Source organism: Thermobia domestica, chromosome 9 (assembly GCF_964235325.1).
Source record: "Thermobia domestica chromosome 9, izTheDome1.hap1.1, whole genome shotgun sequence".
Classification (NCBI taxonomy): domain Eukaryota; kingdom Metazoa; phylum Arthropoda; class Insecta; order Zygentoma; family Lepismatidae; genus Thermobia; species Thermobia domestica.
The window spans coordinates 155,799,883-155,924,142 of NC_137462.1; the positions used below are offsets into that span (position 1 = coordinate 155,799,883).

At 35.6% G+C, this 124,260-nt stretch overlaps 3 protein-coding genes across 6 annotated transcripts in view; 2 read left to right on the forward strand and 1 right to left on the reverse strand.

Annotated features, from left to right (window-relative positions):
* Fas2 (neural cell adhesion molecule fasciclin 2) overlaps positions 1–21,340 on the forward strand; it is an 858,867-nt gene extending 837,527 nt beyond the window's left edge. For both annotated transcript variants that reach the window (XM_081772029.1, XM_081772030.1), the window contains 3 exons: positions 1,724–1,807; positions 13,391–13,480; positions 19,134–21,340. In XM_081772029.1, the coding sequence (XP_081628155.1) occupies positions 1,724–1,807; positions 13,391–13,480; positions 19,134–19,215 (256 nt within the window). In that variant the 3' untranslated portion in view covers positions 19,216–21,340. The remainder of the gene's footprint in view (positions 1–1,723; positions 1,808–13,390; positions 13,481–19,133) is intronic.
* A 9,784-nt stretch (positions 21,341–31,124) lies between these two features.
* On the reverse strand, positions 31,125–66,176 carry GlcAT-I (Glucuronyltransferase I). Of its 3 annotated transcripts, none has more exons than XM_081772031.1 (8): positions 65,709–66,175; positions 62,619–62,710; positions 57,196–57,326; positions 54,375–54,534; positions 50,585–50,731; positions 46,805–47,098; positions 40,100–40,184; positions 31,126–32,281 (listed from the first exon to the last, which is right to left on the reverse strand). In XM_081772031.1, exons 1-8 carry the CDS (start codon positions 65,836–65,838, stop codon positions 32,265–32,267), a joined length of 1,056 nt encoding a protein of 351 aa, XP_081628157.1. In that variant the 5' UTR covers positions 65,839–66,175; the 3' UTR covers positions 31,126–32,264. The 3 variants fall into 3 exon arrangements, with proteins under 3 accessions (XP_081628159.1, XP_081628157.1, XP_081628158.1); XM_081772032.1 differs by having other exon boundaries at positions 31,127–32,281; positions 40,038–40,184; positions 65,709–66,173; XM_081772033.1 differs by lacking the exon at positions 40,100–40,184 and having other exon boundaries at positions 31,125–32,281; positions 65,709–66,176.
* Positions 66,177–66,299: 123 nt separating this feature from the next.
* On the forward strand, positions 66,300–121,448 carry Naa20A (N-alpha-acetyltransferase 20 A). The gene is made up of 6 exons (XM_081772034.1): positions 66,300–66,485; positions 77,056–77,080; positions 81,597–81,687; positions 83,160–83,289; positions 94,696–94,832; positions 120,776–121,448. Exons 1-6 carry the CDS (start codon positions 66,433–66,435, stop codon positions 120,859–120,861), a joined length of 522 nt encoding a protein of 173 aa, XP_081628160.1. The 5' UTR covers positions 66,300–66,432; the 3' UTR covers positions 120,862–121,448.
* Positions 121,449–124,260: the final 2,812 nt, after the last annotated feature.

Here is a 124,260-nt window from a genome sequence, read left to right on the forward strand (position 1 = left end):
AGGAAAGAAGGAAAGGAAGGAGAAAGGAGAGAAAGGAAGAGGAGGAGAACAAATGGCACGGGATAGAGAGCATCGGGGAGAAGACAGAAGTACTAAAGAACTTACTTAGAAGAGGTGGTGTGAAGACGTACAAAAAAGGAGGAAGAAGAATTTTGGAAATGGTTAAGAAAGCGAAAAGTAGAATGAAGGAAATATGTGAGAAAGATGAAGGTGTAGTGTATAAAGTGATGTGTAAGGATTGTGATATGATGTACATAGGGGAAACAGGGAAAAAACTTAGGGAGAGAATTAAACAACATAGGGATGATGTGAGACTGAAGAGAGAAAATAAACATATACAAACATGTTAAAGAAACGGGGCATGATATAGATTGGGAAGGTGTAAAGGGGCTAGAAAGGGAGAATAGACCAATGATAAGGAAATGGAAGGAAGCACGAAGGATAAAGAAAGAGAAAAGTGACAAATTAATGAACTGGACAAGTGGACTGTTAATACATGATCTATGGGATAAATTATTAGAACAAATTGAAGTGAAAAAACAAGATTGAACATAATTATATGTAATTTATATTCATATATTTAATATTATATATAGTTTAATATTGTATATAGTTATATAGAGTTTTATATATTGTTATATTTTATAGTTTATTTTTATGTCTATATATATATATATATATATATATATGTATTGCTGTATTTATAATCAGTTGTATGTAGTATAGTCTGTTATTTATTTCTAATAGTCATCAGAGGTAGATTAAGAGAAAATGTTTTAAGGCAATTGGTCAAGTATAAACAACAGGTGTGTCTGGAAAAGATAAACACAGGTGGGAGTGTAATTAAGTCAGGGCAGGTGGCCGAAAGATGACGCCCGGGGAAGTCCGACCCAGGTGGCTTCCCATGCACACAAGGACTTTCACTTTTAGTATAAATAACTGCGCTCTAAGATATCTCTTTCAGTTAGTGTCTGATGAAGACAACGTTACGTTGTTGAAACTGTTACACTGGAATTTAGTTTTTAATAAACAAGTGTATATACTCTGGTCAGAAGTGTTTATTATTTCTTTAGATGTTACTTCCTTTAGTATATGATTGCTTGATCGATGTGCATTTCTTTTCATGCACCTAAAACTTAAACAGTTTCGTTAGTACTATATGTAAATATAACGAAGAAAAGACATATAAACATAGTGAAAAACGTAAATGTCGAGCGGTAAGTTATAATATCAGATATGATGTATTATATGCTGATGTAATAACGGTATCTTTGTTCTATCACATTTGCCCTGTCTGTTTGTATATTAAATTAGCCTATGGTTTCATGTGGTGTGTGTTGTCTGTTTTCTTTTTTTAAAAAAAGAAAAAAAAATCCTTCTTATCCTTCTGTATTTCTGAGTTTAACAGTTAGACTGCTATGGAAAAAGAAAGGAAGAAAAATAGGCATGACCTGAGAACAGTGTTGCTAGTACTAGTGGTTAAGTTTTGTTAAAAATTTCTGACATCTTAAATTTCTCCCGATGTACAGTTGTTAGCAACACTAAATAAATAATAGCTTAAAGTTCTTTAATTCGGGCTTTTATAATTATTTGTTGCTAAGAACATTTTTATCAAAAAAGTTTCTAATATGTTGAATGAAAAATAATATATCTGGTAAGTAAAGAACAAGGTTGATGGCAAAAACACATGTGCGATCTGAAGTCTCGCATGCTTTTGTTTCAGCAAAGATATTTTGAATGGTGGTGGAAACCCAGATAGTGTTGCTATTGTTAAAGATGCAATTAACACAAGGGGAACAAACTCCAAGTAAGAGGCATTCTGTTCAAAGCATGTTTGTAAAATAAAAATAAACGAGAATGTTTTGCTGCATGATTCTTGTGCAATTCTTTATGGTTTGTTCCATGTAACAAAGGGCTGAGAAATCATATTGCGATCGGAACCAATTTGATTAAAATCTCATACGTCTAGAGCCTTGAACAAAATATATTTTTGGATACTGATGTCTGAATAATATTGAGATGAAGCAAGTTTTTGCTAGGTAAGACGAAATGACGTATGCTTCAAGAAATTAGTGAGTTGTATCAAATAAATATAAGTTTGACAAAAATCCGAACACTAGATTGTGGCACGTCTGGTAGGAAATCAGGACAAATGTGTTTCTCTTTAAAGCACTTGATATGACTCGTAAAAAAGAAAACTGGACATACAGACACTAAAAGGACAAAAATTAAAACATTTATATTTTCTTTACTTGTGTATGAATATCAAAAAATAGCGAAAACATAACCACAAACACTAGAAAAGAACACGATAAGCATTTTCATTGAACGCTTCATCAGATTGGAGAGGAAAAATAGTAGAAAAGAAAGTACCATGATATACATACGGCTACCAACCGTAATGAACAACTGCAGTTTCTTGTATTTCTCGCATTTCCTTAAGGAATGGCATCATTTGTCATATGTCGTTGATGAGAAAAGGAATCGTAGCTCCATTCTGTGCTTAGATCATTAGAATATCTCATTCCATTAAGTTCTATTTAAGGTTGAATTTCCATTGAATTTTACGTGATTGCGGCTAGCTGGCATAAAGGACTTGATTTTTCTTTGATAATTTTTCATTATGCCATGAAATGGTATAACATTTTGTATATCGTTAGAAAGAAAAGTAAAGCTCTTTCTACAGGATCAGTCAGTATCTGTAGTAGTAATCGTGGCATGAAAAAGAAAATGTCTTACAAGCTACAACATTTGCGATATTTTGAATAACTGACAGTGAAAATTAGTCCAAAAATTCAGATTCTGAAGAAATGTTCAGTAAGAATGACAGTGGCTGGTAAAAGCTAGATCAGGTCACGTAGAAAAAAGATAATGAGGGATGGAAATACGGGAAAACGGGAGACAAAGTACAAACATTTTCGGAGACCAGTGCTATAAATCCGAGGGTACTGAGGCAGCTACTAACAGAATCCGCAACCCTAGATGTGCAAAAATAATCTAGTAACTGAGACATTCAAGAAAGGAGTTGATACTGAGACAAACAGGTATGTCACGCAATATTACAATAGAAATCTGAATTCAAAAACAAGAGATAAATTATTTCCCATTACCAAAGACGAGGTTCAGGGATATTTCTCCCTTTGTGTTCTGATGGGATAAGTAGTAAATAAATAAATTAATAAAACTTCATTCATACTGTCATATTAGAAAATTAATCTCCAGTTCTTTTTTTTTTTTTTTCTGGTATAGTATTTAGCCAATACACCTGTAAAGAAAATATATTTTCTGTGAAAGATAAGTTATTTGGGTTTTAGAAAAGTAAATGCTAATTTTGTGCATACAAGGAGTGAGAGAAAAAAACATGACAGTGACAAGTAAACAGAAATAGCTATTGGGTCAACCAGCATCCCAACATGGCACTTACCTGGGTGATCTGGGTGATGTACGTCCAGTTCTCTGTCCTTTAACTTTTATTTTCTTTTCTCCTGTACTTCTTTCTCTCTCTTACTTTCTCTCTATCTATCTGAGAAAGAACTAGAGAGGCAATCAAAAAACCAACAAATACAAACAAAATAAATACAAGAAATAATAAGACAAGTTTTTATTGGACAGAAGAAATTAACATACTAAAGAGAAAGACGCGAAAAGCTAGAGAAATACGTCAATATACATTCCAGCAAGATAAAAGACAGAGAAAATTAGAAAAATACAGAAAATGTAGGATAAATATCGAAAGAAGTCTAAAGAAAATACTTGGAAATCATTTAATTCAGGAACACTCAATTTTGATCCATGGGGAGAGCTCTGCAAGATAACACAAAAAATGGTAACGAGACCGGATACGTTATTGACACTATTAAAGAATGATGAAACTTACGCAACTGACTCGGAAAATATGATATTATATTTAATAGATAAACCTGCTACCAAAAGACGAACTAGAAAAAGAGAATGAAAATAAGAAAATAAGAGAACAAATGGACATCTCATCAACAAATGACACAATAGAAGTAGTATCAAATCAAAAAGTTGAATGCTATATTTAAGAAGATCAAGAATAAAAAAGCATCAGATCCGAAAGGGCGAATTTTACAAAAAGTATACACATAAAATGGTCACCATACTTAGTAAGGCTATAATAATATGCTTGAAACAAAGAATATCTCGTAAAAGATGGAAAGAAGCTAAGCTAATAATCCTAAAGAAGAACGAGGAAAAAAGCAAAGAAGACCCAAAATTTTATAGATTCATCTGCTTATTAAATGTAATTGGGAAAAGCTTCGAAAAAGTACTAGTAGGAAGAATAAAAAGGAAAAGAGATATAGCAAATTGTACATTACAGTATGGGTTTAGAAAGTGAAAAAGTACAGAAACTGTAGTGAAAACACTAATCGTCCTAATAGTCAGGAAAAACGATAGATATCAACTAGTAATATACGCAGACATCCGTGGTGTCTTTGTCAGTTAATGGTGGCCATCTACAGGGTGCCCTACAAGAAACCATGGAATTTGTTTCAGCTCATTTAATATTATTGTATCTGTATTAAATTGTGCCATATTCAATTCAAATACTCAAAATCCTTTTCTTGGGTTGCTGCACAACCAATAGATGGTGTAGCCAACTTGCAGTGGCATTCTGGATAGTTTCAAAAAAATACTGTTCCATGCTTCTGTCAACGTAGTTTTTAAACAATCAATATTTGTGATTTCTCTCCTTTGTACTTGAACCTGGCGTAACAATAGAACCTAAACGCTAAAATCCATTAGATTAAGATCTGGACTTTTTGACAGTCAGTCGTTACGTTCAATGAAATCTGATTCTGAGCCATGCCACAGTCTCTCTAACTGCGTAAGCCTGTACTCCGTCCTGTTATCTGTTAATTCGTCTCGGTCCGTTACTCCGTTTATGTAATGCAACAGTTCCATGCACATTTCATCTCGAAACACAACTTGGTTTACTGTTTCTTCTTTCTTCTGTATCTTGGTAAATGTTCTAAAACATTTTAAAAATACATATAAAATATGTTTTATACAAATATCTTTAAACTTCCTTGATTTTGGTAGAGTACCCTCTATGTTTAGCAGGCTGAAAGGATTAAAAATAATCAAAACAATGTACGAAACAATGAGACAATATTGCACGGATACCAAAATCAAATTACAGGTCCCAGAAATAACAATCAGATTGACTAATACGGGATGCCCACAAGGATCAATAGTTGGCCCTACAACATAGGATATAGTAATAGAACTTTGTTTGAAATAACTGAAAATTTACAGGAAACACAAGGAACAGGTTAATACACCGATGATATGGCAATCGTATAGCAATCGTAGAATTCGAATAACAGAAGATAATAAGTGTGAGTGCGGAAAAATACAGCATATAGAACATATCATGTGGATATTGCAACAACCAAGTAACAAACAACACAAAAAAATACAAAGGCTCACTAATGATAGTATGTACGACATAATTATGGGCTAAATTAAATTCGATGGCTTCCAAAAGTTAGTAAAATATATCATACAAAATTTATTAGATGAAAGGAAAGGCGAAACAGATTAAAGAGAAGACAAAGAGAAAACTAAAGTATAGTGAAATTAGAAAAAGTATTGACATTCGAGAGTGGCAAACTAAAGTTCTGAAGGAAATATCTAGATTTAAGATATATATTCTCTATGTGTTTACGTTCAGTGTATGTTGTTGTATGATGGTGGATAGGTACAGACAAATGAAAATCAAGGAAAATGAAATAAATAAATAAACTCAACATGTATTATATAAATTACAAAAATGCTAATAAAAGGGTATAGTTTAAAATGCCCTTAAAGAGACCATAAGAGACCATATCAAAAGGATTGCCTCGCCTCTCCTGCAAAAGTGCTAAAATATCAGAAAAAGTGAAATCTTTCAGGTTAACGTCTTACAATTATGGTCTTTAGGCTAATGGAGACGGATGATTATGGGAAGTGAATGATGATGGAAGAATTGGTGGAATAAAAATGTGGGAGAAAGATCAGAAAAGAGAAGAAATAACTACGAAAGAATGAAGTAAAAAGAGAACAGAGAGACGAGAAGCGATGGAGCATGCTCTTTAATAAGTCCATAACAATTAGCCACAGCAGGAGAAAGTGGAAGCTCAAAAAGTAAATAAAATAAAATTACCTGAGGAAGGATTATGAGGATATCTACGTGGAAGATGTATTGGGCTGTACTGTTGTAATAAATTGTGTTCTGAGACAGAAATGAGGACGTTACTAGAGTATCGGTGATCGTTGATGCGGATCAAAAGAGAAATTAAGAGTTTCTTCAATATAGAACATTAAACAGTTGGGTATGTTTGAGGACGTAAATGATGTGGAAGAACTGGAACTAACGAAATCGTGGAATATATATCGCTATACAATTACTGTATATGTATACAGAATGGTCCAAAAGTGTGTAACCGCCCAAATAAAAGGCAGGATTTTAAAAGAATTGCAAAAGTAACACTGTAGATGAGTAGTAAAAGTGGAAGAATAACTTTTAGGACATGTGATGTTCATCATTCATTGTGCATGGAATAAAAATTACGTAAGAGATCTTAATTAAAGTATGAGAATCATAACAACATAACATCGATGCAATAATGTGCTGCCGGTATACATGTTCATTATTTAGTGTTGAAATAGAGTATGTGTTGTTAAACAATAAACAACGTCAGATGCGTCTATATACGTATATTTATAATCTGTTCATGTAAGAACCCTCTGCTAACAACATTGATTTATCGTGATTGTACTGAGTAATAAACATTTGTCATCTAAAAGAATTCGTAAATGTTTTTAGAGTATGGTGAGTAAAGCGACTTCACTGCATTCATATAAAGTAATAATCTCTGAGCTCATTTGCTACCCCTTCCTCGGATATATGCATGTTCAGAAATACGGCAAATATCACGCAGAACGAAAGTTTTATACTTCTGCTATTCAAACTATTTTCCTGAATGATTGTTGTATTATATGTGCTATGTGAGAGAATGATGCACGGTATTGAAGCTTGAACAATCAGCTTGTATAAGATGCATAGTAAGATGAAAACAATTGAGCACGATTCAAAGTTTCCTTTATTTTATTATTTTATCTTTTATTTTTAATTTGAGTTATATATTCTTTTTCATTGATGTAGTACTCATTTGTTCTTTTTTAATGTTGTGGAATTATTCAATGTTTGTGATGCATAATACAAAGGGATTCAATTCACATGTGAAAACTTATTCAAAATTTCATATATAAGAGATAGTAAAATGGAAATACTGAAAGTACTTCACTAAAATTTACAAAGAGGGGTGATGGTGGTTGTAAAAAGGTCGTAGCAATAATAGAAGGCATCTTTGAAGAGAGAATGACAGGTGGCAGCATCAGGTCCGGAGCAATGGTGTAAAAATGCATGACTCGAAGTACCACAGAAATGACACTTTCTAGTTAATTTGTAGATTGAATGCAATGATGAGCATGGATCACCCACCACATGTGCTATCCCTTCCTATTCGAATACCAAAACGCTGTGTGTGTTTTTTTTTTTTTTTTTCATCTTGCTACTTATGTTATCATATTACGAGCCTGTCCGTACAACAACTCGTGTAGCGTTCGATTTGATGCTGTCACCTGTCAGTAACTTTTAAACCATGCCTATCATAGTCAGGGGCGGACCAAGACAAAATTTTCGCCCGTACAAAGTGACTTTTTTACCCCCACCCCCCTTCCCCAGTCCAAGGCTATATTTTACATTTTATTACAGAGATTTTAATATTTTAAACCCATTTTTCAAAAAGAAAACTTAATACTCAAATACTGTACATGATATAGGTATATTTTAGGTCGAGTCAATTTAAAACTCGACTGAACTCGAAACTTGACTCGAGTTTCGAGTCGAGTCAGTGGTAATTTTCTCGAGTCGAGTTCCGAGCCGAATAACTGCTTTTGAGGTCAAGTTTCGAGTCGAGTCGAGTTTGACAAATGGCTCGCTCGTTTAGGTCGTTATAACTCATTTTGAAATCATGACATGATAAGAGAGGAAAGAGAAAGCCACGAAAAATGTAAGCAGTAATGTGGAATACTTTTAGTGTTGCTCACGACAGGGGCACTACTCGCATCTCGTCTCGTCTCATAACGAAACGCCAATAGAATTTTAAAACGAGACAGCCTCAAATGTCGTTTGCAATAAGTATATAGTGTATACTGCATATACTATATGTAAGTATATACTACAGTTCGAGACCTGCACAGTCGAATTTTTGAGCCCAAGCAAAAGCCGGGTTGGGTAATGACGCCAACCGGCTCAGCTCGGCTCAATTGAGCTGATGGCTTGATCCGGCTCGGTTGGTATGAGCCATCGATTCGGCTCAAGTGAGCCATCGGCTTGAGCCAGCTCCGTTGAAACGAGTTCATCGACTCGGTTCAACTCGGCTCGACTGAACCGAGCCGCTCGAGTCTTTGACAACCTAAACTAGGACCGAGCAGTTTTGAACATGTTTAACGGCACCCTATAACTTTTAACAACTTTTGGCTCGAGCCTGAATACTTGCTCTTCCGGAAATCTAGCGCAGAACTTTGTGAACGATGTCCTTTCCTCCTGAAGACTTCTCGACGACCGAGATCGGCAGTCAATTAGTTTTTAGTATACAGATGCAAATCGCCTATCTTTCATGGTTATACACGACGTTGTTATAATAATAGTAATAATAACAATACGTAATAATAATAATAATAATAATAATAATAATAATAATAATAATAATAATAATAATAATAATAATAATAATAATAATAATAATAATAATATAATTAGTAATAGTAGTAATAGTATTGTTAATTATATTGTCTATGTAGGATACTTGAAGAGAGTACTTGAAACTACACACAGGATTTAGCTCGATTTGGCTCGAATTCGACTCGAAACTCGACCCGAATTTGAGTCGAGTTGGAGGAAATTTTTGAGCTGAGGTCTCGAGTCGAGCTCAAATATGTCTGTTTCGATTCGAGTCGAGTTTCAAAGAAACTTCGCTCGAACTCGCTCGTGCCCATACTTATGGTATCAATTACATAATGTTATTATTATTATTTATATACCGATATGTATAAAAAAAAACAATATCGAACAGCATTTATTGAATACTACTAATGGTGACATAATTACCGTTATATTGTAAATTGTTTTATTATATTAGTAACATCAGGAGTCATTCTACCATGTATCAGACTACGTAACAATCTCTACTACTCTTTCTTCTACACACCACGTCTCCATTTGTTGATACAGCCCCCCTAGTACTATGAAACTCTCTTCTTCCATGGTGGAATGGAAAAATATGATGTAATTGACGCTACTTTACAAGAATATAAACCAAAAAGTGAGTAGAAAACATTATAAAATTTACTTCTTGAGGCTAGTATTGGGCCCCTCTAACTGTGGTGCCCCGGGCAATCGCTCGGGTTTCCCGGCCCTTGGTCCGCCCCTGATCATAGTTGTAAACTTTTAGGACGATTGCGTATTGTTTTGAACTTTTAGTCCTCGTTTATAAAGTTTTCAATTGACTATTACTCGTGTAAATAGATACAGGGTACTGAAGAAAGAAAAAAAAATGGTTACCACGAACATAATCATTTTCTAGGGAACTTTGAAAGAAGCAATAAATAAATAAATAAATAAAAATAAAATTAATTAATTAATAAACATACAGAAGAAACGGTTCTTTTCCAATTCTAAGCTTTCGGAAACGACGGATAAGAAACATTAAACCTACAGAGGGCGAAAACTATCGAAAGTATGGTAAGCGGTTCAATGAATTACTTAGAAACTAGTATACACATTATCTAAATATCCATGTTTAAATTTCTTGTGGTACCTGCACAGTTGATTCTAGAAAGGAAATTGGGGTATGAGAAGCCCTAAGTATTAATTAAGGACAAACGATTATTTTCTAGTAGATAGCATTTAAAGGAAATTTCATTTCTTTGTTAATGATTACAAATGATTTTTCTAAAATATATTTATTGCTTTCATGTAAGAACCATATTTTCAGGACTTATGCAACCATATACAACATATTTTCTCTTGAAATGAAAGTTTTTTTGATAATAGTATGAAAAATATAATTTAGTAACGCTCTTGAAAGGGAATATTTTACTACCTTGTAATTTTTAACAGCGAAAAAAAAATGTAAAATTCAGTATATTGTATTTGAAAATGTATAATTTCCGTTAATGTACAGAAATGCCAATGATTGTAATTTTGAATACGACAAGAATCCATATTATAAAAGAAAGACTCATCAGTCTGTCAGCCTTCTTCATGATGCCAAGTGATGTCCCTAGCGTGCAGGCAATTTGCAGACTAGTCGAAGGCTTGGGGGAATCAACTAGTGGCTGTGAACGTTAGAAGATATACATGTAGGACAAACCTAGTAGTAGTCATTCAGCTAGAGCCTTGCTATTTCAAATGTGCCCTCGGAAAATATGTGAAACATTCTTCGGCCTCATCCTCTTACGGACAAAACCCTCCCTTTACTTTGGGGAAAGAAGTGAATGACCTTGGCTGTGTTGCCAATTTGTCATTCAGTCGCAATGACTTACAGAGAGGAAATGTCCCAACGGTTTCCAGAATTTCTATTTTAAGGGCGGAGGGGAACAATTTCTATACTTCTTTTTTTTGCCACATTGAAATCCACATTGTTGTTTGTGATAGTATCACGAGAAAACAGATGGCCCGTCTGAATTGAATTTTGGAAGTGTTAGTAATTTTTTCAAACTAGGTTTTTATCATTGGATCTCTTTGATTAAAGCGCGTATTCTAGCACTAAAGCTACATAAGACGTGGATCATCAAGAACTTAATGCGAGATCCGAACAAATGAATTTCCTATTTTGAATATGAGATGTTACTTGTAGGTACATAAGTCCTGACCAATTTTATTATTTTTAAAAAAAATGCTCAATGTCCCTTTTATTTAAAAATAATAAAGTGGTATGTCACAGAATCTATAATTTATTTCTCCGTCTACGAAGTTATTGATGAGTCTATGAGCCGACATTGAATTATTTTGCTTTTCTGAAGCGTTATCTAAATATTCTAATGTGGTCGATCTTATTTTCAAAAATTATCATTCCTCTGTAGGCTCACTTTGTCATAAAATAACACTATTCACCAATTACGTAACTATTTTAGGTGTTATTCAAACATATTTATTGATTATATCAGTCACTGTCGGTATACAATTAAACATAAACTATATGTATGTATATTAAACTATGCTGTTCCTACAACACAATGTGTATGGAAAAGTATTGGAAAACGCAAGAAAATTGAATTGGTGAAGAAACAAGAAATCGAGTAAGTAGATAGGGTCTAGCGATTATTTTACAGAGGTAACCTACTATTCTGTAGAAATTTGATTTATTAATTTATCAGTTCTAGAAGTCCACAAAAATAATAAGTAAATAAATAAAATAAAATAACTGTTCAGAAAACGGGGGGGGGGGGTATCGGGTTTCCAATCTTTGCCAGTGCAGCTTCCAAACTTTTTTTTTTATTAATTTATTTCACAATGTTTTTATATACCTACAGATAAATAAGCGCAAAGTAATTTCGATTTTTTATAATGAGGTAGAATATAATTGAAAAAAAAAAATGATGTTCCTCGTAACCCAGTGACAGAACAACTTTCATCTAGTTAGTAAGTTGAATGACCAAACTTAGTTTTTCCTATATGTGTATATACCTTCTAACAATTACTTACATCATGCGCTCTAATTACACCATTACAGTCATTCGTCTGGAGTGAAACAACTGTTGATACAGATCGGTATATTTTAAATGTTTACTGCTAAACAGAAATCAGTTAGTATGGTAAATATGCCCTTTAATAACGTATATTTTATATTTATTATAACAACGTGTATTTCAATTTATATTTTAAGATAAAGGTTGGTTTTAAACTATTTTTTTTAAAAAATGGAAATTTGAAAACTATTAAAAAAAATCTTAAGGTAAAATATGTTATGTGTGACTAGCAGCGTTCACCCCGCTTCGCTGGGGTCACCCCGGAACGCAATAAACCTTGTTAATTAGATAATTTTTACTTTTTCGCTTTCAAGTGATATGATAAAAACCATAGTAGATTGCAGTAAATGTTAACATTATATCGCCTGTCATTTATGTTAACCCGCCGAGTGACACGGTCATGCGGGTTGCATATAAATACGTTTATTTTTACCTATGATGAACTAACAAAGGATTTGTACGTTATGGACACTTGAATGGTCAATTATCTCAAGACACTGGTAATTAAAAATTAAAGTGATATGATAAAAACCATCTAGGGTCCAAATCCTAATAACCCCCCAAAAATGAAAGAAATTGGTTCAGCCGTATTAGCGTGATGAGGGAACAAAGGATTTGTGCGTTCTCTTTTATATATAAGATTACATAACTTCTGAAAATGGCATTGAATGCTATATGAAAGCAAAAAAGTTATAGGTTATTTCGTTAACAAATGAATGATCTTTAAAAGTTTTCTCTACTAGGAAACTGTGATTTGTTCCGAGTTAGTAATTAAAAGTGCCTTCCCATACCTATCTTCCTTTATGAAATTCGTTGTGCAAGTATCGCAGATACTAGAAACAGATATACTGTATATTTTAATATAATATATATAATATTTTTCAATAACATATAATACTATATATTATTGTAATTATGTGTATAATATTTTTAAAAATAATTCGTTGCATCGCTTGAGATACGAGTAGGTTCCATACTTTTCGAATCATGTAGTTTTAAAGTTTGTTTGTGGCAACTTATAAAATGAAAAGGATGCAGTTTTCGCCATATGTTGTTAGTTTTTTTTTTAAATTAATTTTTCGAGGTGTCGAGATGACTATTTCTGTGGTTACCATTTTTCTAGTGTATATGTATCTAGTATAGACATTGTTTAGAGAAATCATTATATTCAAAACAGTAAAAGTTTCCATCCATAAATGAAAATAGTGTTATAAATAGATCTTAAACTATTGAAAAACTTTCTAAATTTATCCTCAATTGTCAGGTTTTTCTGAAATTCCACTAAAAAGACAAGTTTCTGAAACACTTTGAAAGTTATAGGGGAAAATAATGTAGAACAAAAGAAAAAAAAATGTTTGGAGCCGTAGCATACATGATTGGACTTTACCAATGTGCACTGTGATTGTTCACAGTTTATTAATAAAGAGCGTGATTCGGCACATCGTTTTAATAATAGTATACCGGGAGCTCATTTCATTACGATTGCTTCGAGTTTCGTATCGAAATTAAATTGTTCTTTGTTTATAAGAACTATATATCATTAAGTGTAATTATAATTTATTTGCAGCGCCGAAAAGGAGCCTCTCACTGATCCTGAGAAAGGTATTGAGAAAGATGGAAAACCAAATTCCGAAATAACAGGCATGGTGCAACCAACGTAAGTATTTTTTTCTGTTAAAAAAAATCTTTTTAATTCTAAGGTCACATTTTATTTATGTACTGCATGTTGTCAAACTATCTCGAATTTTTATTCAATTATCTTTGATTTTGTAAATATACATTTTCTTATATACAACAGTGATTCAAATGACAACTTTATATATATAAGCAAATTAAAAAAAAAAAAAAATAGCATTCTTTATTTTTCGACATAGGCTTCATGGCGTGGAATCCACGTATGTGTTTTGTTATGACTGGCCACTTATGCACCGCGATATTCATCTCTTCATCCTTTCGGAAATTATTGCCTCCCATCACCTCTTTGAGCGATCTGAAAACATGAAAGTCACTGGGGGCGAGATCTGAATAATAGGGTGGGCGTGTGAAACGCTTAAATGTGATATCCTAGATTATAGTGACCATTAAACGGGAAGTATAATATCGAACGTTTCATGAAGCAACAAAACACCGGAAGGTCTTTGTGGTTTGCTCTTGATTGTAGGCGAAATTGATTTTGGATCAGACCTGCATCCAGAACACTGATCACTTTCAATTCACCAGTCAATCGGTGTTGCACCCATCTCGCAGACACTTTATTAAACCGCAGTAACATGAACATTAGTACCAACACTGATATCCGAAATGGTGGCGTTTTCTTCACAATAGTACGCGTATTTTCCATCATAAGCTATTCCGTTGCATCCATGTTTTCGTTCATCACTACACCACTCAGTATAACTGGTCCCGTCGAGAGAGGGGATTCATAACACTTTTAAAATTTCTACACCACCCATAGACTTGCTGTAGGAACACAGAAGTATTGCCGTGCTGCGCTTTCATCTTGGCATGAATTTTAAGTAGTTTAATATATATTTCTTGTATTGTTTTTGTAACAAAGAAGAAAAAGGGCTTTAAAATACTTCACTGGCTAATGAAATATCATATCGAGAAATCAGCCATCGAAATGGAATTATATTTGGGATTGACAATGGAATTAAAGTGGTTAGTTATAATTTTTTTTTTTTTTTTTTTTAACTTTCAAATCGGGCTAAACGCAAATACCCTTTACTGTAATATAACTTCATGTAGCAGTGTGGTCTGGTATAGAAGACAAATATTCATATACTATCCTATAGAAGACAGGCCCAGTTGTTAAAACTGCCGCTCGTAAATATCCGTTGATGGACGAAGTACCATCCGAGGTAGTATATTTTGAATAGGTGACAAATTTGGAGGGGATATTGGTAGCACGATAACAATCCAAAGAAACTTATATTCTATCTGAGAGAATATTTCCTGGTAAGATAACGGGATGTTATAGCTACGGCAAGAAAAGAATAATCTGAGGTTGGAGTTTTCTTTTAAATGTACTCCCTGTTGTCACTACCAAAGAAAACCGTGTTACGGAACCATTTCTCACACCATGATGACACATATTGTTCACGGCCATTGCGTAAAATAAAATCTGGATTTCTTTTTATTCTTTCTAGCGCTTTTCATACTTAAGCCATCCATTTCCACATACAGTCTGTATTAGTCATTAATGACTACGCATTGATCGTTCAGAATTGTCCATGGCACTTGATCACAACACTTGCAAAAACCGGCTGTCTGAAAAATGGCAAGAATGCTGGATTTCTTGCAATCGTAGGGCTTTGTATTCAAAAACAAGCTATCGAAGAACATGATTTTCCCTTTTTTGAATGTTCTGCGTGAGTAACACGATGCCTTTTTTGCTTGTTCTGTCTCTTCCGTTGCTTCTAACACAGTCCCACAGTACAGTAGGAATGGTTTACAACGATATATGGCGACCCATGTAACGACTTTTATCGTCATCCCTATAATCCAGTTATTCAGTTGAAATTTTAATATAACTGTATCGAATGATTCGTGAACGCAAGTTGAGTTTATACTGATCTTTATTCCATAAGCAATCTACCGCAATGTAAGTGAGATCACATCAGCTGTGAATGAGATTCATTCCAATAATTCCTATTTTGTTCTACCCACCAACAACATTATAGAATGAGAATTTCTTTCGTACCCTACAAATTATGTTTTGGAGGTTTGTCTTGAAAAAGAAGAATTACGGTTTTCTTGCTTTCTTTAAAGTAAAGATAAAACACATTATAATGTCTCAAGGTAGTCTATTACTTACAAATTAATGTGGCAATACTAGTGAGTTACTACTCATTGCTTAATACCGAGAAATGCATAATTTCCATCTCTGATTATGAAGAAGACAAATCACGGAGCATTCACTAATAAGTAGCATTTTTAATACTATAATATTTCATAAATACTTGTAGTGTATGGGTATGATGAATGGTCTTATCCAGTAGGGTGGAAGTAACGAGTCCTTTTTTTTTTTTTTTTAACCCAGCCCTTTTCGAGTATGAATTATAATTGAAGGATTTTAATTATTGCTATATTTGTTATCCCATCTTTCCACGAGTAAGATCTATATGTAACTTTTTAATTTTTTATTATTATTATTATTATTATTATTATTATTATTATTATTATTATTATTATTATTATTATTATTATTATTATTATTATTATAAACAGAAACATGACGAGCAGACAATTTACCATTAAATGAGTGTTAAAAAGTTTGAACTTGTCGTCATGACGAAAGCTCCAATAAGCAAGGTACCGAAACAACAACAAAAAATGCTTCATTTGAGCTAGAAGCATGCCAAAATGTTGGCGACATGCTTAGGAGTAGTTCATTTTCTAATGGCAATTAAACTGTAAGTGAATGAAATTACAAGCAGTTTCCACAGAGCAATTTGTTTCCTCTGTGGAAAGAAATATGATTTATGAATAGTTTACATTGCGTGATTTTATCGAATCTACATAAATCGCTCACCCTTAGTGCATCCATTTACTATGATGATTGTTGTGCTTCATTTCTTTCTCTAATTAATTTGGCTTGTCTAGGGTAAGCCAATCAAAATAAACCACAGATATAAAAAATACCATGAAAAAATAAAGGTTTGCCTCGTTCTCAAGTAAAACGTAAGATCTGATTAGGGTAAGAATAATCTTTATTCAAGAGTTTCTCATTTAAAAAACTGATTCAACGAAATCCCATTAGAACAAAATGGAAATCTCCATTAGACCGATCTCTACAAGATAGGAAAGTAAAATAAATTCTCAGACGCGAGGCGGACCTTCAACATTCGTCAGAGACTCTGGTAGCCCTAGGATCCGTCTAAAGAAAAAACACTGAAGCTTTCTTTTTATATGGTCGGACTCTCTTCTCTTTTCTTAGTTTACTGATTTTATTTTTCGTTTAAAAATACGAAAAAAAAAAAGTTTTTTTAGGGGTCAACGTGTCCCAAACTTTTGGATTTTTCGAGTCACTTTGAAAAAGCTATACAGAAAAAAAAAACTTGAATGCTATGTACGTTAAACGAAGCTGAAAGGAAAGCAAAGAAATATACACATACATGTAAGGAAACAATATACAATGTAAAATTAAAATAGATAGCGCTAATTATATGAACATGTCTGGTCAGACTTAACTATACTATTAACAACCAATCACTTACATAACACAGTTTCATTAGTATTGAATTTATTAAAATAAACAACACTAAGGGTGAAAACTCGTTCTTACAAGTCTTAGCGTTTAATAATTATTGACGACATTTTGACATGTACCTAGCACCTGGAAAGACAATGCGCTTTTGACCCATGGTTATTTGGATCTTCTTTAGTTTTGGTGATACTATTTGTCAGAGGAGAATAACAACGTTTAAACAGAAATAAAAAATAAAAAAAGAAAGAGAAGAAATGCTCAGAACTTTCTCTCCTCACAATTGAAAAACATTTAGTGTATAGAACAACACAGATTTTATTGAAATATCGTCCCTTCTGGGCATGAATGAGTCAAGTTGATATTTCTAGGTACTATAATCCTTAATTGTTATGGTGCGGGTCAATCTGATCCCATGCAGAATAAATTTATAAAACTGTCCATAGGATGCAACATTCTTCTGTCCGACGATCTTAGTTATAAACAAGATCTTGTTACATGTAGTACTGCCTTATTACTACACATGTGGTAATACTGATTTATTTTTATAGTGTATCAAGTTTGGTCACACCATACCAAAGGTATCTTGTTCTATTGTAACTTTGGAAATATATAGAACAAAAGTGACCAAAGGACCAAATATATTTATTAATAAGTAATAATACAAACATTATTAATATATATATTTAGTGCTGTGGTAAGTTTATTATTATTATTAATACCAGAAGTATATTCTATCCTTCTATACCGATTGAGGATTAAATTTCACGGAAGTTACACATTCAATAAGTGAATATTATGTTCCTATTAACGAGTACTTATATAGATGAATATAGCAACCTACCGTGTTTATATTTTCTGATAGATATTATAAGAAACATAATTTAAATGTATCATGTTTACCTTGTATCTCAAATTAGGTAATTTATTTACGCATTTTCAGTATGCTCTGCCACTTTCTTCAGTAACTTCTTAAAATTGGTAAACTGGATCCATTTTTCGATTCCTCCTCCCTGTGGAACTACCCTAGAAGAAATGTGCGCCATTAATCTTAGGAATTTTTTTAGAAACAATGTTTTTTCTTATTGGAAACTCTTGTGGTTACTATTAATGAAGATTATTGATAATTTTTGTTCTTAAACCTTCCCATGACTGAGGAAAATAAAATTTCAAAAACCTTTGATCACTTACCACACTTCAACAACATTAAAACTGAGACCGCGGTGGCTGTGGTAGAATGTTCGCCTCTGATGCATTCGGTCCTTGGTTTGATCCCAGCTCGCGCCAAGTAAGCTTTGTAGTGGACAAACACCATGTGTGTGGGTTTTCTCGGAGTCCTCCCGTTTCCTCCCACTTTCTTCATTCCATCATTTCATTCAATTCTTTACGCGTCTTTGGCGTGGGAGACCCGGGTTCGATTCCCGGCGGGAGCTCATGTGGTTCGGATTCCACGTTAATCAGTAGGTCCACGTCTCATATAGCCTCGCTGCTGAAAGGGACGCTAAACTAAAATCAACAATCATTCAATTCTTATCATCACCGTCTCCTTTAGCCTAGCCGGCATTAGTGTATAGAACAACACAGATTTTATTGAAATATCGTCCCTTCTGGGCACGAATGAGTCAAGTTGATATTTCTAGATACTATAATCCTTAATTGTTATGGTGCGGGTCAATCTAATCACATGCAGAATAAATTTATAAAACTGTCCATAGGATGCAATATTCATAGGATGTGAGACGGAAACTTCATTTTATTTCAACATTAAAGCTGTATAAGTAAATCACCTAACTCAAGATATAAGGTAAATACGTTATACATTGTTTATAACTCTATTAAATTCTATATCAGCTTCCAATGCAGTAGTTGGGACTACGAAATGTTCTTTAGAATCTGAAAAGAGGTTTAAAGCAGCTCACGAACGGAGGAAACTATAGTGAAGATCATCACTTTTAGTATTTATTTAAATTGCTAAAAGATATATTAAGTTGTTCTGAGACCACTTCATTGACAGCATATGTTGAGTAATTAGGATAAAATAAAAATGATGTTAAAACTCCTTGGAAAACGGTGTTTCTTAAGTTTATTTTTTTCTTCTTTTCAGTATTAAGAAGGAGACATCTGTTGATTTTGATGTGAAGAAGTCAGTGTCAAAAACAAGCATTGCCAAAGATTCAGCTGTATAAGTGCATTCCTGCCGCCGATATTGTAGTGTGAGCATGTGTGTGTCTTTTGTAATCAAAATTTAGAGTGATTTACCACAAAGACCAGAATGATCAAGCTTATTTTCTCTGGCTAGTGATTTTTTAATGATTTAAAAAAAAAAAAGAGTGAAAAATTATTAAAGTGCTTTGTTTGCTATATTCTACGAACTTCGTGCCTAAAGGCCAGTGTTATATAATATAATGTTGTATACTAGCAATCTCGAAGCCTTATACTGGCAATTTCTTCTTGTCGAAGAACAAAAGAAAAACGAACATTGAGTTTATGTAGTTTTATGCCTAAAGCTTTGCATGTAAAGGTGCTGTGATTTGAATGTGTATTTGTATTTAGTTGATACTACAAGTTAAAATATAAGAAAGAAAAAAAAAGTATTATGTGATGTATTTTCATAGAGGAAGATTTTGTGTCCAAAAGAAAACTTTCGGATATGTTTTTTAACTTTTATAAGAATAGCAGTATTTATGTACAGCTACTTTTTTTGATCTCAGATAGTTCGTCTTAATTTTATTCTTAACATACGTGGTAGTACAAGAAGGACCAAATAATAAAGATGTGTGTTTTAAGGTGATTGAATCATTATTTTAATTCACCATGCCTTGAAAACGGTGCCCTTCGTACTTTAAACATATAAAAATATTTTAGTCATAGAAAATAGTCTAATATTAGGTCGCTAACAGTCATTACTACTTACGTTGATAAGTTTCTAAATAAAGAAAAAAAAATGTACAAATGTAAACAGCAGCGTGCTCTAACTAGGAAATTGAAAAATTTCCGACAGAGAAATTGCTTATATTAATATAATAGCTGTAAAGTTTAATTATAAATAAAGTTGCATTACTTGTCTATCATCATATTTCTCTTAAAAACAAAATGGATTTCCGAATACTGCCTACCTATTCACAGTATTCAAGGATTTAAAGTAAAATAAATGCATAATACATGTATCTCCAGCGCAGTATTTGAATGGAAGTTTTAAAATAACTTTTTTGCTACTTTTTTTTTTTTTTTTAATATTCTCTACTTCTACTTTTTAAATATTCTCTTTAGTAATAAAATTTATTTCATTGGAGGAGCCGAGTAAGAAGCTCCTATTGCCTTTTGTAAATATTAGTTACTTTCACTGAAAAAATATTTTGTTTCAATATTTGGTGTTTACAATTTTATTTATTGTGACTATTAAAAATTTTATACTAGTAATTAAAAAAAATTGCATTCTATACAGTAAAAAAAAAAAAAAAAAAAAAAAAAGAAAAATGCTACGTTGATACCATCACTACTTGTTGAATGACATGGTTACTTACGAATGTCGACTATTTTATAGTCAATTTTCCTACATTAGCAGCACAATTGATGTTCACGAGTACAATAATTGAATTTTTAAACAAGAAGATGATAAATAGTACCAATTTGTTTACTTTTATACTAGTAATACTTTGTATCAGACAATAAATTCTCAGTGTAAAATTTTAAAGGTACCTCAATAATAAAAAATTAATAGGTCAAAATAAGTAAACTAGTAAAAAAAAAATAAAGGCACTCAAATTCTTTACGATAGATTAAAATTAGAGAAAGAGAGAAATGAAAAAGAAGGTGAACATTCAAAAAATATAATTTCTTTTGCTTTCAAGTACTGATTAATAGCATGCATAATATGTACGGTATGTGTTTTAATAATTATTTGAAGGGTTTAAAAGACTTCTTAGCTGAGTCATATTTATAATTATGTAATCCTGTTGTTGGATTAAATGTAACATTTTTTTTTATACGAACTATACCCGATTTTTTAAAAAATATCTTCAGTTGTTAATTATTCTCCTAATCTTATTCAAATTTAACATACGTTAAATATCAGAAATTATGTTGATATGTGATAGAGAGGTAATATTTTCTTAGTGTTCTCTTACTGCAGAAAAGTTCATGTTTGTAGCTTAATAAAAGTCACAGGTAATAAAGAGCAAAGAATGAGGTTAAGAATGTAAACTTTAAAGAAAAGCATACCATGTATTAATTAATATATTACAATGTAAGAACTTCCTGTTCACCGATTTCTCTTTCTGTAAGAAATAAAGTGTTTTACCTCCAAAACTAGGAATATCTTTGAATTCATATTTAACAATTCCTACTCCAATCATTTTACAATAGAACGAAAAATAATCGACTGCAAAAATGTCGTCAGTTGAAGAAGACTATGAATTACAAGTATTTCATTTAAAAAAAGCATTAAAAACTATGTTTCATGAGTTACTTATCAGAAAATTGTTACAACAATCGTAACACTAAATTACAGTACTAGAAGTACTTGCACTAAAATGCTTTACAGATAGGGAACTGAAGATATGGAGAAAAGAAAAGGAAATATTTAAGAACAGTGTAAATGCTGAGAAGTGCCAAGGTGGACAACATGTTGGAATGCAGAAACACGTGATAAGAAGGTCCAGGCTATGTGTTTCAGACTGTACATTTATTGGTGGAAGATAAAAATTAATGGCTTAAGTTAAGTCACAAGGAGTACAAAGGAATAATATATACTGGTAAAGATAAGAAGAATGATAACGGAAAACATATTTTATGAATGGATTTGTGCTGGTCAGTAATAATCGTTGTGAAGATTTCAATGAATTTTAACATTTATCAAAGGCTTCATAACATTCATAGTATTTACACATTCTTAAATGTCTAAATTAAATTTAAACAAGCAAACTTACCTTAAATATGTAAACAATAAATGCTATGTACAAATTTCTGTTATTAACTAAACTTACATATGGTAATTGAAGCCCTCTGTGCAAGAAGAGGACAGCTCCAATTTTACATTTGATTCTGGATTGAAACAAAACATTGATAAAAATCAATTTATTGTACTTCAGCCTCCAAATTTTTGGTAAAGAAAGGTTTTACTCCTGAAATAGCATTTTTTTTTTCACACAAAATGTTTGGAGGCTAGTGTACAAAAAATTTATATTTAACAATGTTTTTTACAATTTTGAACAAAATATTAAAAAATGTCTCTTTCTGCCCCGAGGTCCAACTACAACTGCGTGAGGCTCATCAGTTAACACATATGCCCTTATGATAACAGACACCGTTACTCATGAAGATGTTAAAGGGTTCACTCCATTAACGACTCGGTCTATCTGTCTATTGGAAAAAAACAGAATTCAAGAATTCGCTTTCTTTCAAAAAATATCGTGTGGAGTAACGGATGGACGGACATACATACTAATATTACATTCTTATAAGACCCACTAGTTTAACCCTAATAAAGACAAGAAAAAAAGTATAATATTGGAAAAATGAAACGTAAGCAATGTTCTCTTCTTTCATTACTCCTGCAGTCTCCTACACTCTTATTGATCGTTCCGTTCTATAGTTTCATCTTACTCCACTACAATTGATCTACTTACAGCCTGCTAAGATTATCGCGCGACTACATGACCCTGCACTCCAACATTACTTCTCCCTGGGCACTTTTCTCTTGCTTTTTAATTAAAAAAAAAAAAAAAAAACTCCCTAATTTCTTTCCCTTCTTACTTTCTGTCTGATTTGAAGCGTTTTAGCGAAAATGTTTATAATATATTTTTCCAGATTTATTTTCTGCCTAACTATAGAAAATAAGGTAAAAGTCATCAGCAAAAACTAATATGTGTGTGTGTCAGTTACTTTCGAAAGAACTGACCAATGAAAATATTGTACGACAGACATGCTTGCTGCCTTAGTTTGTATAGATGTGCAACCGCTTATTTTTTTAACCTCAAAAAAAACCTTTTGAGGTATTAGTAGAGTACAAATAAAACTTTGCTTTTCAGGACAAAACAATATTGATGCATCTATCAAATTGAAATGAAAGAGCGGTTTACGTTCATAGTTGCGTAAGCGCTTATACGGCACAGTATTTCTATTTCTTAACATGGAAAAAAGCTCATTTATAACTCTATCGCTCCGATCTTCTCGTATTTCGACAAGTGGTTGCAGTTAGTTGACAACAGTCACTCTACCTTAATAAGAGATGATATTGGATATTGCAGTCGGGAAACGCTACCACTCGTTGAAGTGCTTTTCAACACCAAAGTCAACTCAGCTTGCTTCCAGAACGACATGGACCCTCTGCATGACTTGTACATTCTTAATCTGTACGGTGACAAGACCACAAATGTATGGATCTACATGAATAAGGGATCCAGCCATTCAATTCGATTAGATCATCACAGGCTTTCTACGAAAGGAAAGCAAAAGAGACAGGAATTCGAGTAATGCCATTTCCGTTCATCCATGTGAAATCTCCGGACACCTCAACAATGGATTACTGTCGATTTGGACTTCTCAAAGAGTCGCTTCCTCGACGCTGTACCTTGTAGGATCTTCGGAAAATTGCCAAAGGAGTATGATAAGATATTTCTCTTACTATTCAATGTAGGAGTTTGCTACTGTTAAAACTGCTATGCCGGGCGATCGTCCGAGATGGTAGCCGTCACATCGAACACAATCGGTGGTGGAGAAAAGAAATTTACTAGTCATGTAAGTGGAAATATTTTTCAAAGTCGACTATTTTTATCGTGGGTAACTTTCGGTAGTTACACATTTCTACACTTAGTAGCACTTTTGAGCGTGGTGATGATGCATACAATTGAATTTATTTGAGTTACTTTCATGAGGGCAGACAGAGTAATTGTAAAATGACCCGAGGCTGAGTTTAATCCTGCTATAAAACGAAATGCTGTTAAATTGTTGTCCTAGAGCACATGCATCCCATGAGCGCATTACCTTTGACATTGGAACCGTTGTTTTACAGGCCACTATCCGTTACTACTAAAAACTATCTCTGCTTCAAAGAAAGTGTAATTAAAACTAATCGACTTGTTCCGAAGTATGTGTATGTGTTGGAGGGGGGAGGTATATTTCTTTTTATTGTGAATACGTTAAAATTAGTTTGAAGCAATACTCCTGGTACACTCCGCACCAAAAAAATTGCGAGAGCTAACGCCGTGCAGTTAGGCCACCCAATATACATGTACCCTTCTTATCCCATAATCGTGTCAGGTAAAGAGACAGCCTCTCTCTCCTCCTTTCTTCTTTTCCATACTAAAATTAGCTAACAACATGACCGCAATTCTAATTTCAAACTACACATGTATAAGTGTCGATAAAATGAAACTCAAACACACACAATGAAAAATTGAAACCAATGTATGTCTATTACACAGAGATTCAGAAATGAGGCATAGAGAGAGAAGAGCGGAGAAGAAGGAAACGAAAGGGAGAACAGATTTTTAAAAAAGTGGAATTTAAACGTAGTAAGAAAAGAATCTGACATTATAAAGTTCCGTTTCCAGAAATCCAACAGTAATGTAGAAACAACGTTTGTTTTTACATACTTTTTCAGAACTATTCGAATGTATAGAGGATGCTTTATACATTCATTAAGTCACTTTCATAAAGGATAGCATATTGAATTTCCAGTAGAACACTAGACGACACACTTAGGATAATGTCAAAACTTTAACACACATGCTTTGTTTCCGCGTGGTTCGATTGCAAATTCGGTAGTGTTCATTGGACGTAGTGATCCAAAATACATTCTAATAAACCCAGTAGGTAGCGTTGGACATATTCTCCATTTCACACTACTAATGCAAAATGAAAAGAAAAGGAAAGAAAGTAATACAATTAATAAGTGTTATTTTACTGCTAAATTTCTATCAGATATACCCTATATTAAAAGTCCAAACTGTATCGTAATGAAAAGTTAGAAATGTTCGTAAGGAAAAGTTTATGTTCCTCATGTTCCAAATTTCAACGTGAATAAAACACATTGAAGTATAGGATGGAAACAAATTTTGTGTCAAACTAGTATAAATAAAATTTTGTTTTCAAATAACCAAAGAGGTTACCATTTTCTAGTTTTTTCCGAAAATTTATCTGTTCCGAACATCCAGCATTGATTTCCTCTCTTGCGAATATAACGTAATTTGCACAGATAGAATGAAAAGGCTAGAGCTCAAACGGATCATCGTGTCAGTCGGATGATGTTGGTTAGGTTATAGACCACTACTGGGTTAAGGATTCAAACCCGTAGTGACCCGGTAATTCGACTGAGACTCGGTAACCCACAGGACGAAAGAGAGATTTTACTTATTCCCTTGCGTTTAAACAGTATTTCTGTCAGAGATGACCATTACTACCCCCAGACCATTAAAAATACGACGTCGAAGTTCCCAGTTAATTAGATTTTCCAGACCAGATATATCGGGCTCTTGCTCCGTTTTAACTTTGGAACACGCACACGCACATGAAGTGTGTGTGTGTGTGTGAGAGAGAGAGAGGAATGAAGAAGTGAAAGATGCAAAGTCGATAGGGAAGCGTCAAGAAAGAGAGAGAGAGGGGAGATGAATATAAATATGAAACATACTTATCATGTCGTGTACGATGTAGAATGCATACACTGGAATTATCGCCAGTGATGCCTTGTAAGTTCTCCAAAAGAAGATGAGTCTCTGTTTGCAGCCATTATTTTATGCGAAAAAATCATACTACCTGATGGGGAATCGAACCAAGATTTACCATTTGGAAGTCTACCACTTTACCACTACACCACCGATTGCTTTACCCAAACTGTGTTTTACAAATTATGTAATGTTTATTTCTCAGAATGATAACACGAAAAGTGTATACTGCAAATCAATGATATGTTTGGAATGTCCTGGTAATTCCCTTGCCCTTTTCCAACCAACATTCGTAAATCGTCTCTATCATGATGTAGGTGTTTGCTTCTACATTCTTACGTATTGCTAGTCCAATATGATAAGTCGATTCTTCACAATCACTTTGTAAAAAATAATTAACTGGCGTGAACAGGATTTGAAACTATGTTAAATAACTGTATTATTCATAAGTCCATTACGTTACCCCTACACTATCACGACACCTTAAATTGCAAACCAAATATTACTTACTTTAGCCCTGATCTTTCGAACGAAACGGTTACTTCCTGTAAGGTTATTTGCACCAAAGTGCCCAACGAAATTCATTTATTCGACGGGCTAGAAAGACAAATTAGTATCCACTAATAAAGGAAAAACATACAATCCAGGAAAAATTACAGAAATAAAACATATTTTGCACTAATTTCGCCGCGCATGTTCATTCAAAAGTACGTGAGTAATAATAAATGTTCACATTCACAGTATAGTTGTCAATTATTATTATCAATTACCCACTTCGCTGTGTTAAATTGAGAAAAAATAGTAATAAGTTCCGTTACTCAGTCACTTTTTACTATTACTAAAGCGCTCTTTGATATCGGTCATTTTCCATGATTTTTTAAATATATTTCCTCCCCATCCTATGTTGTGGGGCACGGCATCTGCAGTATCATTGTTCATCTTAGAGAACTGGAAAACTAGGAATTCGACACTGATATTGATTATTTCGATCATTTTTATGTCTCCCCCTGCTCCAAGTTGAGGGGCTGAATTTGTATTTAAACAGCATCAGATGTGTCACTGTTAATTTCAGCGACTCCTAAAACTATAGATTCGACACTAATACCGGTCATTTTTTGTTCTTTTATAAATGTTGTTCTCCCTCCCTTAAGTTACACCATCAAAGTGATATGACAGAAACCATCTCAGGTTCTAACTTCATCTAGGTTGGAAATTTGATCGAGATTGGTTTGATGGTTCAAGAGTCATTAAGTTTTATTTTTATATGTATCTCCCTCTCCCATTCCCGTTCCCAAGTTCTCCCATGAAAGTGAAATGATAAAAATCATCTCAGGCCCGAACCTCATCTATGTTAAAAATTTGATCGAGATTGATCGTTTGGTTCAAGAGTTATCAAGTTTTATTTATTCTTCTTAACTCCTTCCTCCCCTCCCAACTAAGTTATATCGTCATAGTAAATACATAAATACCATCTTAGGCCCGAACCTGATCTATGTTGAAAATTTGATCGAGATCGGTCGGGTGGTTCAAGAGTGATGGTCTCAAAAACAGTCATTTTCATTTGTTTTTACATATGTATCTCTCTCTCGGGCCCCTACGTTGCACCGTCAAACTGAAATGATAAAACTCATCCCAGATCCGAACCTTATCTATGTTGAAAGTTTGATATAGATCGGTCTGGTGCTTCTCACTTTCATATATCTCCCCTCCTCCCCCTAAGTTCTGTCTTTAAAATGAAATTATAAGAAAGCTTCCCAGGCCCGAATCTTATCAATGTTGAAAACTTGATCGAGATCGGTAGGGTGGTTCAAGAAATTAGGAGCCACAAACCTAGATACCTTCAATTTTATAACATATTATATTATTATTATTCACATACTTTTGAACTTGCGTGCTGAAATTAGTGCATAATATATTTTTTATTTCTGTGATTTTTCCTGGATTGTATGTTATTTCCTTTGCAAGTGGGCACTAATTTCTCTCTAGCCCGTCGAATAAATTAATTTCGTTATACACTTTGGTGTAAATAACCTTACAAGAAGAAGTAGATTCGTTACAAAGATCAAAGCTGGCTTGTAAGTAATATCGGCCTGTAAGTAATGCAAGTAATGTCTGGGTTGAATTTACAGGTGGTATAATAGTGTAGCGGTAAGGTAATAAATTTATGAATAATACACTCCCCTGTTCAAATCCTGTTCACGCCAAAGTTATTTTTTCTTACAAAGTGATTGTGAAGAATCGACTTATCATATTGGACTAGCAATACGTAAGAATGTAGAAGCAAACACCTACATCATGATAGAGACGATTTACGAATGTTGGTTGGAAAAGGGCAAGGGAATTACCAGGACATTCCAAACACATCATTGATTTGCAGTATACACTTTTCGTGTTATCATTCTGAGAAAGAAACATTACATAATTTGTAAAACACAGTTTGGGTAAAGCAATCGGTGGTGTAGTGGTAAAGTGATAGACTTCCAAATGGTAAATCTTGGTTCGATTCCCCATCAGGTAGTATGATTTTTTCGCATAAAATAATGGCTGCAAACAGAGACTCATCTTCTTTTGGAGAACTTACAAGGCATCACTGGCGATAATTCCAGTGTATGCATTCTACATCGTACACGACATGATAAGTATGTTTCATATTTATATTCATCTCCCCTCTCTCTCTCTTTCTTGACGCTTCCCTATCGACTTTGCATCTTTCACTTCTTCATTCCTCTCTCTCTCTCACACACACACACACACTTCATGTGCGTGTGCGTGTTCCAAAGTTAAAACGGAGCAAGAGCCCGATATATATGGTCTGGAAAATCTAATTAACTGGGAACTTCGACGTCGTATTTTTAATGGTCTGGGGGTAGTAATGGTCATCTCTGACAGAAATACTGTTTAAACGCAAGGGAATAAGTAAAATCTCTCTTTCGTCCTGTGGGTTACCGAGTCTCAGTCGAATTACCGGGTCACTACGGGTTTGAATCCTTAACCCAGTAGTGGTCTATAACCTAACCAACATCATCCGACTGACACGATGATCCGTTTGAGCTCTAGCCTTTTCATTCTATCTGTGCAAATTACGTTATATTCGCAAGAGAGGAAATCGATGCTGGATGTTCGGAACAGATAAATTTTCGGAAAAAACTAGAAAATGGTAACCTCTTTGGTTATTTGAAAACAAAATTTTATTTATACTAGTTTGACACAAAATTTGTTTCCATCCTATACTTCAATGTGTTTTATTCACGTTGAAATTTGGAACATGAGGAACATAAACTTTTCCTTACGAACATTTCTAACTTTTCATTACGATACAGTTTGGACTTTTAATATAGGGTATATCTGATAGAAATTTAGCAGTAAAATAACACTTATTAATTGTATTACTTTCTTTCCTTTTCTTTTCATTTTGCATTAGTAGTGTGAAATGGAGGATATGTCCAACGCTACCTACTGGGTTTATTAGAATGTATTTTGGATCACTACGTCCAATGAACACTACCGAATTTGCAATCGAACCACGCGGAAACAAAGCATGTGTGTTAACGTTTTGACATTATCCTAGGTGTGTCTTCTAGAGTTCTACTGGAAATTCAATATGCTATCCTTTATGAAAGTGACTTAATAAATGTTTAAAGCATCCTCTATACATTCGAATAGTTCTGAAAAAGTATGTAAAAACAAACGTTATTTCTACATTACTGTTGGATTTCTGGAAACGGGACTTTATAATGTTAGATTCTTTTCTTACTACGTTTAAATTCCACTTTTTAAAATCTGTTCTCCCTTTCGTTTCCTTCTTCTCCCCTCTTCTCTCTCTCTCTCTCTGCCTCATTTTGAATCTCTGTGTAACAGACATACATTGGTTTCAATTTTTAATTGTGTGTGTTTCAGTTTCTCCCTACATCAACTTATGAATCTTGTTTCGTCTTGGTTTTGTTATTTCATTTTATCAACATTAATACATGTGTAATTTGAAATTAGAATTGCGGTCATGTTGTTAGCTAATTTCAGTATTGGAGAGAAGAAAGTAGGAGAGAGAGGGTCTCTCTTTACCTGACACGATTATGGGATAAGAAGGTGTATATTGAGTGGCCTAACTGCACGGCGTTAGCTGTCGTAATTTTTTTGATGCGGTGTACAACTCTCGGTACTTTCACGGTGATTCAATTATGTTTAGGTAATGTAATCCAAGAAATCGTTTCCCGAGTTGTTTCTTTCACTGTCAACGAAAAATAACGCAAAACAGCTGATAGCTGAGATTTGTTGCTTACGTCCGATGTTTCATCGAGCATAATCGCTACGAACTCTTGTTTTGGATTTTGCAGTAAATTCCATCTCTCAGTATATCAGCAATAGAATTTATCAAATAATTTTGTTCAATTACCACCAAAAAAAACCTGTAAAAATATGTCTTTTTTAAATGTGGAGTCAAATTCTGCACTTGCGATAAGGAATGCCTTCTAACTTCCCTTATTTAGTATGAATGTTTGTTCTGACAGCGGAACGGTAGCTCATGCTTAGCTAATAGCAGACATTATTAATCAGCTTCTGTAATAATTTTGTCCTATATATTTTCATCGTGCAACTCAATTTCAGCCCCTCAATTGAGAATCCAAAAGAACGTCGATTCTTGCTGGAGTTGCTATAAATGTATTAAAAACCTACAAAGATGCAATTCAGACTGACAATGCTTTTCACTGCAGTATTAAGATGGATCAAATCTTTGTACCCTTGATGACTTCAAGCATTTTTCTTAACATGTCCAACAGTAAAATTTCTTCACCACACTGCATCCACAAAGCCAATCCAAAAATGCTCTCAAAATCAGCACAACTTTTGGCTTTCCCACACTCGCTATTGTGAGGTCAGGGCAAAGTCGGCCACTGGCAGTTATTTGGATTTCGTCGGTGTGAGAAAGTATGGCAATGAAAAAGTTTTTAATAGTTATTGAATTACGTCTTCACAACATATCTTTAAAAATCTAAAGCGTCACTATAATTGTTAACGCGGAAGCTGGAAGGGAGCAACAGAATAAGTTTACTTGTCGAAATTCAAAACGACGGCTTGGATCGTATAAGCACGGAGTGGAAAGCATTACTAGTTACGATTTAAATGGCTTTACCCCATTAAACGAACTTGGTTGAAGGAATTGCGTAATCTGTTGCAAAAAACATAATTCAAAAATTCGCTCACATATGTAGGATATAGGCTATTGGTAGCCACCGTTGAAATTGCTGTTATTCATTAATATGTTAAGAGATGAACTTCACTAAGAAAATCAGCCGAGATAATCAAAGTATCTCGTTTTTTGATACTCGTATAGCGTTTTTTGATATTTGACTTAGGAGAGAAAACAGATGGGAAGAAATGAGACAAGAGTTGCAAATATTATTACGAGAAACGTACTATATTGTTTTACACTTTTATTTTTTGTTACACATATTCATACATGTTACACAGCAACTGATGTGTCCACCTTCTCAATATAATCTCCCTTTATGCACTTTTGCCAGCGGTGTGTCAGCTTCAGACCTTCCTGGAACCAACTGTTTCGAGTCCTGTGCATCCATATTTGGATAGCTTGTTCAAGATCATAAGCACCTGCAATCCGACGATCACGCAGAGGCTTTTCATCGCCCCGAACAGATGGTAATCGCTGGGAGCCAAGTTCGGAGAGTACGGAGGATGCGACAACACCTAGTTGATCAATGGCAGCAGTAATTTCCCGGCTCGTGTGAGGACATGCATTTATATTGCAGAAGCACTCCTTTCCCCCGTTTTCCTTTGAATAGCACGACGTGTGCGTCTGAGGGGCTCCACCTTCCGGTCAGTAGATCAGGATAATGTCTTCCGTGTTCCAGAACACTGTAGCTTGTTGCTCTAAATTTTTTTGGCGGTGGACTGTCATGATGTTTCCACTGCATTGATTGCTGCTTCGTCGTCGGCTCATGGTAATGGAGCTAGCTTTCATCACCAACCATAAATTTAGACATGAAATCTTCGGGTTTATGATCATGGCGTTGCAAAAGTTCCCTGCAAACGTTCACACGACATTGTTTTTGTTCTGCAGCCAAGAGAATTTTTGGAACCTATCTTGCACTGACCTTCCCCTACTGTACGTGATTGTGCACGATGCGCTGTAGTGTGTTATTCTTGTTAGTCCTGTGACATCTTCCTTTTCAGAGAATGTGATGCATTTGTCCTCTTGAATGGTCCTCTCTACCACGGACATGATGGCTGGTGTTTCACTGTCACTTTCCCTCATTTTCGTCGAGGTGCTACCCACTTTCCAACCTTCTACCCAGTTGTACACTGCTTTCCGCGACAGTGAATGTTCTCCCCACACTGTCACAAATAGCCTATGGATTTCAGCACCGGCTATGTCCTCTTTCCACATATATCACATCCAGCGCTGTCCCCCGTAATCACTTTCCATGTGGTCCATTAGTAACACTCACAGATGTTCAAGAAATGGGCTACACAGGGCGCTGCTGTAATCCCCATTGCCAGTGATGCTCCCTGTTGGTAGATGAAGGTCCTAGGTCTTGTGACTTGTATTCCCAACTTCAGTGGTCCACTGCACCTGGAACGAGAAAAGAGTGTAAATTATTATAGTATGCTCCTTGTATTATAAGACACCCATACCAAGGAATCCCTTAAGAGAGCCTTGAAGCTTTATATTTGGATTTTTCATTTAAAACAACTGAATACGTGTTTCAATATTTTTTGATTTTGACCTACAAAGGGAAGGAAACAATGAAAGAAGAAAAGGGACGGGGGTTGCAGTTACTCTATTAAGATGTCCATTTGTCGGAATCCTTGGATACAAATGTAGTATTTATTAAATTACATTCTCCCCATGCGAAGAACGGAGACTCCTGTTAGTATATGTGTACAGGGTGTTAATGAACTATACTGACAAGCTTTAACAGGTAATTCCTCAAACCAAAATAATAAATAAATAAATAATAATAAAAATAGTTTATGTGAGCATTTGGAAAAAAAGTGCTAGTTTGGAGCTACAGCCGTCCAAAACAGCACACCCCAAAAAACATACCACAGCACGCGTTATTAAGAACAATAGCACTAAGAGGATACAGCAATAACAATCCAAGCATCTAGACTTGAAGTAGGTCCTAACATAGTGCCGTTTGAAGAAATGTAACTTTGTGTTGGGTTGGCAATATAGTTAATCTGGTAGATATTGCAGAGTATGTCAATGTTCCCTGTCGAGATTTGCATGGTACGAAATTTCAGCGTTTTTTATCCATTAGTTTAGAAGTAACAAGGGGTATCATGATAAATGTCCACCCTATATATATTTTACAAATTTAGCCTTGTTGTCAACTCAACAATTTTTACCATATCTCCAGAACTGTTCAAGATATCAAATTAGTGTAAACGGCATTGTGATCTTCACATCTACTGATGGTGTGATCTTCATCTTTCACTTACAAGATCGGTTAGTATCTAGACAATATTATTATTTTCGTGCTGAAATATTTAGATATCGCATAATTAATACAAAACTTATAGAAGAACAGTGCGGTTACGTTTCATAAACATGACCATCAATCTCTCTTTGAAATGCCTTATGAGACTGCAAATACGACTTTTTTCTTCTTAAATTTCCTTTACAGTATTAAGTATTACAATATTCTATTTACTGGAAGTATAAGTTGTGTATATACACTAAACCTTTCATTTAACGGACTGACTGGGGCAAGGCCTGTCCATAAAATCGGAAGTTCATTAAATCGCGAAATATGTTATGAACATCATTTACGATGGTCATTTAACTCGAACTAGAACACTGCTACGATTGGAGTATCGTGTAGACAGGAAACAAATGACGAACGTAGTGTGTTCAGTGGATGTGTACGAGTCAATTTCAACGCTGCTGCGGTCCCATATTACGGTGTGTGTGGTGAATAAACATTGTTACAGTGATTGTTGTGTGAAATACCGCCCTAACGCAATGTACAGAACAGCGTGTGTTTATGAAATTCCAGGTGGCATGAGGGCGAAATGCTAGGACAATTCACAGAGGATTAATAGAGGCCTGTGGTGAAGCTGCTCTATCGTATCAGGCAGTGGCGAGATGGGTTGCAGCATTTCAGGCGGGACGACAGTCAACAGATAAAATGCACGGTGAAGGGCATATGCGAACGGCTACGGACGAAATTAATCTTGCAAGACTACGGCACTACTTGACGGTGATCGGCGCTGGACTTGTAGTGAATTGGCGCACGAACTGAACATTTCTTCCGGATCAGTGTTCCGCATGTCCATTAAATCAGAAATCCCTTGATACATTAACCTTTTGACCATAAATGTAGTTATAACTTGTGATAGGGCTACTCGAACAATGTACGAAACGGAGGTTTTTATAAAAATGTTGTTCTTTATTTACAGCTTCAGTTTCCTGATACACAAAATTCAAAACTGTATTTTAAAATATTTAAAGTGGTTTTGTTTATAGAGATAAAAGGAGTTCTGGTAACACATTCTACTCTTTACACTGACTCATTATTTAATGTCACTGGCTATAATATATAGGCACTAAGCTTAATCCTCAACCTTGAAAAACACTTGTATTATTCACAATAATAGTAAATTATTCACAACTCTACTAACGACTAAAATATCCAGTTCAATTCTGTCTAAATCTTCTTTGATGGCAATATACACTCAATCAACGAATAAATAAGAAAAAATGTAATTTTTAAAGTTATTCAATGAGAAATACGGTACATTAATATTTAATTTAGCCAATACATAAATCTAAAAATATGCATATAAACTGCAGGGAATAATCAGTTGTGGCCACAGATATTTGCTTTCACCAATGTAATTTTTTTTCTAATATAAAAATAGAAATTGTTCATTTGCACTACACTGCGTAACTCTTTTATCGAAACAAGTGTCGTCTAAAAACATTCTTTACATTTCTACCTCGCTTCACTGAATGTATCATTATGCATTGTCACCGAATATGTAATCGACTCTGGACTGAAATATACGGAGTGATGGCACAACACATGCATACTTTATATTTCACGTATGGTCAATCGCCATACTTGGAAGATTTAAAAAACAAACAGCGCACGATCCTGCTTCCTATACATCTGAAGCTGAAAGAACATTTAATGCGCCATTGTGTCAGAACCTACTTTTTGTTAAAAATATATATTATCGACAGGTTCAAACTTCTTCTATGCCCAGTATTTCACTATGAGAGAAAATGAGATACACTTTATGAGAAAACAACACTGGATACAAAAGTAGCCTAATTCTTACCACTGTTAATATTTACACGAATAGTCATTTTTAAATTAATATTATAATAGAAAAATTATTTTTCTTAAAACCATTAATTTCTTTTGGATTTCCAAACACCGTAACTGTAATATAAAAACATGAATAGTATCACACTAAAAACAAGCATATACATTCTGAAATCTCGTCAAGGTTTCGACATTCGCAACAAAGAAAAAAGAAAGCTACATCAAAATATTCTAAAATTAATAAGTCGTATATCTAATTCGTATTCACCATTGCAGTTATCGTTTTCTACAAGAGAGCGAGCTAACGTGCGTTAGAAACTTCAATTCTTACAGGCCTTCCGCTAGTCTAGTGGCTAGCGTGCTCACCTTTGCTGTACACAATCTCGATGAGAAAACCTTGAAATTTGAACACACTACAGTTATTCGGATTCCACCTTTAACTGTAGGCCCATTTCTCATATAGCCTCGGTGCTGAAAGGAACACTAAATTCGAATCCAATCACAAAGCTAGCAAGACAACCAAACAACCAAGAAGGACTGAAGAAGAACATAACGTGATATAACAACTTATTTAATCCAATATTCTGATTTAAACATTACTTTGAAATTTCAAACCATCTTTTACGAATTACAGTCTTTTCCCCCCTCCCCCCAAGCCCTTCATACGAAGGTGGCAGTGAAAGTTTCGGGAATTTAGTATTAAGTTAAATTGCAATACGTTGGAAATTGTTATATTTGTGAAGTATGATATATGTTCAATATACAAGTAGCTGTTTTACAGGAGGTTTAGCATGAGGAAGTGGGTGCAAAAAATGGATCTAACCAGAAAGTATTTTCGCGCAATGATTTATTAAGACTTTCGACAATCGAATGAGTGCTACAATTAGTTGAGAAGCACCATCTAAAACAACCATTTATCATTGGTTTCAGAAATTCACGTTTGGGTGCGACAGTCTCACTGATAAAGTTTGTGAAGGTCGCTCAACGACAGCCATAGTGCAAGAAAACATCCATACTAAGCGTAAGCTAATTGAATATGATCAACACATAACATACCGTAAAATTTGGGCGCATTTCGATATTGCTATGAGTCAAATACAAACAATTCTTTATGATTTATTATGCATGAAAAAGTTATGTTCTGGTTGGATCCCCCACAATTTAACGCAAGAGCAAAAACATGCTCGTGTGACGTGATACAAGACTATGCTCAAACGGTTTAAATCAAGAGCGTCAAATTTTGTGTGCAACTTCATCAAAGGTAATGAAACGTGAATCTATTCATATGAACTCGAAACTAAACGACAATCTGCTTTACGGGTGTTCCAAGATTAGTCAAAAGTAATAAATTGTTCGTTTACGCAGTGTTGCTAAGCAAATGATTGTTTTATTCTTGCTGAAATCTGGACACATTTCTATTATTGCCTTGGGAAATCGTAGAACATTAATGTTCAGTGGTATAGTATATTTGTTTGCACAAGTTAGCGATACATTTCGACCCCACAACCCCAAACGTTGTATCACTCTGCATCATGACAATGCAAGCTCTTACACAACATCAAACACATGGAGTTTCTGAACAGTAAAAATGTTAAACTCGTGTTTTACGTTAATTATTCCCCGGATTCGCGATTTCTAAGCCCAGAAGAGGCAGTAAACATATAAAATGCATGTTCGTGAGGTACCTACTACTGAGTGCCATAACTGCTTCAACGATTTGTTTATTCAAATGAATGAACGAAATGAAAAAAAAAAAAAAAAAAAAAAAAAAAAACTATTGCTGCTGTTAAAGTGAATACTTGAAAACCAATACAAATATTTGCTTATAGCTATCGTCTTTCTTTCAGTTTCCCGTAACTTTCAGTGCAGGCCTTGTATTATTTCTCAACTGAAAACAGTTACAAACAAAATATTTCCAAATATTTATGCTCAGGATTTTAAATTCATCATTGTAAGACACAGGTAATTTTGGCAATTAATTATCTGAAAACTTCTAATGCAACAGACCAGCCTTTTGCTTACTCAGAGATGAACAATCAGTAAACATAAACTAAGATCAACATCAAAACTGCACAGTAACAATAATATTACATATACAAGTTCAGTACAGATTAAAGTACACAATTAAAGCGCTCTTTGCATTAGTTACTAAAGAACGTTAGAAACACTTAAAAATATCTGTTCTTGAGGAACATGGAGGTACGTTTTTTTTTTTTTAAAAAAAAAAAAAAGACCCTCTCTGGTTTACTTAAATTGACTATTTTCAAAAAGTACTGACTATATATATATCAAAAACACAAAACTTATCCAAATTAATGGATTTTCATGTACATTTCTGCTCAAAACTGCTACATTATTGTTGTTTGAGAACGTGCATATACATAAAGTTGTATCAACTTTCTTAATGAGAAAACAACTAAGAAGAATGGAAAACACTTCAGATTTAAACAATTAGTTAATAAGTGTGTTAAGCCTGTCCTTTAAAATACATTTATTTTTGAGAAACAGTACAAGTTTCCACAGAAAATATATACTCCTTTATTTCAATTTATGGCATCACTAATTTGCGAATGGATGAACCGATTTAAACATGGTTCGTTGAAATTTAAAAGTATTGCAAAATTCTTAAAATAATTAAATAAATAAATTAAATCAATTACATCTAAAAAATTCTAATGCCTGGAATTATCTTATGTTTCTCCCTGAGATTATCTTTGGAAACGTAAGGTATTTTCAGGAATTAGAATTTAAAGTAAGCAAAATGTTTGTTAAAATTCCTGAGCGTGTTATCTGAAAATAAAATCTAATTAATTAATTGAAAAACTAAAACGAAAAATTGAAAACTTGTATTTAAATCATATTCAATTAAATCACACAAATCTTGACAGAAATAACGAAATTGTTTTATATTCTCCATGTATTAAAAAGTTGGGCAATTAGTATTTTGTTCAGAGAAAAATATTTTTACTTTTTATTTAGAGAAAAAGATTTACATCTTATTAAAAAATTGTAGAGTACTTGTTCGAACAATTCAGTTGCCACTAAGAACAATTCCAGTTAATTTCTCTGTCTAATATGAAAAACAAATATCTAGCTCACTGTTTGTTTTTTAACTACCTCTATATATGAGAATCAATCAAGATTACGCATTACCAACTATGCGCGGGAGAAAAAAAATTATCATTGAAGCAAGGACAAATAAAACAACAATGAAGTAGTTTTTAAAGGCAACTTTCTACACATGATTCGCAGAATAACCAGCAAACGTGTATATATACACAATACAAGAACCTATAGGAACATAAAGGACGAATTAAATTTGTTCCAGTATTGGTTCATACAAGGAACTGTGCCAGTATCTCTTATTGCACTCGTGCAATTATTTCTAGCACCTAGGGATAAGGACTTTATTTATTTAAAATATGGGTAAAAAGAAAATAAAGCTATCAGCAGCAAAACAAAACTGGCATTATGTTTGAACCTCTGCTACATAATTTATATGACAAGAAAAGTCTAAAAACTATTCTAAAAAATGAATAGAATTACCTATATTGCTTGTTAGAGAGACATCCTGTGATATCGGAAAATTTAGGAATAACACGAAAATCACATAGGAACAATAACAATGTCGTAGGTAACAAAACAAGATATACATTAAATATATCAATAACTTTTTCTAATGGAAAGAAATCTTAAAAAAAAAAAAAAAAAAAAAAGTTGAAAGTTGAACTAGGCTTATTAAATATAAACAATGATCAATAATTGATTTCTGCTTGCTTATTACTTTAACTAAATCTCCTTCAATGAGAATACATGTAGTTATCTTTTCACAGAATTATCGTTCACAAAAGAATCATTGGCAAGAAAATACAAAACAAATTATATCGAAGCATAGAATGAATTTCAGGGTCTATCAATATTGTATGGTATAAAACACGTTATTATATCGAGTTCCACCAATATATACCAAATTCACACCAAGTAATTTTATATCAGAAATGGCAATCATATTGATCAAACTCACTAAATGCAAAAGTTTTATGCATTGATTAGAAAAACTTCTTTCAAAGTTCTAACTGACTTTAAGTTTCCATACAATGAGACCGTACAAATCCATTAATGATGAAATCAGCTTTCTACTATAATCGAAACATTTTGAATAGAAAATATCTATAGCATCTTGGAATGGAAATCTATTTACACGACACATTTTACGCCTCATACAATTTATTCAATCTCTGACATTTATAGTTATTAAAATCTTAACATACTCAGCTGTTGACCAAATTTAAAACCAAAGCAAACACATGACCCAGGATAACATCCAAGTAGTGTACTTATCCACATCAGTCAAATATATACGCATTATATATAATGTTTCCGGAGCTGAGCTTCACAAAGTAGACACGAATGTCTACACCATATCCAAATTACACCAACAAATAATATTGATCACTTTGAACTATTTAACATCATAAAATAGACATGGCTGTCTATACTATACTCAAATTATACCAACAATAAGATTGATCACTCAATATTAGTTGATAAAATATAAGATGAACATACTGTCATCAACATATTACTAATAAGGAACCCGTATTATAAAACCTATTTTTTTTATTAAAACTAGTTCTCTTTAATTATTATTAACATATTCGACAATAAATTGCTCAAGTTAAGTGAATAACAACGGCAAGAAGAAAACAAAATACGACAACAGCAAATGCTTCGAGGAAAAGAATGCTCGAAGCACTTTTAAGGGAAATACGAAACCTACGAAATTCAGGAGAAACGATAAATTATTTTTTTCTTATAATGGAAGTATAATATACATGGCACAAAATCTCTTCAAAAATAATTCCTTTAAAAAACTCAAAATATACATTCATCTCTATAAGAAACAAATGTTCATATCCACTCGGGATTTATACGTCCTCAAAAACTGAAAACTAATCAATGATAAATATATCTCAATGTACAAAACTAATACTGTAGAAATATATATAAATAAAAGTTTATCTAAAAATCCATCACCAAATCCAAGAGCACCTTTAAGCCAACTAAGTCAATCGATTAAAACTCTACAGTCCGCCTTTCTCAGACCTCCATACCCTTATCAGATGCTTGACCTTTCTTTCTTAACTTTTCTTCTTGCTTCAGCTTTGCTGGTTCAGTTCTGGTGTGCCAGACGTAGATCTGTTAACAAAGAAAAAATGGAACATAATTTTCTTTTTAAAGGACTGACAATCAACTCGATTAACCAGGCTTCATTACCTTTGAAGTGACGAAGGGCGAGAAGAAAATACTTACGCTATGTTCTTTTGACATGAAAATGGAATAAGAAGAATGTCTGGCATGTTATTATTAAACTGAGATTATTATGCTTATAGTATTTTTATCGCCAAAAAAAACCTCATATATATCTAATACTCGCATAGGTAAGTGCCCATGAATGTTCATCGTTGTTCCGTTTTTATTATAATTTCAAGTGTTCCATTGAGAAATCAGCTGAGTGCTTTCTAGATAGTGATTATTAAGGTTAGGATTTTTAAGTGCCTACTTTTTTTCTTTCCGAGGTAAAACGAGGTCTCTGCAAGTATCATATGTCAAATGATGGCTCTAAGTGGGAACGGACATAATTTTCTCTTTCTCCCCTCTTCTTCGGACCGTTATCCCTTTATCCTCCTTACTCTGCATACAATTACCTTACTCTCATTGTTGATATATATATATATATATATATATATATTCCAAAATTCCCGATCATCGTGGATTAAGTGTGTGCTATCTTCTGCGAAAATTCTGACAAGATCAGGATGAATTCTCTAGATTGAAAGGGCGCCCGCGCAATTTCAAAGACATACGATCTCTCTCAGTAAGAGATGATACGTGATTTGTAGACAGAAGTGCTTTGTCCGAGCATCTACGGTTACAAATATGATGATTCACATTAAAAACATGGAACAATAAGGGTAATTATATTTTTGTAAAAATGTGTACCACACACACCAACAAATAATACATGAAAATATGCATAAAGTGTCTAAATTTTAGATATACTGTTACAAATGCTCGATGCGGCTTCCTTTTATCACACGTCATACATCTATGCTGTAGTCTACTTAACACCACATGCGCTCTAGCATATCTCTATTAATGGTTATACATGTAACTGTAATACTATCCTGAAACTCACCAAGCTGTTGGTAGTGAAGGCACATATAGTGTCTTTCAACTGCTCCCAAAGAAAAAAAATCACAATATAGCGCTCCGTGTTGACTTCTCTGGGCTACGTACGAAGCTCCCTCCACTGTTTCAAAAATCTTTACGTTTTACGTCCCACGGTTATGCCGGCTAGACTAAACGAGATGGTGATGATGTGAAAAGTATGTAATGATGGAATGAAGAAAGTGAGAGGAAACGGGAGACCCCCCCCAAAAAAAAAAAAAAAAAACACGCACACGGTGTTTGTCCATCACAAAGCTCACTGGTGCAAATTGGGATCGAACCAAAGACCCCAAGCACCAGAGCTGAACGCTCTACCGCTGAGCCACCGCGGCCCTCTCCACTGTTTCATCACAAACACTTGAACATCCTGTACTTTTCCTTTACACAGGCAGTCAGTGTCCTTAAACTGTCGATACTATCTTAAATTGCAGATGCACACTGTTTACGAAATGCACGCTGTACAGTAACAACACAAAACACTTGTCATATTCTGAAACATAGAATGTTTTCTGCTACATATACGCCATTTTGGAAAACAGACTTGTCCTGCCATCTGTTGCAATCAGCCAAAATTACGATTATGAGAAAATACACTTTCGAAAATGTATTCTTTCGCTTCATTAGCACATACGTATTGTATTAATAGTTTTCGAGTTATTTCACTTTAAAAGCCGATGAATCATTTATAATCAGCTTGCAGATTGTTTCTACTTCCGTGAAGAACCAGTTAGATAGATACGCCAAAGAAAAGCTTGAGTTCGTCTTTAGAAGAATCCGAATGCTGTCGAATCTGCAACTTGCAGAATTGATATTCCGAGTAAATACGAAGTAATACTTCTTGTTTTGTCCCACCAATCTCTGCGGAATATGGGGAAAAGGTTTGATATCTACGAAGATGTTTTATCTCTAAATGAGCACACGCTTATAATAAGAGCTTATAGATAGTTAATATTGTTAAGCTTATGTTTTCTTCTTTCTTTGGTAACAACTAACCAGTGGCACCTGATGGTAAGAATACTGAGCACTACAATAATTCCCCGGAGCTAAGATAATTAAACAGCGAATATAGGTCACTCTTGTGCAACACACCATGTCCTATAAAAAATAGTGTTTCTAAGCAGCTCCCTCACATTTTGATTTCGTTCCCTCAATCATCCGGAAAAAAATTTCTGGAAGAAACCTTGGCTACAAATTTAACTATAATTTTGAAAATAATAAAATAATATGAAACGCAGCTATGACGAAAGATGACACATATTCAGCGATTCTTTTTTGCTGAAGAACTCTTATGACGTGATGTTGAAATCCTCTGAGTTTGAAATCACTCTTTCTTCAATTGATAGATTGCCAGAACGATATGTCGATCCTATGACATGATGGTCCTCAGAAAGTTTTAATCCTTTCTACTAAAAACTCTATGGCTCAACAGTAGCCACAGGTGTTATCACGATGATCTTTAAAATTTTGTATAACTTCCGGCAACGCAGTCTCTAGCTTATGTGATAACACACGCTGAAGTAAAAGGACGGCGCCAGCAACATTTCTGAAATCTTGTCTGTCATACGCAAGACTAAGTTATGTTCTCAGCCTATTCTTCACCAGGAGAGAGTGATTTTGAACAGCACATTCCAGTTCCCCCTCTGGAAAAAGTTTCTGAAAATCACAAAATTTATCGCAGCTTAACACTTTCTCACACTAAAATGGCACAAAGTTTCAAAAGGTTGACGAGCCTCTTGCAAATTTTTGTCATATACTTCTTTTACAACAACGTGTTTATTTTCAAGCTTCCTTTGCTTTCTGAATGACGGCTCTTGGATTTCAGTTTGTATGTGGTCTGTCGACTGACTAATCTCATTAGCAGCCCTTATAAACGGAGACACAGTACTTCTTGTTTTAATGACATCAATTGATCTTACTTGCAGTTAGTTACAGAAACCGTCTATGTGTGACATTTCCTTGCTGACAAGCGTTAATCAATAGATAAATTATTTATCATCCAAATAACACCGCAATCCAACAGCCTCATCAAATGTCCTCTGATGCGTTCTGGAGTTTTAAGAAACATTTAATTTATCTTCTTTCTCAAAAACAGCGTTGACCGTTCTTGATTTAAAATTTCATCTCATTGCAGAAACGCTCACGAGATTTTACAAGCCATCACTGATTCTAATGCTAATAAGCACTACTCCGCCTATTGTAATATTCATCACATAAGCTCCATCGTGTGTCTATGTTATTATTTTATACGGATAGTTTTTGAACAGTGAATCAACTTCATTTAAGATATATTCCGCAATCGCATCTACACTTTGCCCTTCAAGTTTAAAGAATCTTCAAAACCTTTCCACTGGCATACCCGTTAACGAAACGCCAACAAATGTTATGCTTAACCAGAAACGCCCGTTGTTGCATCTGCCATTATTGCCACAAAGTCAACTGTTTCATTTCTTCTTTTATCATTTTACGACTCACCTCTAATATACTGTTTAAAAGATCATTTTATATAGTTTTGGATGTTCCTCTAAAAACTTTACTTGATTCAATTGTTCTTTTGTTTAGATAGCAATTGTGTAAACAAGCGTCAATTCAGGTTTTGCTTGGGGGCCGGGTGGGAGGAACAAGACTTTCCAATATAAGTAGGATTTCGAATTTTCCATTATATACAAGTGCGTATACATTGCAAGTTCAGGGGAACAATTCCCTCTCCTTGAAGCCCAAAATAACGCCACTGATGTCGCGATTATCAGGATAATCTGTCTCTAGTGTTGGCCACGAGACGAGATGGGATTTTTTTTTATGAGATACAAGACGAGAAACAGATCTTCGAATAGAAAAATACACTTTTCGACGAAAAAGACGTGAAAGCACTTTGACATCTTTTCGAGACAAGACTGTCCCAAATTTAGTGAGGAGTCGCAACACGTCATCTCAAAGGGTGCTTGAAAGTACCATAAAATCTAATGCAATTAAATAAAACGCATAACTATTTTTTCCCCACTTGTTTACGTTTGAATTTTGTATCATGATATGCATGGCTTAGTTATACTGCTATTTACACCGCTTAAAAAATTGAGATCATGAATATGTTCAGTATTACTGTTGTCTTGTTTAATGTATTGTTGAGGTGATAGACGATCTACACCTCTTGAACTTCATGAATCACTAGAGTTTTCTCATGGCTATAGGGTTAGCTACGCGTCTTTGATGCGGGAGACATGGGTTCGATTCCCAGTGGAGCTCATCTAATTCGGATCTCACTTTAAGCTGTAGTCCCCGTCTCATATGACCTTGGTGTTGAAAGGGACGCTAAACCCCAATCTAACACACCAACTTACTACGAATCACTACTGCCGAACAGAAGTCAAGGAAAGCAGAAAAGAGCATTAGTGACACTACAAGCACAAACATCCTAAACTCTCCTGTTGTACAGTACTGTGCGCAGAATTTCATCACGAGGGGAGGGCCATGCTCCCAAGTTCATATAGTTTCAGGTGTTTGTATACGTATCTTAATATAGTAGATATTTATATCATATCTTGCTCAACGGGGTGGAGGTATGGGAATGAATAGAGAATAATGAGAATAGAACTGAACCTAATTGTACCGGTAATAGAACTGCATCTAATTTTAGGAGAAACAGGAACAATAATCATAATACATTCAGGAATCAAGCGAACAATAATTGTAATTTTACACGAAATGGATTTCGTAATAGATTCATACGTGGCAGAAATTCTCAAAATAGAAATCCGAATACTGTTGAAGCAAATCATAGACAGAACTGTATACAAGATTGTGGCGTACAATGCAACTTAATCGAACCCTTTGGCAATGTAACTTAAGCTAATGTTATGGCATCCGACAAAACATATTCAATTGGTTTTTGTTTATTTTCACTTTGAATACAATTATGATTTCATTTATCATTTGTACTTCGTTTGAATTCTATACAGATAATAAAAATAATGGATACTAGATTTCAGCACGTTGTGATATGAATACGAATATCGTTTACTAAAAGTTATAATAGATATGCTTGAATAAATAAAACATGTTATACGGTATTCTAACCCACAAAAACTTTGCTGGTTCTTAATACAATAATTTCTTTATTTGTATTGTTCCTGATAATGATATTGATCAAGTTTTGTTTTATTTCACTTTGAATATTGTTATAATTTCTTTGTAATTCGCACTACTTCTGAATTCTATGCAATTTACATCTATCATCGATACAAATATTGTTTATCAAAGCTATGTTAAGTATGCCCAAATGGAAGAAATAAGTTATATAGTATGTCAGCATATACTGAGTTGATTCGTCAATGAGCTCCCATAATATTGATTTGAAGAATCTATTTTAGGACCTAAATAATTAATAAATTGATCATATATTTTCTTAATTAGTCCTCTACGTCGATAATTTTATACAATTAAAATGGAATTAATTGTTAAATGAATATAAGAATGAGATAAAATGAAATTAATATATATGTATTGTAATTTATATATATATACGAGGGCTATGCGAAAAGTAATGTAACCTTATATGTAAAATTATGTAACGGTCCAGCATTCTTTCTTAAATTGTTCCTCGTCAGGAGTCATTTATACAACGATATTGTATATCTATTTTGTAATTTCTTCTATTTTTATATATTGATTTTGGGCAACAGTGCATAAAAGTACACAACCAGTCGTGCAGAAGAAGAAGAAAAAAAGAATACATATGTTGTTGATTCTAAATAGAAAGAAATAAGATTTAATCTCAATAGTTCAAAGTATATGTTGAAGCCAATATCATTAAATGAAAGTCACAAAACCAGTCATAAAAGAAAGAGAATAAGCCAGGAAAGTAAAGCAAAAATAAAGAAAGCAAAAACAAGCATATTCTAAAACCACATGCTTCAAAATGCGACGTATTCCTATTCCACTCTTTCAAATGAATTGAAACAACAATCGGCATATCAAAGACACGTTTATAGAAATTCAAATCACAATAACCCGTTCGATCTAAGCATACATTTTTAGAAAATAATGCAGAATATACGCTGGTGCCCGATCAAAAGTTAACAAAGAGCGCAAGATTACACTTATTCCAAGCTCAATGCATGGTACCCTAAATCGATACATAGGTGCACTTTGTACTATCATTATCATATATATGTAGTTTCCACTTAACTGTAGACTGCTCAATTTAACTACCTAGAATACAAAAATTCTGATTCAGTGACCTGAAATCGATGTTGCTTGCTATCACATGTGTTGACTAGAGACATAAGAAGCAGTGAATACATAATTTTGAATACTTCAGAACAACAAACGACATTTCATCTTCAATCTGCTATTATTAACATTACATTCAAAAATATTTTCTCCAAAAGAACCGCTTTACCCAAGAAAACAATATCCTAACCTCTTTCATATGATACCACCACCTCTTTCAGAAAAGTACTGAGATAATTTTTAGAGAAAAAACAGATATAAATTACAGACATGCGCCATTCTTCATGCAAAACCAAGCCTCAACATAAACTACGCAGCTCATTTTTTTTTTTTTTTAAGTTTATTTTCTTATTTTAACATACCTTAGTACAATTGTCCGCTTTTGTCTCTAATTCTTCCCACGTAACAAGCTGCTTGAGTAAAACTGATTCTTGATAACCTCCTTCGACGTCAAAAGAAAATTTTGCCTCTGGATAATCGAACAATAATTTAATATTAATGGCAAAACCTGCCATATCGACAGGAAATGGACGTTCTGGTTTCCACACACTGTTCCATCCAATCACCTTTCCATTAGAATTCAAAAGAGGTCTCTCGACCATCAGTCCACCAACTAATCCTACCGGCCATACACTCACTTTCTGAGTATACCGCATCTGTAAAGAAAGAAAGCACCCAATTCAAAACAAGCCATTTTGAATATTCTTCTTGCTTCTTTTATTCGAGAACTTGCTTAATTTATATATTGAATATTCCGGTTCCTTCTTCGGGGATAAGTGGATTAAGGAATGTGTTTGAAGTTTGACTGGTGGTTGATTTGGATTTTTACTTTCCTTTTCAGCAGCGAGTCTATGAGACGTAGAATCGAATCCGGGTCTCTCGAGTCGAAGATGTGTATGTTAATAATTAATTCGAGGTTAGAATTTGGTAATGGCACCGTTATACATTTTAATAAACAGTCTCTTCGGGTCTTCTTATATGAACAATTCTTTGTGCCTAATAATTTGTTTTGTAGTTCAAATTAAAAAACGCAAAACTTTCCAGCATAGAAGGTAGCATACAGTAAATCGATTTTTACATTAAGAGGGTATCGAAATTCGCTCTTCAACTGTCTTGTCACATTTGTTATACAGTGAAGGAAATACTACAGAAACAAGACTAATTGTGGCTGAATTAAATAATACTTTAAAATTTCGAATCAGCAATCAATAAGCGAACGATATAGATCATACACAGAGTAGTAACTTCAGGGAGATAAGCAAAGTGTTTCTTAAACCAAAATCATTCATTGTATGCATCGTTTTAGTTTCGCTTGCAGCTACCGTTAGCAATAAAGGTACAAGAATAATTTGTCATTCTCCGCAACATATTCTTTACAAATTAATATGGCAATAAGCACTGTATATTCTTTTGTTAATATTGGAGATATAAAGACGGTATATTTTACTGTATCAAGTCTGTAATTTGCCTACCCAAAAGTCTCTCTATTTACAGCTTCCAAAGACAGTTACAGAAACGCAACTTGGATTCTCAATGAAATGAAATGAAATCTTTGAGCTTTAAGTCCCACGGTTATGCTGCTTAGGCTAAAGGAGACTGTGATGATAAGAAATGAATGAAATGGTGGAATGAAGAAAGTGGGAGGAAACGGGAGAAGCACAAGGAAACCCACGCACACGGTGTTTGTCCACCACAAAGTTCACTTAGCGGGAGCTGGGATTGAACCCGCGACTCCAAGCACCGGAGGTGAACGCTCTACCACTGAGCCATCGCGGCCCCACTCAATACAGAGGACACCATCTACACGCGAAGATCGTGCCAAATTACCCGATTTTAATATAATATGTTATGGAATGTCAATTATAAGAACAATCTTGTTTTAAAACACAATGAAACAAAGAAATAAATAATAAATAAAAAATAAATAAACTTATTACTAATTTGAAGACGGTTTTTTTTTTCGATAAGTATTTTTTCATTACGTAGAATGTAGGGAACAGTTCAGGCATGAGGCACTTAAGCGTAATTTAGCATGCTGATTTGGATACCAGTACCTATTTACACTATTCTTGTGACATGGATTCGTAATTTTGAATATGCGTTAAAAATGTATATTTTGTGGTAATGTACTGATACTTATCAATTTATTGGAAATTTCTAAATTAAAAAAAAAAGTAGCAGATTACGTAATATGGCACGGACCATCCTTCAGCCACGGAAGAGCTCTGATACAATGTGGAATGGAGCCATAGAATTTCGTGAGAGAGGAAGGAGGGAAAATCTGCGCCGGATTCATGTCTCCAAAAGGAATCACAAATATTCAATTATGTTCAGGTCTGGAGATTGAGAAGACCAGGGAAGGTATTCAATTTCACTCCGTTGTTTCTCAAACCACTCCGACACAGCTCTAGCTCCACGAACGGGTGCATTACCATCTTGGAATCGTCATTCTCCAGAAACAACATCTGGACAACAGAATGCACATGTTCCCCTAAAATGGCGATGTTATCACGGGCAATGACGCAACCGGTAAGCATCAGTACAGAACCCATTGAAAAACAGGATATTGCGACCCACAGCGTTACAGAGCCTCCGCCATGTTTCATGGTTGCACTGAGGATCATACACTTCTTTGGAAGTCCCTTATACATAAACAGGACTCGAATTGAAGTAAGGCGAATGATGACTCATCCACTATATCATGCTTTCAGTCATTAGCGGTCCATGTTCCTTGTTTCCGACACCATTGGCGTCGTGCTGAATAAAGCACTGATGTTGTCCCTTATCAGTGATTTCGTCCGTGAACCCGAACTCCACATGTCTATACCATGTAACTTGGGGCCGATTGACAACACAGGCGGGGTGGGAGTAGGAGATGCTGCTGCTTGTATTCCTCCGTCGCTTGCACTTGTCGCACGACGGTTCTGAGTGACATTCCGCTTAAATGCTCAGCAGGATCTGTCCCTGAAGGTTTTCTTTCGACGAGTGCTTCTCTTTGCGGATGCGATCTCGCGGATTTTTTTAACGTGTAACAGGTTAACCTTTAACATCATATTAACGTTTCACAGTTGTTCTCCTAATTTTTGTTATAAATACCAATTAATGAAATGTTTTGCGAAACTTTGAGCAAGTCTAAACCCAAAATTTAATGGCTCATACCTCGGAAACTAAATACCTGCACACGGAAGTGTTTCACACACATTCCAAGGAAGTCAAGGACTGCTTTCTACTCATAATATGGAGATCCCAAGTTCGAATGGCGTAGTCAATCATCCTGAATTTGATTTTCTCAGAGCTTAGCTGAATTTCATCTGACGAATTGTGGGATAGTACTTTTAACATTTAGACGGTTGTTCCTTCCTCCTCAAATTCTTTCCTTGGTTATTGCTAGAACTGCCTTATTTATTTATTTATTTAGATATTAGCGGGCAGTCCGTAGTTTCGTGATTAGAGCGTTTGGACTCACGTCCGCGTGGTCCGCGGTGCTTCTCAATTTTCGGCGTCTACCTAGCGTCGTGAGGCAAACTGGGAACAAACTAGGGGAGAGGTGAATAAACCATGTGACAGCTAGTAGGTGTAGAAATCTCCTGATATGTCTGTTAGAAACAGGATGACGCAGCGCGGTGAATCACGTGTACTTCGCTAGGTTGGACGTAGTTCGACCGGTTGCTAACTGATGGCATTTGAGCAGCTCTGACCCACAAACGGCTGTCACGCCAAGTGGTTTGGTTTGGTTTATTTATATATTATCACAGTTTTAGCCTCTGTACATTGGGAACAACTAGTGTAACCGATCATGCAAGCCTTCTGGCCATTCACTTGTGCTTTATGTAAAATGGAAATCACACATGCTTCCATGGGAAATCGAACCCTAAATATTCATACTCAAGGTTACAATACCGATCATGAAATACACTGATAAAGTAGTGACGGTGTGATAGGGCTATCACCATCTACACAACTTTGAGACCAATTTCTTAACACGCAATTAGGAAGATATTACATCGTATTCTCTTGCACCGATTCTAAATAACCTACTTTTTCAAACATTATTAATTATGTTATCTCCATAGAGAACAAAGACATGAACTACACACTATTAAAAAGATGAATCTATTTTAACTGATATGTTTCCACTTTACCTCTTCAAATAAATCCAATGCGTACGTATTATCATCGTCTGCAAAATACAAAACTCCTTTGTCTCGTTTGGGATCCACATTGGCACGAATCCATTCCAAAGCAGCATTTCGTTGAAGAACTCCTCGCGGCTTCTTCCAATTTGGTTCCTACAAAATGAAGAGATAGAAATGTAAGTGGTCTACATTTCTCAGACATACAAGATTATGTCAACTGTTGAAATAAGTACATAAATTAAAACTCATTGGTATAGACATTTACAACCCATTTAGGTCTACATTTAAAATCATGTTTTATCCGAAAAATAAACTGAGGAACATATAAAACGAAAAGAAGGAACTAAATGCCTTTAAGAAAGCATAAATACCATGTACAGTCAGAAATTTTTGGACGTTTGACTTTGATATTCCTCCTCCCTGTATACCACAATTTTCTTTCTAATGCACAGATTCATTACATATACACAAAATACTCCATACGTTAACAATATGAACTAATTCAATATTTCATTCGTACATGTTTTTCACAAGTTATCTTATCTTAGATATTACGTTCAAAATCTTTCCTGGAGATCCGGGTTCGATTCCCGGAGGGAGCTCATGTGGTTCGGATTCCACGTTAATCAGTAAGTCCACGTCTCATATAGCCTCACTGCTGAAAGGGACGCTAAACTAAAATCAACTCAACAACAACAAAATCTTTCCTTCTCCTACACAGAGTTGTGACCTGCAATGGAATCGGTAGACCTAACTGGGTTCTATTGGGTTTCGGTTTCAGGAGTGCAATCGATAATCTCGAAACAAAAAAGAATTCTGGTCGCAAAACTAAAAGATAATTCCCAACAAAACTGTTTTGGACCAAATACCGAAACAATTTTTTTTGAGAAAATAGGTTCCAGGTTCAGAGTCAAAACCGATCTTTCGGGAAAAACGTTTATGAGGTAAATGACCGAAGCCGATATTGAAAATGCCAGAGAAAAGAGAAATTATTCTCCAACAAAACTGACCTTTCGTTGTTGTAAGTAGTTCCCTCGAGTTATCTTTCACAGCTACTGAACATCTTTAACAGGCTGTACGATCTTTAACCTTACGACGCTTGTGGACTTTGCTTATCGGTTTCGTGAACAGAACCGAAACATCGTAATCTACTTCGGTCCTCTTTCCGAAGCACATCAAATTAAGGTTTACTCAGGTTCCGAAGCCGGAACTCTAAATATTTTCGGATTCCGTTACCATTAACAATTCTACTTCTAAGTCTAGAACAGAGTTCGGTATTGATGAGTACCGGATTAGTTATGAAGGGAAAATAAAACCAAATGGACTTGAAGAATGAAGAAAGTGGAAAGAAACGGGAGAACACCGAGAAAACCCACGCACACGGTGTTTGTTCACCACAACGCTCACTTGACGCGAGCTAAAATTGAACCGGGATCCCACGCACCACAGGTCAACGTTCTACTATTGAACCATTGCGGCCCATAGTTATGAAGAGTGAGCTAGAAACTGTATAAATATTTTAATTTGATTTGTATTTGATGTTGCTTTGCCTTCTTTTCTTCTGTCCTTAATAATTTGTCCCGTCTTTTATGCTCTACCTTGAACTGGTTTTTAAACGCATTTTTCAAACAAGAAGAAATACAATGAAGTGACGCAAATATTAGTGTACACTTAAAATTAATGTTTTCAGTTAGAGCTTAAAAAAGACGGACTAATGAATTAAGAAGAAAACAAAATGAAGCAATATGCAACCACCAATACAATCAAGGTATTTATACAATTATTACCTCACCCTTCATAATTAATCCGACTCTCAGGTGAAAGAAAGTTCCATTACTCCCTATGAATGTTACAAATATGGGTGTTGATGGAACTGAAGTGAACAGAGAATAATAACAGGAGAGTGTTATTTGATGAGGCTATACACAACATTTTATTCAAGGGTGTCTGTGTGTACGCCATCATTTTATAACAGAAATTGATCCGCTTCCAGGTATGGTGTGAAGATATCCGAACTTTGCAACCTATTTCGAAAAAACTTCTCCCACCGCAATGTCGTTTGTTTGGATGAGAGGGGCTTGACGAAATAGCAGAAATATTTCTTTGAGGTGCCTTTTATTGATTTCCTGTGTGAGGTCACCCATAAACTCTGATGTTCTTTACAATTCGTTCCCCCACGGGATGATGTGACTCATTGGCCATGAATCCTACAAATAATAAAATATACTAAATACGAACCAAACATTACAACAATGAGAGGTATCTGCAATGAAATATACAACAATTGGATCATTATTTGCGAAGGAACATTCGACGGTGAAAGTGAAAAACCACCTAACTCATTAAAATCAAACTTTTCAGGAGAACAATACAACCGTTCTGCTTTTACATTATCTTGTATGTTATACGAGGTTTTAAAAGTTAGTTTTTCACGTTTTTTTTACTGGCTTTTCATTTACGAGCTTCTGCACACACGTAGATTCAGATGTGGGGAATTGAATGCAACCAAAATCTAAAATTCCATAAAAAGTGGAGAAACGAGGTTTTGCACTTTCGCCATCGAAAGCGCTGTAGGGGGGTAATGAAAATTCCTCTTCACTCTGTACGTACAGACTCTGAAGAAGATACAAGCGCATGGTATAGAAAATTTAGTTCAGAAGAAAAAGCAAGACACGTAAGTGTGTTCTTTACCCTACATTATAAAGTACATATAATATGGTCCCTAAAGACATATATAGTGTATAAACGCCTACGATATTTCAAGAACTACTTGGTTTTTATTCTTTCGGCAGTAAAGATCGCTTCTCTTCCGCATGTTCCTATTTTCTACATATTTTAATATTAAGATTCCTTACATGCGTGAACTTTCTGTGAAACGTACTCGAAATTTTATAACTTAGAAGGAAATTGACGTTATTGAGTCTATACTGACTCAATATCACACACTGAGTCTATAATATTGACTTACTTGCATTTAAACACTGAAATTCATCGCACTTGACACTTTAACAACATACTATTATTTCCAGAATCCTTTGATTAAAATATCGCTGTTTATTGTCTTTTTAATCTTGTCTTTAAAGACCGAAATCAACCAATTTACACACCCTAAGACTCATTTACGTCAATTATCTTTCAAGTTATACAACTTTGAGGACGTTTGACAGAAAAGATATGAATCTGGAGTACCATTAATAAAATATACCTAGGTATAAGAAATAGGAACATGTGAAAAAAATAGTAGCGATCTTTACTGCCGGAAGAAAAAATATAAATTTTTTTAAATATTGTAAATGTTTATGCACTATATCTGCCTTCAACGAACATGGAGGGGAGTGTGAAAAATTAAATAAATGTTCCCCATATTCTTTTTAAGTATCAAGCTCCTTCATGGCTAAGCGGTTAGCGTATGGCGTGGGAGACCCGGGTTCGATTCCCGGCGGGAGCTCATGCGGTTTCGATTCCACGTTAAGCTGTAGGTCCACGTTTCATATAGCCTGGCTGCTGAAAGGGACGCTAAACTAAAATCAATCAATCTTTTTAAGTATCTATATGTACATTTAATGTAGATTGTTTTCAATAAATATTGGTCACATTTTCATCTGTACGTTGGTCAAGTACGCTTAATTTCTGCCTAGGATAGCTTGATGGACGAATACGATAGTAGTAACCAACACAAATTTCCATTTATTTTTCCTTGATGATTAGGAAGATCTTGTCTTTTTTTTATTTCAAAATACTGGATCAAGTTTCATTAATAAAATATTAATATAAAATTTTAAAAATAAAAGCAAACCTTTTCTCTCAATTTCCATTCTTTTGGAGTCGGAGCTACGATATGAGTATATTTAATGCCTGACTTCTGCAGGAGATTTTTGACTAAAGAAGACTGATCATCTGCATCTTCTACTACAATCCAATGAAAATTCGGTACTAGTAGGAATGTGTGTGATAACCTAGTAACAAAAGAAAACCGTAATTATTAACGAATGTACTCATTTATTTCCTTCCAGTTGTATTAACGAAACACAAAAGTGGTTCCCAGTATAAATAAAATAAATAAAAATATCTATGTCAGTTCAATTCAGCAATAACTGTTAACTCACCACTTCCAAGATCCAGCCTTATACTACCCTTAATACACGCAACACAATACAGGATTTTCAAGAAAGAATACTGGAGTTTCGTAGAACTGCTGTGCAGAAATGATGGCACTTGAGTATTGAATGAGGGAGAGAAGGAGGGCAAATCAAATAGCTTATTCAGTGCAAATCAAATGCAGTGGTACCAGAATCCATTATATTGTAACAAAAAACATGTTAAAGTGTGTTTGCATGTCCGTATGTTTCTGTGTGTGCACACTCATAGCACGACACACGTCCAGGATACTCAATTTCACAGCAGACCCGTGGACCATATCTGGCGTAACAGTGCCAATTGCCTCGTTGATTTTTTCTTTCAGATGGTGCACATTACCGATTTTAACACGGTACAGTGGTCCGAGTTCGATTCCCGGTGGGTAAAGAAAGATCTTACAGACAGCTTAATTTGGTCATTTTCTTCATATTGCCGGGGATGAAAATACTGCTTTTACACTCAATCTATTGCCAATTTCAAAAAATATATTTAATAAAAAGGTGAACGAGGGTGTCAAAATTATTCACTTAAAAATATCATTGTGCAAAACACACTTTTACCTCCATTATTTTACCTTGGGGTCCGGGTTCGATTCCAGCCCCCGCCAAGTGAACTTTGTGGTGGACAAACACCGTGTGTGGGGGTTTTCTCGGGGTTCTCCCGTTTCCTTCCACTTTCTTCATTCTACTATTTCATTCATTATTCATCATCACCGTCTCCTTTAGCCTAACCGGCATAACCGTGGGACGTAAAACTCAAAGATTTCATTTCATTTCATTTTTCCATTATTTTACATATATATATATATATATATATATATATATATATATATAATATTCCCACCTCCTTATTTAATTTTCCTCAATACTTTTTTTTTTCCCCAAGGTGAAAATAGATACAAACGACAAAAACTGGAATAAGAGAACAAGAGTTTCATTCAAGGTGGTTTGAAGAAAATCAACAGACGTTGTTTCTTTTATACTTAAATTGACTGACTCTGAGATCCAAACATCATAATAAACTAAACTTCTTACCATTACAGTAAGTGTTACACAGGCGATACTAAATCCCACAGAAGCACGCACATGTACTTAGTCTGGCCATAAATACTGTCACAAAAGTTGCAGATCGGAACCGAGAGTTTATAAAGCGTAAACTTAAGTGAATTCACTCCTGTCAGTAGTCTGTGTATTGTTAATTGAGTAGTTCATGTTTCTTTGCAGGTCCGTGATATTGTGGAGTGGAGGATAGAGTGGAGTCAGGAACAGAACCGTGTAGCTGTGACTGCATTACACAAGAACGCTTGCAAAGCATCATAAATTTTCAAACTTTTCCAACCTCTGAAAATCACACTGAGATTCGTCTTATAGACCATCCATAATAAGGTACTGTGAGACTTCCTCTGTATGTGACTGCCAAAGAGCAGGCCGACCGCGGAGCAGTAAAACCACAAACCTTCCAAGATGTCAGGCAGAGAATTCGTCGAAACCCCCTTTGGAAGCAAAAAATTATGTCCCGGGAAATGAACATTCTGCAAAGGACAATGTCAAGGATACTTAGAAGTGACCTTAAGGAAGGTGCTTTCCGTCGATCAACGGGACATTTCCTAACCCCTTGGAAGCAAACAGGAAGGTGAGACGAAAGGCACTGCTTCGGAGGTACGCGGATAGAAGACAGATTAATTCTCTATTCTGATGAGAAAATTTTCAACATTGAAGAACACCTCAACAAACAAAATGACAAGGTGTATGCTCACACATCCAGAGAAGCTTCCCAAGTTATGAGAAATGTTCAGCGGGGTCACCATCCGTCCTCGTTGATGGTTTGGTGGGGGTGTCGTATGACAGGGTCACAAAGTTGCGATTCTATGAACAAGGGGTCAAGTGTATTGTGAAAACATCTTGTAAGCAGCTGTAAAACCTTTAGGCAACACACACTTTGTCTACAAGCCATGGACTTTCCAGCAAAACTCTGCACCGGCCCATAAAGCTAAGGTGAATACGTAGAACATGGCTGGGAACGAATGTGCCAGACTTCATTGCTACCGGTGATTGGCCCTCGGCCAGTCCACATCTCAATCCTCTAGACTATGCCTTGTGGTCTCGATTCGAGGCCATGGCTTGTACCAAACGTCAGTCCAATTTGGAGTCTCTCAAACGTGCCCTCATCAAAGCAGAGACACGTTTCCGATGGATTGTGTGCGTACAGCCATTGATGACTGGCCAAGCCGTTGTATCAAAGGGCTTGTATCAAAGCGCATGGTGGTCATTCTGAGTAATGTCTACACATTTTGTATTTGTGGTGTATGCACTTCTTGGAAATAAATTTACATCTCTGGATCTGCTCTTTTTTACAGTAGGATTGCTCCTTCCTGTGACAGTATTTATGACAAGACTAGGTATAAAGAGGCAATTTATATTTAAAATATACTACTGCATATCATAGGTATTTAAATGTTATAAACAGTAAATTAGTATTACCTTGTTAGTTCAGCTTTCTGCACTGGACGAGCATACGTTGGAGTCACAGCATATATTGTAGGAACGCGTGGGTCTAACATTTCTTGTTTGAACTTATCACAATTAGCAGCTAATTTTTTATATCTTCCGAGCTAAAAGAAAAGATACGAAATAATGGATTTTATATACAAAGTTAGTACTGAAAATATTACTAACTTATATGTACTAAAAGCATTTATAATCTTCTATATACTCACGCATTCATTCAGAAAATTCGATTTTTAACAAACTAAAACACAAATTCCTGAGCAAAGCAACATTTATTTAAAAATAATAATTGTCTAACGGTTGAAGAAGGACAAAGAAGTATCTCCCGTTCTGGTGTTCCTATAGAAGTATTGATAAGTTTCCTTTGTACGTCAGTAAAACTGTTTCCATAACACTGGCCATGTTACCACGGGCGTCTCTGACGGGGGTGACCTGGGGAATGCGTCCCCCACAAATATTTTGAGTACGACATAAATGGATCAATGCTGAAAGTATTTAGATCTATATGGAGGAAGTAAAAACATAGGCAGAACAAATTAGTTATGTCTGTTCTTAAACATTAGATTAATGTGATCAGAATGTCCGCCTGAGGTGTGTCACTTTCATTTTTTTTTTTTTTTTTTTTTTTTAAAGTTACCTTCTTGGTTAGTCAAAGTAGGCTCGGCTGCAGACACACAATGCTTTCATTGCTTAATCAGCAACAATTGGTTTCGATGACGACGGGAGACTGGAGAAAGGAAGGAAAGGGTGTATAGAAAGTTTATCTGCGAATTAAGAAGGGAAATCTACAAAGACTGGGAAATCTACAATAGAAGCAAAGGTGACAAAAAGATTTTAAAAAAATACAGAAGTGACAAAAAGATTTTTTTTAAAAATACAGAAATTTGAATATTATATATGATAGGAAATTTTTATAGAAGGGCAGCAAGGGACAACTACTATGACAATATAGAAACTAAAGATAAAAATGATGTTTAATGAGCGAATTGAGTTTGAGGAAGATGGAAATAATACATAAGGAGCCGGATGACAGCAAGAATAAACTGTATATTTTAGACATTAAAATAGAAAACAAAGTAATCGAGGATGGTTCATTGGACAAGTTCAAAAACATACAGCGAAATGAAGAACAAAAAGGTAGATAATATACCTTTTGAGCTTATTAAGAATACAGAAGAAGAATGAAAATAAAAAATTCGAAACTCGCAATCAAATCAAGTGTCATCTTTAGACTTCTTTCAGAGAGTTTAAGATTTTGTTAGTTAACAAAATCGAAATAGCTACATCAGGACTATAAAACTGGACTGCTGCAATGCGTTTAAGAACACTGAGTAGGAATGTCAAGGTGAAGAAATTACCTAAGAACCATATTATATATAAACTTTTTTTTTTTTTTTTTTTTGCAAGTAGTCTACCAGTGGTGGAAGAAAGTTATGATTAATTGCGATGCTAAAGGTAGAAAGAGCGGATGCCATTAGTAAAACAGATTCCAGTTTACTCGTAATTTTGACGTAACTTTAGTTGGGGTCTACTAGCATTCTAGTCGTCGTCCCCTCCAATTTTAACATGCCAGAGACGCCCATGCATATTACTATAAAATATCCTATAAAATCTTTTAAATAAACTGAAAACCAATAATGTATCAACAGAGATTATGAATTTTACTGAACTAAAACCACATAAAATTTTGGTGTGGCGTGACAATTCATTTTTGTGACTTAAATTTTGCTTTTATAACTGACATGTAAATGGCTGCTTTGTAAAGAATAATGCTTCTAACATTAGGAAAGGAACTTATGGCCTCTAATACCTATTAGCTTAAGGAAATCCCTATAACATTTTACCAATATATATGTAATTTGAACATTCATACCAATAAGCACTATATTAAATACACCAAAATTTGATTTTTTTCCGCAAACTAATTTAAAGAGAAAATACAGAATTTTTGCGCGTTTGTTCATATCGATAATACTTTGGTAAACATGGGCATTAAACCCGACCACTTAGTGTTCTAAAACTGTACTAATATAACAATATCAGTATTATTTAGTAGATCAAAGTAATATGACCATAACACATTTCGGAGTATCGTTCTACTTTAACGCAATCATTGGAAGCGAGAAACATATACAATGGTAATTGTAGAAGCATATAAAATTTTACACACAGATTATACCACCAATAAATGGAGGCACGTGAATGCCTGACAATGCTGCCAACTTCAAATGATTTTCAAATGAAAATCAATAGCATCGAAAACTACATTTTTTATATAACAATCGGCCAGGGTTCTCAACCTATTTAACATTCTACTAGCTCCTGTATGAAAATATATGGGAACCCCCCACCACCTTTAGTTTCAACAGTACAGTGTTAGTTATGATCGAATGTCTGTACACAGTTACCTTGAAGTCTTAAGAGTCATAAACATCGGTATGATCACTATCCATGGCGTAACACAGCTGAATTCTGCGCCAAGTTCTAGTAGATGTTTTGCGGAGATACTCCGGAGTCACGAGGGTGAAGGCGTGTTCTACAGCTGCTAGTAATTCCTGCGTTGTGTGATATCGAGTGTTTCTTACTTGTTGCTTTATGAAACCCCGGGAGCATTCTCTGGTGTCGCCAGATAGGGACTTCTTGGACACCAGGCAAAGGGAGCTGGTGAAGAAGCACAACCTCTTCCAATCCAGCGGCCAGGAAATGTCTGATTCAGGTAACTGCGCACGTGAATCGCGAAGTGCGTTGGTACTGGATCCTACTGTATCACAACAGTGTCTTTGATACCATTTTCTTCCAGTTGAGGCACCAACCACTCATTAAGCATCTCCAGGTAACAATGTTCGTTAACATTGTCTTCGAAGAAGTACAATTAGGGAGTACGCCCACTTCCGGACCACCCTATATATGTTAAATAGATGAATGTATCAAGAAGTTTCGAGACTGGCTCCAAAGATAACCAATAAATGGAGGCACGTGAATGCGTGACAATGCTGCCAACTTCAAATGATTTTCAAATGAAAATCAATAGCATCGAAAACTAAATTTTTTAAATAACAATCGGCCAGGGTTCTCAACCTATTTAACATATTCTACTAGCAGGTCGTTCCCCATCTTGGAAGCCACTTTATGCAACGGCCTACACGGTTTGATATAGATTGTACATTCACTTATTGGCAAAAATAATTTTCCTGAAACATTTTTCTTGGTGAGAAACAGGAAACCAAAAAGTTAAGGAAGAGCTAATTTTTTTCCCTTATGTATATAGAAAAATACATTTCTTCCTAGGTTTTCAGATCACAGTTGTTTCACCGACACTTCGGAGCCACTTGCTCTGATATCCCATGCAATGAGAAGAAACAGTTTTTGGTCATTTACGCCGTGTGACAAAATACTTTGTGTGATCTTTTAGATTCATATGTTTAAATTTCCATTCGGCATCATTAATTTCTGAGTTATTCACTATTATTTAATAGAACTAAACTCTTTGATGTATATTTTTTTTTATTAATTTCCATTGATTAACCAGCAGGACAATACAAATCTAACCAGGTAAAATAATCATACACAAAATGCATGCCCAGTAAATTTTATCGTATAAGAAAATGAATAAATCAAAGAACAAAGTGCATATGAGTTAATATTAGGAATGGCCAATTCCGAATTTCGGAATTTTCTAAATTCCGGAAAATTTTAGTCATCCCTGGTTAATATATATATATAATCGTGGGATTTAAGAACTGTTATATAATCATCTATAAAAGTGAAAAGATTTAATGAATGTCCAGTTACTCAAGTGATCAAAATTTTCATATTTTCATGGTTTCCAATATCTCAGTCCTAATATGTCATTGCATGTATATTCAGTCAAAGTATTTTGATGTACGTGAGAGAAATATACCTTACACTCTTAAGCACTAAAACTATTACATTTTTTGTGTAATTTAACACGTAAAGATTACAAACGCAAAATCCTGAACTACCCCATCGAAGTTTTCGAACAGAGCATCCAAGATTTTAACTTCTAACTTAAGTATTATTGTTTTAATTTGTATCGTTCAGCACAGGAACTCTACCCTAAACCACGTAAATGATACAGGAGATACGAATCGTAGAACTCCTAACCTATTGCAGCAGCTTACTTCTCTTTCCACAATGGAGAAATAAAAGAAGAAAATCTCAAACGTGTACCTCTAACACCATCTACTTTCCCTTACATTTAATCCAATTAAGAGCATTAAATGTAAAACTACTTTTCTGGTAATACCAAAGCTGATCCGTTTCCATTAGAATGACCTGCAGACAGCGACACATATTAAAAAGAGTTTCACAGAGAGACAAAACCGCACCCACATGTATATCAGTCCCTTAACTGTTGTGTAGAATAGTGAAGGAGTTGTGTGGGCAAAATGTCAGCGAAAAATCGCTTTTGTGAAGGGTACTAACAGCTCTTTTTCATTCAAACGTTAGCATTTCCCACGCAGTATAACAGAGTCGAAGAACTGGGTTTTTGGTAGGACGGGCCACCACTAGCGTTATACGCACAGCAGCCTCCAAACCACTTCACCAACGAAACTGCATTCAAAGAGTGAGTGCATCAACGAAACACACGAGACCTGACCTAAAGAACATACGGAATATGGTGAGCTCTGAGAGTCCATTAACACAGCGTGTTACGGCCAAACAATTACATGTGGCTCAATCAATAGGCAATCTATCATTAAGGCCAGCGCTCATGCGTTAAAACTGCGGCAAATAGCAGAGCGACAAACGAAGGGCAGAAACATGTACAAGTGTCACGTAAAGTTGACCGCTGGAAATTTGTGGTAACAATGGACGAAATAGGGATCTATCTAAGTGACTGTAAAACATTTCGGGCCGTAACCTTCAAAGGTATCCATGAGGAAGACCGATGAGTCAATGCAAAGAAAGAATTTTATGGTTCGTTGGGTGATTGAATAATAATAATACCCGTTAGAGCCTGTCTATTTTAAGTGCGCCCTCGGAAAATATGACAAACAAACATACTTCGGCCCCAGCCCTGTCACCCTCTGACGGAAGAAACCCTTCCTTTGCTTAGGGAAAAGAAGTGAATGACCTCAGCTGAATTGCCAATTTGTCATTCAGTCATTTGGTGTTGACGAATGAAGATCGTAGGCTACTTAGAATGGCTAACAAGACAGAGCATAGCGAAGTCCGTGAAATAATTTATTGTGGCAACGCTCCAGCATCCAACAATTGAAAGATCTCGGGAGCAGCAACTTTTCCCTCTTCTTTCGAGGGAGGTACGGGAAATCACATATCGACAGCAGCACCAGAAGGAGCACACCTGAAGTAGAAGGGCACTAAAATCAAGGCATTTAATTCTTTTAAGAGCCGGTTCAAGTATAACTTACCTGTTGCCTCAGCAACGTTAATTCTTGCTTTAATTCTGCTTCTACAGGTATAGAAAAGAAATGGTATTCCCTCTCGTCTCGTGGGGCTGTTCCTGTAACACATGTGCAATCTAATTATTAACTTAAAAAAAAAACTAGTTTTATAACTTTCACTTAAGAAACACATAAAATATCATTTACTTATCTTCGGTATGATATTAAATCCTCGCCCGCACAGATGAACCACTCGCCCCAGGCCAGTGGTTATTTGCATTCCTACACTAAAATAAATATTAAGCAGCAGGAATGGTTTACAGTTCTTACATTGCTGAATCTAGATTCCCGCTAGAAAGTGCACTTGACCACCGAATACTTCGACACTTACCACAGTTGTACAAAAGCGATTGGCTTTTTGGTTATAGTAAACAAATCCTCAGTTCAAATGGTGCAAGAGTAGCTGACATCTCTTATATTTTACCTTACTCCCGGCTCCGGAGCTGTGGACAGATTTGGGGGTTACTAAATGACATCCGAAATTAATATCTTAGATATCCCTCATTCATATGCACTCTTTTAGCCCTACTTTTTTTATTATTTTTTTATTTTTTATATATGACGATAGCTCGTAAAACTGCACTCCTCAGAACAAACTTCTGTATGTTCTCGGGTTAAGTGCTGTATCGCCGGACCAATTTAGGAATTTTTTTTAGGTCAATTGGAAAATTGGCAAATTTTTACTTTGAGCCAAACAGTGACTTCAACCGATTCATGTGATCCGATTCCGGGAGCAGTTTAGGAATCCGGAACCAGATCACATGAATCGATTACAATTACTAACACAGTGAAAGTAATGTACGATGTTAAGAATTATACTATAAGTACAAGGGCCACAATGTTACTATACGATGTTAAGAATTATACTATAAGTAAAAGGGCCACAATGTTACTAAACATCAATTCAGGTGAAGCGGTGACTATGAATTTTCAGATCTAAATGGGGGGCTACCGCCCCCCAAACCCCCCGCTCAAGTACCATGAAAACATCCAAAATAATAATAAATAATCACACCACTACTATAAAGCTAAGATAAGAAGGAAAAAATTAAAAAAAAAAAAAAAAACACTCGTCTCTAATCATAAATCAGTGCATGACAAAAAAAAAAAAAAAAATACATCTCAACAAGACAATAGGACAAGCAGCAGCAAACCAAATACTTTGCCTAATACTCAAATGCAAAACAAATCAAGAATAAAAATATGAATTAAAAAAAGAAAACACACCATTTCGCCATAGAACACTCATGAATAATGAACTCATAACTGCTGATTCCACACACGAAAAAATATGATACCAAGAACACATGCACAATACTCAACATTACTGAAAAATGTTCCTTTCCGCACACACGTCGTTTTATTAAACCGAGCACACTTGCTATTATTACAAACAAGAAACCAATAAACGTCCACTTTTACAATACGTCGAAAATATCTTCAGTTTAGACCATAACTATGATAGGTTTTCTCTAACTCAATTCAACCAATTTAATTACGCGCTTCCCGCATGCCACAAACAGCAGCACACACATACATGCACAAAGAACATGTGACATCACACTAACCAACTACCATGACTACAGAGACACCTAGTGGGAAAAATATGAACTAAGACGTCACACCAAAGGCACGAACAGTTCCAACAAGTGACTCACGCACAAACAGTTCCAGGAAGTAACTGAACCTATAAGAACCGATTAAAGTCACAGTTGGAGTCAAAGTAAAGACTTACCGGAAAATTTATTTAAGTTGGTGACTAAGAATGAGTGGAAGTCAAGTAAGAGGAATAACAAAAGTTAAGAAAATGGTTGTTTTTGATATTGTAAGTGGCACTGTATGTGGAGGCGGATGGACTATTTCGCGGAAAGGTACACTTGTTTTACTATATGGATCTATAGATTGTAAAATGTACTAAAAATGTGGGCAAGTCTTTAATTTACCCATTTCATGTCGAGAACAAACTAACCATCCTCTGCGGGACTTCTAACCAGTTCCTAATCCTACTACTTATACTATGGATCCGTATAATAATACTCCATACCTAATGTAACTCAATGTAATCCAAGCAAAGGGTTAAGTTCCAAAGTTGGGCGTCCGTTTGCAGCAAAATTTTTAAATTTTACAGGAAGGATATGGATAATTTGATCGTCTGTGTGCTTGATAATATATAAGAGTCGAAAAATCTGTTTATTTGTTATATATAGGCCTAAGCGGTTATAAACATGGGACTATACGGCGAGCGAAGGGAACAACTTGGCGCAAGGTAACTCAACAGTCGCATTGTAGGAAAGAAACGAGCATTTATGTTATCAACATGGCGAATGTACAAGGGCAATAAACTAACAGTTTTAACATTTATGAAGCAATAGGTGGATAACGAGCAAAATCTTTTAAAAGTTTGTGAAAGCACGGATTAATGAACCTAATAACAAATTGCAGAAAATATGGAAAGGGGATAAAGCGAAAAATCTGGCGAAAGCGGACGCCCAACTTCGGAATAAATGCACAAGCAAATATAACCGAATGCAGTACATTTTTCGTACTTCTTCTTCTTTTTTTTTATTTTCAAATTGGTCCGGCGATACAGCACTAATGCCCTGATACCTCTACAGTCTATGAGAAAAATAATACAATATATTGTCTAAACACGTTTTATCAGCTGTACACATTTTACATTTAACGCTGATAGCAGGTGACTCAGTGGTAAAACGCTCGCCTCCGGTGCAAGGAACCCTGATTTGATCCCCCGTAAAATGGCTTGTAGTGAACATCACGCGATTCTCCCGTTTCCTCCCACGTTATTATGCCATCAATTCCTTTCATTACCATTCACTTTCATTATTCAACAGTTTCCTTTAGCCTACAGGGCATAAACATAGAACAAAAAACTGGAACTCACGTACTGAATTGTTTTCTGTTGTTTACGATAAACTTACAAGTGCAAGGCCAAATTTACAATTTAGTTAGAAGACATTCACAAATTACTATAATGCGAGATTAAATTCATATAATTAGCAGGTACACAAAATAGGTAAACAATGGCCAATTACTTACCTTTTGTTTTAATAAATAACATTACTGCAACAAAACTAGCTACTACTATTATTAGTCTTCTCCGCAGTCTCATTTCATATAGTATTGACGTAAAATGTGTAGATTCTTTTCTTGTTACGCCAAGAAACATTATCTTCGTATATAGAACTAAAAGTTAGATCTTACAATATATATAAAAAAAATATTCACATCAGTCTTCAAATGACAGATCTACGTAACCCAACACTCTCCCCGCCCGCATCAATTGCTTCGTGGATCTTCGTTCCCACATCATTGTTGCTCCTCTTCTCCACCTCGAACCTCATCTCGTAAGTGGCCCAAGGGCATGTGCACAATGTAGCATAGTCAGTGCCACTAACTACAAAAACGTTATCGGCGGGATAGGGTTATTTTCTCACCCATACCAAATCGAGAATTTTATATACCTTTTATCAAGTTATTTCAACTTGACAAATGTTTCTAATAAAAGTAGAAAATCGTGTTAAAATCTCAGTGAACTTATTGATCCAAACGGTTACAAAATTATCGGTACAGGGATTTTTTATGCCACGAAGGGAAAAAATATGCAAACAAGATAATCTGTTTTCATGGGATGGTTGGAGAAACTGCAATATCAATGATGGCGGAAGTCTGAAGGGGCTAGGTAGATGTGAAGTGGTTTGTCTTTTAAGAAATTTGTGTGTTTGTACCAATTTTTCAAATTAGGGCATCATATCGATAAAACATGACAACGCTCAGGCCCTTTACTTGCAATGATATGTTCAGGTTCAACAACGTGTAAGTACGGGTTTGTCATGCTCTTTGTGTATAGTAGTAGCATATGTACTGACCATAAAGAAAATAACATAGGGCTACCTTGTTATTTTGTCTATGCACTGACACAAATTCAATTAATTCAATACATAAAATAATAACAAGAAGTTCACAAGATATACACAAAATAATGCAGGTCAAGTTTCGGTACATCACTCGAAATTATTGTTAAAAGTCATATTTCTTTTAATAATTTCCCTTTTATTATCCAAGGCATCATCACTCGGTGAGATTAGAATAAAGAACAATCATGCAGGAGCGTCATTTAGGGAGGGCAGTTGCTCCACCAAGAGTTTGAGGAATACAAATACTTTAGCCAATTGTTTACTTATATAGTAGTACAAAACGTGAAAGTCTTATATGTCGATAGTGTTCTTGCCCTCCCCCCACAAGCAAAGCCTTAACTGGCCCCTGCAATCATGATAAGGCCTAGATAAAGTTCATAGGTCAACTAGAATTCTTGCAAAATAACAAAATTCTCATATAAATATAGTGTCAGAGGAAGACGAAGCCGGCGAGTCACCGAAGGGTCGCGTCCAAAGGAAACAGGCGCGTGAACGGTGGTGAGTATGCGTAAGCGAGGGCAGTGAAAACGCATGGGTTGATTTTCTCAGTCATAAAGAGTTCCTATAGCGTTTGTAAAGTTTTTTACACTTGTAAACATGGGTAATAGTTAAGAACAGCTACTTCTCATCTCCCGTGCACGAGGATACATCTTACTGTTGCACTACCTAAACACCCTAAGTACAAGGGCAAGAACTCAGTCTATTACCTACTTTTTAACATCCTAGATAGTCAATGAATAATTCCTGAAAGTATGGCGTTTCTCGTCCTTCCCTAAATGGGAAGTACGGCTCCTTAACTATAACCTAAACATGAAATACAGCTTTTGTATTCCGTGCAGAAATAGTATATAATACTCATGTTTCTTATGCACTTATTTTAATCGTCATACAGCACTTGTAAGAATTTTACATGTGTAACCTTCACTTGTAAGTATAAAATACAACTGTATAGCTTACCATTTAAGTCTGCTGCCTGCAAAAATTTGGGATAATCTTTCGCAGATGGCGGTGAGATTAGATTCGCAATTTTTGTGCTTTCTTTAGTCTTCACTTGATACGTATTCATCTGTATTGTATTACTGAGCAAAACTAGAACTTTGCAACTGTTAAGGGTTGCGAACTACAGATTATTCAGAAATAATGTTAATTATCTTGTAGGAGGCTCCGCCCTAAATGTTTCATGTCCCTGGGCAATAAACATTTACAAAACGCATACAAAAATACTTATTTCTTTTACTAGGTTGCCACACAAAGGGATACTTTTATTCAATAAATAGGATTTTCTCTGCAGGAAGTGCATTCTTTCTGCCTTAAAAAGCGTTTCTTAAGGGAGAAGTTGCATTTGAGGATGTAGATTGACTTTAGGATTCCTGAGTACAATGTGCGTACCTATAGTATAAAAGCTTCAGTACATAAAAAAACACGCTCACAACATCACAATCCAACTTGTGTTAGGTGCCCATCTAACCGAGTCAGCATTGGGGGAGAGGGGAGCAAGGGGGTGCGGTCCGTAGGAGACAGGCGCGTCGATGACGGTGGAAAAATGCAAGTATTAGGATATTGAAAGAACATTTTATATGGGGTAAAATATAACAAACCGATTTTACGGTCGTAAAAGAAATGAATACATATCAGGCAAATCCTGGCTGAGATGAGCCAATTATAACAAATCGAGTTTCCAGGAATAAGAACATCTCGGAAATAAATCAAATATCCTGGATGGTATCGCCAATTATAACAATACGTTTTTACGGTATTGGAAAAAAAAAATCAAGGTTATATTAGATTTAATGTTCAGGTTGCATTAGCTTTAGCAAAAGAAAAGGAAAACACAACGATAAAGCTATTATTTATCATCAGAAGTTTCCAGATTCTTGTTTTGTGGCCAACCAAGAATAAGAGTCAACATTGTTCAGCTTAATGAGTACTTTTAAGAAGAAAAAAAAAAAACTTCATAAATTCTAATTGTATAAATTATATTTGAAATTACAGAGCTAAATTTTTTTTATGACTATTTATTCGTGCCAATTTATTAACAATTTACATCATAACAGATTGAAAGAGAAAAAAAAAAATTAAAAACATTTGCCTCCATTGTGGTATCTCTAAGATACTTTATCAACATTTTATGAAATGATATTGTTATATTGTTTTAACATATCTAGTCTCCAACATGATTCTCAAACATATCTCATTAATACATATAAAACTCATTATCAATCAAAGAATTGGCGATCCATCCCCTCTACTTATGTAGTTACAGAAGATTCTTTTACTTGGGCGTTCATTGCTTGTAATGTCCCTGTCATTCATCAAACAATATGCAAGTTATGCAGACATAGGCAGTATCATCGCTACTACAATTCCATTTTTCAATTAAATAAAAAAAAAATACGAGTAGCATCATGTATTACTTTACGTTAGCCTATGCATCATTCGCATAATACATTTAATATGAAAGCACTACTAATAATGAAAGCGATATATTTACAAATGTCTAGCGAGAACAAAAAAAAAATCTACATATGCTCGACAGGGTCCAATTACTGAAACGCCTCTTTAAAGAATTATTATTATTTTTAACTTATTATCTCTGTTTACAACTAATTAAACTTATAGAGGGATGGATACGCTCTACTGGAGAATAGCAAGTTGAAAAACATTCCAACGTTATTGGTTTCCAACGAGGCAAACATCAATGTAGGCACGAACATTTAATTCTGCACTGTAATTATGGCACGTTCAAAGTAAATATCTACCTAACTGAAAATAAACAAACATAGCACGAAATAGTATTTTGTAAATAGTAATGTCGAATGTCGAACTCCGGAGGTATGTCCAGAGTAAGGTTCTCCCACATCGGCACAGATCTATTACTCGCACTCATCAAGATACGATATTAACATCGGAGGATATGTTATATTCAAATTTTTCCTAACCTACAAAACTAAATATATGGTGCAACGAAATAAGATCATACATACGAAAGAAGATTTTAAACCACTAATGTATTAAGAGATACTATAAAAGGGCACACGACAAAATAATAATAATAGACACGTTTGAAATGCAATTTTATCGACATTACACGTCTTGAATATGCACATGACAAAATATGGCAAGCACGGATACAAAAATGCATTACAAATTAATATCAAAGGGACACACGACAAAATATAGGAAAGTACGCTCACATCACAATTGTTACCGGTTCTACACGTAAGAAATGGAAATTTTATCTAACCTACATGCATGTATTACAAATACGATTAAAAGACACGTTAATATATATATATCAGAGCACTCTCAAAGAAATTTCATCTTAGTGTTTACGACTGACATACATCATAAAGCAATATTGAAGCGAATGAAATGAATTACGAAATACTTAAATTCTCAGACGCGGAATATTCGCATGTGCGTTCATGATAAAGATTTCCCACCAAAATAGCATATATCACATTGCAATATATAAAAGACACGTATTAAATTTGGAAAACACGGGTAAAAGCGAATCTAACCTAACCTACATAGATATTATGGATCACACATTTGCAAAATTAGACCTAACCTAACCTACAGCAAATATTTCACAAAATAAGGCATCATCACGGGACATAATTTGAGACATAATTCAGTAATGTATTTAACATAACCGATCTAATCTAAATATTCAAAATTTTCAAGGTACATTGCCATCGAAAGGTACGTACAAAGTAAAATATTACCCTAATATCAACATACATATTTTTCAAATTTACGTAGAGGCACACATAAGATTTAATAATTCAATTATACATGCTTGTAGCATAAGTGGATACTGACGATTGACAAGCTCAGAGACGCGTAACGCCCTTTAACTTTAGTTACACATCCTGATTCTTAAAGACGCCATTTGCTGAACTGCTATACTGTTTATAAGAAAAATAAGAAAAGATGTTACCCGATTATCCGCAGGTTTCACAGAATAATAGTCCTCTCGCAGAGTAGGTTTCATCTACTTGCTTATTTAAAATCGAGAGATGACTCCTTCGGTACACCGGCTACACACTCCACGAACGTAGAATATCTTTCCGGTCCGCCGCAGCAATCAGCTTCGATGAATTACATCTCCCATTCCATTACTGCATATGTCTAGTAATGGCGGAGATGACATTTGATGGCTTGTGGCCGAAAAAGGTTTTCACTAAATTTTGACTTTTGTTAGACTCCTCCGTATCTATTTCTTCCAAATAACGTCTTAGGTTAGTCTAAACCATGATTTTGATTAGGTTACAGGCCGAATTACACTTTTAGTTACAAAATTTCTAAAATTTTTTAGAGGAGCTAACAAGCCATCATTTTTCCACACTGAAATCTACTAATCCACTGCGTCATCTTACACTCGTAGCCAGGCCTCTATAAACGCGGTTTCTACTATTATATCTTTGATTATAATTCGCATTATTTTACCATAAATACATATCAATACAAGAATCTAACTGTAAAAGTCATGAATTTCTATATCTATTTTAATATCTAACTTACCGAAAACTCTATTCAATAAATAAATAATTAAAAGATTATTCTCTCCCGGTGATTATTTAGAAATTGCCATAGTAACGGAGAACTTCCTTTCACCGCCGAGCCGCCATCTTTTACAATGTTATTTCCACGTATGGCGATTCGAACGCCCTCTTGCGGCAATAACCAAAGAAATCGCCATGTTAGCAGTAATATAATGTAACAAAAGAAAGCCGAAGTAGGTAACAAATGAATAAAATATAACTACATCGTATTCGATGAAATTTTAAGGTAAAATTTTCAATAGTATTTAATTTTACTTATATTAATTGTTCGTATGTGTGAGCTAAGAATACGATATGGACGTTAAAGAAACGGTTACAGTTTGAAGTGAATCAGTAAGGACTAGTTTTAAAAGATTTCCGGATGTGTAATTGAGTGCATGTATTCTTTTGTGCCATTCCTTGTACTAACAATATAAAACAAATTAACATTAAATTAGTGTAAACTTACACGTAACAAAACTGGGCACAGTAATATTATGCGGGAACCAACTTCGATTTCAACCGGTACACATAACAATACGGATCCAATGTAAACAAACCGGTAATTGGTTTGTTACAAAAACACATGCCTTATATGTGACACTGGTTTGCTACCCTTCTGTGAACACTTTGTACGCTTCCTTCACATAGCACTTGACTTCATTTTATCTTTCTTATGGAGTGCTACGTACTTAGGAACAAACTTTCCATTTAGTATTTCTAGCCTTTTATTGGTGTAAGAAGTAAGATTCCTATATCATTCGATTAGTTGTGCAATCGTATTGTGAAATAAAGTAGCATACATTTGGTTGATATACAACTCCTTCCTTATTAATTTCCACTCTATTTCTCTCCATTACTACAATATAAAATGCGTCATAGATTAATTTATTGGGGTTGAAACACTACTGTATTATGCTCCGTTGCCTGTTTATGTAATATCGCATCAATATGCGAATTCATATAATCGGGAATTTTGTTATGCTGACATTTCGTCTGATTCTGTTCGTTTCTTATTAAATTTTGCATTTTTAGGCCTCCATCTCTGGTAGTAAACCCGAAATTTGTTCCGTACAAACGTGTCATTCCATGAAGTGCCTTGAATTGCACCTGTAAATTTTGTAAAATTTGTTGTGTCTAAGCTTGACCGACAGTTTCATATTTTTAGAGTTTTAGACATCAATAGCTCATGAAACAGTCACAGTAAGCATAAATATTAAGTAAGGTTCACTAGAGCAGACGGTTCTACTAAATAGGAAATGTATAAGTAATATACAATGTGAAACATTTTTCGTGAAGGAATCTGAGTGTGAATATAAATAATTACCGGTACCGTACTGTCAGTGCACAGCATACTGAAATTAATTTTAAGTGATAGTGAAAGTATTGTATTTCTAAGTGAGCTCTTCCACTTTCCTCGTTTAAGTGTATACCCTCCGTCGCTGACACGCCTGTTCCCTACAGACGCACATAATGGCAAGATGAAGCTCGTGGGCCCGCACAGGGAATGGTCCATCAGTCGTCAGTGGGTATGCGCGTAATTGAAGATAGTGAAAAGAAAAAAAAATTGTACTTCTGTTGTATAATTTTAAAATGTACGGGCGCATATAGCAGAAAATTGCTACGCATCATAACTTACCACTCCACCTTAACATACCATTCCACTTCATCATCACTTTCTTATGCGGAATTGTGTTTTTAGAAATCTATACGTTGCATTACGTAGACCTATTTCTACCTTGTTACGCATTTCACACGTAAGATACCAGGGTTTGCCCAAGTGGGCCCAGCCCGAAAAAACCCGGTGGGTTTTTTCGGGTTGGACCCACCTGAAAAAACCCACTTTAAAACCCACCTGGGTTTTTGACCTATTTGTTAGTGTATTATTGGTACAACTAAGGTAATCACATTGTAAGTGATTTTTACCAGATTTTAGACTTCCTTGGGCGAATTAGAGGCTTTCACGTTAAGGTATACAATAACATTCAACATAAGAACTTTATAAAGCTCTGAATGCACTAAATGAATTAAAAAAAAAAAAAAACTTACCTTAGCTTGAGATAGTTATAGAACAATTTAATGTATGGATTATGCTTATAGCCTTTTGAAGTAAAATAAGCAACTTTGTACTTTAGAAAATATTTTCCGTAAATAGTGTGGTCATCGACTCGGCGACACCGAGGGACATTATCACTCATACGTTTGACGGGTTTAAGGTCATAGGTGCCGGTACTAATAGTACATATATAAATACATTAGTAAAACTATTAGTATTATTTCTTACCTTTGCTCTAAAACACAAGTTCTCAACAAAAATCTGGTTGAACGAAGCTTAATGCTCGGGGTTCCGAAGATTGGGGCTGAGTGTAAGTTTCCATACTGGTGGAAGTTTTGATGTACACACTGTGAAAGAAGTGCTCGGGAAATTCCCGAATTAAACGCAGAAGGATCGGAAATGAATACTTCAACAATAAAACTATTTATTTTACGCTTAAGCCTGCCATACGTCCCGTAAAAAACGGAACAGTCCCGTTTTTGGGCCCCGAGTATCCCGCGTCCCCTTAAATTTAGTTGGGAAGGGAAATGTCCGTATTTTAACTCCGTTACATTTCTGCTATCAATATCAGCTTATTCGAAAAGTGAAAAACAAAAAATTCTGACATTGGCTGGGAATCCTGTAATTAGTGAATGAACTGCTGCATGTAGCAGTTTCGAGGAAGTTATTACACCACCCTGTTCGACTTGATAGCGAGTGAAATTTGCAATGCTACTTTTTCCATTGAACTTGATGGAAACTCGGATACTCTCCGAAACATTATATATATATATATATATATATATAAAGGCTTTGAGTGTTTCTACATTTACAAACACAGGGAAGATGGCTGACCTGTTCTCCAGCAACACATTAGATAAGTTAACAAGAATTTTAATCTTTTTCAGAAGCTAGGGGCACAGAATTCTGCTTTGGTCCAGGTCTTAGAAAAATGCAAATCTGGTCCTGTGACACACGACACAGGGAGAAAAATCAGCTTTTCATCAGATTAAACTGACGAACGTAATTTTGGCAAATACAGCCATGTAAATAAATATTGCTAAACGCGCGAAGAATATTGAAGGTAGATTGTACCACTGATTTAAATAATTTGCATATTGTTTTCCTGTAAAGCATTGTTATAGCACATCTTAAGTTTTTAGGCATCTTTAGTCTATACAATTAATTGCAGGGTACGAAGAGAGAAAAGCAGCTGCTGCTTAGTGAACTTTCGCCAATTATATTCTTTAAATAAAATGAAATATTTTACTTTTAGTCTCACGGTTATGCCAGCTATTCTCAAGGTGACGGTGATGATGAGAAATGAATGAAATGACGGAATGAAGAAAGTGGGAGGAAACGTGAGAATCCCGAGAAAATCCACGCACAAGGTGTTTGTCCACCACAAAGCTCACTTGGCGCGAGCTGGGATCGAACTAGGGATCCCATGCACCAGAAGAAAACGCTCTATCACTGAGCCACCGCGGCCTATTACACTTTTGTTCATAACCAGACTATAGTTCTATTCATTGTGTTGGAAAGTTGAGGGGAGGGGGGTCTGAGGTGTCCCGTATTCTCATGGAGAAAATATGGCAGGTTTATTTACGCTGGAAAATGTTAATTTCATGTAAGACATTATGAAACATTTATTTATTTCATTCAACATGAATTGTATCTTTGTTTTAAATTAATAGACCCCTTTTGGTATTCATATTTGGCGAACGTCAGTCAGGCTTCTGGATGACTTGATCTACATTTGTTCATTTGTGTGCCGAGGTTCTCCATGGCTAAGCGGTTAGTGTACGCGTCTTCGGCGTGAGTGACCTGGGTTTGCTTCCCGGAAGGAGCTCATGTGATTCGGATTTCACTTTAATCAGTAGGTCCCGTCTCATATAGCCTCGGTGCTGAAAGGGACGTTAAACTCAAAATCAACTCAATTCGTTTGTCTGCCTCTACACACACACTACAGGGTACAACTTTCGGCCTTTTAAGCTAAAATTTTCAGAGTACACGCACGAGACACACTAAATTTTCTGTATAGATTTTGGTGGCATACCAACGTAAAATGTCAAAATGGCGGCCATTTTTTCAAAACAGCGAATATCTACGCTACGAAGCGCAATTTTCAGTCTTTTAAGTTGAAATTTTGACGGTGTAAGCACAAGATATGCTAAATTTGCTGTATAGATTTTCTCGGCGATCGAATGTAAAATTTCAAAATGGCGGCCCTTTTTCAAAACGGCAGTGAGTAGAAAATTGTTGCAAGTTGTGACAATGACAATCTTTAAATATAGGGGCCTAAATCATATTTTAACACTTTTACCCCAAAGACATTGAAATATTTCGAAAAAACCCGATTAAACCCGAAAAAACCCAATTAAACCCGAAAATACCCGAAAAAACCCATATGGGCCCAGGTGGGTTGGGCTTTTTCAAAAAAGCCCGGGTTTTTTCAAACCCTGTAAGATACCCATGTTTTAATTATGTATATATTCCTCCTTTTAAATCACAATAGATATATCGTCTGTAAATTTTATAAATCTGTCGATTCAAATTCTGTATCTGCACACCTCCCTCTTCCCGACGTCGTGATTTGTTCCCCGTCCCATCTTATGAACGAACCTATCTCTGTAAATAGGCAAAGAAAATGTATTTTTTACGTTAAAATCATCATTACTTTACTTACTTTAAAATTATCATGGTTATTCTGTTAGTGCATTTACACTTCGTACGCTACCCTTGTGCACAGATTTACAATCTAGGTGCATAATGATACTGACTACAAAGTTTTTTTTTTCTTTCTTTGCAAAAGCATTTTCTTCTATTGTAATAAAGAGCCAATGTTCATGCCATTGGTACAATGTGCCCATGCTTGGATAAATTTCTAATTGTGCTTTTTAGTAATTTGATAATCCTGATTCCAATGAAATTGGTTTTTTTTTTTTTTTTTTTTTTTTAACATCTTGGCTGTTACCAACAGTTTACCAATTATACTTTGTTTTCACTTTTGTTTTAGGCACATAAATGTATGATTTTCTTTGTGTATGGTTTTGCATATACGCGGCGAGGTCATTAAAGTTTGACTTCTACGCCATATATATGTAATTTCGTACACACCTATAAAATAAACGCGACGAAAAAGAGCAACATATTGTTTGTGTATGGAAAATCATACACGCGGCGCTGCACGGGAGAGCCGTATATATCAAATTACATACACATGACAGTCTACATGTTTAACATACCTGTCTATAGAGGCGAAGGAAAAGAGATAACAAAGTTGGGATATAAGTAAATATGAATATCCCAACTTCGGATAATTTTTCTTGTGATGATATATAAATGCATATGTTTAAAAATAGATTCATTATATTCAGGATCCTCAAATATTGTAAAAAAATGGAATTAGAAATTTATCTAAGCGTAGACACTTTTTTACCAGTGGTAGTTCTTCATATTATTTGCAAATTGAAAGATTAAAAAAAAGAACAATAAAAAACGTTATTTGTAAAGTGTTCTCTTGTCTAAACGTGCAATCATAATTTGCGGTAACTGTGGTTTCCTCCTCTCTTCAAACTGTTTGCTATGAATGAGTTTGAGACGTAGGTCAAAAGACAGAAGTGAGCAGTTGATCCAGCAACCCAGCAGGACGTTCTGGTAGGTTCATCGTATCTCTAATCTCTATAGTTTTAAAGTTAACACATTAAACGACCTAATAATTACCTGAATTTGAAGCCTGTTTTTCTGGATGTTGGTGGGAAGAAGGTAGCAGCCCCACTTGCTGAGAATGTAAGCTCGCACATTTAAACAAGGGAACACTTGATAGGTATGATATTTTAATGTTCCGTCCGAAATAATATATATTGTTCTTTCCATTTCTTATTTAGGAACTTGGACCCATTGACTGAAACCGTATCCTTTCAGAATTTATTGTTATTTTGTGTTTAAAGAAAAAAAGGACCTTCAGAATTTTAGCCATACAAGATTGCTGTTATATTTTGGTATTGTGATGTAAATTGTTTGATAATGAGATGAGGAAACCTAACATTTTAGTTTAAGATTGTAGGAAGCACACACGGCCGCTCACAGCGTGGGAGACAGTATTCTTCCTTCCCTGGATTCTGGAATGATGTTCAGTTCTGGTGCGACTTAGGGGAGGGGAGGAGAGGAGATATACAGTTTGTTTCAAAGCAACACCAACAACATTTGGGAGGTGATTCCTGACACCAAAATAAGACAAAAACTATAGACCAACCTGGGTGCACAAATGCTTCCTTTCGGGGTTATAAGTTGTCGAAAACAGGAAAAAATGAACTTTAAAGATCCATAGCTCCAAGACTACGGGACTTACCGTAGTCTGTCAAGACTTCCCGTAGGAATTAATAAGTGCGCTATCCAAAGTTACATATTTTAGAATTCTAAGATACTTACGCAACAATTTTTACAAAGGGAGCTTGGCAACGGGCATATAATTTGAAGCACTCACCAAATGCCTCCGTAAAAATTGTTGCGGAAGTACCGGAGGAATGAAACTTGGATATTTGGATAGGGCACATACTAGTTCCTAAGTGAAGTCTTGACCCGACTACGGTAGGTTCTATAGTTTGGAGCTGTGGACCTTTTCATATTTTCGGCAGACTATAACCCCGAAAGGAAGCATTTGTGCACCCAAGTTGGTCTATACTTTTTGTCTTATTTTGATGTCATGAATCACCTCCCAAAGGTTGTCGGTGTTGTTTTGAAACACCGTGTGTATATATAAAAATAATCGAAAATGACCGATATCAGTGTCGAATCTATACTTTTCTTCACTGAGATAAACAGTGACAATTCCGATGCTGTTTAAATGCAAATAAGCAACAAATTTTTACTAGCCCAAGAAAAAAGCTACTAGCCCATATTACACAATAGAAATCATTTAATAGCCTTCGGTATGATATTAAATACTTGCCCGCACTGATGAACCACTCGGCCCGGGCGAGTGGTTATTTGCATCCCTATATATATATATATATATATAAATTATCAAAAATGACCGATATTAGTGTCTAATCCATAGTTTTCGGGGTCGCTGAGTCGAACAGTGACACTTCGATGCAGTTTAAATCCAAATTCAGGCCTTTTTATCCAAAATGAAACGTATTCTCCCCGTGTGAAGAACGGGTATTCTGCTAGTATTTAATAAGGATATGTGTGTAAATAATTATTGTTTTGTATGATGTATTACGCACACGTGCATCAAAGTTGTATTCGCAACTGTCCTCGTCTGCCGGTCTCCCCCATCCCTTTTAGAAAAACCCTTCGTGCATCGCTGGAAGTGCATTTTTCAAATTCAAGATAATTATTGGTCATTTTCGTCAAAAGTTCAGAAATACGGTCAGTCGCAAGAACCTCTTTCGCACATTCTCCGAAGAATGGTGTCCGTAGCACATCTGAAACTGTAGATGATGAACGAGCTACTATGATTTATTTTTTTGGAAGTTACTAATTAATATGAATTTTGTAGGAGAGTAATTTTAAAATTTGCATAAGAACAAATTTGTAGGGTATTTATTTAAGATTTTCTTAAATAAATTAAATCACTTAGAAGTAGAATTTCAGGCTAATTACTAAGCCAGCTTTTTTTAAAGTATGAAATATACAGAAATGTAAACAATGTAATATTGACAGAAAGTGACACTTTACATTTTGCTATCCTGTCTCGAAATCATAGCGTTGATTAGCTATCTAAAGCTAAGCACAGATCATAATTTTCATTTCGTCAACATTCCTTTTTTGTGTGTGACAGTGTACGATGTTCTTCTAATGAACCTGGTCCATACGTGGGGTATAATTAAATAATAAAGAAATAATAAGCTAGCGCAACGTCTGTGAATATAAGTACATAGATTATTATGGAGAAACAGAATTACAGCTAAAGAATAGACTGTTTAAATCACATTAGTTAGTTGCTGTTGCTTAAAAACCGGTGAAACTGGCAGTGATAAGTTCACGCGATTTAATTGTAAGTGCGAAAGTAGTACTCAGTGAAAAAAGTATTAAAACTTACCAATTGTTATCTTTTTATCTACTGTACTGCAGACGTTTGAATGAGATAAATTAAAAGAGGAGTGATTTGCCCTACCGTTTGTATTTCAATATAGTTTTCAGTAAGTTGACAGCTCTTACACGCTGTGAAGAAATACTGGGCGTAGTCCAGATCGATTCAGATAGGCAAAGAGAAAAATATACCTTGATAATCTCAGTTGTTCTTAAGTTTTACAGATGTTTGAATTCATAACAATGTAAAAAACACATGTATATATTTGTTTTGTCCAAAAAGAAAATCTGACGTGAGATACAGGGCATCATTTCTCACGTGCGAATTCGGCAAAATATTAAAATGCTCTATCTCTGGAACGGTTCAAGATATTTTGTTGCCTTTACTTTTATTAGAAAGATAATAATTTACTAATTTACTGATTTATCCTCCATTTGGAAATATGTGTCTAAGTTCTCATGCTCTAGCTTTTTTTAAAATTCAAAAAAATATAAAGTTCTGTTTTTGAAATTTGGGACTTTGATTAGTACCATACAGTACTACCTTTCCTGGAAAGGGGAACTTCCACTTTTGAATATAGCTGTTCTCGGGCAGTCAGTCAGGTGAACTCCACGTCGTCCAACGTTTCGAAAACTGACATTTTTCTCGTCTTCAGAGTAAAGTGAGAGAGACCAAAAACAGAAGCCTTATTATATAAGTGCTGGCAGGAAGAGGGCATTGTTTAATTAGTCAATGGCGACGTCCTTCTTCCAATGAGGGAAAGCCATGTTTGGCTGAGTTGAAGACCGGTATCCCTATTGAGGTTGCTGCCTTCTTAGTATTGCTGTTTCTTCCGTCATTTTTCTTTCTCAGTAGCCTGCTATCAAAGTAGTTTCAGAGAACCAATCCTCATTTTTCTGCTTGCTATCGTTTGATGTAATCAGAATGTTCTTTTCGTCGAATTTCAATTGTGCGTCCAGTCTGTCTAATATAGGCTTTCCCGTATTCACATGGAATATGGTACACTCCCGTGTCCTAAATTATTTTTTACTGGACGTAGCAAGGCTCTTATTTATTAGTTAAGGGGAAGGTTAGGATATAGACACGAGATAATTTGACGTATAGCGGTTGCAAAAGGTATTTCTTGTGATTTTTCGGCATATACAATTCGTACATTGGACATAATGTTGACGGACAAACTAATATACATGTTGCTTTACGAATAAAGTATGAATGCATGATGCAGTGGTACCAGGGTCTCTCAGGAAAAAAGAAAACTCCAGCAAATGTTAATTATCCAGCATACTCGGAAAATATCCATACACTCAGTGGAAATAAGACGAGTTCTTTAATAAGAAAACATTTATATTATAGAATAGGAAAAATTCAATTATATTTTGAGTAATTAAAGTATATTCAAAAAGGCAAAATTTTCACTCGTTCTATTGAAAGATCGAAATTTGTTAAACTGAAATGTTTTAATATATATTAAATAGGGAAAAGGGAAGGAGCCCAAAAATAATATCGCAATTGTGAACATTTCATTGTACTGCCGTTCGTTACGGCGACATTTTAAGTTGGTAATAAATTCGGTTTGCCTTACACTCTGTGCCTTCGTCAGTGTTTAGAAACGATGTGTTTGGAGCTGAAATTACAACAGTATATCCAACTTGCCGAAATTATTATCTTGGTAAGTAGAACAAAAGGTTGGCGAGGCTATACAAATAAATACATAATAATCTAGCTAGGACATAGAATGCACTTGGCTCATGTTAATTATAAACTTAAAGTTTTCACTTACCAATTATATTGAATGATTCAAATAGAACGAAATCGTTCAGCAGCTACTCTGCGGTCTCTTTCAATTGTCACGGAATCAGTTAGTGTCTTGAGAAAAATTTATTTGCATTGTGCTTGTAGCGTATTCTCTTGAACGAAATTCCTATTCATTCACTCACTGTATGGTAAGCGCTTATGTATTTTGTCTGATCGACTCTAAAATTTACACTTCTAGATGCAGTGAGTGCTTAAGATTAAATAAAACGAAATGCTGCCAGAACAGAGTAATAATGTAGCTGCTGTATCCACAAAAATACAGAAGGAAGCAATAGTTGACAGCACCAATGTTTTAGCTAGTAATATCGCCAATGTTTTTGAGCGCTGAAAGCATAGTGTGAATGAGAACATCATGAAATTCATTTTCTAAGAGATTCTACTTTTTCTCACGCAACAAATAAAAATAAAAATTTCAGAATGGGTGTAGGGAAGTTCTTAGTAATACTTACATAGTATCTTGTACTGAAGACTAATGAGAGATGAATAAGACTATTTTTTTTGTCAGGAAAGAACAGCTAAGTATTTACTTATATTGGTGTGCTTTACCGACTGTGAATCCTTAACATATTTCAGTATGGTTTATCGTTCTATATGCAATACTTAGCACACTGGCCAGAATATTTCCAGGTAGCAGAATCACCGAGTGGAGAAATTATGGGATACAGTAAGTAGGTTTTCATTATTTTTATGTATATAAAAGATAGAGAGAAGGTACAAAATATGTGTCATGAATAAATGCAGTGATTCATGCAAAACTTTGGTTGATTCATCTTTCAGTACTACACTGTCTAACTAAATAACCATGGTTCAGAGTTGGGTTGTACCGGCGCATATGATTTTAGAGAGAGGGGTGGAAGAGCGGAACCTATTCCAGTCTCATTAGTCAGGCATTTTTATTACTCAAGAGCTGTTGTATCTAGCATCTCGTACATACACTCAGTTCATACATATAACTTAAGGCAGTATGTGATCGAACCATTTTTCATTGCGGACGAAAAGTCGTTCTCAGGATGTATATCGATGGTTATTACTTAAGATATCATAAACTATACATACCATAGTAGTACACTCACTATGCAAAACTCATGGCATAGCAGGTCCCTGATTCGCAGGCGTACACGTGTTCCACGTCCCATGCAGAGCTCCACGACGATTGCAGTTGTGTGAGACTATGTGAGTGGTTCATGCAACGTCGTCATGAGTTGACGACATTCGAACGGTGCATGGTAGTGGGTACTTGACCCATGGGATGTTCGATTTCGAAAGTGGTGCAATAATTCAGTTTCTCACGTGCAAATGTGTCTAGGGTGTACTGAGAATGATGGATTAAGGCGCGTGGGACGAATGGTCAACAGAGACAGGAGAGCAACAGTGCAACAAGTCACGGTCCAATTCAACATTATCCGCGCTGGAAACGTCTCCCAGTGGACGTCGGAACATGCGTGGCTTCGAGTATGGGAACCTTCGCCCGGCACGGCTGCAACTGTTAACCCTGCATCACCTGACACACTGGCGTGTATTTGCCATCAACCACCGTTGATGGACACTGCAACATTGGCATAACGTCATATGGTTTGACGAGTCACGGTATCAATTGTATCTTGCGGGTGGAGATATCGTGTAGACCACATGAAGCGATGGGTCCCACGTGCCAAGAGGGCGTGGTCCATTTCGTTGGTGTGTCAGTCATGTTATGGTGCGAGTTTTCCTGGCATGAAATGGCCTCCCGGTTCTGAAAGACACATTGACTGGTTCGGGGTATCGGCAGTTTCACGGAGACCATCTCCACCCGTTTGTGGTCTTTCAACATCCTGACGTCACTGCAGTGTTTCAAAGGACAGTGTACCACAACATCGCTCTAACGTCGGCCGTAAATGGTTCTAAGAGCATGCAGGGGAAGTCTAACAATTGCCACTGCCAAAAATTAAGTGCCACTAATTTAAGACGTGGTATAACGCTTTTAACTTAAATCTGCGACCTGCTCTAGTTAAAAGACATTTTTGGGTTAGGCTGGATACAATTTGTTATTTCTGAGTATATGAATTTACTGAAATAAACCTTAGTATTTAAAATTCTATAATGAATGAAGACATTTCTAAAGAATTCTGTTCATACGTTGTTCGTTGTTAATTTTAGTCATGGGTAAAGCAGAAGGACACGGTGAAAATTGGCATGGACATGTGACTGCACTCACAGTCTCTCCTGAGTTTCGACGATTGGGTCTAGCAGTTACTTTGATGGCATGGTTGGAAGAGGTATCCGAGAAGTAAGTATAAAAATCAGTGTTCCGATTGCTTTGTATAGATTGCTCAGTTTCATCTGTATACTATTTGCATACTTAGTATCTTTGGGTGCTCATTGGTACGGATTCAGCGTTAATCTGTAGGTGTAGGTTTCGTATCACGTAGTTCATACCTATGCTTAAAGTTAAATAGGAACATTAAACTCAACGAAAAATTACTTAAAGGCGCTAAAGGTATATCTTAATATATATATAAATAGACTTATATTTGCACTCATAGTATTTCTTCAGTTTTTGTAAAGTGTTTTCAACACTTTTTCCCTCGCCAGAGTCATCATCGCGAACCTCTGTTATCCTCCATAATTGAAGCTTGCTAACACAGGATGAGAATATAGTGAGCAGGTAAGAAACAAATTGTGATCATGACTCTCGCGGGAGTTGAAATTAGTAAAAAAGAAAAAACCGAACAAGTGCTACGGGCAAAGGTAAGTCCATTGTTAAATCCAAACAAACATACTATATGAAGAAACTTCATTCAAACAAAATAAGAAAGGAACGATGATTTTTAAAAAATGGTTCAGATTTATAATAACGAATTTGGCACATTACCACCTTGAGAAATGCCGCGACGCCACCAACAATTTTGCTCGATGTACAAGCCGTGTTTATTAGCTATCTCTGTATCTCAGTTTTCACTGAAGGAAACTCCGTTGAAGTACAGTTTGATCAAGTCTGTTCCATTCTTCTTGACAAACTTTCCAAAGACCGTCGAGTGTCCGCGGCTGTCGACGGCCCAACGCTCGTTTCAGTAACGAGAACTCAGAAAATTCCATGGGGGATGCATTATAGGATTTCACATGAATATCTTAGACTTTCATGATTCACATTTCACGTGCCACCTGCTCCATATACATCACTGTTGACTTCACTGTATGACTCGACGTCTTGTCCTGGTGAATGTCAACGCGAGATGTGTCACTGCTTTGTAGTGGCTCCAAAGTGTTGCGACTGTTTTTATCTACTCTGCATAGCGTAAGTTTGTCGTATAGCAGTAACCATAAAGCCGCGTGGAAAACGTTCCGCATATTCAGAACCAGAAAGACCTCTGGAGTCACAAGGATGAAAATGGTGAAATATGGTGATAGAAATCTGCTTTACATATAGTATCATCATAGGTATTCTGCCTTTATTGGCAGGTCACTTGCCGCAGCTGAGAAGCTTCCATGCTCCACGGTCCTCCGCTAACCTTTTCGTCTTCGCGTATGATCTTTCTGTTTTAATATCATCCATTAATTGTTGTCTCCTTCGCCCCCTCCTTCTCTTTCCCGCCACCATACCCTCTAGGACGTCCCTCATGATACAATCTCTTCTTAGGCAATGTCCCAACCAGTTTCTCTTCCTCTTCCTAATAATATCTAAAAGTGTTCTTTTCTCACCCACCATATCTAATACTCCCTCATTCGTTTTCCGCTCGACCCAACTAATTCTTTCCATTCTTCTCCACACCCACATTTCGAAGGCTTCCAGTCGATTTTCGTCACCTTTACGTAATGTCTACGTTTCCGCCCCATACAGTACAACACTCCACACGAAGCATTTTATGAGTCTTTTTCTCAACTCTTTGTTCAAGGTCCCACAAAACAGACTTTTCTTTCTTTTAAAGGCTTCTTTCGTCATTCCTATCCTTGCTTTTTTTTCACGTTCGCATTTCATGTCATTACTAAGAATACTACCCAGGTATCGAAAACTATTCACTTGTTCTATTTTCTCCCCTCCTACTTTTATATTTGACACAGACCCCTTCGTTCCAATCGCCATGGCTTTTGTCTTTCTAACATTTATTTTCATCCCATATTCTTCAAAGCCCTTCCTCATTTTTTCTAACATTTTATTGATTTTCTTTTCAGATTGTGCAAGAAGCGCCATATCGTCTGCAAATCTTATACATCTAATCATTCTACCTCCTACCGAGATGCCATCATCATCATGTAGGGTCTTTTTCACTATCTCTTCTAGATAGACATTAAATAGTGTTGGCGAGACGCAGCATCCTTGTCGAACTCCCCTTCCAATTGCACTCTCTTCCGTCAGTTCTTCCCCTATCCTAACACTTACTTATTGGTTCATGTGTAAGTTTCTTATGAGTCTTCTTTCTTTCCATTCCAACCCTATCTTTGTTAGAACTCCCAACAACAATTCCCAATTCACGCGGTCAAAAGCCTTTTCTAGATCAATAAATACAACATACACCTCTTTCCCTTTTTCTATAAATCTTTCACCGATCACCCTTAATAATCCAATAGCATCTCTTGTGCCCTTGCCTCTTCTGAACCCGAACTGCTCTTCCTCAACATCTTTATTTGTTCTTCCATATAACCTTTTGTTCAGTATTCGGAGCAGAATTTTAGCTGCATGAGATATGAGACTAATAGTTCTATAATCCTCACATCTCTTTGGGTTCGATTTCTTAGCCATCGGTATCATGATCGTTTTCAGAAAGTCTATTGGCCATTCTCCTGTTTCATATATTTCATTGCATAGTCGCCACAATTCTTTCTTTCCCTTGTTATATATAATATTTCATAAATACATCAATAGTTTGTTTAGCGTTATTAGGAACTTCCGTCTGTCCTCTATTTCGTTAGAAGATGGCGTTCGTACAGGTTTCCATGTTCGTTTTCCTCTCCATGTTATGTTAGGGATGGAGCATATTAAGTCAAGCCATATGCTGCTTTTTTTATCAGATGTAAATCTTGCACAATTATAGTCGCGGCGAAACGCTGTACTGTCCTTGCTTATTGTTCCTTGAGACAGTTTGTTTTCACGTCGGGTCTATGGTTCTCAATATTGGAATGCCTAACAGCAAGGGTGCCCATTTTGTTGCGATTCAACATAACGTGGTCCATTTGTTTGATACTTGAAAACTTTTTGTCGTAGACTGTTTACTTATTAGGCTAACAAATATCGGAAAAGACACAAATGTAGCCAGCCTTCCCAGAAGGCCATAAGTTTCCGAGCCATATGATCACTCACACATGCATGTCATCCCCCCTGCAAGTCAATACATAACACTTTCAAACAACCCACAAGAACCCCCCGGACGTGTTCGTGCGTGCTCCTACCTGGTGATCGAATTCGTCACCACAGATCTGAAACGACATGTAAAATTATTTTTGATTATACTTTAGAACTTGCCCCGTGTTCACCCAGGTGTGCAACGAACCCGTGTTCTGAATAAAAAAAACGCTCTGTCGTTGCTCTCACTTTTGTCTCTTTAGTGTCACTTTAAGGTGAGAGAGTAAGTAATAAGAGCGGAGATTCAGTACAGAGATCATATATCCTGCTGACTAGACTTGTGACTGTGAACAGGATGGATTATCTATATGCTGAAACTGAAATTATTTAAATCATTCTCGCGCCAGGTGAACTTTGTGGTGGACAAACACCGTTTTCTCGGAGTTCTCCCGTTTCTTCCCACTTTATTCATTCCATCAGTTCCCATTATCACAATCTCCTTTAGCCTAACCGGCATAACCGTGGGGCGTAAACCTTAAGGATTTCATTTCATTTTTTCCTTTAAATCAGGCAGTGTTTATCATTTTTTAGTTTGCAAATACAGAACTTTTTTCTGCAGCTTTCCTTGCTGCTTTTTTTTCAACATCTCGTTGAATTTGTTCAACAAGTATCAATTATATATTCAGCAGCAATTAATACGTTGAAGTTTCCATGCTTGTGTAATACGGACTTACAGAGGATGGCCACGAAAAAGTAGCATAGCAAAAGTGTACAGTAACCTATGTAAGATCGATGTTAAGAACTAATATACCCGTACTAATCTTCAGAATAAATGTTGAAAATGATCTCCAACAGCTAAACACTAGTGTGCACGATTTAACAAATGTAGATATATATATATCTGCGTCAATTCTGCTATGCACGGTTGATTGTGTGTGGATTGTTTTGATAAATTCGTACTTGGAACATTTCCTACTGGCTGTTCGCTCAACATTACAGTTCATGAACATGAGCAAGCGACCTCTCAGACGTGTAACAGGTCGTCCCGTCCTGCTAGAGAAAGCAGTACTCTCATTTTTCTTCCATCAGCTGTTGAGCAAAGTATCCGAAATGGTCAGGTAGACATCTATATTGATTGTAGTGTCGAAAAATATTGGGTAGTAACACGCGTGGCAAACATAGCACACCACACACCTATCTTCTGGTCTATCTTCTTATTTCCTGATGCCTAATACCTGCAGTTCTATGCATTTACGTATCCTGAGAAAAAAAAAACTATGCCTCGTCTGACATGAGAATCATAAGCGGGCCTAATCAACCATTGTAACCAGTGACAAATGTCACAGATTTCCTCTTGTCCAGTTTTTTTTCAGTTGTTGCATAACTGTGATGCGGTACAGTTTTAACTTCACCCTCTCAAAACATGTCTGTAAGTCGTTCTACGTACTCTCCCTGTTGCGAAAAGTTTTCTAGCAGACTTCCGTTGATTTGAGTTGATTTTAAGTTTAACGTCCCGTTCACCAGCGAGACTATATGAAACGTGGACCTACTGATTAACGTGGAATCCGAACCACATGAGCTCCCGCCGGGTAGCAGACTTCCGAGAACTACGAAGCATCACTTCGGAAACAGTGTGTCAAGTTCAGAAGTGCAGACAGATCTGTTCTTTACTGCATTTACAATAGTTCCCGTTTGGCGCCATTTTTTTTCATCAATTGCTGAATTGCTACATTTAGCTGGAACAGGACGATTAAGAAACACTGTACGAAATAATTCCTGTATTTCCTTCAAAGACCCGTTCTTATGTACGACTCTACAATATTCACTCACTCTGGCATCGAATACATCGCTGACGCATGCATAACAAAACACCATATCTTCTCGATCTCAGCAGACAACTGACGATCCGAACAGAGGAGCGAGGAACGATCACGTAGCTCACTGGACGGAGGTTCTTTCGTAAGAATGAATGTATGTCTCCCTCCTTTATCCCGATTTTCTATAGCAATGCCCTGTGCGCGAACTTATTAGTTAGTGTTCTATTCAATATTCCATATTCTGACGAAGCTACTTTTTCGTGCTCTACCCTAGATAAATAATAGTACGAAAATTACAATATTTTTATTTTAGCATGTCTAGTTTTATTATATGCTCATCCTTTCGATGCCTTAATTTTCTGCTGACATCTTTCGGGGCTACAGTACCTTAAAGATATTAAATGAACTGTTTAAGTTTACGTATTTGATCTAGTTTTTTCATCAAATTAACAACTCAAATTGAAATAGTTACCTTTAATTTGCTTTTTTTAATGTTCAACCACTATTTTTTAACTGTGGTCTTTTTCAGGATGTGAACTTCCAAGGGTTCTTCATATATTCATAGTTCCCTTTGTGAGACTAATAGTTTTCTTGTGAGATTAATAAGTATTAATTTGTATACATAACACCAAAAAGACTAATTACATTTTCTTTAAACGTGCTGGTCCATATGAGTTAAGTTAATTTCAAAAGAGGCCTGTAAAAACCACATGTCAATTTTCTGTCCACAAACTACAGAAATTCTATAGGACAGAATTAAGGAGTTATTGGAGAAATGGCAGGTCATCAAACAAAATGGAGTATATGTGGTTTCATAATGTTATTGTCAAATAGTAAATGCACTATGCTCAATTTTGAATTCTAAAGGCTCAATACAATTTAGACAGCATGATATATCCCAATTCTTATCAGGTCCTGATCAAATTCAGGCTCTTTAGTTGTAGCATACCTTGTATGTTACAGATTTGTTTGTAGAGTGTTTACCGTGAATTGCTTATACTCGTGTGCATTATATTCGCTTGATTAATTCAATTTCCATCTAAAATATATATTTTGACCTATAACGATCTTTATTTGCATTATTATGGCCGTTGTTTTCGCTATGCTGAGTTGCGTTGTATTCTTCCGCATATTTTGCGTTCCAGTGCTTATTGATTACTTTATTATGTGTTAACGACAATATATCGCTTTTATCCATTGTGATAAGGTATTTAGCAACTTAAAATGGAAACACTATAATCTTCATAAGAAATTGTCTTTTGTTCAAACTGTAACTAGCATAGTTCGAAGTCGTAAGGGAAAGTACGGAATGAGGCTACCTCACATGTAATTAGGTCAGACCTTAAACAATTGTTACCTTCCTTTTTCTGTCGTTTCTTTCTTTTACATTTTGTCTTCTTTATAATTTGTATTCGATTTACGCATATCTCCTTATATTAGTCTTCATTCATATGTCCAATTGCGTTTTCACCGAATTATCCGTCGACGAGAGAGAAAGAGTTGTAATTGACTGCGTTCGATTTCGATACAGTGGTCGTACTGTATGTATACTACGCATAACGCAAGACGAAGATGGATGGTGAGTGCTGTAGTTTGTGCAATTCCCTAAAAATAAGGAAAATCAATATACATCGATCCAAAATGGATTTGTTTTGAGAACATTCCAAGTGTTAGAGTGGGGTCCTATATAGTTACACAAAATGAAGTAGCTGTATACATTGGTTGAAGTGAGAATGTTAAAATTACTGCAGAAGTTTTCGAGTGACATGTAGCAAGTTCTTTGTGACGTTTTCTGCATAGTAACTTGCATATCCGTTCTGTAACTGCAAATCAGGTAACCTTTACAAACTATCTGCATGCTTCAGACAATATTATCACTCAGGATATTGGCAGAATTTGGATGGAAATTTGAACAACCACGTTAACAAAGGAAACTGTCGGACAGGAATCACGTGAATCTTCGCAATGTCGTATTGAATTGAGTTTGAACAGTAATTAACAAGAGTTAAATTTTCAAGAGACGTTAAATATCAGATCATTAAATTCGTAAACTATCTGCCTATCTCAGAATATTCTATATATCTATAATATATCGTAATTACATAAGTATTCGGTGCGTTTGTAATATCTGAAATAATAACTTTAAATATGTTTATTTTTAAGTCGCTTGCTTCTAGTAGCAGCATGCTTGAGTAAGTCGTTTCATATGGGAGGAAACCTCTCCCGGGGTTGCCTGCCTTGTGTCAGGCACCGCAATTGTCCAATCTATTACTCTCATTCCTAAAGTTACGTGTCTCTCTCTCTCTCTCTGTCTCTGTCTCTATCTATCTATCTATCTCATCGTACAGAATATATTTGGTGTTAACCGGAAATAATATGTAATTCAGTATTTCATTTGCTCATGCTCATAATACTATAAGGTTCTATCTACAATAACGAGTTCATGGTATCACACAAAATCAATTATGTCCAGTGTTTACATTGTTTTTAAGTCTACGCAATTAACAATGCTTGCTTGGTCTCACTAGTCTGAGTAGTTTGTCGATATATAGAGATACGTCTACGTTATTCCAATTGTCCTCCAATGTTAATGTCTACAAGCTCTTATATGAATCAACGTAATTGTCTTCCAATATTATAATAATGTCTAGCATGTTTAAATCAACTCAATTGTTCACCTTGTCCATTCAATGTCCACCCTGTACATCGAGTATCCACAATGTTATGGTAACGTCGTCTTAGCATTTTTGCTAAGGCATAGATGCTACTGTCGCCGTCGTTTCGTCGAGTGTTGTTTCGGCTGTCCGTGGTCTCACTTAAGTTAATTTAATGCTAAAGTGCGCTAGTGTCGCCTTGTGTGAGACGGAGTTGACTGACATAATGATGAATATCCTCTGTTTCCTTTCTTTTTCTTTTATTTGGGGACGCCTGACGTAAGTAAGGAACTATTCTCACTTCCTCCTCCCGAAGCGCGTTCGGGCAGAATGTAGTAAGTGATCCTGTTGGATATTTAATATGTATGTAACGTGATGTGTAAAGTGGAAGGTTTTATGGTGTTCAGTTTAAATATGTAAACAGTGGAAAGGTAGATAGGCAGCCGATTGCAACTACGAACTTTGAAATTAAAAATTTAGTGGTTATGTGGAACTAAAGTGAGTGTGAAGTTATACTAAATCATCTTTCTTCAATTGACTGTTTGAATTACTTGATAATTATTCTGGTGGAACTAATATTTCGTTTTGGAGGAAGAAACAGTTTGGAAAATTTATAAACATTAATTAAAAGTCAACCAAGCGATACTAATGTAAGCATATTCTACTCTTGATAATTCACATTGATTTTTTTCTTTTCTTTTTCAATCATATATGAAACTTATTGTGATACCTAATCTGTGATAAGCTTTGAATGTGATATCCTTTGAATGTGATATCTGATATTAAGTTGTTTATTAATAAATGTATATCTTAAGAGATCATGTAAAAGTTCGAAAACCAACGTATGATACAAAGTCACTGAAGTCAGTATTAAGCAAAGTAGTTGTGTTAATGATTTGTCTTCCTTTTCTTCTGCTGCTCTTCTATCCGCGCTGCATCCTCCGTAGGTAAGATCATGGTTTCTTCAATGTAATTAACTTTAGTCTTAAAGAAACTTCCGTTACGCATATCACCATCTTCTCGGCTTCTGCCGGAATTGCTAGGAGTTGAGAAGACTGGGCTAAAGTTAGATTGGTCGTTACGTAAAGGAAAAGTAGCGTACATAGTTCTAATAAAGTAAAATTCGTAAGTAAATCTTTCGATTTTGCGAAGTAGCCTTATGGAGCAGTTGTAGTATCTTTTTAATTGTGTGTTTTGATGTAGATAAATGTTTAGATACCTTCGATCGTAGTTTTTACGAATCTTTTAAATGTTCCCTAATTGTAGGTGCTATATTCCTTTTTGTCATTCCAATGTAAGTTTGTAGACATTGACATATAACCAAATAAGTTCATACAACACTTCGATTGTCTACATAATAATTTGGTATTCGTTTAAATTCTCTTATAAATTGGTTAGACATTTAAGATCTACTTAAAACCCTTATATTTGGGAATTTTCTAAAGCCTATATGACAACTTTATCCATAATGGAAACGAAATCCACTTCCTAAATTATAAACTTGCCTTAATTGTTCCTTTGTTTTATCTTCTAAAGAGACTAGCCTATATACTCTGAGCAAGAAGCTGATCCAAACGTTTCCTCTATCTTGAACGGTGAACTGACTTTTTAGGAATGTAAAAATTACGAAATTTATTCTTCGTTCTTTGTTTTCAATTCGGTGGTTCGGTCACGATGTACGGAGAAAATCTAACGTCAAAACAAAATTCACATTCCTCTACTCAAAATTAAATGCTCAGATATTATAACTTCGTCATATGGATACAAGAGTATAATCACAGTTTAGAAAACTCTCTCAGCTAATTTAGCAACAGCTGGAGACGTAAAATAAACTCGGGTCACCGGGCAGAATGGACTCTCCCGACCTGGCTCGTGGTGTCCTGCAGTGTTGTGCAGTGTTTTTCCGCGCGGACGACAATAACGCACAAAACAGGACCATTATTGTGAGTGTTGTGTTAAATTTGTTTCCAAGTATGTGGGTTTCCGCCCTGTGACCAAAATGCCGTCCAAACTAAGCCGATTTTGGGAAGGTTATGTTGCGGCTCTTTATGACGCCCACTTTAGTGTTTCTGTCATTAGAAAACAGTGCAAAAAGAATGCTTGCAATATCAGTTTAAATGGAATAAAAAAATGTTATTAAAAAGTACAAGGGTAACGAAGCTCCACCATTTGGATCACCAACGAAGTTGCCTAGGAAGCGGGAATGCACCAAAGCCACCTCCACCATGCAGAGGAAACTTCGCAAAATGGTAATGCAAGAAAATCTGTCAACAGAAAGGTGTATGGCTAATCGTCTTGACGTGTCTTTGGGGACTGTGAGCCGGACGTTACACATCAACTCAAGCTGGAAAAAGTCATGAAAGCTCGCGGCAATCTTCTCACAGATGCCCACCCAAAGGAACAAAAGTGTAACACCCGGAAGCTGTACGAACGGCATTTGACAAAACGAAGGTGGATGTACGTCGTAATGCTCGATGAAGCATGGATTTACCTTTCCGACTGCGGCAAACCGAGAGCCATCATGTACTGGGAAAAAGGCGCCAAGAACTTCAGAAGGTAGGTCCGTGTCTGTAAAGAACCTTTCCCAAAAGGGTTCATGGTCGTTACTGGCTACTGTTACCGAGGTAAGCTGAAGATTCGTAAGGTGGCGAGAACTGCAAAATAAACTCGCAGTATTTTCAGGAGCAGATCATGCGGCCGATTTACGAGAATGAGATTCCAACAATGTACGGAAATGACGCCAATCTGGTGCGCATTCACATGGACAAGGCCTCATCACATACCTCACGATCGTCCTTCGCATTCTACAGGAAGATGGAGGAGGCAAGTAGTACACAGGTGATACCTTTCAATGAGGTACCTGTTAAATCTCCAGATGCAAGTCCTATGGGCTATTGTGGATTTGGATTGCTGAAGCGGGCTTTGGGAAAACGGCGTGTGACAACTGTGGAAGGACTTTGGAAAGCTGTGCAAAGGGGATGGTACACGATTCCCCTCCCAGTTCTTCAGAGAAGCCTATTACAGTGGAAATTACGCTGTCGGGCTATTGTTAGGAACGAAGGGAAACGCATCTAGTATTTACGGACCTGGCGCCATGGATTCTTCTAAATTTTTAGGTAAGTCGAAATTGGCCAAATGTAGACTGAACAACCTCTGTATTCTAAAGGAAAGAGGAATGGCTTCCACAAACCATACATAAGCACGAAAACTGCTGCCACAGAGCAGTTTGGTATTACTACTTGAACGCCTCAAATGTAATTTCCAAGCGTTCAGAGTACGTGTAACTATTTTGTTGAGTTTAGCCGTACTACTTGAAATACCTCATTAGATTTCAAACTGTATCACTGGTTCCAAGTCAGACTCAGGTTTATGAAATTCCTTTCAATTACAGCCTCTATTAATACTGTCTTTCTGTATTCGTAATAGGTGTAACGACGAGATAAAAAACTGAATATTTTATACAATTATCTCACTTGTAGCAGCAAACTGCTAAATTATACAATACAATACAAACTTGGGTCCTTAGGTAAAGAAATTGCATAAATAATTCTAAGCAAAAAAAAAAAAAAAAAATCCTTGAAACTTCCATTTTCACTTCTGCAGGGAACACGTAGGCTACCGGAATTGAATTGTTGTTCTCTATAGACATTCATCACCTCTAGGGCCTTATTTCTAAACGGAAATAAATCTAAACAAAGTATCAGTGCTAGTCTATCTATACCAATACTTAACACTAATTCTCGTGGTTACGAGCTTACACTGGATACTAAATATGGTACTAGCGAAATAAATCAGTATGTGAGTAAAATCAGTATGGTACTATCAGTAACAATTATAAAATGATTTAATTTAGATATGTATGTAAGTAATAGAATTAGTCGACAGTAGGCATGTTTGTATTTGCAATTTGAAAATACGTGCTAATAGCGCTTTTATCTTTGCAGGAAGCGAGCCTATTTTGTGGATCTCTTCGTGAGAGTATCGAATAAAGTAGCCATTAAGATGTACAAACGCTTAGGATACATTGTATATCGAACTGTTCTGGAATATTACTCGGGAGATCCAGATGAAGATGCCTTTGGTAACTACTTCAGTTTTTATTTAGCTGTTAACAGCTTGATTAGTTTTAGAATTGCATTTTGTAAAAAATTATTAAACATTATGTAATGATATTTTTAAATCATATAGAAGCTGCTTGTCAGAAATCAGGCATAAATAAAATTAAAATAGAAATGCTTTTGCAGAGAACATTAGGTAAGGAGAAAAATAAATAGAAAGACAAAATTATTAAATAAAAGAGTTGTACCTGAGGAATGGAAGATCCGGCGCTTTGTTAGCTTCTAGAGTCATGAGACGATGCTACAGCTAGTTAAAAGGGAATTCAGTGAAGGAAAATTCACGGAATGAGTTGATCGATAAAAAGTATGAAAGAAATAAAAATAATTTGTGAAGAAAAATACATATGAAACATTAGAAACCAGCAAAAACGTTAAAAATAAGTAAAAATAATGATAAAAGATTTTTAAACATTGAAAATGAAGAAAAGTTTAGAATAATAGTGAAAATAGAAATTACTATATGAGAAGTTGAAGGAGATTGGAAGGGATGTTATATATAAATTGGTAGCAAGGGTGAAATTTTAAGTGTCCTCCCATCCTTTTCTGAAGTGCAAGAGTTTGGAAGAAGGATCTTAAGAACAATTGACGCGGAAAATGTAAATGAATGTTCTTGGTGAGTTCTGAAGCAAATGGGAAATCTGGGCGATGCAGGAGTATGAGTGATTCGGATTGAAAGAATAGTTAGAGAGTTTCGTTGCATTTAAGATATACATACAAATATTGAAAATTACAATTGCCCAGATGGTGGAATATCTGTGTGGAGGTATGATGGAAAATCAATATGATATGAAACGTTTACGACATGGTTTCTAGCATTGATTCATTGAAAATACGATGTTTCAAGGGACTTCTGACAAAAAATGCGAATGTTGGGGAATGTTCAACTATTTTCGGGCGGGCATACGGGGAGTGTTCCGTTTCGAGTGAAGGGGTGAGTATGAAATATAGAGACTCATGACCCTCTGTAGGAAATGGAGATAGGGATGGTACTGAGTGCGAAATTTGGAATAGGGAATTCTATGATAGTTTTACTTATTTATTTATTTATTTCGCTGAAGCTTTTATTCAAATGACAGAGGATAAGATAGGCAGCATTTCATGTGGTCAGAATAGGAACTTTTGAATTGAAGATAGTAAGTTTGATGTGTACATCAGTTTCGAGGCACCTTTTCTCAAATCGCTGTCCACATTTAGGGGGAATGTGACGATATAAATGGGGAAGAACAAAGTGAATTAGACAAGGAACTGTAGAAATAGTGTCAGTTCTGATTGACCTCGAGGTTCATATTAGGAAAATGCTATTCATGAATGCAAGCTAGGTGAAAGATTAAAGTGCGAAAACCGGAGAATTTTGTGTTCTACGCTTTTATGAATAAATTGGAGTATGATGGGAACGATTCTAGTTCCCATGTACTTCGTTTGGTTTGCAAGTGGTTGTTTTAATTTCGGTAAGGCTTTTATTCGAAGGATAGTATTTGATATCGTAGGGGTGAAACTAAAGGTAAACAGCATATGGGAGATAGATCTCGAGACATCCATTCTCAAATGTATTCAGAATTAAATCTAATGTAATGTTCTGTTTAAAAAATTAAAAAAATAAATAAATAAACAGTTGTAATGCTGATAAAACAAAAAAAAAACAAAAAAAAAATGAAGCACATTCATCCATTCAGTACTAGTTATTGAAAAATCTGAAGTTCGATAGTGACACACTGAACTGGAATTCTCACTTAATTATTCAGAGTATATTTGAAGATTTAGAAAAAGAAAAAAAATCCCTTTTAGGACCCCTTTAATTCATAAATTCCTTTCAGTATATCTTAGGTGAAAGTTGTGTAAACACATCAGTCACTAAGTAAGACATATCAATATTGCAGCGTCATTTTTCACAATGGTCACCGCCAGTTGTCGTCAATGTCAGCACACTGGTCTTAACAAAGAACATATCTATACTCCGGCCAGTGAGCGCTTCAGGTGACACTAGGTTGTCGTTTCGTACAAATTATTCCTTCAAGAGTTACATATATTTGTCCAATGGATTGAGCTTCTCAGAAGGTCAGTTATCATGGACAGTACATTCTTTTGTTTCATTGTCCCTTTACGTGTGCTCAGAATCGTCCTACAAGCTTCAGTATTGGTTATAGAACCTGATATCTGTGAGGCCTTTGACGATTGGCTGGAATATTTTTGCAGAAGTGAAAATACAGTTGATTAGCACCATCGTTCGTCAGAGCACACGAAATCATGATTGAGGAAGGATGTTGGATCTGCTAAATCGTCGGAGGTTTCTCACGAATAATCCGAAAACTTGATGAATGTACCGTGTTGTTCGAGAGTTGAAAGTTAGTGCAGTTGTGAAAAAAATTTCATTCATTTTAATTGAGGGGCTACAATAGACAGTTCCAAGTCTCTAGAGATTCTTCATCGGCCTTTCATCACTGCTTTTATAATCTGTGTTGTCTTCCAAGTGGTTATCGATCATCACCAGCGTCTATGAATTCATGAATGATCCGGTAGGTTTCTTAGCGCTTAGAAAATCTCTGAGGGATGATTTAGCAAATTCATGAAGCGCTATTATAATCTCACGTTTTTCATAATTGCTTCATTCCATCTTTGTAATATATTTCAGCACTTGCTATCTGCTGGCTCTCAACACAATACTCACCATTCGTTACTGCTTAGGGAGACCTATGTACGATTCTTACCTTTCAACATTCGCCATATGCTATTTAGCTTTGTGATACGAGGATCACCAGAAATATGTAGAAAACTGCACACAATACATGAATATCTGTAGGAGATCAAGACATCTTTGTTGTGTTTCCAATTTCGCGATAACTATTACTTTCTCAGCTTTGTCCGTTACTTACATTATTACGATTTGATTAACAGGATGGCACACAAAATTACTCGTAAATTATCTCTAATAATCTATACCAAAGGTATGGAAACTTTCTCCCTCTTGCCAGAAACAGTCGGTGTTACATAGATCGTTTTGTCCTTTTAGGGTGTATAAACTACTGCTACAATCTAAAAGCCTAGTTCAAGGGAAGTTTGATTCTTTCCAAGACGTAACGACCACCTCCCTTGAACTCACTTCTTGATCCCTAATTCTAAGTCCTAGCAACCTCGAAAGGAATCGAGAAGGGAATCTATCGCGCAACGGAAAAATAATAATAAACGAAAACGGAAACAAAAAGAATGAAGAACCAGAAACTTACCTCCGGTGGATGCAGATTAGAAGGGAGAGTAATAGCTCCACTCAACTCCTTTAATAAAGCTCAGCTTAAACATGTACGTATATATGAATATTTTACCTTAGTTATATTAAGTACTTTGAAAAAAAAAAAAATCATTTTCAGATACTATTTATTAACAATGCTTCAACTCAGACTGGTGTGGTAGTTAACCACACTACCACAATTAACGTAAGGTGCCAGTATATTCATTATAGTATTATAACATTGTGGAGAAAAAAAAAAAACTTCAAGAGAACACATTTAGAATTCTGTCTGTCAATCTCATATCCAATTTGTTTACAATATCAACCATTATCAGATTTTATTGTTCACTTCTTTTTTCTTATAATAGAACTGTCCATAAACCAATAGTAGAAATAGATTGTACTGTAAATGTTAGAAACTATTACCTGACACTTCGTCACACCACTTAAGAGAAACAACTATATTGCCGTCACAGAAAGTTACATAACATTTAAGGACTTCATATCACTCGTCATAGGTACGAGATAATAACAGAACAGAGTGATTCTCGTCTGCGCGAGCGTCAGCTGAAAGAAGTGTTACCGCTTCCGGTTCAGTTCAGGTGCCAAAACACAATCAATAAAGGAACGGAGGTAATATTTACTGACATCCCCGTTCGGCAGCTCCAACCATGGGCGCATTTTACTATCAATTATAATGTCATACAATTTATACGAAGTCAAATATAGTACACCTGACGTCTTAATCACCACTTCAGCATAATAGAATTTCCGTTCACACATTTCGCATAACTCAATATGCCGTAGCCACTCAAATAGTAATGTGTACAGCCGAACATCCACTGGGCAGACACAGCAACTAATGACTCGGACGTTTAATAATAATAATACTCCCTTTCGGGCGGACAAGTTAGGTGGACAGTAATAATAGACAATACTAGACAATCTGGATTAGGTAGACAATGGACACGATAGTATATAACACACTTCATAAAGGACAATTGGATGAGACTTTGTATACATATATTAACTAGACAACATTGGACGAATGGACGAGATATACATATATTTTTTTATAGACAGACAGTTACTGAACAAACAGCAATTCGACATAACGTAGTTAGAAACACCAGCAATCTAAGCAGAGGGACAACGTTCAACTTATTACTGTAACATATGATAACCGAAGGTGGACAAACTTTGGAGAAGTATAGATGCTATTCAGACAATCTTCGTAAAATGGCAACCTTACCCATGAAATCACTTGAACTTTAAACACATATAGCAAGAAACACTGATAAATACCATCAATATATATATATTATATGAAATTTCACGTGGACTGAAGCTTTAATACAAAAAGATTCAGATACATTTCTAATACGGTTAACTCAATACTTAATGAACTTCACAACAGAGAGAGAGAGAGAGAGAGATTTACGCTACGTACGACTTACATAATGAGAGGGCTGGCTAAGACTATTCGAGGCCGCGCACGGGCTGGGCCCCTTTGGGAGAAGGTTTCCCCCATAGGAACTCTTTACTCGGACATTGTGCCGTGTATAAGATACACTCGTGAACTATACATTTTCGTACTCACAAATATTAATTTATACTTCTGAAGAACACCAGTGCTTTCGTTATCTTAACTCTAATAAACAACTGTAGATTTAATTTCTAACTCTGATAAACCACTGTAGCTAATACGAAGAAAGAATAGTTTTATTCAGTAGGTTCGTGTTCCAAAAAAATTCAACTGAACTAAATATAGATATATCCGTTGACCTTTGGCAGTTCGAGTTTTACTACTGAAGTTTCCCATAAAACAAGATGAAGTTCACTTTACTTCAAGGCTCACATGCAGAATAGTCATTGTAGATAGACTTAAAGTTAGTCACGTTACCTGAAGTGCTGCTACAAGAAGAAGTAATTAGTTTTTACGCCATTGTTCAGCTTACACAAGAATCACCATGTGCGTGTTCAACTTCCACCTTTTATCTGTTAGAATTATCTCCCTTCCATCCAAAACCTAGGGAGAATAACGTTCTCACTATAATTTTACTCCTTGGAGCGTATTATTATGCAGAGTAAAACGACGAACTCGCTCTCAGTCCATCACAAAATAAAATTTCTTCTAACAGAAGAAAGAAAATTACGACGCCACTCTTGTTCGGCTTTTGGTGAAGTACACAGTATATATAAAGACAGTCGTTTCACCGCCTCACTTCTCTCTCATTCCCGCTGTTGGAAATTTTGGTGAAACTTTTATTACAGCTTTATTAAACAAAATAAAGATAATTCGCATAGAATATAGATATTCATGAACAAAAGATATAGTAAGAAAGAATACTACAACCTTAATTTGAACTATAAATCAACGTTATAAACTGGCCTCATTCCGTAATGCTCCTAGCCTGTATATTCTCCTACTATGGGCGACTCAATAGAAGAAGAAGAAGAAGATTGATAACAAACTCAAGAGCAGTTTACTAAGAGAACCAACGTGTATAGAAGTATTTTTGTTTGAGGACAGAAATAATTTCTTTAACATGTGCTGTGCGAAGAGGTAGGTAGACAACAAATCTCGAATAAATGTCAATAATCGACAAAAGATAGTAATACCCATTACTACAAGGTAGCTTTCCTACCAAATCTATTCCTAACTTATCATGAGGAGCTTGAGCTTCTATTTGACATGCTTCCTTAGCAATGATCCGATTAGCAAACTTGGTCTCAGCACAACGAGTACAATCTTTCACATATTTCTTTATAGAATTTCGCTGGTTACGCCAATAGAAAAGTTTACGACATACTGACAAGCATTTATACACTCCAAAATGGCCTCGCAGGTGAACTGCTTCAACAATGTTATCAACCAAACCTTGTGGCACAATGAGAACCCATTGATTTGTACGAACATTCTTACGATATAGAAGACCTTTATGTTCTACGAAGTCAGAGACTTCAGATGGATTAGCGAGAGATTCCCGAACTTTCTGACAAAATGGATCGTCGGATTGACCCTGAAGAAATTCCTCACGATTAAGAAAGGTAAAATCAAGATTAGACAACAAGTTAACCGAGAGATGGGTACTATCTCCAGGAAGTTCCGGAGGATATCTGCTAAGTATATCAGCAATGAAATTGTCTTCTGATGACACATGTTGAAATTGGAGATCGTATCTTTGAAGTTTTAGAATAATACGAGTAGTTCTAGGATCTAAACTTTTCATGGTAAACGCATGCGTAGCTGCTGCGTTATCGCAATGTACAACCGTCGGACGACCTAGAATATATTGCGAAAAATGGTCGCAAAGAAAGAGAATAGCTAATACTTCTAGTTGGAAAATGGACAAGGACAGTTCATGTGGCTTTACCCTTCTACTAGCATAAGCAATAATGACTGGGGACGATTCACCTTCAAGATATTTGTCAAGAAATCCTCCTAAATTTTCTCCACTGGCATCTGAGAAAATATGGAATGGAAGTGAAAAGTCAGGCTGGCTAAGAGCCGGTGGTTGACTTACCAGTTCTCTTAGTTTGTGAGATAACTCTAATAAATCAGGAGTGAACACAAACTTCCTATCCTTTTTCAACAAATCATATAGAGGAGATGTTAAAGCAGAGAAATTAGCTATGAATTTTCTTCTCCAATTTACTAAACCCAAAAATGCTCTTAATTGCCGTTTGGTTTTCGGAATCGGGAAACAACGAATGGGCTCATTATGTCGAGGATCAACCTTGATATTGTTTCCACTGATAATGTGTCCTAGAAAATGTATTTCAGATTGGATAAACTGGCACTTTCGAAAATTTAATGAGAAATTGGCACGAGCAAAAATTTCAAGGGCCTTTTCTAAATGTTCGAAGTGGTCTTCGAGGGAAAAACTAGAAATTAGAATGTCGTCTAGGTAGACCGTGGCAAAAGATTTAGTAGTCTGATCAAAGAAAGAGTACATGATATTCTGGAAAATTGAAGGTGCACTCTTAATACCCATCGGTAATACACACATTACATACTGATGACCTGCGTATACAAAACTAGTACATGGATATGATGTGGGATCTAACCCAATTCCATAGTATCCAGAAGAACAGTCGAAAGAGCTAAAATATTTCGCCTTGGTTACGCGGTTCAAAATTTCGCCTATAGGTTCCACCTGAATTTTTGGCGCCAAAACCTTCTGATTTAGAGCTCGGAGGTCTAAAACTGGACGTACTCCTCCTGACGCTTTGCGTACACAGTGTATCGGATTACGATACGGAGAAGGTTGTTCCCTAGCTAACCCAAGCTTGATCCAGTTTTGAAGTTCTTTCTCAAAAGCAGGTTGAAGTGCTTGGGGAACAGGATAGTACGGTCCTACTATCGGTTTCTCATCTATTAATTGAATTTTATAGAGTGGTGCACGCACCCGTCTAGGATACTCCGAAAATAAATATCGGTACTTCAAAAGAATACTGGCTAAACGTTGTTTCGAATCTTCATCTAAGTCGATTCTCGACTTAACATAATCCTGAATCTCAACCTCAGAGACATTAGGCTCTGGATCCTCTGACGAATAATGTTCAACAGGATTCATCGGAAATTTCGTAGGCTGTTTCATTGACTGTTGAGGTTCTTCAATGGTTGAAGTCACTAAAGAAGTGTTCTTATCCGTCCGTTCAATAGCTCGAACTGGCCATGTGGGTGAAGAAACTTCCACACGATTCGACGAAATTCCAACAAATAATACTTCAGGCCTTATGGTCTGTAAGGAAATCTGAGTCCCAGACGAAGTTTGGAGTCTAACTTCATTTTTACCTCGATCAATAATACCATTGAATTTATCCAGGAAGGGACATCCTAAGATGATATCAGTTCGTAAGTATTTCATTACAAATATAGGAGTTTCAAAAAGGTGACCTTGAAAATTTAAATTAAAAGTTTGTAATCCCTGTACTTGGAATTTTTCTTTTCCCGCAAAGGCTCCTAGAGTGAGTCTAGTATACGGATGTAGCTTGGCCGCTGGGAAAGTTAATTTTAAACGTTTCCATACTTCCCAATCCATTAAATTCAGCTCAGCGCCGCTATCCACCGTACACCGCAGATCTATGCCCGCAATGTTCCCTTTTATCATGGGTGAAGGGGAAAAATAGTACTCAGACGAGGAACAGACATAATCGTCTTCGACTACAAAATTAACATGAAATTCTAAAAACGGATTTGTAGAATCAGAAGAGTTTGACGAGGTCACTGTGCAAATACTTCGAAAGGGGTCTTGTCCTTCGCAGCTTGCCTGCCCCTTTCTCATTGGCAGCTGCGAGTCATGTTTTCCGAACTGGTTACCTGTTCTCTCGAATTCGGAGACCCTTCACTGTTACTGTTAGACATCTGTCTAGATCCATCATTTTCTTCTACTCGATCGTTATTATAACTATTATTGTTATTGTAGTATCGATTTCCATTATTTCGATACCGATTTCCTCTTCCTCTAAATCGTCGATTGCGATTATTACCTCGAAACGAGTTCTGATTGTAATTATTATTATAATTATTAAAGTTCTGAGAATACTCCGGGTTCCTCTTTTCAGTTTGACAACTGCTATCAACCGTTTTATTCTGATTAAAGTTTTGGTTAGTTTTGATAACCTTCGCCTGTTTAATAAATGATCTCTTCCTAGAAGGAGGTTCAAACTCGGTACGCGGACCGATAATCGAAGACAAATTCCCAATCTGAATCATCAGATCGACTAAGTTCTGACTTGGATTAACAGATAATAATCTTACATCATCGTAAGGTAAGCTTTCCAAAATTAATCCTGAAAGTTCCTGAAAGTTAGGATTTTCGGTAATGTTATAGTACATTTCAACCAAGAACCAAGAAAATTCTAGCAACGAGGAATATTTATTTTTGTCATACTTTAAAGATTGGAGATACCTTTTCTGCATCAGCTCGGTCTTCTCATTACAATATTGACTTTTGAATAGCCGGATACAATCATCAAATGAACGGATTTCATGTAGGACAGACTGAATCCAGACTTCAGCTCCATCTCTCAAGCAACTTTGAAAAGCTCTAATCTTTTCAAAATCCGAAACGGAATATCGATCTATACAACGTTTGAAATTTCTGAGGAAAGCTCTAGATGCACCCGGACGAATTTCTCCACCAAAAGTAGGAAAATAAGTAAGATCTTTTAGTGAAATCTGTTTAGATTCATAATTATATTGCTGACCAGGAATCCTAGACCATATAGGACCATAGGACCATTGTCAAAAGGACTTAAGTTAGACACATTATAGAAAGGTGTAGAACACTGACTTAAAGGGTTGATTGGATTACTAATGGAACTACCCCAACTGGGTTGATTGAATGATGAGTATTTCGGAGTCGAGTGACTCGAATTCCAATTAGACATAGTATAGACCGGAGAACTACTATTGCCAAAGATAGGCACGGTATTTCTACCAGTACTTGGAAAAGTATCTAAATTAAACGGGGACTTCATCGTCGTAACACTAGGGATAGGTTTAGAAAACCAGGAAGTATTAGTTGCTGTAGTAGCGCCGTTGAACAACATTCCATCCGAATGTGAAGTCGGCTGATCACTATAATCAAACCTACTCTTTTCAGCAGACGTCCTATCCTTTCTGACATCTGTGAAACAAACTCTTTTAGGAGCAACACTATCGTCTCCCCCTTCAGTCTCACTATTTATTTCTTTCGAAACCGAAAACTTCGCTCTAACTTCCTTAATTTCCTTCTGAAGCTGCTCATAACGAAGCTCAAGTTTTTGTTGCAAAACAGAGACTCTTTTGGTTAAGCTTCTCTGTTCATCACAAACCGATTCGAGAATAGTGGCAGTAGTTTCATATCCTTCTTTAATCGAAGTTATCTCCTTGCTATTAGTATCAACTAATTCAGGCAAATTTCGCAATTCACCTTGCAATTCTTCCGCTTTTTGATTTACTTTCAAGAGGTCACTCTCGACAATTTGCAGTCGAGCCTCTTGTTCCAACTGGGATCCAGTTATTACATTTATTTGTTCGCGTAGTTTGTTCGATTCCTCGACTATTTCTTTGTGTGCTTCTAATTTGACTTCATTAATTTTCTCAGCTAAGATCAAAATTTCATCATGCTGCCTATCAAACTTTTCATTAAGCTTTTCGTTTTGTCTGTCCAGTTTCTCGTTCATATTTTGTAAAAATGCAAACAAACGCGTTTCCATTGAACTCTCTGATCCGCCAATAGGGGACGAGGTAATTACTGGGAACTTTAGAACATCTTGTTCTTCATTTTGGTTGGACTTAACCAAGCCACCATTTTCAAAAGATTTTTCGATTTTCCCATTTCCATTTGAGGGTTGGCAACCCTGACAAATCCATTGGTATGAATCCCGACTTATTAATTCAAACATGCTATCGGATTCTTTTATCCCGACACAACGGAAGTGATACCATCGGGTACACTTTTCACACATGACTGAATCTTCCCGTTCAGCAGTTTCTGATATTACAGACTTATTACCTTGATTACAGCACGCGTATTCTCTATCCGAATCGGAGCTAGCAACACTGCCCCCAACTGAAATTCGCTCAGACGTTGACATATTATCAAGTACACAACAACACTATCACAAAATATATCACACAATATATAATATATCAATACAATAGAATACTTCCCTTGGGAGAAACCAACACCAGTAACCCTACCAGTGCACGTCACCGAACAGTCTGCCTCACTCTCATTTTCTTTCTCCTCTCTCTGTTTTTTTTTTTTTTTTTTTCTCCTTCCATCCACAATCCTACCGTCAGAAAAATCCTTGGCTGGTTCGCCAAAAATTGTATAAACTACTGCTACAATCTAAAAGCCTAGTTCAAGGGAAGTTTGATTCTTTCCAAGACGTAACGACCACCTCCCTTGAACTCACTTCTTGATCCCTAATTCGAAGTCCTAGCAACCTCGAAAGGAATCGAGAAGGGAATCTATCGCGCAACGGAAAAATAATAATAAACGAAAACGGAAACAAAAAGAATGAAGAACCAGAAACTTACCTCCGGTGGATGCAGATTAGAAGGGAGAGTAATAGCTCCACTCAACTCCTTTAATAAAGCTCAGCTTAAACATGTACGTATATATGAATATTTTACCTTAGTTATATTAAGTACTTTGAAAAAGAAAAAAAAATCATTTTCAGATACTATTTATTAACAATGCTTCAACTCAGACTGGTGTGGTAGTTAACCACACTACCACAATTAACGTAAGGTGCCAGTATATTCATTATAGTATTATAACATTGTGGAGAAAAAAAAAAAAACTTCAAGAGAACACATTTAGAATTCTGTCTGTCAATCTCATATCCAATTTGTTTACAATATCAACCATTATCAGATTTTATTGTTCACTTCTTTTTTCTTATAATAGAACTGTCCATAAACCAATAGTAGAAATAGATTGTACTGTAAATGTTAGAAACTATTACCTGACACTTCGTCACACCACTTAAGAGAAACAACTACATTGCCGTCACAGAAAGTTACATAACATTTAAGGACTTCATATCACTCGTCATAGGTACGAGATAATAACAGAACAGAGTGATTCTCGTCTGCGCGAGCGTCAGCTGAAAGAAGTGTTACCGCTTCCGGTTCAGTTCAGGTGCCAAAACACAATCAATAAAGGAACGGAGGTAATATTTACTGACATCCCCGTTCGGCAGCTCCAACCATGGGCGCATTTTACTATCAATTATAATGTCATACAATTTATACGAAGTCAAATATAGTACACCTGACGTCTTAATCACCACTTCAGCATAATAGAATTTCCGTTCACACATTTCGCATAACTCAATATGCCGTAGCCACTCAAATAGTAATGTGTACAGCCGAACATCCACTGGGCAGACACAGCAACTAATGACTCGGACGTTTAATAATAATAATACTCCCTTTCGGGCGGACAAGTTAGGTGGACAGTAATAATAGACAATACTAGACAATCTGGATTAGGTAGACAATGGACACGATAGTATATAACACACTTCATAAAGGACAATTGGATGAGACTTTGTATACATATATTAACTAGACAACATTGGACGAATGGACGAGATATACATATATTTTTTTATAGACAGACAGTTACTGAACAAACAGCAATTCGACATAACGTAGTTAGAAACACCAGCAATCTAAGCAGAGGGACAACGTTCAACTTATTACTGTAACATATGATAACCGAAGGTGGACAAACTTTGGAGAAGTATAGATGCTATTCAGACAATCTTCGTAAAATGGCAACCTTACCCATGAAATCACTTGAACTTTAAACACATATAGCAAGAAACACTGATAAATACCATCAATATATATATATTATATGAAATTTCACGTGGACTGAAGCTTTAATAGAAAATATTCAGATACATTTCTAATACGGTTAACTCAATACTTAATGAACTTCACAACAGAGAGAGAGAGAGAGAGAGAGATTTACGCTACGTACGACTTACATAATGAGAGGGCTTGTCATAAACTCATTTATTCATTATTTTGGCAGTATGCAGTTCAAGCAGTTTAATTCTCTTTTTAATTTAAAAGAACTAGCATATACTAGCAGACGACGTTCTCTGTGTATGTATGTGTGTGTTCTCTCTCATCGGACGCATGTGGGCGGAGTGACCTTGATCAACACTTCTTCAGCCAATCACAGATCAGTCCGCTCTTACGTCACTTAACGCGTGAAACCCACGCGAACAGAGAGAGCTGAAGAGATTTAGCGGGAGAAAAACCATTCGGCGCGCGAAAGCAACTAAAAGGACAGCTTCTAGCATAACGCTGCACAGAAATAGAGTATAAAAATGTAACTTCCAAGTATCTTCGTCTATTTAGTTATTTACATACAATCCATATAAATTCAGTATTGTAACCGATATTCCACATCGGATTTGTAAGTATTATTAACGTATTATTAAATTATCAAATCAATTGACGAGTATTTTCTGTGATTGTGCATGTCATCTCCTATGCCTCGTGGTGATTCATTTGAATACATGGTGCAAAATTTACTTTTTATTTATTTGTGTAATTTGTTAATTTTCCGAAATTACGATGCTGAATATTTTGTGTTTCTAAAAGTTGTAAGTAGAATTTTTGCTTATGTGTAGTTGTCGTTGAAAGGAGCTTTCTTCGGATAACTTGTTTCATCGTCAACGCTCGAGCAAACGTCCTATTTACGACTACATAATATAATGTTTGCTCTATCTGGATCACCATCCTATGGAGTAAACGTTATAAAATGGTGCCGGGATATATGTGTCGAAGCAGGAACCTTTCTTTTTGTATAAATGTTCGGTCTTGTGTGTCTACGAACATTGGCCTACGTATTCTTAATGTTCCAAAACTTGCTGCGTAATTTTGCCGCCATCTCAGAGAGTTAATAGTACATGAAATTCGTGTCATTGTATCCTTGTCCAGTGCATTCATCCTTGCATATTGAAGCCTAAATCCTGTCCAAATTAGAATATTATTTTTTTTTTAACTATTTGCATTCTTAGATTTTTGCAGAAATTAGTCAATTATTTGTGTTAGCGAGTTTGTTATATTTGCAACAACATGGCTGAGGGTGATCTTAGAACAGTTCTCCTATCTATGCAAAGGGAACTGAGTGCATCAATTAACGAAATTAAAGAAAGCCAAAACGAATTGAGTGATAATCAAAAGCGTGTGAGCGAAAGCGTTGAGGCGATAAATGTAAACCAACAGAAAATGCAAGATGATATCAAGGAATTACGTAGCGAGTGTCGTGAAAACATATCCCAATGTAAAGATGATTTGTCAGGTGAAATTAACAATGTGAATAAGTGTATTAGTGCAGTGCGACATGAATTGATAGAACGAATTGAAGCAGTGGAATTAAAGTGTTTTAATACGAGTGAAGACATACGTAGAAGTGTACGTGAATTAGCAGATGCAATGCATGATATTCGAGGCACAGTTGAAGAAAATACGCGCCAAGTAAACGACCAACAACGTCAATTAAATGAATGTCACAATAGAGTGGATGATTATGAAAAGAGGTTGCGTTTGGTCGAAAGTCTCGACAAATACCGTGAAAGCAGAATTCAGAAGTGCGAGACCAAACAAAGTGAATACGGTATAGCAGTGCAAGAGTGTATTCAAGTGTGCCACGAGCAGAGTAAATTTAACCAACAGTGTTTTGAAACATGTCTCCGCGCCAGTGAATTAAGTGAACAAACTAAGCAAGATGTGGAACGATTATCAGAGCGTGTGCAGCGTATAGAATTATCAAACGAGCACCATGATACTGGAAGTAATATGTCACAAAGAAACACAGGTTCAGTGCACAGTGTGAAGCGCGAGAGGAAATCGAGCAGTGAGTCTCAAACGGCGTCTGATACAGAGGTGGAAAGTGACGTAATAAGAAGAACCGTGTCAAGAATTAAAACCGAAAGAGAAAGTCCGCGTATTAAGCGTGCAAGAAATAGTGAAGTGAAAGCAAGGCGTTGTTCGTTGCGATTAGCAGACATTAAACAACTCTCTACATTTTCAGGTGACATGATGAAAGAAAGTGCAAGTGCATTTTTAGAAAATTTTGGTAGAGAAATGTCATTCGCCGGAGTGCCTCAAAATGAATATTTAACGATCATGCCGTTGATTCTTAAGGATAGTGCACTTAAGTGGTACGATTTACACGGTAAGAAGTGTCAAACTTTTCAAGAATTTGTGATAGAGTTTCAGAATGCATTTGAGAGTCCCTTAGTAAAAGCTACGCGTCTGCGCAACTTGCGATCTATTCCGTTTGACCCAAAACGTTATAGTAGTGTTGTTGATTTTGTAACAGAGCGCTTTAGTCAAATTCAAGCTCTGGAAGAATACGAAAATCCAACCATTACGTTGTCACACATCATCACTCTCCTGCCCAAGCGGTACCAATTAGCTATGATGGGCTCTATGCCTGATAACATAAATCAGTTCCTTGCGAGTGTGCAGTCCATTGAAGGATTGTCAGGAATTACTAATATGTACGATAATCAGCGTAACAAGCAGAAACAGCAGGGTGGCGCAGGTGTTAGCGTGAATAACGTAAAAGTAGAACACGGTAGTGAAGTGAGCAGTGATAATAGTGCGCGTCCGAATTTCAAACAGGGATGGAAAAGGAAATTTCATAGACGTGGACGGCGAGGTAATTTTAATAGAAATAATAATAAACCGAACGGTGGTAATCAGTCGCAGGGTAATGGCCGACAAAACACAAGTGCAAATGAAAATCGAAACGAAACGCAAGGTGCAAGGGCAAACGAAAATCAAAGTAGTGCGTCGACTCCCCAAGGTAGTCCAAATCAGAATAATAATTGGTTTCCAACATTTAATAGAGGTCCGGGTGTAAATAACGGTAGCAATCAGCAACGTCAATTTCCATACCAACAAAGTGGATTTTACCCGCAGAGTTCTGTGCCTTTAAACTAGTAGCGCCCTCCCACTTGATCGCTGCAAAGGGGAGGGATTTCAGTAGTGTAAACAGGATTACTTTTCCACATATGTGCAACGAGGAAGATTTACAAGTAGAAGATGATATAAGTAATGATAATGAAGAAGAAGTGATCAAATGCGAATTAGGTCATAATACAATGAGAGTAAAAATTTTGTTAAACGATCAACCCAAAATCTGTCTGTTGGATAGTGGATCAGAATTATGCTTATTACGGTATAATATTTTTCGAGAAGTAACAAAGTGTGTAGCAAACGTGCATTTGCAAAAAGGAGAGCATATCGTTTTGTGCGATTTTCTAGGAAGAAAGAAAAAGAACGTGAAAGGAAGAGTTATTTTACCGGTACGAATTGAAAATGTGGAAGTGCCAGTTGAATTTCTTGTGTTACCAGAACTGCACGAAGACGTAATACTCGGTGCAAACTTTCTCGAGAAATTAAACAGTGTCATCGATTTTAAGCGAAGTAACTTGCGTGTTGAATTTCAAGGAATTAGTGGTGAAGTGCCTTTAATACAGAGAAGTAGTGAAAATGTCATTGTAGCTAATGTGAGTGAAAGTAAGTGCAAGGTAGCCCCTATTGTTGTGTTGTCCGAGATAAGGGACCTTAATGATTTTTATGCGAGAACCGTGAATGTGTTCCGCAGTGGGTGCGCCGAGCCTTTAGAGAAAATTGAAGCTAGTGACTTAGTGGAGGACTTCCCACCGGATCTGTATTTCACAGTAGATGAAATAAGGGATGCAGTTACACGCGCAACGCTGTTTACTGAAAACGAGAAAGAAGAATTATTTCAGTTGTTAATGAAACATAGGAAAGTGTTTGCCCGTTTTCCTGGCCTGTGTAACAAATTTCAGTACCGATTAGAAGTGGATACAAATGAACCTATTGTTGCTCGTCCTTATGATATTCCGCACAAATATAAGGAAGGAGTGCGTGAAGAGATCCGAAAATTGTTAAAATGGGGTGTAATTAGACCTAGTTCATCATGTCATCTATTACCGTTGCACGTAGTATTGAAAAAGAGTGGAGCGTTAAGAATAGTAACAGATTGTAGAGCATTGAATGTGCACATTAAGAATCCAGCTCTACGTGTAGAAAAGTTGTCCGACCTCTTTGCTAAATTTAGTGGAAAACGTGTGCTAGGTACTCTTGATTTTACTAGTTCGTATCAACAATGTGGAATTACAGAAGATTCTATGCCATACTTAGCCTTTTTGTTTGAAGGAACGTTATATGAGTACACACGCATGGTGTTCGGTGTGAAAAATGGATCGTCTGTACTGCAATTGTGCTTGAATAAAGTGTTCCCATTACCGCTACAAGAGAAGTTAATCAGGTATATGGACGATGTAGCTCTTGGTTGTACAAGCGTACCGGAATTCTTACAGCAGTTAGATGAAGTACTTAGTTTGTTAAGTGATGCGAACATGACACTAAATTTATCGAAATGCATTTTTGGTGTAAGTGAAATTAACTATTTAGGCTATTACGTATCTTCAGAAGGCATACGAAAGGATCCGAAATCAGCTGAAGCAATCGAGAAGTTACCAGTGCCCAAAAATTTAAAAATGTTACGCTCATTTCTTGGTGCTGTGCAGTGGCATTCGCGAACAATCAAAGGTCATGCTGTTATCGCTAAACCCCTTTACGAACTCTTAGGAAAAGAAAAGAAATGGAAGTGGGAAGAAGAACACCAAAAGGCATTTGAATCATTAAAGGCTGAATTAGTGAAAGATGTGAAGTTACACCATCCACAGTTCGATAAGCCGTTTTATCTCGAAAGTGATGCAAGCAAACTCGGGTTGGCTTGTGTGTGTTATCAAATTATTGACGGTGAGAAGTGTGTATTAGAATATGCAAGCCGTACTCTTAACAAACACGAACAGAACTATGCCATAATTGAGCTTGAGTGTCTTGCATTTGTGTGGTGTATTCGTAAGTGGCATGTTTGGCTCAAAGGAGCGAAAATATACATACGAACAGATCATAAAGGCTTAGTGCAGTTAAAACGTATGCGTAATTGGAACGCAAGACTGATGAGGTGGTCTCTTGAACTTCAATCTTACGATTATGAAATAGAATTCATCAAAGGCAAGACTAACACACTAAGTGATTGTTTATCTCGTATGTTACCAACACAGGAAGATCTAATGGTGAATGTGAATCCTATACAGGCTGTTCAATCAGAAGTGTTCGATTTAGATCCGTCTACAATTGCGAAATTACAATGGGAATGTGACGAGTACCGTCCTATTATTAGTTACTTACAAGGTAATATAAGTGAAAGTGAAAGCAGTGCAAATAAGAATTCTTTTCGTAGTAGTGCTCGAAATTGGAAACAAAACTACACTTTGGAAAATGGTATTTTGATGGTGAGAGATTTTCACTTTCCAGACAGATTAAAATTGTGTGTACCTCCATGTTTAGTGAAAAATATTTTAATTGGTTACCATGATCATTACGGTCACTTTGGATTCATGAAAGTGTTTAATATCATTTCCCGTATGTTTTATTGGAAAACCATGCGTAGTGACATTAAATCGTACATTCTTGATTGTGAGGTCTGCATGAGGACGAAGGTAGACCATCACCCAGTGAAGTGTTTAATGCAATCAGTGCCATCGAAAAACATACGTTATTTGGTCTCAGCAGATTTAGTGGGTCCTCTACCTCGAGGTAAACATAGCGAAACTTACCTGTTAACAGTGTGTGATGTATACTCACGTTATTTAGTAGCATATCCACTTCGTCGTGCAACAAGTGCAAGTGTCGTAAAATGTCTTACTGAGTCATACATGCTTCATCTTGGTATTTTTATGAACATCTTAGTAGATAATGGACCACAGTTTATTGGTAAAGAATTCGTACAAGCTATGGAAGCATATAACATCAAAATACATTATACTACGCCTTATCACGCACAAGGAAATGTCATCGAAAGATTCCATGCTGATTTAGAGAGAATTTTGCGTGTGTTGTGCCGCGATTCTCATTCCTCATGGCCAGAATATATTGTGCAAGCTTGTTTGTTGTTGAATTATACTATTAGTGCCAGTTTGGGAATAGCGCCCGCAGAGTTGCATCTTAACATCAAGCCAGAAGAATTTACACTGTCACATTTTGGAATTGTGAAAAACAACGGAACAGTCGATGAGCAAGAAGGTATAGATTGGAATGGAAAATTAATAATGGCTGACTTACGGCGGAAGAAAATCATTCAACAACGGAACGAAAAGTTGAACGTTCATCAGAGAGCTCGAAGAACTTTGTGTGAAGGTGACTTAGTTTTCTTACGTCAGTATAATATTAGTAGCTTGGTAGACAAACGTATAGCCAAACTGTGTGAAGTGTACCGTGGACCTTACTTACTGTGGAAACAAGTTGGTGAAAATGTGTTTGAAGTATTGGATCCGCAAAGTGGTAAATATATCGGATTTCAGAATGTTTCTAGAATGAAGCTGTGGAGACCAACACCAGCTACTAGGAAAAAGTGGCTAGAAATTCTGAAGAAGCATGTGGATGAAGAGCAGTTCAGTGACATTTTAGAGAGAGCCGAAAAGGAAGCCAACGGAGATTACATGAACGAAGAAGAAGAGGAAAGTAAAGAAGATCAATTGTGTAGCATCAATAATAAAGATCGAGAAGTGAGAGTACATTCTAGTTTCGTTGACGAAAATATTTTGTGGTATGTACGACATGGTTATTTAGATGAGCGAAAGTTGTTAAGTTTATTAGAGAAATATTACCATTAACACTTCGAAGAAGTCAGTTTGAATTTAGAGATGTTAGGAGATATTAGAGTAATATACACATTTATTAGAGTATTCCTTTTGTTGTTATAGGAACAACATTGAAGTTTTACCTTAAGACCTACGACCACATTTCGCCATGAATTTCATGTGCATCGTTTTCTTTTTGTCTTCTATAAACTCTATGGGGTTTCCTTAGTATAACTTATTTTTGTTAACCACATCTCTGTGTGTCTTCGTGGTCGTACTTACAGTGGGTAGGTTTATATGGTTTTTGTGGGTTGGCTCTTCCTCATTTAGTCGTCAGACCATCCCTAAGATGGATACAGGTTGGCATCTGTAGACATCTGACATTGCCTCAATATAATTCTCCATCATTCGAGCTTATATTGGTTTATTTCTCTCTTCATTATAGTATTCATGTAACAGTCATCATTAAGGTTATATCTATAGGCTTATTATATTATCTATATGTATATATTTTATTCAGCATCATGTCCTATATAGGTATATTTCAGTATTAATTTATCATGTACCATGTACTCATTTGATGAAGTTGCACGAAGGCGTTAAGGATTGGGACGTGCTTGTCGTAGTTAGTACTCGTGAAGTGATTTGGAAAAAAAAAAAAAAAAAAAAAAAATGAGTGAAAGAAGAAATACTTACATTTCTTGTGTTAACCCATCCCAAGTCAACTTCCTTTTTAACCGTAATTATGTTATTTTAACCTTATTATAATAATTACATGTAACACGTAAAAACATACACTTGATATCCATACACGAAGAATACAACACAAGGAAGAACACACGTAGGTCCAAACAATAAGAAGAACACACATTCTATTCACTTCCACTTAATACGAATGCAGCAGTAGCAAATGCAGCGCATTTTAAGTTTAAAAAAAAAAAAAAAATGCAAATTTATACGTTAGTAAGTTTATACGCAATAAGTTACATTATTCCATGCATCTTCATATTGGCGCCGAATTTCGAAATAGTCCAGCCCTATTAGAGGACTATAGCATGCAGAGACCTTCTAGAACTTCCACCGATGGACCTAGCCCTATCCAATGGGAAGAGGATAGGAGCAGAAGATTTAATCGCCGAGTGTTCATTCAGTTGGAAGAGAATGAACGAAGAGGATGGCCTATGGACTGGACATTGTTCTGGAGCATGGTGTAGATTGTGAATAGTGGACAATATGGACAGTATGACGTGTGCAGATAGTAAAAGTATAAACAGTGTGTTATAAATAAACAGTGAAGTGTTGTTATTCGAACTGGAAAATATATCTATATTTATTTTAATATTCATTTTCTTTTATGTTCAATTAATTACAAAGGTGAAAGTGTTTCTAAAAGTTGAAATTAATTCATTGCTTGAAGTGTTTTCTCATTTTATTCATATTATTTGCAATATTTTGGTGTATGTGTTAAATGTCTAATTTCTTTAAGTATTGAGTGAATTTATATTTGAACTAATAGGACTACAATGAATACATATCCACACATTTATTCATATTTAGGGATTGAATAAACATTTTATTTTAGTGAGTGCAGTGTTAACCAAGCATTAATGTGAACTATAACCCAAGTGAAGAGTGCTTCAAAAGCTTTATACAGTGTGTCCTCGTCATACGCAGACACAAACTATAAGTGTTGCCAGGGTTCTTAGGATAAACGTATCTCACCAGAACTTTACCTATCAGCTGTTCGGGTGCCATTTGTCATAAACTCATTTATTCATTATTTTGGCAGTATGCAGTTCAAGCAGTTTAATTCTCTTTTTAATTTAAAAGAACTAGCATATACTAGCAGACGACGTTCTCTGTGTATGTATGTGTGTGTTCTCTCTCATCGGACGCATGTGGGCGGAGTGACCTTGATCAACACTTCTTCAGCCAATCACAGATCAGTCCGCTCTTACGTCACTTAACGCGTGAAACCCACGCGAACAGAGAGAGCTGAAGAGATTTAGCGGGAGAAAAACCATTCGGCGCGCGAAAGCAACTAAAAGGACAGCTTCTAGCATAACGCTGCACAGAAATAGAGTATAAAAATGTAACTTCCAAGTATCTTCGTCTATTTAGTTATTTACATACAATCCATATAAATTCAGTATTGTAACCGATATTCCACATCGGATTTGTAAGTATTATTAACGTATTATTAAATTATCAAATCAATTGACGAGTATTTTCTGTGATTGTGCATGTCATCTCCTATGCCTCGTGGTGATTCATTTGAATACATGGTGCAAAATTTACTTTTTATTTATTTGTGTAATTTGTTAATTTTCCGAAATTACGATGCTGAATATTTTGTGTTTCTAAAAGTTGTAAGTAGAATTTTTGCTTATGTGTAGTTGTCGTTGAAAGGAGCTTTCTTCGGATAACTTGTTTCATCGTCAACGCTCGAGCAAACGTCCTATTTACGACTACATAATATAATGTTTGCTCTATCTGGATCACCATCCTATGGAGTAAACGTTATAGGCTGGCTAAGACTATTCGAGGCCGCGCACGGGCTGGGCCCCTTTGGGAGAAGGTTTCCCCCATAGGAACTCTTTACTCGGACATTGTGCCGTGTATAAGATACACTCGTGAACTATACATTTTCGTACTCACAAATATTAATTTATACTTCTGAAGAACACCAGTGCTTTCGTTATCTTAACTCTAATAAACAACTGTAGATTTAATTTCTAACTCTGATAAACCACTGTAGCTAATACGAAGAAAGAATAGTTTTATTCAGTAGGTTCGTGTTCCAAAATAATTCAACTGAACTAAATATAGATATATCCGTTGACCTTTGGCAGTTCGAGTTTTACTACTGAAGTTTCCCATAAAACAAGATTAAGTTCACTTTACTTCAAGGCTCACATGCAGAATAGTCATTGTAGATAGACTTAAAGTTAGTCACGTTACCTGAAGTGCTGCTACAAGAAGAAGTAATTAGTTTTTACGCCATTGTTCAGCTTACACAAGAATCACCATGTGCGTGATCAACTTCCACCTTTTATCTGTTAGAATTATCTCCCTTCCATCCAAAACCTAGGGAGAATAACGTTCTCACTATAATTTCACTCCTTGGAGCGTATTATTATGCAGAGTAAAACGACGAACTCGCTCTCAGTCCATCACAAAATAAAATTTCTTCTAACAGAAGAAAGAAAATTACGACGCCACTCTTGTTCGGCTTTTGGTGAAGTACACAGTATATATAAAGACAGTCGTTTCACCGCCTCACTTCTCTCTCATTCCCGCTGTTGGAAATTTTGGTGAAACTTTTATTACAGCTTTATTAAACAAAATAAAGATAATTCGCATAGAATATAGATATTCATGAACAAAAGATATAGTAAGAAAGAATACTACAACCTTAATTTGAACTATAAATCAACGTTATAAACTGGCCTCATTCCGTAATGCTCCTAGCCTGTATATTCTCCTACTATGGGCGACTCAATAGAAGAAGAAGAAGAAGATTGATAACAAACTCAAGAGCAGTTTACTAAGAGAACCAACGTCTAAACACAACAAAATCTGCATTTCAACGCAATGTTTGCGAAAGAATAATAAACATAAGGATACTTTAAATTGCCCTATTATAAAAATACGATAATAATATGAGTAATATAATTCAAAATTCACATTGAGCCTATTAACTTGTCTGTAACAAACAAGGTATGTTACAAGGGTTATAATAAAATGTACAATCTACAGTGTGCCAAAGAAAATAAGAAACATTTGCTCATTTCAAGTAAATATGTTCTCGCCAAAGCTTTACTTCTACAGGGTGTCTATTGGTCACGAAAGTCGCGAAAAAGTCACGAAATCAGAAAACGGTCATGAAAGTCAAGAAAAAGTCGTGAAATTTAGCTTTTGGGTCACGATTTTTGTGTTTGTTTGTTGGTTTGTTTGTGTTTTTTGTTTGTTTGTTTGTTCTATAATACGTCAAAATTCACCATCAAAAATGTACATGATTGGTTTCGACGCTACCAAATCGCAAGCAAAGTACGTTTCTGTCGCATGGATGAACATTCGGCCTAATTCGCACCCAAATTCGCTCTTGAAAATGTTAGAAAAGTTTATGATTAGTACAGAAAGAGTCACGAAAAAGAAATTTCATTTTGGAATTTTAGTAGACACCCTGTATTTGATAGGGAGCACTATATATATATATATATATAGATAGATAGATAGATAAAAATTAGTTCGTTTTGCAAAAACTATCTATAAACACCTATATACAAGTACATGCATACTAAATGAGGAACCCGGGTCGGGAGACATAGTTGCTGTTTTACATTGTATATAGACCTGAAAATTTGTAAATCGTGACCTAGAAGACCTAGAAAGTCAGGGAAGCCCGGTAATTGACCAGGTAGTTTTTTGTTTTACAGATTATCCATTTTTCATATTGGTTTTATTTAGTACGACCCAAAGTTTTAAGGTGATTTTAATGAGAAAGTAAAAATACCCAGTATAAAACATTACACTTTTAAAATATTATGCAACAGAAAACCAATTTAAAGCTTTTTAAAATAGATTTAAATCACACTATTGTGCCTTCTTCTGGTTGTATACTCAGACCGATTTGAATACCTCGTAGAAGCATACAAAATACAGTGAAACCTCTCTAAAGCGGACAGCCGTGGGGAATCAAAAATTGTCCGCTATAGAGAGGTGTCCGCCTTCAAGAGGTTTCAGTATTTTGTTATGTAAATTAGTGAGCAAGGTAATATACAATTAGAAAAAAAAATATTTTTGCATGAATCACGTATTTACGAATATTACATGCATTATCCCCTGTCATCCAATACTCTATGTTCGGGGCACACATGGAAATAACATGTTATAGTTCTCTGCACTTTACACTTATCAGTACTTCCTTCGTTTTCAATATGGCGCTATAATTTGTGGGGTAATTGCAGTCCTGAAGTGTCCTTTTTGAAACAATATATATACCTGAGGGCAAAAAATACTAAACTTGTCTTCTGGTTGGTTAGAGACTCCAACGGGACAGTAGCATAACGTGTCATCCCTAACGGCGAGCAACTGTCAATCATTTTTGTGTCTAAAACAGCTTGGGTGGGAGTTGGATGCAAGCAAAGGACATAAGAGTGTTGTTAAACAGAGACGCTTCGTCTGGGTTGCTGAGCAGACAGCTGAGGAAGCAAAATGTTGTCACAATGCTTCCTTGGTGACACATGTATGAATTACTAAAAATGTATTTTTACTACACTTTTCAACTTATTTCTAGAGAAAGTGTCCGTAATACGGAGGTAAATAATACTTATAAAAGACAGAAAAGACTGTCCGTGTCCGTACTAGAGAGTGTCCGCTTTACAGAGGCTTGCCAATATGTTTTTTCCTATTACAGTGTTTGGGGATTACAAAATATGTCCGTTAAGGGAGGTGTCCGCTTTATAGAGGTGTCCGTTAGTAGAGGTTTCACTGTACATGAATAACATATTTTAGGTGTTACATCAAATCGAAGCAGAACATGACGCATTACCAGTTTGTATATCATGTATACTCGGACCTTGACGAGTTACGCAACGGCTTGGTACTCGCGGGATACAGTCCTACGTGTTTTTTGTCTAAAATGTTTTTTTTTTTTTAATACTAAATATACCATATTGTGTTCGGGCTAATACAGTATTTTATCTGTTGCTTTTCTCATTATTACCAGACGGGTACCAGAAGAAGATGTGAACATGGCCAGAGTTGTGTAAATGCATTAAAGATTGTTCGTGATTAAATGGTTAATGTTCTTGTTCTTGGAGCGGTTCCATTCCCATTGGAAGTACATGTAGCTTAGATCCTACGCAAGCGCTTCAGTATCACAAGTTTAATTATAAGAGTCAGTGTATTCCGGTACTTAAACCAAAACAATGCTCTATACAAGTGTTATATTTCTATTTTCTATTTATTGTATATGATTTAAAAGTGCACTTATTAAGTTAACTTAAAATTAGTTGTATTTATTTCAGTTTAATATTACCTAGTTTTCATCCATGTCTTCTTTCCCACACGAAAGCAATAGAAAATCCTGTGATGCATTTAAATACGATAGGTCTTATAGCGTCAGTGTTGCTGTAACAAATATGTATCCAGTTTAGTGATACTTTAAGTTTCTGTATCCATCAGAAATATAGATAAGAAGGTAATAATTGTTGATCATCACCACCACGAGAGTACATAAAAGTCTAGTATGTTAAAGTTGAAATGTATTCTTTACGTTCAATTAGTCGTTATGTAAAATTTGATTGAAATTTGTAGTCTTCGCCATTATCCCCAGGTTTGGCATCACATTTTCATTAGAATTTTCCCTTTATATTTTATTTGTTCAAAAGAAAATATTTATTGTGTGTCAGTTTGCCAATTCTGTTGGTTTCATTTTATTTATTCATTTATTTATTCCAGATATGAGGAAAGCATTATCGCGCGATGTGAAGAAACGGTCAGTGGTTCCACTTGCTCATCCTGTGAGACCAGAAGATGTTGACTAGCGATAGCTTCTTAGCGGCAGTGACTTCTCAATTTTGGACACAAGTATTGTGACAGTGTGCCAAATTGGCAGCGTGCAGGTGTTTACAATTGAAGGATTTGACGAGTACTGCCGTTAAGAAATGCTAGATTTTAAAGAGACTTAAGATATACATAGTTTATTTAATAAGAGACTGATGTTAAACTTTTATCTTCCTTTGTCAACTAAGAATAGAACTAGTAAGTTAAATAGTTTTAAACAAAAATTGTTACTTTTGTGTAAAACATAAACCTCAAGATTTAAAATTAAACTTTTTTTTTTTTAAGTTATTAATCGTTTTTAGCGAATGTGTGTTGTGTATTACAGGATAGTTACATTATTGTACTTAGAACATGAAATATGGTACTTATTATTGAATGGCTATGATCTGAAAGTTGGAAAGTTTTGTGTTTTAATTATTTTTTGTGTTTTTGTGAATTGGTCGAGTACATCAATACATCTTGTGTGGTAGTAAAGCTAAAAATTTTCAAATAGTAGAGAAGTTCAAATGTATTAGTATCAAACTTCCGTTGTCTCAACTGAGATTAAAAATATAATGGTAGGAAATTCGAGGGTTGTTTCCGTTTAGTACTTCTGTAAACCTTTTTTATGTTAGACAGCTCGAACTTTTGGCATTCCTGTAAATGTGTATAATACTATATACGACAGAATTTGTACGTAAAGAGAACGAAGTGTTAAGAATCGTAGAAATTAGTATTAATTAGCATTATAAGTGATAATTAAAACTCCTTATGTTACCTGTCCACAAAGGATTTTCAATGTAGGTTAGCAAATCTGCTCCCATTGCCAATATTTTGACGCTCGAGATCGGATTTCTATAAAGTCAAATAGATCTCCGATTCGATTCACAATGTTAGATCATTATACATAAAAATAAAAGTGATCTGATCTTGTTTGTAATTACATCACGACAAAACTCAGATTTTTGGGGTATCGCTTTCAAGTGTAAAAGTAGTTTTTTGGGTGAAGACTTTGTTGTATCTAAACGTTTACCAGTCTTCAGCGAAGACTTGACGCATTCTTCCACTTTAAGATCGACTAATAGTGGACCACTGATATTAATGAACAAACAGGACATAGTCTTAATGTAAATCTATTTCTGACGTTTATCATCTATAAGTTTCTAACAGAAATCTGTGTGTTTTGCGGTCGAAATAAGTGTAGTTTTATGCAGCGAAGAATATTTATAAAAATTTTAAACATTATTTTCTTTATTATATATGAATGAAAGAAGAAAACAACTGGGTAATGGTTAACGCATTGGCACAGCACGTCGAAGATTCTATGAACAAGTTTTTTCCCCTTCAAATGTTTCTAAAAAGTGTATAGGGATAATCTTTCTTTCTTCATCAGTTTTCTGATATCCACTACAAAAATACGTGTTATCGTTATGTGTCTGGTATAGTTATCGTACTTCTTTAGATACAATAAAATTAACCAAGAACTTCCTTGAAAGATCATGGATTAAAGCGTATTTGCATAAGTAGAATAAAAGATGAAATCACTAAATTCTCTAACTAATTTACGTAATTCATATACTTCATGAATCGTCATTGAAGCAGTAGTTAGGGTAAAGTAAGGATAGTTCACACAGAATTCAAAAAACGCGCGTAAAATAGCCAATATTGTTAAGAATAACGCAGTATGTAGCTGGGTATCGTGTGTACAATAGCAGGTCTACAATCATTGTTGCAAATGATTGTGCTGTTACTGATGGCCGTTTTTCAAAACCTCTACTTTTCTCTCTCTCTCTCTCTCTCTCTCAACAGGATTAAGGAAGATAGCGCACATGGGTAGGCTAAATCACATACGACGGTGGTACTGAAATAACCTGATATGATAATGAAAGCATAAAATATGTTTTATAAATATGACAAAAGTGAAAGTGAACATTTGTATGCTACTGTACGATACATTACTTAATATCGGTATTATTAAAAAACTGTGCTACCAAAATAAACAATCTAGAAATCAACATTAGAGCGGCGACAAACCTGGAAAATTTAGGGTATTTGAGAGGACTAGGTGAAGTCAGAAAATTCTGTTAAGAGTCAGGGAATTTCGAAGAAATTATAACCAATTCTTGGCTCTAAATTATTGTTTACCACAATTCCACAAAACACTTTAGTGATCATTTATTGTTTAATATAATTTTGATACGAAAGACTAAAAATACAAGAACATACATTATAAAGAATGGATTTTCTTTTTACGAACTGTGTAAGTTCTCTTTATATTAATGAAAGGAGTAAATAACTGATTTAAACTTATTTTTACACACCAGATCCTTTGTAGGTGCAAATTCAATTATACTCAAAGAGTGAAAAAGTGCAAGACGACCGAAACTCGAACCCGAAGTCTTCGGCGTACCGTGCCGATGCATTAACCACTACGTTACTCAGTCTGCTCCCACAACAGGCACACACACTCTCACTCTTCGATGTTCTTTCCCTCAGACCACGTGACGTGTACCACAACCTAGCTGTTGTGCTTGGGCAATCCAGTGTTCATGTTCAGAACACTGCTAACAATATTGTATTATCATTATGTTAATGAAAGGAAGAAACAGCCGATTTAAACGTATTTTTGCACATCAAATCCTCTGTAGGCGAGCATTCAATAATACATTAAGAGTAAAGGTCATGCACTTTCTCTCATGAAAATTCAAATCTAGAAAGGAACTTTTCAATCAACGCGGAATGTGTAATGTAGCAGATAAATTAAAAGGATAACTTTTAGCACCACGTAGAATTGTGCGATTAGTTTTTTTTTTTTTTCTTTCTTTCTTCAAAAGCTACCCATAAGGAAATCCGCGATTCACTATGCACGAAATTAGGCACGTACCCAGAAATTTGTGTCGAAAGTTTTTTTTTTTCTGGGGGAGGGGGGAGAATCCAATACTACAAGCAATTACGTCTGTGTAGTATTGAATGGGTATTATTCTGGACCCAAAAAACTATAACTAATTCTAAAATATTTCCACGTATATATATATATATATATATATAAAGAAACTGTATAACCAGATTGTTTTTATAAGAGAAAGAGTACAGAGGAAGTGTAAGATCAATTTTTCATGCAGCCTCAATCATTTCCCTGTTAAGCAAATATAGTTGTATTGAGAAAGTGTACAAATGTATGTTGAGTTAGGAACTTTGCGTGGGGTGGGATCCGGATCCGATAGACTACCCCTATGGGTGCGCCCCTGCACGACATGCTCGTTTTGCAGAAACAACAGAAGACGAGAAGAAGAGGAAAAGAGGCTGAAAAGGAAACAGGAAAATAAAGATCATTCCGAAGGAGCTTGAAGTTAGGAAGAATTAATAATGGAAGATGTGAACAATATTGATGGGGAAATAAA

Bases quoted from the DNA above. Each gene is read 5' to 3' on its own strand.
- GlcAT-I (XM_081772031.1), bottom strand. From the start codon at position 65,838: ATGTTTCTTGGCGTAACAAGAAAAGAATCTACACATTTTACGTCAATA. The intron at 50,732-54,374 runs GTTTGCTTTTAT...TTCATTTTGTAG, and splicing joins AATGGAAATTGAGAGAAAAG to GAACCAAATTGGAAGAAGCC. The intron at 40,185-46,804 runs GTATGTTAAAAT...CTTTGTTAACAG, and splicing joins AAGCGGACAATTGTACTAAG to ATCTACGTCTGGCACACCAG.
- Naa20A (XM_081772034.1), top strand. From the start codon at position 66,433: ATGACAACGCTCAGGCCCTTTACTTGCAATGATATGTTCAGGTTCAAC. The intron at 77,081-81,596 runs GTATCCTTTCAG...AACATATTTCAG, and splicing joins TGGACCCATTGACTGAAACC to TATGGTTTATCGTTCTATAT. The intron at 83,290-94,695 runs GTAAGTATAAAA...TTATCTTTGCAG, and splicing joins TTGGAAGAGGTATCCGAGAA to GAAGCGAGCCTATTTTGTGG.